The 126,261-nt window shown below is 39.9% G+C and overlaps 5 protein-coding genes and 1 pseudogene across 10 annotated transcripts; 3 read left to right on the forward strand and 3 right to left on the reverse strand.

Moving 5' to 3' along the window:
- Positions 1 to 37,789: 37,789 nt before the first annotated feature.
- On the reverse strand, positions 37,790 to 48,680 carry LOC122870626. Its single transcript, XM_044184952.1, has 8 exons — positions 47,879 to 48,680; positions 45,527 to 45,645; positions 45,137 to 45,245; positions 43,699 to 44,867; positions 40,580 to 40,874; positions 40,361 to 40,503; positions 40,064 to 40,172; positions 37,790 to 39,295 (listed from the first exon to the last, which is right to left on the reverse strand). The coding sequence occupies exons 1-8, from the start codon at positions 48,141 to 48,143 to the stop codon at positions 38,088 to 38,090; spliced, it is 3,417 nt and encodes a 1,138-aa protein (XP_044040887.1). The 5' UTR covers positions 48,144 to 48,680; the 3' UTR covers positions 37,790 to 38,087.
- Positions 48,681 to 48,705: 25 nt separating this feature from the next.
- On the forward strand, positions 48,706 to 61,057 carry LOC122872866 (mucin-12). 2 transcript variants are annotated; one of them, XM_044188915.1, is made up of 5 exons: positions 48,706 to 48,798; positions 53,433 to 53,608; positions 53,705 to 53,771; positions 53,930 to 56,730; positions 57,008 to 61,057. In XM_044188915.1, the coding sequence occupies exons 2-5, from the start codon at positions 53,582 to 53,584 to the stop codon at positions 59,000 to 59,002; spliced, it is 4,890 nt and encodes a 1,629-aa protein (XP_044044850.1). In that variant the 5' UTR covers positions 48,706 to 48,798; positions 53,433 to 53,581; the 3' UTR covers positions 59,003 to 61,057. The 2 variants fall into 2 exon arrangements, with proteins under 2 accessions (XP_044044850.1, XP_044044849.1); XM_044188914.1 differs by lacking the exon at positions 48,706 to 48,798 and adding an exon at positions 48,814 to 49,346.
- Positions 61,058 to 62,501: 1,444 nt separating this feature from the next.
- On the reverse strand, positions 62,502 to 110,019 carry vwa11 (von Willebrand factor A domain containing 11). Of its 3 annotated transcripts, none has more exons than XM_044190195.1 (18): positions 109,875 to 110,019; positions 73,162 to 73,351; positions 71,894 to 72,030; positions 71,619 to 71,763; positions 71,293 to 71,386; positions 70,791 to 70,919; positions 69,555 to 69,741; positions 69,227 to 69,396; positions 68,848 to 68,960; positions 68,591 to 68,707; positions 68,325 to 68,498; positions 67,876 to 68,008; positions 67,591 to 67,743; positions 66,103 to 66,195; positions 64,785 to 65,056; positions 64,464 to 64,597; positions 63,467 to 63,626; positions 62,502 to 63,174 (listed from the first exon to the last, which is right to left on the reverse strand). In XM_044190195.1, exons 2-18 carry the CDS (start codon positions 73,342 to 73,344, stop codon positions 62,797 to 62,799), a joined length of 2,772 nt encoding a protein of 923 aa, XP_044046130.1. In that variant the 5' UTR covers positions 73,345 to 73,351; positions 109,875 to 110,019; the 3' UTR covers positions 62,502 to 62,796. The 3 variants fall into 3 exon arrangements, with proteins under 3 accessions (XP_044046130.1, XP_044046129.1, XP_044046128.1); XM_044190194.1 differs by lacking the exon at positions 109,875 to 110,019 and adding an exon at positions 87,209 to 87,469; XM_044190193.1 differs by lacking the exon at positions 109,875 to 110,019 and adding an exon at positions 74,169 to 74,318.
- Positions 78,355 to 86,874, forward strand: LOC122873463 (prostaglandin D2 receptor 2). 2 transcript variants are annotated; one of them, XM_044190196.1, is made up of 3 exons: positions 78,355 to 78,610; positions 78,871 to 78,920; positions 81,510 to 86,874. In XM_044190196.1, the coding sequence occupies exon 3, from the start codon at positions 81,517 to 81,519 to the stop codon at positions 82,900 to 82,902; it is 1,386 nt and encodes a 461-aa protein (XP_044046131.1). In that variant the 5' UTR covers positions 78,355 to 78,610; positions 78,871 to 78,920; positions 81,510 to 81,516; the 3' UTR covers positions 82,903 to 86,874. The 2 variants fall into 2 exon arrangements, with proteins under 2 accessions (XP_044046131.1, XP_044046132.1); XM_044190197.1 differs by having other exon boundaries at positions 78,889 to 78,920.
- Positions 90,668 to 118,886, forward strand: cabp2a (calcium binding protein 2a). Of its 2 annotated transcripts, none has more exons than XM_044190200.1 (7): positions 90,668 to 90,816; positions 91,380 to 91,562; positions 113,821 to 113,851; positions 115,505 to 115,639; positions 117,038 to 117,147; positions 117,284 to 117,431; positions 117,737 to 118,886. In XM_044190200.1, exons 1-7 carry the CDS (start codon positions 90,757 to 90,759, stop codon positions 117,760 to 117,762), a joined length of 693 nt encoding a protein of 230 aa, XP_044046135.1. In that variant the 5' UTR covers positions 90,668 to 90,756; the 3' UTR covers positions 117,763 to 118,886. The 2 variants fall into 2 exon arrangements, with proteins under 2 accessions (XP_044046135.1, XP_044046133.1); XM_044190198.1 differs by lacking the exons at positions 90,668 to 90,816; positions 91,380 to 91,562 and adding exons at positions 110,070 to 110,215; positions 110,544 to 110,765.
- A 230-nt stretch (positions 118,887 to 119,116) lies between these two features.
- LOC122870634 lies at positions 119,117 to 120,987 on the reverse strand (annotated as a pseudogene).
- Positions 120,988 to 126,261: the final 5,274 nt, after the last annotated feature.

The following is a 126,261-nucleotide window of genomic DNA, read 5'->3' on the forward strand; positions in this document are numbered from 1 at the left end:
AGCCTGGGTCACTGTGTTCTATTACTGCGCAGTATGCATGAAATCAAATAAACACTCTTGCAAAAGGCAAAGTAAACAGTAGCTCAGCACCCTGCTGCCATTTAAGGCGCAGTATGGGTTCTGTGCTGTCTGTGTGTGTATTTGGAGGGATTGGGATAATGGAGGTTAGCAGACAATATTTCCAATAACTTGATGAAGTTGAGAAATGTGTGTTTTTGTGCATATTTGTACACATTGCAGATGTGCTGCGGCCAATGATTAATTGTCCTTCTGCAGTAGACTAGATCAGACTCTGTCCGCCAGCTCCGTTGTGTCCCAATAACACCCTTGTCTCCTGCTGATAATTATCTGCACGGCTGCTCTCCTCTTCTCTGCTCTCCTCGCGTCTGAATGGGAAAGACAAAGAGCAAGTTTGTAAAAGAGCCTGAAAACTTAGTTAGAGATTAAGGAGGGGGAAAGAGAGAGCTACAGTCAGTGGGGTGGGGTGGGGGTTAGGGGAGGGGCTGGCGGCGGCAGCAGACAGACGAAAGGAGAGGAAGGAGAAATGATGATGATGAGTGTGGATAGGCAGGGAGAATTGAATCTTTTAATCTCCCAAAGTGGGAAGAAAGCGACCTGAGGCATTTGTGATTGGATTTCCTTTAAGTCCACAAGTAGGTCAATAGAGCTAGCATTGCTCATTAGCAAAGAGGGAGGAGAGGGGTAGGGAGGAGAGTGAGGGAAAAGTTTTGTGTCGATACAGTCAGCATCACTCATTTGCCCTTTCCTCAGAAGAGGAGGAGGAGACGGAGCAGAGAGACTGTTATGGGAAGTTTGTGGCTTTTTGTTGACTGTCTGAAAAGGGTGGAGGAGAGGTTGAAGCAGCAAATATAATGAAGTAGAGATGTCTTGCAAAAGGGCATTCACACTAAATATCAATCACGAGGCTTGTAGAGGAAATAAAGATTTCTCACTGTTGAATCTGAGAAGCCACATCGAGCCAAACAGAAAATAAATAAATAAAAGTAAAGCCGACATGCATGAAGTCTCATATTTAACATATTCAACCCTTAAAATGACTGCCACCTACATAGGTTTGTGAATGAAAGCATTAGCCACTGGTGTTGGCATTTGGCTGAATAATAAACAAGTACTAAAAGCTTGGGATAATTCTTCCAGCCCACATTTCTTTCTGCACAATTAAATCTTGCTCTTAAAGCACAATTAGCAATATGGTGCTAAAGGCAACTGGAGGGAGGAAGGTACAAGGTGGCAGAGCTGGGGGAAGCAATAAAAAGAAACAAAAAGGTCAAGTTGAGTGGAGCACAGTTTGTATGGAAATGTCAGGATGTTTTTAAAACATTTAATGTGCCCGAGTGGGTGGATTCCAAATTGCAAGGGTTTTATCCTAATGTCATTCTAATATCATCTTTAAAATTAGCTGTTTACAAAAGTTTAGTATGATGTTAAAAATACTCTTAATTACAACACACTTAAAAATATACTTCACAATGATTGGCTGTCACAAAGGAATGACTGAAACTGCAAGACTGGCAGATTGAATGTCTTCCTTACAAAAGTGAAACAAAACTATTGTCCTTCGGTTCATTAAAGGGAGAAAACAAAGTACCATATCACATTGCATTGTGGGTATTTTATGGGCTAATCTGGCATTGTTGTTGGCTACTTGTTGAGAGGTAGATGAGAAGATCGAAAACCACTCTCATTTTTGTACGTTAATTATGAAGCCAGCGCCAGCAGGCAATTAGTTAAACTTAGCATACAAATTGAACGCAGGGGGAAACAGCTAGCCTAGCTCTGTCTAAAGGTAAAAATAATACACCCACCAGCACCTCTTAATTTTACTAACTACCACATTATATCTCGTTTGTTTAATACAGAAACAGAAATGTAAAAATGTCAAGTTGTGGTTTTACTGGGAGTTATTGATTGAATTTCTTGGCGACCAGTGGCCCAGTGAAATAGTTTCAGCAGTAACTCAACACAAGAACACAACTTTTTACATTTCTGTTGGTGTATTGATTAAACATACAAGATATAACGTGTTAATTAGTGAGCTTTAGAGGTGCTAGTGGGCAATTTTTTTACAATTGGCTTCCAGTCGTTATGCTAAGCTAAACTAATCCCCTGCTGGCTGTAGCTTCATATTTGACGCACAGACATTAGATTGGTATCATTCCTCTCATCTAACTCTCAGCAAGGTAGCAAATAAGCGTATTTCCAAAAATATGATTATGGTAGATTGGATAATACAAGTGCCCCTTTTGGCTACACTTTGCCAAAGATATTTGACTGAAAAATGTCCGTTGAACGATCACAAGCGGAAGTAACATACTGGGACAAACTGATTAGGGATGCAAAGGAATGGATGGCATTGCGAAACAGATGTTAGTAGGTCCTGGATAATAAACCTAAAAGCTACCATCACTAATATACTTCCTAGATCTGGTCTCCTTTGCTGGGAAAATCTTATTAAATTTCACAGTGCTTGTTTAATATACAAAATTCTGAATGGATTAGCACCTCCCCCATTCACCAGATTCATCGCTAAAAAAAATGTTGGGGTTAGATGAACCAGATCAAGAATAAGAGGGGACATAGTGGTCCCAAGGAACAAATCTTTGGGCCAGACAGCCTCTACAGTACGAGCTTCCCACTTTTGAAATATCCTTCCGTTAAATATACAATATAGTGACTCATATCGTTCCTTTGTATATAATCTTAAAACTTGGTTAAAAGTCACCAGACCTGCCATCATAGTAAGTCACTGCATGCCTTCCTTGTTTGCTCTCCTTTGCTTGGCCTTTTGTTTGTGTTTGTCAGATTGCGTCCCTTCTGGTTTTACCTCTGTCCTCTGTAATGTAGTTATTTTATGTTATCATGTTTTAACTATCTGTGCTGATTGTCTGCTTAACATTGCTTTGTATTAATTGCCTACTTTGCTTGATGTTGCTTTACTCCTCTGAGCTCTTTATCATGTTCAGCTGTTCATGTTTCGCTTTATCCTGTTCTAATTTTACATGCTGTGTGTTTTATTGTTATTTTAATGGATAATTTGACATCAGGCCAAGGGACAACAGTTAAAAATGAGCCTGTTGGCTAACACTGGCACAGTGACAGCGACGTTGATCAATGTGCATTGTTTTGCAGCTTTCCCTTTATAGGCAGGCTTTTATTGTGAAAAGACATCAGGAAGTGTTGAGTTTCATTGACAGTAGCTTAACAGCGATTAGGAGCACGGCAAAGAAGAGAGTATGAAAACATTATTTCTGTTAAAGTACAACTAAAATCACATTTAGTCATCCCTGTTTGTAGTCAAAAAACAATGTCAACATGTTTCTAAATGTATTGTTAATAGGTTTTTATTAAAAGGCCTTTGATGAAATATCAAAAATGCTCCTTTTCCTCTCAGCCAGCTGGAGGGGCGTCAGTGTCTATTTGATTGACAGCGGCTGGCAGGCTGCCAGAGTGCCAGTGTTACACCGTAGGGAAGGAGAGACAAGGTAAACAAACTTGCGCTGTAGCTACATGTCATGGACAGACAGCGTGTTCTTAGTGGTATTAAAGAGTAACAACCACACCAGTATGGAATGCCATTTGAGCTTTTATTCCATATGCTTGATATCAGACGTGCATTGAGTCTTCCTATTGGCTCTCCTGTTCAAAATAGAAAATGCCAACCAATCAGGACTCAGGATTTTGTCAATATCCCGCCTGTTTCATTTGCATGTTGTGCACTAGTTATCATGTTGACCTGAGGAATTGCAACTAGTTAACTAGTGGATCTATGTTTCAACTTACATGCTAACTAGTTATCTAGTTAGGGTCTATTTTGACTTTACTAGTTAACTAGTGAGGCTCGAAATGTTAAATAGTTAACTAGTAAAGACCAAGGGGTCTTTTGACCTTACTAGTTAACTAGTTCCACACACGTTCTTACTAGTGAACTACTTAGGTCCAAAAAGAGTCACTAGTTAACTAGGAACACTGATGGTTTTCTCACTAGTTAACTAGTGGAAGACATTTTGTCTCACTAGTCAGACTCTGTATCGAACATGTTGGACATTTTTCTTACGTATTGGGCCTTTCCTTTAACTAGTTGAGCCTCGCTCAGCACTAGTGAGCGACTGTGCGCAGCTAGTGTATGGAGGACCAGCACCAAGTGTCACGGAAATAGTGATAAAGTGTTTTATTAATTAATAAGTAATTGTACAGTAAAAATAGGCTTTAATGAATGTATTTTGTGTATTAATCCATAAATTAATAGACTAAATTACAAAGTAATTCCTTATTTGATATTGTAATGGCCAATAAAAAGAGGAATTATAAAAGAATTTACAAACAAATTTACAAATTAAATATTAATTAATCAATAAATAGTTCAATTTAAAAAGGGATTTACAAAAACAACATTAAACGGTTGAAAAGTACATCATTTTAAAATACATCAATGAATTCATAAATAATGTAATGCAGTTTAAAAAGAGAAATAAATTACTGGATTCACAAATTGAATTAAGAAAACAGATTTTGCATTTCCATTTCCCCACTGCTTTTCTTTATCCTGTTAGCTATTCGATTTGCTTAGTCATTAGTCAGCGAGGTAAAACAACGCAAATTAGCAAGTAACAAGCTCTCTGATTGGTTAGAGAGCCATCTCATCCTGTGGTTAGAGGCTCTGGAGCCATGTTGACTTTGCCTCTGCTAAGTGTGTGGTAGTGGATGGTAGTTGGTCTTAGCGGCTGTAATCTGAGTGAGTCTGTTTTCGGTGGTTTCACCATTTTACATCATGGAGAATTATTGTGTCCTGTCAGGACATTGAGTCCACCATTTCAGAAAAAGCTTGCTAACTAGCTAGCTCTGGTGCGTGCCGGTGAAGAGACAGGACTTTACTGCTGCATCTGTAACGAAAACCGCGGTCGTGTTCGGCGCTCATTTTAGACAGGAGGATCATGTTCCCGGTGACATGATGGAGTTCAGGACGGGATAACGAAGCTAGGACTGCGTGAGACTGACAGCTGCTGCGGTTACTTCAGTACACACAACAGGGCTACAACCAGTGCTGCTAACTTTAGTCGTGTATATTACCGTCGACAGAGTGTCTTTCCGGGGTGGGAGCTGAAGTTGAAGGTGTCTCCGCTGGTGCAACACTCTGAGGACCGGCGCTCCATTTCGTAGGCAATGTCCTTTCAGAATTCTTGATATCTCAGTGTTGGACATTTTAAAGAGCAATTTGCAGGTTGGAGACCCCAGTGACTGTAAAGTTTGCTATCACGGATCAGGCTATAAGAAAACTAGGTTTTGGTGGTCTAATACTGGCAGGAATAGTGAAACTTACCCATAAGAGACTAATGCACGAATATCAGCTTTTAGTCAGTCATATCTCGTACTGCATATTATAACTCCACTATGTTATACGGCGCTCTAACGTTCCCGCAGGGGAGAGAGAGAGATAATCTATTACTCTGTTGAATTGTCTGATTTTCTCTACAATTATAATAAAGGCCTTGTGGACCAAGGTAATAAAGTACATGCTGATGTGCCCAGCAGGTATCTAAACCCAGAAGTCATTGCTTTTAAATCATATGCTTGATATATGTGGAAAATTTGGAACTTGTGAATAGAACAGCCAAGAAGTACTTTACTATGCAGATACATAGTAAATTTGAGACATTAAAACTTAATCAGGATAACTTTCTGTGTCCCTATTCTAAATTGTCCATAATTACATCATCACTACTTATATCACACCGATGATGTTGATAGTAAGATTATAATGTTTAACTGTAGTCTAGCTGATAGTGTCCCTATCCCCTGGCAGTACCACTATGAAGCTTACAGGCAGGTTGTCCGCTGGGCCTAAGGCATTCTGGGTAGGATGTACAATCCTCAAAATTATATTAATAGAAAATGTTTAAATTAGCATCTGGCTCTACATAAAAATACACACAGACTTTTTTAACTAAGCAAACAGTGAAAATGTTCAAAGTGCTCTCTTGCAATGTTGAGTAAACTTTTAAAACAAAAAACAAAGCAACAAAAAAACTACTCACTTTATCCTAATTTATCTTAATTGTTTACCAGATTTCATCAAAATCTCTCTTACCAGGGTGTTTTTGAGATATCTCAAAAATAAACAAATGTGACTGAGTATGTCTTTGTGCAAGGATAATATGAATATGAATTGTAGGACTGATCTGACTTTGTCCTGAATTATAATAATCTCAACCTGAAAACTGGGAACCAAAACATCTGTGCTGGTGTCACATTAATGTCCTGTGTTAAACCGTGAATGCCGTGCAAGATACAGAGCAACTTTCTCATCCTTGGTGATTTTCTGGCAGGATCTGGAAAGGGGGGCAGGTGCAGTGGAGGACAAGACAGCGCTTCTCTCTCGTAGAGCCTGTGGGGACCAGGAGCAGCCCTCTCTCAGAGACTCCATGAGGCCCGATGCACATGCTGGGGAAAGGAAGGGGAAAAAATGTATAGACTACAAAACACCTCACCATCACCATCATTCTTGTATGTGATTGGACAGCACCCAAGTCCTTGGTGACAGGTCAGTGTCATCTCCTGTTTGTGTAGCCTAGCCTAGCCTAGCCTACTATTCGCAGCAGTGTCTTTGCACAAATTGTGTTTTTGTTTTGTGAAATGTTGTTGTGTTTTGTAAAATGCTGTGTTTTCTGAAATGTTGTGTTTTGTGAAATGTCATTGTGGAACTCCTAAAATGTGTTTGTCGGTCTCTACAGTATGTGTGATCAACTGGTGTTTACTTGAAATTTGCTCAATGCATTCTGGGATAGGCTCCAGTACCCTGCATGCATTTGTCATTAATTTCTTTTTTTTATGTCTTTATGTTCAAAGGTTTTGGTTTATGCCTTTACTAACAACAAAGATCACATACATTTAAAGGTTTAAAGTTCTTTTATTATTCATACTGACTGTATATGTGTCTGCTGAGAAGAATATGAACAAAGGACTGCAGTCTTGCAGTCTAATTTGTACTAAACTGAAATCGAAGTATATATACAAAAAAGAGCAGGCCAATCAAGCACACATACACACAATACACATCTACGCACTCACTCTTGCACACACTTTTACAAACAAATATCCACACACCTGCCTGTGAATGTGCACGTGCACACACACGCACATAATGTACACAGAGCTGATGCTGATGAAGCAGTTGGGCTGAGGCAGATGATGGATGGAAGGGAGTTGATGACTATGTTGGGTGGCTGCTCACTCCGGTTCATTTTCCCTCTCACCCCTCCCCATACAGTATCTCTCTCTTTGTCTCTCTCTTCTTACCCCTCTCTCTCTCTCTCCCTGTTCCTTCCTCCCCTCACATCCATGTCCAAGTCTCCCACCTTTTTTTTCCCAATGACAAGTGATAGAGGGAGGATCTGTCCTGCCATTCAAGGTGTCAACATCTCCTACATCCTCCACTGTTTGGACCCTGTACAATTTATAGAACCACTGTGGGACAGATGAGGGTGAGGGAGGAGGAGACAGAGACACAAACAGACATGCAGGGAGATAGACAAAGAGGGAAAGAGGTGGGAAACTAGAGAGAGATGGTGGGACAGATAGAGAGGGAGGAAGACAGTAAGAGAAAAGGAGAAGGGAACGAAGAGGGAGAGAGCTGAAATGATGAGACCAAAGACACTCTAAAGCTTCACTTATCATACTGATCACTGACCATATCAGTGATCAGCGACAACAGGGGAATTTGTCTGACATCCATACGACTTACACCCAGGATTCTCACCCAGTTATTGTTCTCTAAAGTCACAATTTTAACCTAAAAATTTTCATCGTGAGCATAAATCTAACCTTAGCCTCATGGGAGACTTCATGTCAAACAACGCTGATGCTGTGGTCGCACCAGAAAATGACAACCGATTAAACTGTGTGAGATGGTTATTAGGATTAGCACAGAGCAATTAAATGTTAATGATATAATGAATAATGAGCCCCATTCTCATTATCAAACAGTTGTTAATTGTATACAAGGCTACTACCAGCTGAAGCAGGGAGGGAATGAGGGAAAGAAGGGAAACTGGAAACAAGGAAAGAGGTCTTGCAAGAAAAACGGGGGAATGAGGGAAGGGAAAGCAATACACAATAGGTGTAATAATGCTACTTAATTGTGATTTTTGGCTTAGAACACGTGATGGACACCTCAATCCAAGTCCAAAGTCAAACAGACCTTCCTCAATATACTTCCTGACATTTTGTATAGACCCAAGAGCAGGTTGTAGAACTCTGCAGCTGCTCGGGGAGCACAAAACCTCTCTCATTTCCTGAAAACGCCCAGAAATCTGAGACAGCACCGATAACAAAAGTAGTCTTCTCAAAAACAGGATTTTAATAGAGGGTTAGGGCCTGTTCCTTAGAAGCATCTACTATTTTTTGTGAATAGCCCATTTATTTTTTTTATTTTTTTCATTTGGTCCTGAGGAGGTTTCTCCAGTATAACCAGAGCGCCCCCATGAGGCGACAAGCTAGAACTGCTGACTGTCCAGAGGGATGAGCATCACTTCAGGGACCTGGCGGCAGTGCACTGGAGTAGATTAAGAGAGAAAATTATTTATAAATTTCCCTTCAATTATTTACTGAGCAATTCCTCCCAGTGTTTACTCAGGGGTTATTAAATATTATGCTGCTAAGCAACTCAAAAGAATTGTCAGAGGACATCCCAGGATACTTTTAATTCCAGCGCTCAAAGAACTCACAGACCTTCCAGATCCAGCGTTCAGAATGCAATTAAAGGAGTGTCTGCTCAATCAATTTTCTCACCATTTCACCGTTTTCCTCCTCTCTTTCTCTCTTCTTTTCTTTTTCGTTTGTGTTCAGCAAGGAAAATGTGCAGTCTCCAGCCAAAGATAGTGTGGAGAACCATGTGTGTGTGCATACACAGACACTCGTGTATGCGTGGCTGAGAGGTAATGGAATAACTGCAACTCAGCTAATCCGATCTGTCTCTCTTTCTCCATCTCCAGTCCCTGTCTTCCTCTCTCTATCTCACCCCCTCAGTACATTGAGAGACAGACCTCTGTCTGCTGGCTCAGAGACTATCAATAGTTTGTCCAGATAGTGGCAGCAGGCTTAGCCAGGGAGAGGAAATGTAGCCTTGGATTTTGTCCTTCTTGGCTCTCACAACAAGCCATCTAATAGGTTTTGGTAAGAGGGAAAGAGAGAGAGAGAGAGAGAGAGAGAGAGAGAGAGAGAGAGAGAGAGTACCTTTAGCCAGACAGTAGATGAACATTACACAGCTAAAGCAGTCTAAATCATCCTGGCTGACACTGATAACACACACATATGGACATGTGCACACACTGTTCTCTTACAAATAGCCTCTTGTGCACACACACACACACACACACACACACACACACACACACACACACACGGACACACACACATACACCCTGAGGGAGAAAATTTCACATCAAACTGACCACATTTTCATTCCGCATAGAAAAGCTCAAAGGGAAGTGTGTGTTTGACATTTCTTCAGCCACTCTTACTGCTTGTTGCCCCTTGTAAGGATTCATTCCATCTGCTCTGTTCCCTCGCGAGCAAGAAAAAAAAAAAGCTGAGGTGTGTGTGTGTGTGTGTGTTGTTTTGCTTTGGGTGGCTCACTTTACCGAGAGAGAAAAGGGGAAAAACACAAACCATAGCTATCATCCCTCTCCACTCTCACCCACACTCACCGTCTATCTTGCCTCTCCTCCCTCACTTTGCTTTGCTATCGCACGTGTATGTGTGTTACAGTGCATGTGTGTGGCCAGAGGGTAGAACACTTCACAAAGCAGAAAAAGACCAATAAGTTGGAAAAGAGGAAGCGAGAGGAGGCAGTCAGAGTAAAGAAAAATGTGTCATCTGCTTGATAGTTGTCGAAATCAGAGCCAGAGACAAGATTAGTGTGTTTTTGTATATGTGTGTGTGTGTGGTGTCATGTCAATTTATGTTGACAAGGTTTGCTCCAAATGACACTCACGCACACATGCACACACGCACACACGCACACACGCACACACAGCTCGATAAACAGTACAGAAGGCTGGTGGTCTCACACATTTCAGTGGAGCAACAGTGACCCCTGCTGAAAGCAGCCATTTTTCAAATGAATAGTTAAGAATGATCCTCCTAATCACAGCATTTCATACCAAACCTGTGAAAGCTTAGAGTCAAGGAATAATAGGTTTTCAAGAGCATATTTCCATGTACAGCAATCATTCACTTGAAGGAAATCTTCCGTTTCTCACTTTCTATCTGAACAATAGACGATAATCAGGTTGACAGGTGATGCTATATTCTTGGAGGTGCATCACTGTGACTCAACAATAACAATGAGAGTGGGTTTTAATGAACAGCTACTAGGAATGTGAGTGATTATCTTTGAAGATTGCTCCTGCACTCTCCTGTTTTTTCTGTTCTCCCTTTTTCTCCTCTTCTTTCTCTCACCAAGCTGTTAAAGGCCACGTTTATCATGTTTGGTTTCATTGGTATAAACTTTTAATGCCCTCCGTCCACGCTCTTTTCAAAAGTAATGATCGTTCAGGAGTGTGAGCTGGTGTATTTCTCGCGCTGCGCTCAAGGAGCACTGACGACATTTTCAAATGGCAGTTTGGGGCTTCAGCAGCAATCTCTCGGCTAATGTCAGTCTTTGATTTGTGGCGCATGAGTCCAAGTTGGACAGGGAGACGGGTTTTCTAAAATACCAATAAAAATGAGAAGTGGATGGGGCCAACCCTACTTAAAATCTTTTAGTTTTATTAATAAAGACCTGATAAAGTTAAATCTTTTTCATCTTTACCACAAGGAGCGCTGTGCTTTCCTGATTTCATTGATGCTCTATTCTTGCATCTTTTTAGAAGAATATTAACTGTAATAAAAATATGATGTAATTTTTTTTTAATGAAGAGTGGTGGGTGCCTATTTCAGCCCTGAGTAGTGCTTGCAGTCCTCCCCTCAGGCTGCATAAGGCTCCAACAACCTCAAGTAAGAAGATGGGACAGAATGTATATATCCATACCCAGGGGAATAATGTCCACAAATCACTTGGCTGCTACTCGTTAAGTTTATGGCTCTGAGCACTCAGGTAAGAACTGAAGGCGACTCTGTCAACATTTATATCAGCACTTCTCTTCTCTCATCTGGATTTTGGCAGCTGGAAAGTAAGAAGACAACGATGTTTAGAGAGATTTTAGTTTACCTGAAACAATAAAAGTGAGGATTTTGAAAAGTGAGGGGGATATGTCCTGCCATGCCCAGTGGAAATCATGTCCTTGTGTAGAGCACAACTGGAGCTGTGATATCTTGTTGAAGAATTAGTTGTACAGAACTCAATCATCTCCAGCTCTCAGTTGAAGTATGCTAGGCCAAAAACAAAATTCTCGAGTGCACTGCGGTTTTCAGACCCAGACCTTTTCAGGTTGTGTCCTTATTCCAGGAAGTTAGTGGCAGAAATTACTCTAAAAATATATAATCACACCACAACAGGACACATGCTGTTGTGGTGTGATTATATTGTTTTATTTAGTTTAATGTCAGACGGCTGACTAAATGGAATACCCCCCAGAAAGTCTGATGACTTTGTAATAATTATTAGCCATACTAGAGGCATGGCTCTAGGGATGGCAACGCTGGTCCAATTTGATTCATACTCAAATAGCTCAACAATTAGTAGATGGATTGCCATGAAATTTTGAAACTTTGGTGATCCCCTGACTTTTCCTCTAGCGCCACCATAAGGTTGACATTTGTGGTTTTGAGTAAAATGTCTCAACTATTATTGGATGCATTGCCTTGAAATTTGCTACACTTCCAAGGCCCCAGCAGGATCATTGTAATGAATAGTGATCCTGATTTTGTATTTTACGCCACCATCTGGCTCCAAATTGTCCAGTACTTTCATTATGACCACATACCAGCAAAACTAATGACATTCCCATCAGCCTCAACTATACTTTGTGTTTATTGCTAATTAGTAAATGTTAGCATGCTAACATGCTAAACTAACATGCTGAACATGGTATAAACATTATATCCAATCTTAGCATTGCACAGCCGTACAGTGCTGCTAGCATGGCTGTAGACTCTTAGTCTTGTTCAAAAACATGCTCTGTACTGGTCGGTAGAAATGTCCATTTATGGTAAAAACAGTATTGCTAAGTTATAAACTGTTGTTGAATTGTGGAAGGTGTTTGTTTACCATAAATGGACATCTCAACTTGGTAAAAAACATTGTGGTCAGTTGAAAAAAAAAGTGATTTTTGTTGTTAGTGCCAAAGGAACTGAGAAATGCAAAAAAAAAATATAAATAAATAAATAAATTCTGGGTTGGACTAACAAAACTGGTGGGTGTGGAAATATGCATAAATATAATGTACACACACATGCACACATAAACACTCAATCACTCCACGAGCAAAGGAGAAAAAAGACTTAAAATTCACTCGCTACAAGTGTAAATATATTTAAAAATCACTAGGTGTTGTGTAAACGCAGACACAGAAGTGGCATTTTCAGCTTCTTGACAAGGAGACAGAGAAAGTAGTTAAACAGAATAATAAAACCACTGCCTGATGACTGTGGCGACAGGAGCCGCTGCCTTATGGGAGTGTGGGTGGGTATGTGCCTACAGCTAATCGAGGGGAAATGACAGTCAGAGTGGCACTTTTCAATGTTCTGGATCCTGGTAGTGCTGCTGCTACCAGCGCAACATGAGTAATCCTATGCTTGGCTGGAAAGTTGTGTGTTGCAACTCAATGACAGTGATCAGTGCAAATGAATTGATCAACATGGCTCAGCATGTTGATCAATTCATTTGTTGTGTTATGTGGAGAGGAGAAACATGTGGAGGGGAAGGAGAGAGGAGGGAGAGGGTCAAAGAAGTGAGAGTGAGAAAACAGGTTGTATGAAACAAGGGAGGTGGGGAGGAGGGGCTGAAGAAATGATCAATGCATGATATATAAAGGGTGGACAACATGATGAAAACAATATGAAAAGGGACTTTGAAGAAACAGACTCACAATTACAAAGGCACTGACACAGCCAATCAGAGGAGGACAGAGGAGGTTTTCAAAGCAACATGAGACAATTAATAGAGTTCCAAAGAGCAAAAGTAGCCAATGCCCAAACTGCCAGGGATTGATTAGTGAAACTGCATTGTGATTCAGTGTGGTGGGGGAATTGTCTTGATTTTTCACATGTGCAAATACTGTGTCCATGACAACGTGAAGTAATTGCATCAGCAAAGAGGTACAATGGTCAGTCACAAAATTACAGCCTCATGACCGTAGAATTGATCCACAACCTCTCCAGCAGTGTCAAACTGTAAAAAAAGAACTTTTAAAAGTTGGAATTTATGGCAGAGCTGTGAGTGGAAAAGTAGTTAAACCCGAGCCCAATGCACAAAGATGCATAATTTGAAGTAAGTAAGATATAAATATATGAAAGCTTGTAAAAAATAAATAAAGTGAAAGGAAGCCTGCATGGTGTTGGATGTGTAGTATTATGGACAGGCATCTTTCATGGTCTTTATGATTGAAGAACTGGACTCATTCTTGAAGAATAATATCCCACAATACCAATCCAACTGAGGCTTTTCTGTTACTATTTAGTACTTGTATTCAATACTATGGTCATGGTGCTACTTCTGAATGATCACACTGGTCAAAGATTACCTCAGTTCAACACTAACCAAATCAAGGATGAATTACCAACCCTGCAAAGTTGGAAACTGGCAGGGTACCAGACCCCCAGGGGACCCCAAATGTTTTTAGGAAATTATATCACTAAAGTATAAAATCAGCTAGGATGGGTCCTGTATTTTTTATATTCATCATGTGGCACTCTCCTGATGTGTGACAAAATCTAGTTAATCTAAATCTAGAAGAAGCTGTAATAATTGACATATTATCATATTGTACAGTTGTTGCTAGTTTGTTAGCAAAACTGCTTACAGTACTAATCTAGCAGACACGGAGCAATATTAATTTAGAGTCATGTTTCAGGCCACCTGACAAAAATGTAAGAAATGTTCCTTTCAGCTCTGTTTTGGTCTCCACCAACACCAGAGAAAAATGTCTGGCTCTTTATGCTCCGCTATGTTCACCAGCTAGCCAGTAACTATGTCTATCTGCTGTTTGGTGCTGAGCAGATAGCGTACAATGGGTTCATCAGGGCTTTGAGTGCTCTGCAGCTGGAAATGAAGTTGATGAGAGTAGTCAGGCTGAACCAAAACAATGAGCTGAAACATGTGAAAATGCTCCACAGAGCTGAGGGGACCCATTTCACATTACACAGAGTCATTTGATCCACTCTTAACATAAAAATACTGAATAGTGCAGCTTTAAACGATAAGACTGACATTGTCAACAAATCACATGAAAAAAACAAAACCACAAATGTGTCCGTTGGTCCCAAGGACGTCTCTGGCACTCAGCCTTAAACTTGTTCGGTCAAAATGAAGACATAAATCTTTAAAAACAGGTCACAAATTTATAGTTATTTCCTAAAGCAGCTGGGCACAGTATTTTTAAGAAAATGTTACTCAAACAGGAGTAAATAGTGCATCTGTATGTTTTCTAAATTACTAAAAAATAGGTTGTGTTAAGTGAAAATGCCTAAAAGTCACACAAGAAAACACAGGGCCTTCCAGCAAAGTTCTGGTTAGTTTCTGGGTGTGTGGCCAAATAGTTTAAGCTGCCATGTATAGTCCGTTGTGTATATAACAGGGTATATATATAATGCTATAAGGTGATTGTTTGTGAGTTATTTTCTCCAGGCCCCCCATAACACGTCAAACTGGCCATGTACCTAATAATATCTGAACATTCATATAATTGTCTAAATATAAATTTTAATTATTACTTCATTATATTGCCTCACATATTCAAGGACAAAATGAAATCACATTACTACTGAGCGAAAACACTGCAGGCCCTAAGATTCATTTCAAAGGCCTTGTTAACAAGGATCTGGCCTGACCCTGTACTGCTCTGGTCCATGCCAAAAGGTTCTCTATGGAGAAGTGGATAATAATTACGACATGTAAGGCACTTAAAATTACTGGTACAATACATTCTTAGTCATTATGTGAGCGGAGTAGGAATATGTAGGCTTGAAGGTTTCTTCTTGTATGAAAGTAAGATTTTTCTGTTACTTTGTCAGTCCATTGTTCTGTAGGTGCACTTACACACACAGCAAGACAGGTTATGGGATTTCAGAAGCTTCTGCCAGACTTGAAGGACAAACAAGCCCCAAACTGTGAGACTGGCAGGGAAAGAGTCCAGCACAGCTATTATTACACACACACACACAAACACACAGTGATGAAAGATGTGCATGGCTGTCTACTGACAATAACAGCGTGAACCCCACTGGTATGATTGACTCTTGTTCTCACTCTCTTTCCCGCTCTCTCTCTTTCTCTACACACACGTGTGTGTGCAGAGAGAGATTTAAATTAAAATAAATTCATTTTTCATAGATAACTCACAATGTCAAGTGGACCCTCTCAATCCCGTTCACTGAGTATAGAAGTGCTTATTTGTGTCCAGGGACCATATTCACAATGTATTTTATCTTACCACTAGCAGTTCTCCTGAATGGCACTAAATGTTCATAGCTAATAGTTTCCTCTTGAAACCAATTCAAGAGGCTACTGAGAGCAATATTTACTAACGAATGAAGAGAACACTAAAGCTAAAAGATATCATGCAGCTGATCTTGGTTGGTCCTTGTTCAAGACCTTACAAACAAGGTGAACTCTCGTTCAAGGAACCTGGGGTCACATACACAATAGCTTCCTTGAAAATTTCACGTATTGCTTGGAATATTTACATGATAATAACGAATGTCCCCCTTAACTAAAGGAAAAATAATTTTTTTGAAGTTTTTGAAGCATCTTAGCATCGACCTTAAGAGAGATAGAGTCAGGTGATCCAGTGTTAAGAGTTAGTAAAGTGCTACAGAGCAAGGGAAAATCTTGGTTGGATCACCCTGTCAACAAAACTTTCATACAGCAGCAATAAATATAAAGTGTTCTGCTGCATCAGTTTTGATCATTTTCATAAGTTGTCCATGGGGAGTCTGACCTAGGAGTGCAATGCTAAATTGGTGAGATACTCTTTTAAGAGATCCTAAATACACATAAAATCCAGGCTCTTTCATATTGTCATACTGCAATTGTTAGCCACACTAGTGGTGTGGCTCTAGGGATGGCAATGTTGGTTGGTCCACCACTTTGGTCCAGATTGAAGGATATTGCATGGATTACCAAATTTAGTACAGACATTGATGGTGCCCACAGGATCAATTGTAATAACTCCAGTGAGCTCCTGACTTTTACCTTGAAAATAATGGCATTCCCATCTACTTCTGCTATAATTTGTATTTAGTACTAGTTAGTTAATGTTAGCATGCTAACATGCTAAACTAAGATGTGAACATGGTAGACATTATAGCTACTGAACATCAGCATGTTTGCATGTCATTGTGTCTTTTCTTTATTGACCATTCACATTATCTTAAAGACAGCAACAACAGCATCAACTCCACCTCCGCGCTGAGATACAGGACTCGATGAAAAGTTTCACGAAGCAGAAAGGCTAAATGAGGAGCTGTCTGAGGGTATTATCTAAATGTCTGTGAGTACAGTCCCTGTTCAAAGTATCGAGGAAAGTAGTGCCGACTTCACAGCAACATTTATTCTTTCATACACAATAAAAAAGAAGGTGAAGCTCAAGGACTTAAACCCCCTTCTTAATGGATTTAGTGGACTTACAACAAATGGGAATAAAAGTTAGAATGAAGAACACATCAAAGTTCAATTTCTTCAGCCTAAGCTGCTTTTATGAAATATGAAGGTGTTATGAATAACACACCAGCCTTGCAACACTTGGCATACATCTTCCACTGTGAACTCCGTAGCCTGTTAAGCACTGAATTTAATATTGTAATGATTTGACACAGAAGAGAAAAGAAGTTTCTTTTAAAGTATAGCTATAAATTCAAGTAGGAAGAGCCATTATTTTCCAAGTCCAGTCAGGCACAGCTAATACTATTGATTACCTCTTAAATTTATCAAATGGGGGTAAAGGGGGTGACAATTCCATGTGATAAAGAATTTGAGATGGAAATGATCTCAAGAAACTGGAATTCTTTGTTTTCTTATTATTTACATTTCTTATTTAGAGTGACATTATGACACCTTCTGGCTGCTTTCTTTCTTGTGTTTCCTTTTTCTCATTTTCCCGTGTCTCTCCCAGCTCAGGTAGACGTTAACCATCTCTGTAATGAAAGGCAGTGGCTAAAAACTGAGCTGCACATGTTACAGTTTTAAACTTATTAAATAACAGTTGGAGATACGAAGGCAAAGCTAAAAGAAGTCTTGATTGTGAATGAATACACTGGAGGTTCTTGTGTGTGGACAACTTAACAAGTACTGCGTTTAGGTCGTTTAAGGACTGTACAAAAATTATTAGGGGAGGAGGGGGAGGGTATTGTAATGTTTATTTTTGCTTAGTCTAACTTTTTGGGAAAGCGGGGGGAGGATTTTATTTTCTTACCCCACATTTCTATTTAATTTTATATTTGTGAGTTTTATTAAATAAAAAAGAGATCAAATAGTGTGCAGTTGAACAGTGTTTTACCATATACAGAGGATAAGGGGTGGGGTGAAAATATTGCTGTGCAGGAGCCCTTCAGCAAAGAGCTGACATCTGTTCCTGGCTTACTCATTTGATGGCTGTAATGACTGCTTATTTAGCAGCTAAAAAACAGAAAGTGGCTGTCCTCCAAATGAAACGACAAACATTGTTTGTCCATTCCCTCTAGAACGACACATAGAAGCATTTTCTGATCTGACTCCATTATCAGCAGGATGACATCATTTGTGCCTCAAAACCGCTATAAATCACTGTTGAAAAATAAATCTGTTTTATAATGTGACAACACTATGGTTAAGGTTTGATTAGGTTTACGCACAAACCCATCTTGGTTAGATTTAGGGAAAGATCATGGTTTGGGTTAAAATAAGCACTGTGTTAAGGTTAGGGAATCATTTACAGTTTTTTCAACATTTTCTTGGGAGGACAGTCTTGTATTTTCACCCTTTTGTTACGTTTGCCATATATGTGGTATATATCATTTTTGAGATATTGGGTAATGGTTTTTCTCTAAGTGAAGGGGGGGGGGGTAGAATATTAATAACTCTGGGGAGAGTCTTGCTTTTTGCCCCAATAATTTTCTTACAGTCCCTTGGTCCCTTATCTTGCTCAGGGATACTTTAATAAGAGTTGTTGCTGTTGCTAATGTGAACCTTAAGTCACCTTTTAGCCTCCTTTGCCACATGCCCTATGGCATTGCTAATTTGTACAAGCTTTTAACAAGATCTCTATGTGGTCCATGACTGTCCAGATCCATTAAACTCTCTTTTTTTGCATGACCTTCTCCAATATGTTTTCTTTTTTAAACTAAATCCAACTGAAGACTTCTAGATATAGCTAAAGGAAAAGCAAAACAGACCCACCCTCTACACAGAAACACAGTCTCTTATTCCTCATAATACTCACCATAGTGTGGCTAATGATTCACTGAAGGGCCAGAAAAAAAGAGAATCTGTGCAAAGAACAGGAAATGTGACCAAATGGGGAGGGTAAAGAGAGGAGGAATGGAAAATTAAAGTGCGTTGTGTAGTGTTACTTTTTAAAAGTAATCAAACATCTTCAGAAGAAATGCTTACATCACAGTGGTCCAATTAGAGGAAAAACTATTCATATGAGCTTAATACATACTGTAGCTCATGTTTTAGCTTATCGGTTTAAAACACAGACAAAAGGTGTATACTGGCTAGCATACAGGAATATGTTTATACATGCTGTGCACTCCCACACATTCAGCTGAGATCCCCTCACACAGCCACCACTATCTATTATGCTCACTGCAGATTCAGCTAAGTAGGTATTTCTCAATTGCTCCTCATAGATAACTTCTCTTGTTATTGGGTTCAAACATCAAAAAGAAAAGATATCATCTAGAACAGAAGCACTGCTTTAATCCACATTTCTCTCTCTCTCTCTCTCTCTCACACACACACACACACACACACAGAGTTTAGCCTTTGCTAGCTTTTACCTCACCTTGAAAATAAGATTAAAATGTTATCGGTTGTACCACCTGCACAGTGCTGCTCCGACTCTAACTACAGATACAGCACATCAAGCTTAATCCTGAACATGAGATGTGTAATGCACATACCCACCCACACACACACTCACACACACACACACACACACACACACACAGAGGCTTGGGCACACAGATCGACTAAAGCAGTGTCTACAGACACTTGTAACTGAATTGTTACTCTAATGAAATGGTTTTCTTTAAGAGTACTCATCTATTTCATTAATACATTGGCAGCCAGACAAGAAGACTAATATCATCTGAAAATCTCTGCTATGGTCCTGATATTTGCACAAAGTTAGGCAAAAGGCTGACACCAAGTGGTCAATTAAGATACTACAATAGTGCTGTAAAACTTGACAGTGAGGTATTTTTGGAGGACCTTTTTTTGGTGACAGAGCATTATTTAATCAACAATTCTTTTCATCAGTCAGAGTATAAATTCAGTCATCACTCACGATACATCATCTAAGTGCTGTCAGTTCTTCGAAAGGTGCAGTTTTCAGGATTTTAGTACAGCAATCTTGGCAGAGTGTGAAGAATAAGAAACATTTATCAAGCTACTTAGTCCTAACAAAAAACTGAAGTCATCAAGCCACTCTTAAAAAAGAACAATCTAGACATGTCACAAATGAACAATTTTAGGCCCATTTCAAACCTCCCGTTTTGTAAAATCGTTGAAAAAGCTGTTTCTCAACAGCTGAACAACTTCTTGGCATTAAACAGCTGTTTTGATGTCTTCCAGTCAGGTTGCCCCCTCTGAGATCTGGAGGAGGACACATCGAGGATGCAGAGGTGGAACGAAGCGGCGAGGGAAGAGAGAGGGGTCCAGACAAAAGAGACTTAAGAACAAGAGATTTAAGCCATGTCTGCTTTCTCCTGTCATGGGCAATGTGAGATCACTGGCGAATAAAATGGACGAGCTAACGGCGTTAGCCCTGAGTCAGACGGAATTCCGTGAGTGTAGTTTGATGTGCTTCTCAGAGACATGGCTACACCAGGATATCCCAGATCATAACGTTTCCATCGACGTTTCAGCTTTCAGACTGTTCGGGCTGACAGGGATCACACCGGGAGCAGTAAGCGTAAAGGTGGCGGGCTTGCTGTGCTGGTCAACAACAGATGGTGTAACCCTGGTCACATTAATATCAAGCAGAGTATCTGTAGCCCGGACATTGAACTGTTAGCTGTGGGACTTCGGCCATATTATTTGCCATGTGAATTCTCACATGCCATCGTTGTGGCTGTTTACATCCCCCCCTCTGCTAACCCGGCATCGGCGTGCAACGCCATTCACACCGCCATAGCACAACTCCAGACTCAACACCCGAGTGCACTTATATTAATCTCGGGTGACTTCAACCATGTCAGTGTTTTAACACTAGAGAGGAGAGGACACTGGACCTGCCTGTCAGACCACAACCTGGTTCACCTCAAACCCTGCTATGTGCCTCTGGTTAAAAGGCAGCCTGCGACCACAAGGACAGTGAGGAGATGGTCAGAGGACGTTTCGAGGTGACAAACTGGGATGCACTCTGTGAGCCTCATAGAGAGGACATTGATGGACTTACTGTGTACATCACTAGCTACATTAACTTCTGTGTGGACTGCAATGTCCCAACTAAGATGGTCCATTGTTATCTAAATAACAAACCGTGGGTAACAAAGGACATCAAAGACATCCTGAATGCCAAGAGGAGGGCCTTTACTGATGGTAATAGGGAGGAGGTGAGGGCCATCCAGGCTGACCTGAAGGTGGAGATCAGGGAGGCCAAGAAGAAGTACAGGAGGAAGCTGGAGCGGAAACTCCAGCAGAACAACATGAGAGAGGTCTGGAGCGGCATGAAGAGCATCACTGGCTTCAGACCGACTGGCAGCAGAGGAGTTGAAGCCAGCTTGGACAGGGCCAACGAATTGAATCTGTTCTTTAACAGATTTGACACACCGGCTCCTGCTCATCCCCCCTCTAACTCAGCTGCTGTCGGCCCTCAGACTCCTCTGAGTCCACTGCTCCGCCCTCCTCCATCTTCCTGGGAGAGTCCTACTCCCCCCTCAACTGGCTCTCAGGCTAACAGCCCTATCAAGACTGACGACTCCCCCGCCTGTAACCTCTGCTGTGTGCCTGACTGCTGACCAGGTGAGAGGACGGCTGATGAAACTCCACTCCTCGCTGCAGGCCCCGATGGCGTTTGCCCCGGGGTGCTAAAAGCCTGTGCCCCCCAGCTATGTGGAGTCATTCAACACGTCTTCAACCTGAGCCTGAGTCTTCAAAGGGTCCCTGTTCTGTGGAAGACATCTTGCCTCATTCCTGTGCCGAAGACGCCGCATCCCAGTGGCTCCAAGGACTACAGACCGGTGGCACTGACCTCCGACATAATGAAGAGCCTGGAGAGACTGGTGCTGGAACAGCGAAAGACTCATCCCCCCAAAATGCACCACAGAGCGCCACATTGTGGCCTGTGGCAATCAAACTCTTTAACCCCTCCCTCTAAGTGTCAGTCTTTATGACCATAAGTCATTAAACTGGACATTGGATCATTAACATCACTGCAATACTTGAAATAATTGTGCAGTATTCTCTGTTTAATACTCCTGTGCAATATACTCTGTTTTCAGTTTAATTTATTGATATTTATTCAGGGGTGCACGGTAGAGCGGCTAAAGCTCCTGCCTCCCAATAAGGAGATCGTGGGTTCGTGGGATCGATTCCCGGACCAGACCAACATCACACAATCTCTCTGGGTGGAGTCTGCATGTCCTCCCCGTGTTACCGTGGGTTCTCTCCGGGTTCTCCGGCTTCCTCCCACCGTCCAAAGACATGCATGTGTAGGTTAATTGATAACTCTAAAATTGCCCGTATTGAATGAATGTGAGAGTGAATGGTTGTCTGTCCTTGTCTGTGTCTGTGTTAGCCCTGCGACGAGTTGGCCACTGTCCAGGGTGTACCCTGCCTAAGGCCCAAAGTCACTGGGATAGGCTCCAGTCACCCGCGACCCCTAACGGGACCAAGCGGTAGAAAATGGATGGATGGATATTTATTCATACTTATATTACTACTGTGCAATATCCACCATCTGATAATCATCTAATAAGCTATACTTAACTCATTACTCATTATTACTTATCACTTATATTATTACATTGTAATATACCGTACATACTTATCAACCTCTAAATCAACTTTGGTACTTACACTTATTTTAGCATTTATACTTATATCCACTTGTACTTAATTTATCTTACCTGTATTATAGTGTATTATATTTTGATTTGCATAGTACTTCTATTCTCAAGTGTACATTGATGTGATAGTGAGCAGCTGTAACGAAAGAGTTTCCCCTCGGGGATCAATAAAGTGTTTCTGATTCTCATTCTGATTCCAGTCAGGTTTTCGAGCATACCACAGCACTGAGACTGCTCGTGTTAAAGTCTGCAATGACATCCACTTAAACACAGACAGTGGCAGAATTTCAGTCTTGGTATTATTGGATCTCAGTGCTGCATTCAACACAGTCAATCACAACATATTACTAGACCGACTGGAAAAATGGGCGGGACTTTCTGGCACGGTAATAAACTGGTTTGAATCCTACTTAAAGGACAGGGACTACTTTGTGTCTAAAGTAATTACGCATCTGAGCGGACAAACATTACATGCAGAGTTCCCCAAGGCTCCATTGTGGGGCCTCTTCTGTTTAACAACTTTATGCTCCCGCTGGCTCAGATTATGGAAAACAACAAAATAAATTACCATAATTATGCAGACAACACACAAATGTGCATAACAATGTCACAAGGGGACTATGGTCCTACACATGCGCTGAGTAAGTGCATTGAACAAATCATTGAATGGATGTGCCATAATTTTCTTTAATTAAACAAAGATAAAACTGAAGTAATTGTTTTTGTAAAGATTTGAATATATTTATTACTTTTATTTATTAATAATATCTTTATTTTAATTAGTTGCCATTTGTAATTGTATTTTTTAAAGTTTAGTTTTTACGGAGCCCCCTAAAGGTCATGGCGAGATTTTCTTTGAGGACTACTTTTGCATTCCCTTGCAATACTTTTCTTCTTCCATTCTTTCTGAGCCGTATGTCTATTTGTAATGGAAAGTAGTGTGGAGATTCTCAAGTTAATGCATTTAGCATTGTTTATGGACACCTCACCATGATGTTCATTGCAAAGAAGTTATCAGATAGAACATTATCAAACTTCTGGGTAGGAGCTCTAAGCTCTAAGCAACATCAATTATTGCTCCACACTTATAGCAACAAGCCTTCTACCCAAAACCTGTTTCAGCATTGAAGGTTACTTTAATTTGTTTTGTGCAAAGCACAGAGGACCCTGTGCAAAAACACAAAAAGCTTTTCAACTTGCGTTGGTCTGCATTCCTGATCAATCACATTAGCTTTATGAGGTAGATTCAACTGTACATCTGTTTCCTTTTCCTCAGTGAAACCCCAAGGGGTACAGTACACTACAGTGTACAGTAACTGATAATGAGTGAAATCAACAGCATCCTGCAGAATACTGTACTTCTTTCTTCTGGAGAGACCTCTTGATCTAAGAATTCATTTAATTTTACTTTCACTAATTACATAACCATGCATACCTATTGAGCAATAGTACTATATCAGCATACTTAATGCCCAGTTCAAAGTAAAATTCACTGAGCTGATATACTGTTGCATTGCGCTGGGAGCAGCTGAGCAGAAATAGACATATGTCTCTGAAGGAATGCAAGAAGAAAAGTATTGCGAGGGAACATAAAAGTAGTCCTTATTGCCGTGATAGTAGAGGGGCTCCGTAAGTTTTACCCTTGTTGAAATTATTCTAAATTCTATACTTTTTTCATTTACTAAAATCTTTAATAAAGTTTTGTTTTCTGTACTTAGATTTTTTCCTTCATTTGTATGTCTTTTATTTTCTCTTTGTCCTGCTTTAATCTCAGATGTTACAGTCGGAAGTTCGGAACCAGATTTCGTCCTCAGAGCGGAACCTTCCTGTTGTGTGTTTGTTGTTTCCAGGCGGACTCAAGTCCTCTTTATATAATTTGTATAAACACTTTTTATTCACATGCTGAGACAGACGTTTGTCAGAACGTATCTTTATATAAAATGGTTTCCACATGCTTCTGACGGCTCCCATACAGACTGTCAACATGTTAATATCAGATGATCCTGTGGAGGAAATGATCATGATTTTTTTCTGATTAGTTTATTCTATCTCTTACATGGTACTTTTTCACTGACTGTACACTTGTTTAAGTAAAGTTCATTTAAAAAAAAAAAAACAGAGCAGGAAAGATTAAAACATTTTATATATTTCACATCATAAATCATATGTTAGTGTTTACTCCTCCAGAGGTTTCAGACTTTTAATGGATTGTGTTGCTTTGAAGCCGCCTATATCAATGATTGTTTTACTATTTTCAGAAACTGACAAAAACAAGTAATAAAAAAATCACAAATTTTTGGATCACCTTTTGAGTTGGTTCAGTTTGTCAATCCGCACAGGAGTCTGACTGTTTACAAAGGTAAGAAACATAAGGAGAAGATAGGTTAGCGTATGTTGAATGATCCTGCTTGGCCAACTGAGTGCAGCCAAACTTTAAATTAGTGTAACGTGGCTATTAATATTTTGCATCAGCCCTGTTGATTTTATTATTTGGGATGTAGTTGAGGATAAACGCAGTTTACCCACCTTTTTCAAATGCAACATAGGGTTTTTACTCACCTTTTTCTGAGTTTACCATTACCTAACATTGGACAGTTTAACCAGCGGACATTTATAGTTTACCCACCTTTTATTTTACCACTACACCCCCTGTGTGATTTTGTCTCCCTTTTTTAGATTAGACTGGAGCTTCAGTCACAAAGACGTGTTTCCATAGGAACAGTGACTAAAGTGACATCTGCATTCACATCTCTGGGAAAGAAATTAGTAAACAGGGTTGGACGCTGTGGTTGACAGCACACATTTGATGATTGGTGCTCTATGTAAGGAAACAGAAGAGCAACTCTTCCTCAAGTGACTGAGAATGTCAATGCAGGACATGATCAGACTGTAAGAACAGTCCGTCGACAATCACATAGAGAGGGATATTATAACAGGGCTGCAGTGTATAAACCCCTCATTACAAAGATGAATGAACATCTGAGAGTTCAGTGGAGCAAAAACCATCAGCACTGGTTTATAGTGATGTGGGAAAAAGTTATCTGTTATTCGCAGTCACCAGATCTCAACCCAGCTGAACACCTCAGGGAGATTTTGGAACAGCATCTCCATCACCATCACCAAAATACCAAATGAGGGAATATCTTTTGGAAGAAGGTGTTCATCCTACTGGAGAGTAGAGTTCAGAGAATCAATGCCAAGGAGCACTGAAGCTGTTTTATAAAATCCTGCTTCCTCCTGCTGACAAAGCCTCAGATGTTTCTCTTGTCACATCCTGAACTTCATCTGACCTCAGATCTGCAGAGACATCGCTGAATAATAATAATAATAATAATAATAATGACAATGATGATGATGATGATAATGATAATAACGTGTTGTAGTCGAAGCTGTTGATTTGGGGTTTGTTGTCTCAGAGGTCAGAGTTCAGTTCTGATCTGGAATCAGCACTACAATCTAGATCATGTGAGTCAGTTTCATTATTAATAAAATGTTTAGTGTCACATTACGATGTTCAAAATATAATTTTTCATTAGTTTTATTTTTAGTGATTTTTTCCACTTTTTTTACATTTTCTTTGTAGAGTTTTTTTTTTCGATTTTTTGTTTTTATTGAATTCCATTAAATTAAATGCGTATTGATTAATTTTATACTGTATGTGTACTTATATATACATACTTATACACACATACAAGTCTGTGTGAGAATGAAAATCTAAACATATTATCACATTAATACACTCATCTACATATCTCTGTGTACTTTAACTTTTCATTCAACATTTTACTGAAGTAAAAGTACAAAAGTATTAGCAACAAAATATACTTAAAGTACCAAAAGTAAAAGTACTCATTATGCAGAATAATATATATTATATTACTAGATTCTAATTATTGATGCATTAATGTGTTCATCGTTTTAATGTTGCAGCTGGTTGTCACAGTTATGCCAGGTCTCACAGCCTGTAATCACCCACACCTGCTCCCAATCACACTCCTGCTCCCCATCAATCCCAATCACAGCCAGTATAAGAACACTCCACTCACTTCAGTCAGTGTCTGACCTCGTACACATATGAGACTCTGTGCACCATATAACACAAGTGCTCTTTGTGTTAATTTACAGCGCTTTCCCCTGTTTCCAGTGTGTCTCCTGTGGCTCCTCCAGTTCTCCGTGGCTCCTCCAGTCCTCCTTGGTTCCTTCAGTCTCCTGTGGCTTCTCCTGTGATTCCCCCAGTCTCGGTTCACTTCAGTGACCTCCCTACATCCACTACCCCTTTCCTAACACTCTCCTGGCTGTCACAAAATAAAGTTCATTCCTGTCACCCTCAGTGTCCCCCGCCTGTCTGTAAACCGTAACACTGGTAAAGGTGGAGCTCATTTTAATTACTTTATATACTGCTGGGTAGTTTAATATTACATCATCATTTATTAGCTGATTATATTTTGTATTAATAATATGAATCTGTAAAGTAACTAGTAAGTAGAATTAGCTGAAAACAGTACTTGAGTAAATGTATTTAGTTACTTTCCAGCACTGGTTCTGAGTTTGTTGGAAGTTAAGAAGAATTACTTTATTAATCTTTACACTCTGATTAGTCCTTAATTGTTACACACAGGAGGAACCTACATGCAGTTGATGGAGAGATGTCAGAGTGATGATCGCTACAGCGAGCAGTTAGGGGTTAGGTGCCTGGCTCAAGGACACCTCGGCAGCACTCCAGAGGTGAATTGACACCTCTCCAGATACCAGTCTGGTCCATGCTGGACTCAAACCTGCCACCCTACGGTCCCCAAGCCAAGTCCGTATGGACTGAGCTACTTCCTGTAAAGAAAGATTAACATACTATACAGAAAAAAAAGATTTCCTGTCATCATGTCAGAGTGGATTTAGAAGAGGGCGCAGCTGATCTGTTGACATGTCTGGAGTCTGACATTAGGAATCCCAAGCAAATAGAGAGGATGTTATGTGTTTTCTTTCTGTAGAAAAGGTGTCTGACATGATGTGGAAGGAAGGTCTTTTAATAAAGTCAGCTAATAGAACTGGATAAAGGATTTCTTATATGGTCTGTTCAGGTTCGTGTTGGGAATTAATTTTCAGAGAAGGATCCAGAACCATCAAGGTGTAATCAGTCCTCGTCTATATATATATATATATATATATATATATAATTTAATATTGTAGTTTTCAAAATATTTGGGCCTGCAGAAAGGGTCCGTATTCGGCAAAGAGAGAAAAATTAACAGAGAAGAAAAACATGCGAAGACACGAAGAGTCCAGTGTGTAAGCTAGCTTCAGAGAGAAGAAACATTTATTCAGGGCAGAGGTACTGTGTTTCGGTATGTTGTGGTTCACAAGAAGGTTACAGAGGACCAGAATCTGATGATAATTATATGGGACATTAATAACTACCACTGTCTCAAACTAAGGAGGAAATTAAAGCTAATTCAATCAGGTAGTGCCATCGTGCCTCTGTCTTCTCAAAGAGTGACTATCAATAACCATCTTAATTTTTTCTCATTATTACAAGATCCATATCTCATAATTAGCAGACAGATTTCAGGTAATTATCAGAACTATTCTGGTAATAATGAGATAGTAAGTCATAACCAAGGCCTTTAAGTTTTCTCTCAGGCAAATGCAAAGCACTCACATACAAAGAAACAACAACAAATTCAAATTGAATAATGTTAAATTGGTTAGCATGTTTGGTTCTGTTGCTAAAGTTGACGGGCTTGCTAGCATTTTTTGCCTGCAAAGGTTTAAGGCTTGTGATTCAACTCTGGCTAGGAGCAATGGTTTCAAATGTGTGTTGGGCATTGTTGAGAGAGTTGGATAAAAATGAATGGGAAGCCAGGATCAAAACAATGAATGGGAGCCCAACTGTACTATATGCAGTAGGTGATTTGAGAGGGGATGAGGGGGCCATCCCCCTTTTTAGCAAAATAACCAAAATCCATCCCCCTTGTTAACCTGCTCAAAAGACGCTTTGTGCTTTGTCTCGTAGTGGCGCTTCACATTCACATCGCTTATAATAATTGCCACGATCTCGAAACATATGACACACTGGTTTTGAACTGCCTGTGGGAAGATTGAACATGTAAGAGTCTGTCCATTCTTGATTAAAAGCTCTGTTTCCGCTGTCTACTTTTCTCTTTTTTTTTAGATAAATTTTATAATTCTATATCTTATCTATATTCTCTATATTCTCTTTTTTTTCTGATTTGGTAATAATAGCCATAAAAGACAAATAAAACAGAACAAGATCACACTTTATTGGCAGAAACTCTGGGTTTCCATTTTACACTCAGAGTTGGATTAACACAATTTAACAGTCAAGATTTTGCTGTGCAAAAGAACTACTAAATGAATTATCTTAAATTATTTGTATATTAACTATACAAGATCTTAAACAAAAGAAACAAATAATAGGCCTATACAAAAACAACAAATTTCAAAATTATTTAAATGGGCCTAGTTAAATTAAATAAACTACAACAATGCGTTTAGATAGGCTAATGTAAATATTGAAATTGTTTGATTCATATTCTCCCTCCTCTCTCCCTTTGTAGATTATTTTATTTTTTTACTTTTTTACTTAAAATACACGGTGTTGGCCAAAGATTTCTCTATCGATGTTTTATGTGTCGTAAATTAAGGTGATCTCTCCCTCACAAGCTTTATAAAAATGAATGCATGATGACATCATCAACATGCAAATGAGCGCATGATGTCATCTGGCGACCTTTAGCAACTTTTGGAGCTAGTGCCGGACCAGGGCGACATGGTGAAAAAAAGGATTAATTATATAACCATTAGGAATTATTTCTTTAAGACAGTTGTAGCACTGTGCTTCGTGTTTGGTAGGTGTAGTCCGACACCTTACCTTTTTGAAATTTAAGTTCCCAGGAGAGTTCATTCTGTAGGTAAGTTTTAATCCTCAGTTTTGGGATACAAATAAAGACTCATCCCCTAATTTACTAAGGCAGGTGCAAACCATGCAGGTAGATTTAAAAATAATTTTGCACCCAGAGGTGTTTCCAGCGTGTGTGGTGAGACGCGCTCGGAGTTGTGCTGAGGTTGAGTCACCTCCATCTAAGAGTCCAGATTTGGATGTTGTGGTTTCTCTGTCTGATCTCCCTCTGTCTGTCTCCTGAAGTAAGTTGGTGGAGGAGCAACACGCTGATCTGTCTCTTGTTGGGATGTTTGATCTTGTTCGTCCAGTGGGCGAGATGAAAAGTGCTGATCAGAGATATTTTCTTCAGAAGGAGCTGCTGGTGAGGAAATGGGTGCCCTGCAGTGACAGTTTTGTGGATAACCCAATTGTTCAGGTGGTGGTTGGAGCTGTTTCACCAGACGCTCAAATCCCTGTTGCGTGCCTACTGTACAAAGATGGACCGAAACTGGGAAGATGGTTTGCCATTACGTGAATGGGTTTAGGCAGCGCCTTTAAACAGCCGGGGAGTTAGCGTGAGAGAATTTGGCAATTGCACAGTCAAAAATTAAAAAAAAACTCCATGATCGCAGAGCGTCATGAGTTTAGCCCTGGAAATCTATGGGTCATATATGGGTCCTTAATCTATTGTGACTAAATTGTCTAAACTAAACTATGGACTGACCGCAGAAAAGTTACTCTGTGTCATGTAAATTTGTTGAAGTAGTACTACTCCCGTGCTGTGTCTGAGGCTACCAAACTGCATGTAGGGCGTCCGGGGCAGAGAATACTAGACTGCTCTTTTGGTGGGGACCGAGTTGGGTGCCGTGGCGTACGCTGTGGCAGAGCGTGGTGGAAAGGACGCCCGGGGCTTGGATGATCCTATTGTGTGTGGCCGGCTAAAGAATTCTGAATCTCTGCATAATTTGGATGTGTTTGTGGGGCATTTGCCCATGTCCAGGCATGGTGAATTGGCTAACCTGATTCACAAATATCCCTTTTTTGTTTGGGGATACATCGTCTTGCACTGATATTGCGATGATATTGATGTGGGGGATGCTAAACCAATTCAGCAGCATTTTTACGTATCATCTGAAAAACGTAAGGTGTTAGATGCTGAGCTGGAGTATATGTTGGGTAATAACATTGCTGTGCCTCCAGTTGGGCTTCTCCCAGTCTGCTTGCTGAAAAATCTGATAAAACTCCACATTTTTGCAATGACTACCGCAAAGATCAAGTGGGCCCTGCTTAGTTTGTGAGTAAATTTGATTTGTTGAAAGGGTGTTGGCAGGTCCCACTTTCTGCGCGTGCATGTGAAATCTCGGCTTTCATTACTCTGTCTGAGCTGTACGAATATACAGTCATGAGCTTCGGACTCAGGAATGCACCAGCAACTTTCCACGTCTAATGAACATGGCTGTCTCAGGGTTGGAGGGGTACGTAGTCTGTTTAGACGAAGTGATGATTTACAGCGACTCGTGGGATGTGCATGTTGGGCGGATTAGGGCTCTGTTCGATCGCCTGGCCGACGCGTGTCTCACTGTTAATCTGGTGTAAGTTTGTGATGGCAACAGTGAAATATCTTGGCAAAGTGGTCGGGCAGAGTCAGTTGCGTCCTGTGCATGAAAAGGTGTGGGCAGTGGAGATGTATGCTTCCCTCACCACAAAGAAAGAGTTGATGCGGTTTTTTGGCCTTGTTGGTTATTACTGTAGCTTCTGCAAGAATTTTTCCACTGTGGTTGCGCCGTTGTCTGACCTGCTTAAAAGTACAGCGAAATTTGTGTGGTCCCCCAAATGTCAAAGTGCATTGTGCATTTGGCCCCTGTTCTGGCTGCACCACGTCTGGATGGTCTTCAAGCTCTATGTGGATGCCAGTAATGTGGGCGCTGGTGCAGTTTTGTTGCAGGAAGGCGAGGATGGCATTGAAAGGCAGGTTTGCTACTTATTAAGGAAATTTACTTTTCAATGAAATATAATCCCTATCAGCCTAATTATTCAGTGATAGAGAATTTGGCTTTGGCTCTGATTTCGGCCTTACAGTATTTTGAGGTTTACATTGGCACAGGGGGTAGGCCAGTGGTGGTCTATACAGTCTATATGCCAACCCCTTGACCTTCTTGAACTCGTTGTACTGTCCTAACCAGAGGCTGATGCACTGGTCTCTGTTGCTCCAAGCCCATAGGTCAGATATTAGACACATTAAGGGCAAAGATAATATTGTGGCAGACACTTTGTCCCGTGCCCCTGTGAGTTAATTTTCTGTGCTAATGTTTCTCAGTGCCTGCTTCTGTTTTGCTCTCTCTCTCCCTCTTAATTTGCTTCGAGGATCCAGTTGCTGAGGTGTGAGGAGGGTGGTGGGACAGGGTGGGTAATGTGGAGATTTCCTTTTGTTAGTTATGATTAACTGTTGTTGATTGTTGAGGTGTTGATTGTGGGGATCCCTTTGGGACCCCTTTCATAACCACTGGTTATACTGACATCCACACCCCACATCTTACTTAACCTTAATTGGCACTTTAATTTACTTAATTTGGTTCAGTTTGGTTTAATAAAATATCTTTTGTTAAAGCTTTATTATGGTGTGTCTCCTGTTTGTTGTTGCTTAAGAGCCAGGTCATAACAAATTGGGGCCTTGCCGGCTTGATTTGGTTGATGCGTTTGAGTATGCACTGATTAGTTTAGCACTGGAGCGTGTTTGGTAGGTGTTTAGATTTTGGGGAGACTGACCATATTTTGCAGCTAAGGTGGGTGGGAGGTTATTTGTCTGGTTCAAAGAGAAGGTAAGTGTTGCCACCTCGGGGTGCAATGTTTGGAGTTTTCCCTGTCAGGCTTTAGTGGCATTTCCCCTAAGAGCCAGGTCATAACAGTACATTTTTACTTTGCTAGCATTGCCTCTTCAAACGCAATGCTGCATTGTTATGGTAAAATGGACCACATGATATAAAATGTTTAACTTTGGTAGCAGTAGCTCACAGTGGGTGTGATTAGCCTAGTTAAAGATTCAACCTAATATTACTAGTAACAGGGCTAAAGTATGGTGTGATAAACTGATAAGAGTCAGTGGCAGTTAATAATCCTAGCAAACTCCACTAAATTTTGGTCTAGATTTCTCAGTAGGCAAAATTGTAGGCTACTATTTGTATTATTGATGTTCAGGCTATTCAGTTATTGGGTTTTCAGGCAGCAATGGCAGAAGCAGACAGAAGCTGCCCCAAGCCGCTGGAAGCCAGCCAACTTTGAAAGCAAGGCCCTTCTGAAAGAGGAAGGTATGATATGAAATGGAAGGTATGATATAATGATGGTGCACGATGTGCCCGATCTGAGTCAACTGTAGATGTTAGTCGCACATGCGCGAGCGTAATTGGTTTATGGCACGTAAGGTTCACCATTTTGGACAGCTATTTCGCCACAAAGTCAACGAGAAGTTGATCAGATTTTGCAAGTCAGCAAATCATTGCATATATTAGGTTTCATGTGAATAAGCACACAAAGAAATGAACTATATGAAGGTGATGAGCAAAAATCTAATGTGACGTGAAATAAATCTCTCTCCCTATAGGTTTAGGGATGTTGAACTAAATTTTGTTCCTAAATCTGTGAGCACATGATTAATTGTGCATATGGTTGCCTAGATACACAATATGTCACTACAAGGCACATCACTCGCGCACAAATCCATGTTTTATCATGTTCGCCCTGATTTTTATTTTGAAAGTTGGGACAGGAGGTGGCGGTTTCTAGTCATGAATTTCGTCAATATTAGCAGTAACACATGGCTGATTACAGATTACAATTAATAGTAATAACTGCATCTTCATCTTTTGAAAGGACAACACGTAAAGCCATGTAGGTCCAGGTTGCGCTCTGAATCTAAGCTTTCCTGTTACACTGAGATAACTTCCGGGAGCACTAAAATAATTTAACATGCACACAAGTGGCCTATATCCTGCTGTGTGTGAAGGTGGTGGGGGGTGTGAACATTTTAAGTGCATGTGTGCACGAATGTTTTCACCCTAATTGGCCTCCCATACTGATTTTGTCCCAGATCCAATAAAAAATATTTGAATAATAACACATGTTTAAAGCAGAGTCCTACCTGAGCTCAACAGCAATAGCAACACCACCAACAGGTGATCAATGTCCAGGTAGACCGTCTCTCTGCCCATAACTCTGCCCATCGCTCTGCCTGTCTGCTCTCTGCTCTGATCATATGTGCTGTCCTCAGTGTATATATGTGTACAGAAGAGGTGGAGCTTTAGTTGCACAGTGAAGAGCCCTGTCTGACTGAGTCTCTGTCACATGATCAGGTTTTCCTGTCGGCCATGTTTTCATACTGGTGTCCAGTCTGAGACCAGTTTTCACTTTTGGCTGACCCACATATCTGTGTGTTGAGTTTCTTTTCTGCACAGTAGTAGTATATAACAACTAAAGGACAAAGAGTTATAAAACAGACAGTGTGTCTTTAACTTAAGTGTCTAATATTCTTGTGGAAGTGAGAAAGACTGTCATTATATTTGTAGTAATTATTATTATTAGTATTATTGTTAATATTAATATCATGAGGGGTCCAAGCAGCGAAGCAATAATCTCAAAAATGGCTTTGCCTAGAGTCAAAATTCTTTCATCATTTTAATCTCTCAAGTCATTTGCAAGTGGTGCTCTAACAATGTCAAATTTTGGTATTTTTTTCATAATTTTCTCAAAATCTTATTTTCGACATCTCGTCAGAAACCGCTAAGCTGGGGCGCCGCAGTAGCTCACCTGGTAGAGTGTGTACAAGGCTGAGTCCTTACCAGCTTTAGTCAGGATCATCTACAGACTTCACTGATCTTAAGCTGTTGAAGAAATTTCAAAAATCAATCCATTTCAATTATACAAGCCAATTAATTTTTATCAAAATATCAACACATGTAGTCATGTGAAACACGTCTTGACTAAAGATCATAAGCTACATCAAATGTAAGTATGCTTGAAAGTAGATTTATTTGCCTCAACAGAGCATCAGCATATAGTGATGTCCACGATTAATTATTTTAGGGAAAATCAAGAGTTTTTGCTTGTCAATTGAAACAAGCATCCAAATTCTCGCAATCTGCTTGGACCCCCGATCATTGCCGCTTGCATCTTTAATTAGTATTATTATTATTGTGAACCTTAGACCTGTATATAAAGATGGGCGACTCCCCTTCCTCCCACTGTGTCATACTATTTGAAATGATAGCAATTCAAATCCCCCCCTCGGCAACCTCAGAATCATCCTGTCTCCCCAGGCTGATAAAAGTACAGCATGTCCAGTTGCTTGCTGTACAAAACACAGCAAGCTCTAACTGATATCTGCCGGGTCCAGGTTACAAGGCTAATGGCACTCAGGACACTTCCAAGGATAAGCCGGGGCCCTGTGTGCCGGTAGCTTTCTCACTTCCTGTCTTGATAGGTAATAGAAAAAGAATGTTGAATCGGCTAAGAAACAGGAAGCACTCAAATGATTCTGCAAATCGCTTCCGTCCCTTGTCAGCCACAGCCTGTTACAAAAAATGTGGCAGATGATGCTTTTAACACACTGAATTTAGCGTTATTAAATGTTTTTGCTTGTTTTGAATATGTGGCTCTTCAGTTGAATTCCTCTTCTCAAGCTATATATCTAAATATCTACAGGCCACCTAAATACTGTGCAAACCTTTTTGATGACTACTTAACTGCTGTCTATAATCTATATTGACTTTGACTGTGGAGTCATTGATGGTGATTTTAACATCCATGTTTACAATCCATTGGAGAGAGGAACTAAAGAACTGTGTTGTGTTCCTGATAACTATGGACTGACACAGCATGTGTCGGAGCCCACACACAACAAGGGACACACTCTGGACTTAATCATCTCCAAGGGTGGGAATATTTCTAAAGTTGTGATGACTTTCTCTTCCACACCCACCCTCTCTTGGGTTTCAGTCATTGAGCTTGTAGATAATTTCAATTCTAAAATTACAAATGTTATTGATGCCATTGCATCCACTAAGGTGAAGGCTGTCTCTGGTAAGAAAAGATCTCCATGGAGAAATGCCATGCTGGTAAGAATAGAAAAAACAGTGTCGTAAAGCTGAAGGCCGGTGGCGAAAAACAAATCTCCAGGTTCATTATGACAACTATAAAGACAGACTTCACATTTATAATTTGGAACTGAGAAATGCAAGGTCAGTCCTTTATTGCCAAAACCAATAATAATGCACATGCCTTGTTTGTTACTGTCGACAGGCTAACAAACCCTCCTGTGTCAGTAACCTCTGAACTTCTATCTACCAGGGCCTGCAATGAATTTGCCTCCTCCTTCACTGACAAAATCCAGAAAATTAGACAGGCAGTCAGTGCCTCCATACCAGGTACAGGTTATGTGCTGTCCCTGTGACCACTTAAAATCAATTCAAATAGTATGACACAATTTGATCTTATCAACCTTAAAAACTTTATAAAACATCTGAAATCCTCCTCCTGCTGCCTTGATATTCTGCCAACAGGTTTTTTTTTTTAAATGTTTCTAATTGCATGGCCTCAGATCTTGTCAACATGTCTCTTCTCTCAGGTGTCTTCCCACAGGCCCTGAAAACTGCATGCACTGCACTGATGTCTTCCTGTCATGTTTTCAAGCACACCACAGCACTGAGACTGCTCTTGTTAAAGTCTTCAATGACATCCAATTAAACACAGACAGTGGCAGAATTTCAATCTTGGTACTATTGGATTTCATTGCTGCATTTGACACGGTTGACCACAACATATTACTAGACCAGGGACTACTTTGTGTCTATAGGTATTTACACATCTGAGCGGACAAAAATTACATGTAGAGTTCCCCAAGGTTCCATTCTGGGGCCTCTTCTGTTTAACATACACAACTACATGCTCCCATGGCTTCGGATTGTGGAAAACAACAAAATAAATTACCAAAATTATGCAGATGACACACAAATTTACATAAGCATATCCCCAGGGGACTATAATCCCATACAAGCGCTGAGTAAGTGTACTGAACAAATCAACAAATGGATGTGCCAGAATTTTCTTCAATTCAATTAAACAAAAATAAAACTTAGATAATTGTTTTTGGAGACAAGGTTTTTGGAGGAATGATTAAAAGTAGCTCTCAGCTTCAATTAGTAATGTTATAAACCACAAACCAAGCCATTAATCTTGGTGTAGTCATGCACTCAGACCTGAATTTCAGACAGAGTACATTTCTGATCTTCTGCTACATTATGAACCATCCAGACCTCTCAGGTCATCTGGGTCTGCTTTCTGCCCCCAGAGTCAAAACTAAACATGGAGAAGCAGCGTTCAGTTTTTATGCACTATATATCTGGAACAAACTCCTAGAAAACTCTGTTCTTTTAAATCAATGCTGAGGACTTTTCTTTTTGACACTGCCTTTTATTAAATCAAATTATGATTAATTTCTTACACTGCACTGTAAACTTTACTCTCCTGTTTTATCTTTTATTCTCTACTTAACTCTTTTTAAATGTATTTAAATGGCTTTTTATATTGTCCTATGTTGCTTTTATGTTTTATGTAAAGCACTTTGAATTGACTTGTTGTTGAAATGTGCTTTACAAATAAATTTGCCTTTAATCTTAGCCACATAATCTTTAAGAGTTAACAAGATTAATCATTGGCAATTGTGGGTATGGTTTTTTGTTTGTTTTGTTTTGGGTTTTAAAGGGGGTTGTCATGTGATTTATGAATTAAAATGCTTATTTTTTTATATTGTAAAATTTATCAAAAAAGTATGAATCCTAAAAATAAGGAATAACCAATCAGTGACCAGGAATTACCAAACATCTGCCTCATTGTTCATTCTTTTTTTTAAAAAATCTGCAATTTAAATATTTTTAAAAATCTCATTTTATTTTTATTTTCACCCTTAATATCTACAGTAGCAATTAACATGTGAAATTAACAACAATCTAATATATTTATAATATATAAATACATAGAAATAAACAACCAAATTTTTAAAAACAAAACAGAAAAAGTGGTGTACCATCCTATGAAATGCTTGAATTAAATGGAAATAAGCTAAAACTACACTGTTCTGAAGTATAATGCTTCCACTGACGTATTATTCATCATAAGTCACGACCAATGATGAACATGTCTAAGGTGTGTGCTCACCTGTTTCTGTACAGCAGCCATCTAGCATCTACTCTTAACCAACTTAAGAGACCTCTGGAGCTCTCTTAAATTTAATAAATAAAAGTATTATCTTAAGTTATTCAGTAAATGACTTATAGATTTAAGTTTGTGAGTTTGAGTAAAAGTGAAGAATTTTTACTTTTATCTTTCACATAAGTCCTAAATTTCACTTTCGGCAGGTTGATAAATACGGTCCCTGATCCATGGTCAGATATACAGTAAGTGCTTTTGTGCTCATAGCATGGGGCAATTGATATAATGGAAGAATTTGAGTATTCATAGAATAAATAGTTATTTATTGACCAAAAGTGACAATTGACCTATCTCTGTGGATGATACAGTTCAACAACACACTGCTTTTCATCCCTTTAATAACAATATAACACCTTCGTAAGTTACTAGACAAACCTTTCTAGAATGAAGGGGAAGAAGTCGGGACTATCACTTCAAGAGATGAGTATACAAGAATGCAATGCACCATGGCAACTGTATTATATTGCAAAGGAAACACTGTAGCATCTTGATCTAAAAGAAACAAACACACCAAATTCGTCTTTTTCTCACTGGCTGTCCATCATCATACATCAAGATGGATCCTCTGGTGGCGTTTCAGGTTACATTTCTGGGTGAAACGTTTCCCACAAGCCAAGCAGCAGTATGGTCTCTCCCCGGTATGGACCCGTCGGTGGGCCTTGAGATTGCTCAGCTTGGTGAAGCTGCGACCACAGAGGGAGCAGCAGAAAGGCCGCTCACCTGTGTGAGTCTGCAAGTGGGCCTTCAAGTTGCTGGGGTGGGGAAAGCACTTCCCACACTGGCCACAGCGCAGGAAGTGCCTGGGGATAGCGTGAGGGTGAGAGTCTGGATGAGGTAAGGGGTTGGTGTGATGAGAGTTTGTAGACTGATGTTGGGTTCTGATGCTGACCCATGGCGCACCCGTTCGGCTATGTGCTGCGGCTTGTTTGTCACCCAGGTGAACTCGCTGGACTGAGAGTGGAGGAAGAGGAGCGGCTTTAGATGTGGAGGGAATTCTGTTGAGGGGATTTAAGTTTATAACCTGAGAGTGAGCTATAGACAGTGCTGCTGTGGTGCTGTTCGAGAGCGTGTGAGAGGGCTTTTTCATCGGTCGGTGGAGGTGCTGTATAGCAGCTTGCAATCTGAGACCTGCACCCACTTTGGAATGCAGTTTCATAACCTCTTGCACATTGGCTTTATGGGAAATGTGGTTCTGCTTGAGTGCGTCTGAACTCACCCTGTGCTGTTTTACTGAACATGAGAAAGATGCCATCCCAGACTTTGTCATTTTCTTCTCTTTATGCTTGCTTTCCACACACCCATCAGAATCGACAATAACCTCCTGCTTGATTGTCACACCCAAAGTATCACTGTTTTGCAGTCTTGCCTCAGGGGACGTGGAGGATGAAATCTGATCTCCACCTGGGATATCCAGAACATTAACATCTGCTGTGACAGAGTTGGACAGCTCATGTTCTGTTTGCTTTAGAGAACCTCTAGTTTTGGCTGGATCACTGTCCTTTTCTGTTGAAAGTCTGTGATTCTGCAGCACTCCAGCTGTGACATTCAGGTCATCCCAACCACTGTCCACCTCTAAAGATGGATCTGTAGCCATGTGTATTTCCTCCTGCTCTTCAGGAAAGACATATGCAGTAGAGATCTGTGGGTCTTGCTTAATGATATTCCTCAATAATTCCTCACTGTTCTCTTGAGTCTGTTTTGGTTGTGCCTCAGAAATCTCAGTAGCGCTGTGGGATTCAGGTCCCGCTTCACCTAGTGAATTAATGGAAACAGGTTATATTAATGGCTTCAACTGCCTTTTTCTTCCTATGTAAGAAGACTGATAAACTAATTATATTTATTACAGAAGCTAAGAGACAGGGCTCGAGACTAATGGTGTCCCGTCGTCCCGGGGACAATAGAAAATGTGTTTGGGACGAACAGAGATCTTCCCTGGGACGCCTCCGGGACGAAAGGGATTTTTGTATATGTGTATGTATGTATAACTATTGCTTAGCAAATGACAAACTGAACCGAGCGTTGACTACAGCGGAGCGCATCTTCTCATGCTGTTACTATAGTGACTATCACTGGCTGACTATTCAGCGCGAGACCCACGAAAAATATGAAGATTCTGAAATGTTCCTGTGGTACCAGTCCATCTATCCCCTCAGTCACAAAGGGCTTGCTGGCCGGACTTCGCAAATATGTTGCGCTCATTAGATTTAAACAGTGTAGCCAGCTGCTTGCTATTAGCTAGCTAACGTTATCCAGTAGCTCCCCTGGCTGTGTGTGAGTATATTATTTTTCCCTGATAATGTTACATTGTGAACAACAAATCCATGTTGAAATCAGCAGGAGGAGAGCTAGTTAGCTGTTATTTATGCCAAGTGTGCAGGACAATGGCGCTTCACTATATTTATAAGAGAATAAGTTATTTTTTTTAATGTTACGTTTCATATTTCTTCAGAGATATACTGTATGTCCAAACTTAATATGCAAGGAAAACAATGGACCTAGGTGACACAGCACAATACTCACCATCAAGGGTACCACTCCACCCTCCCAAATGAACAGAAGAACAAGACGGCTTATTCACTTCTTCTTCCTTCACATCCACCGCTGGCAACACATCTTCTTCTTCTGTTGTCTGAACAGCACAGAAAACACATCAGATAAATCTGAGACTATGGTTTCATTTTGATTTGTTACTGTAGTTGGATGCTCTGTGCAGAATTTTCCTGTCAGAGCAGATACGCATAAAGCCTCTCAGAACAACGCTGATCTAGCATCGCTGACGGAGTAATTCTGCTCTGAGACAGTCTTATTGTGACCCACCTGTGATTTCCTCTCAGGGCTGTGAGTGGCTGTAGGATTGTCTGCTGTCTGTGTTGACTCTGCTGTGACTTCCTGTCTGAGGCTTCTTGTCCATCTTTCCACAGAGTCACCCTCTTTCTTCACACCACAGCCCCTCGAAATGTCTGAAAAAAAGGAGTACTTGTGTAGTATATCATAATACTGTCTTTTTATACCTAAATAATGTCTGTCTGTTCTTACCATCATGCTGTTCTTTGGGCCTTTCTTCTGCAGTGTGACTGGACAGTTCCACATCATCCTTGGCACAGTCAACACACTTCCCAGTTTTCCCTCCTTCACTTAATTTTCTTTCAGCCCATTGCAGCTGCATCCTCAGGGACTCCACCTCCTGGTTCCTGCGCTTCACCTCCTCCAGTAAGCCGTCCTCCACCAGCCTGGTGACCTCATACATGGCTGTCTTTACCACAGTCTCCATCACATCCGAGAGCTGGGTCTGGAAAGTGACAACGAGGGTGTCAAGGTCCGACATGATACACTGTCAGGGTCCCGTGTCTAAAGACTGTTACACAACGTAATTCCGTGTATTTATGAAGAAGAAGAAAAAATAGTGAGGGAGAAGAACTCTGCTTTAAGTTTTTTTTTTTTCTTGGAAAATGCTACCACAGGTTGTTTAGGTTGTACATCATTATCGCAGAGCAGTCCCTTTTCAACTATACATCCACTTGTTGTTGTGGGTACTCCAGGTAATGCGCAATAAACAGATATTCATTCAATTATAAACGTTAAGGTTGGACTAACGATGCCCAACGAGCTAGGTTACCGACACGAATCGCCTTTATGTCAATTTGAACTGTCAGCTAGACAGCTAACGTGACTCCTTAGCTTAAGGGTAGCATTCGTATGCTAACTAACGTTAACGGCGTCAAACTGTCAACAAATCGTACACAACTACGAATTATATAAACCATAGTCAAGCCTAACGTGTTGGTCTATTTACACGTGGGTGTATGGATTCCACGAGTAATAACTGTTTGACAAAGCAAATTCACGTGCACGTGTTAAAAGGCATAGCTTTGGCCTCAATTGTTTCATTTAACCGAGCTAGCTTTTTAACAATCGCTTGTGGGTCTTGTTTTTGCTCGTGACGTCATTCACAACGCAGTACGGTGGCCTTAACGGAAACTGTGAATAACAAAACGCGTTTTAGAGTGAAACCCATAGGCTGCGCCAAGCAGTCAATTTTTAAGCTTGCTGTTTAAAACAGGAATGATTGTCAGCTACTGTACAACATATCATGACCCCTTACCACCACTGTCTCCTACAATGCTTGACTGAAAGGAGGCAAAAAGTGTGATAAAAAAAATTTTACGCTACCCAATTTAAAATGTTCAAATTTAAGAGTTCAAACATTATTCTCCATCATTTCCATTGAAGTTTGTGATACTACATATTTATATTAGGTTACCAAATATATGTAGATACGTTACCTCTGTACTTTATTATCCCCTTGGGAAATTTATCAGATGCTTTTAATTTACCAATTATTACATTTAGTAGTTTGTAAGGGACAATGTCCATTGGTTGACAGAGAAATTACATTTTCCGTATTTTGTAGAAATCTGGAACACCCAGACAAACCTCATACTACTGTGGAAAGAACATGCAAACGCCACACAGACAGTCCCTAGCTGGTCCTATAAAGGATTAAACCAAGAATGATATTTATTCTTATTTATACTTACTGTTACTGCTGTGCAATATCCACCGTCTCATAATCATCTTAATAAGCTACACTTAACTTGACAGTACTCAATATTGCACTATTACTTATTACTTATATTATTACATTGTATTATTATATCATACATACTTATCAACCTGTAAATCCACTTAAACTACTTTGTAGTACTTAAACTTATTTTAGCTTTTATACTTATATCCACTTTGTACTTAATTTATCTGGCCTGTATTATAGTGTATTGTATTTTGATTTGCTTAGTTCTTCTATTCCTTCTATTCTCAAGTGTGCATTGACGTGATAGAGGCAGAGTTTCTCCTCGGGGATCAATAAAGTATTTCTGATTCTGAACACACATACAGTAAGTTGCTTTGATGGATGTTTTTAAACATCGTTGACTATGTTTATGTTTATTGGTTAATCAACATTTTACCTCTCTAAATTCCAGTATGTTTCCAACCACAGACATGTTCTTTTTATTCTCTTGATCCCCCTCTCTTCCTCTTTCAGGAAAAAGGGTTTGACATCTTATCAATCCTTTTTGGAGATATGGACCGAATAGATATGAAGATCCCTCTCTGACACCCTTTAGACCCACCTCTGACTTCTCTCCTCTCAACCACCTTTCATATCTTCTTCTGGCAAAAGGGAGGTTTCTGATCAACCCGTTATTGAAAAAGAGAAACCACTGGAATGTCACCTAGAGCACTCTTTTTTTTTTTTTGGAGCCCTACAAAGATTTTCCTTGTTACCTTCCAAACTCTTGATCATGCTACCCTGACGTGTCTTTACTGCCAGGGTTGGTCTCTCTCCTCACTTTGCACAATAAATCTTATCATGTCATTTTAAGCTTATGCTGCCCTTTGATCTTCCCTACCTGCCTTTTGGCAAACAAATCAAAACGCCTGTTTGACTCATATACATTTGCTCTAGATAAGAATTCAGGCTTAATACATTAAAATATAATTCAGGCAGTGGTTGATGTACGTGTTTTACTTATTTTGGGGGAGTTCTGTAATAAGAGGAATTTTCTAATACCCTTTGTTTTTCCTGTTGCCACGTGGGATTCACTTTACAGTGAATTATTGACTTTAAATAAAAAATTGAACAAATGAAAGTAATCCTGTGAAAATACACACCCTCACTGTGTACTGCAATACAATTTATTGGAAAATAAAGCTTGGACCTTGAATAAAATAAAAACAATTGTTATCCTTTGCAGGTCCAATGACCAAATGTAATTTTCTACTAAAGAAAAAAAAAGTTTTGCATTGATAAAAAATGCATAAAAGTTGCAATGGAAATGGGATTAAAAGGCATAGTTTTGGTCTCAATTGTTTCATTTATAGAAAACATTTACAGACAGCATTTTTAGTTTTATTTTGAATCTGTAATGTAATCACAAAGATAAGGTTACTTAGCCGTTTTTCAATTTTACGAAAAGTGAGTATTTGTTCAGTAACAAAATATGCAGCAATGAATGGGTACAAATAAGACATATTTGTTCTCTTTTCATACCAACAAAAAGCTTTTCAATAAAAAAACAAAGACTTTATTTTTTAATTAAAGAGAAGAGATAAAAACATTTTTCAATACTCTCTCCTGAGACTTCCCTAGTTTATAGATCTGTCATGTGTTTGCGTTGATGTGATTTCAGATGATCCAGCCGTTTGAAGCTGAGGCCACAGACAGCGCAGCAGTATGGGCGTTCCCCCGTGTGGGTGCGCTGGTGAACCTTCAATATGTCCGCCCGTGTGAAGCTCTTATCACACATGGTGCAACGATGAGGTTTTTCCTGTGTGTGAATTCTCCGGTGCAACTTCAGATTCCAGAGACGGCTGAACTTGTTCCCACATACAGTGCAGCAGTAAGGTTTGTCACCTGTTTGGCCACACTTGTGTGCCTTTAGGTCAGAGAAAGAAGGGAAACCTTTACCGCAATGGCTGCAGAGGTGGAGCCCTTGCCCCGAGTGAATCCTCTGGTGGACTTTGAGGTTACAGGCTTGAGTGAAAGTCTTTCCGCACTGGGTGCAGGAGTATGGTGGCACTTGTCCAGTGCCTTTGTGTGTCTGCTTGTGGGCCTTTAGTGAGGCCGAATCAGGGAAGGACATGGAGCAGTGGTTACAGGTGTGTCTCCTCCCTCCTCTCCCTCCTGCCTGATGCTGCAACCTCTCTCCCAGGTTTAAGGTATCACTGTACGCATCTGAGGGTCCATACATATCCTCTGTGCTGTCTAAAGATGGGTCAGGGCGAATGCCCTGCCCCTGGAGGCTCAACCTGCCGCCCAAATCACCAGACACATGTTCAGGGTACAAGATACTCTGGTCCTGTAGATACCCTTCTTCATTGATCAATAAACAGCTGAACTCTCCACTTACATCATGGTTAGTCCTTGAGGGTGAGCCTGCAGGTGAACCCACCGCGCCGCTTCTATTCCGTGGGAGGCCTGCTTGGTAAGCTTGATGCTCGGCTCTTTCTGGTGCTTCCACATCGCCCTCGTAGTGCCCCATGTAACTCAGATCCTCACCCAGGTGGGATGGTGATCCTTGTAACCCATCCAAGTTACCCATGTCTATCATACTGCCGTCTCCATAGCCAGTCTTGTCAAAGCCACCCAAGTCTTCCATACCATACCTGCTCTGGAAAGGCGGTTCAGATGGGTCACCTGAGTGTCCATCATGGCCTGATTCTGGCCTCTGGTCAAAGCCAGCTTCCCAGTTCACATGACACTTTGAGATCTTCTGGTCACTGTAACGTTTACTGGGCCCCGGCAGACCTGATGCCTCTGTTTCTGGCCAATGAGAGGAGGAAAAGATTTTCAAACAGATATGGAAATATGGTTACAGGGACTACAATGACACATTTACCATATTAATACTGAGAATAATTACTTTGAAGCCAGTGTTAAGAATGTGAATCATCTGGTTTATAATTTTCCAATAAACCTGTACAGTAGAAATGACTATATAATAACATATGACTCAAAATGAAAATATTAATATGCTTAAAATTCCCTTCAAAAAATAGTTTTTCTGAATCTGCATATATTAATAGACTGACCCTCCAAAGTGACTCCCCATCTCTCTTGGGACTCATTAGTTTCTGGTGTGATCTGAAGGGCTTCCTCCTTGAGCAGTCTATCCAGCTTTTCAATCTGTACACCTGTGGACTGGCAGACAAGTACAAAGACTCCATTACTACAGGAAGTTTAACTCTACTCACCTCAAGAGAAACCATAGGCTTGGCATTAGATCAACAGGCAGGTCTCATTTAATGCAAAAGCATTTCAAATGTACACAACAAAGAAAATACTGAAAAATATTACAGAGACTACTTGACTCCTGGGAAGTGTATTACAATGAAATTGTCATTGACTGTGCTGACAAACACATTTTAAACATTTAAACCTAATTTACTGAAGCTCAAATAGTGCAATAAACTGTCATCTACCTGTGGGGCCTTCATGGCACTGTGGGTCTCTTCCGCTTCATGACTAGGTGTCTCTCCATCAGTGCCCTCGGAGCTATTTATCTCTTCTTGTAGCACATTCTCTTGTTTAAGACTTTTCTCTGTAGCAGAAGATCGGGAAAAACATTTTGTTTTTTATAAACTGGAGAGCGTGGCTATCGCCATTTGCATTTGAAGGATTTGTAAAGACTCAGATGGGTCATACTCCACCTGGGTGGAGTATCACTTTAAGATACTTAAAACAGCCACAATCAATATTTTTATAATAAATATAGCTCAAATGACTATGTGTTGTGTGAAAGGGGTCGCTCTTAGTGATGAACCCATAGAGAATTATCTGCAGCTCCCCTCAGCTCTACGAAGCTTTATAATGACTTTCAGTTCATTGTTTTGGTTTTCTGGCTTTACTGTTGTGGTTCACGCATCATTTTAGGCCACAACAGGCAGCTGTAATCAGTGTAAAGCTCTAAAAACCCTACCTAAAAAACTATCTGCCCAGCACCAAACAGTGGACGAAGTTAGCGACTAGCTGGTGAACATAGTGCATTTAGCAGCTAAAGAGACAGATGTTTCCCTCAGGAGTTGGTAGAGACCAAAAACAGAGCTAAAAGGAGAGTAAATATTGAACTTCTATTTGCAAGGTGGACAGTAACACGAGTCCAAATCACTTTTGAAAGTCATAATATGTCAATTATGTGCTTATAGCTTGTTGCCTTTGCCCTCAAGTGGCCAAAAAAATTAATCTTTGCAGATTTAAAGCAGCATAATTGATTTTGGCCACTTGCGGGCCGCATACAACAAGTTGTAAACAAAACATTTGCTAACATATTGTTTGCCTCTTTACACATACAGCGAACACAGAGCAACGTTAGCATTCATTTGGAGTCGTGTTTCTGGCCACATGATAAAAGTCCAACATTCACTCTCCTTTAAGCTGTGATTTGGTCTCAACGAACTCCTGAGGGAAATATCTGGCTGTTTAGTTGCTAACTGCTCATCTATGTTCTCCAGCTCATTGCTAACTTTGTCTGTCTGCCGTTTGGTGCTGGGCAGGTAGTGTACAGTTGGTGTATCAGAGCGTTTTCTTTCAATAATAATAAAACTTTATTTTTAGAGCACTTATCAAAACAAAGTACAAAGTGCTTCACAGAGAGAGAAATAAAATACCACAGTGAATAATAAAATACATAAAAACAATAAAATAAACAGCTCAGATAAGACCAGGATATGCTTTGCGATAAAAATGTATTTTGAGACGAGACTTAAACGAAGACACTGACTCAGACAACCTAATTTCTTCGGGCAAGTTGTTCCAGAGCCTCGGGGCACTGATGGCAAAAGCTCTGTCCCATTTAGTTTTCATCCTGGACTCAGGAATAGCCATAAGACCCCTGCCTGAAGATCTCATAAAACGTGAAGGTTCATAAGGAATTAAAAGGTCTAAAATATAGTCTGGAGCCAGGCCATGAAGAGCCTTAAAAGTAATCAATAAGATCTTAAAATTAATGCTAAAACAAACAGGGAGCTAATGTAAAGAGGCTGAAACAGGTGTGAGGTGGTCGTACCCCTTGGTCCTGGTTAAAGTTCTGTACAGAGTTCTGTACAGTCTGCAGTCGTTTCAAAGCATTTTGACTAAGACAAGGGAACAGACTGGCGTGAGGAGATAAAAGCATGTACAACAGTTGTCTGCATCAATAAGATTTAAAATAGATCAGATTTTTTGCCATATTTCTGAGGTGATAAAAACATCATTGAACAAGCTTAGTGATATGTTGCTGGTGATACCACATCTTATTAACTCCACACTTCCAACAAAGTGCAAAAGAAACTTTTCACAATCAGCATCACAATCAGCAGGGGCACGAGGAGAGGCAGGCTTAACTAACTGCTCCACAGTCTTAAATAGGAATCTGAGGTTGGGCTGAGTTTAACAGCTGCCTGCTGCTGCTGAAAGCCAAGTTAATGAGAGCGGAGAGAATGTACAAAACAGTGACATTCAAAGACAGAGACCTGAAGAGTTGGTTGGTAACTATCTGTGGGTTTGTCACTACAAGCAACCCCTTCACACTACACATAGTGATTTAATTCATTGTTTATATAAAAATATTGATTGGGGCAGCTTTAAAGCTGTTGCAGAGCACCTTTGTTGACTTAATCTAATTAATTTCCTATTTTCCCCCCCACGTGTACGATCACTAAAGATGATTCTCTAGGACCCCATCATCTGGGATTTCCTACTTTTTCAACTCAAAAAGAGCTCAGCCAGGTTCGGTAATCAAGGTACTGGGAATTAATAGTGGCTGAATATAGATGAGTAACACCAGATAGACTCACCTGTCGCTCTGGGTTCTTCCTCACCGGACACACCGACTCTTCCGCAGTCAATACATCTCCCTCTCCTGTCACCCTCTCTTTCTTTACGTCGACCCTCCGACCACTTAAGTCGCCTCTTCAGGGACTCGACCTGGTCCCTGCACCGTGTAACCTCTTCCAAAAAACTGTCCTCCACCAGCCGGGTGATCTCATACATGGCAGCTTTGAAGACCGTTTCCATGACACCAGAAAGTTGCGACTGAAACGTTACTATAGTCTCGGCCATTATACCAACACTGTGTGATAACTCCGGACAGTCTTTTATTTTCAGTACACTTGTAGAGAATGCAAGTTTTGACTGGCGTGTGTAACGTTAGTGTAGAGGCATTTGTCGGGCACAGCTAACGTCGGTCTCTTTAAACTGGATGTGCCAGTTTCTTAAACTCGGTTTTCAGTGGAGGTAACGTTAAACAGGTTGTAGACGTATATTGGTCGGTCCACATTTACCGTTTGGTTACTTCCATCACACCAAACCTAAGTTAATGTTAAACAAACTTTAGAGTTGCTTGTAATGTCAACGACAACTAGCTAGCTTGCTGCGCTAGTTTTGATTCAGAGTTAACGTTACAGATTCAGAACACTATGAGATAAGCAATTATCGGAAACAGAAAATTACCATATTTAACCTGCATATAGTTTACATTTAGTGCAAGATGGGTCTGGTAGCACAAGTAATTCAACTGCTTAGCTGTAATCTAGCTAATGTTACAAATTGTTTTCCGTTGGGCTAGCATCCTCTTGATTCCGTAAACAACCGCACTTCCGAGATTTAAAATACAGGTCGTGAGTTGGGACAATCTTAATAGTTTCAGCTCTAACGTTATGGATGTCTGTTAAAGAATGACGCTTCTCGGTCAAGAATGGTACAGAGAGCATTGATGGTAAAGAATTACCCACTCAAGTACCAGTGTATTGTTTCTTTACAAATTTAATACGTACAAAAAGACACAGTTTTGGATTTAGTAGATCACCGGATATTTGCTCAACTCCCTCCTTCAGTCGATGTGCGTCACACAAAGCAGACACCGCGAAGGAGCCATGTTGAACCAGCTCCTAATACCATGTTTTAAAATCAACTAAAATAATAAATGTAACGTTACTGTCAAAAGTCGATTCATATCGAAACTCGAAGGAACGGTAACGTTAACCCATACCAAAATGTCAGCGGACGACTTTCAGACGAAGTACGCCTCTGTAATGGAGAGCATGCTCAAGAGTGCTATCGCAGAGACCACTAAACTTTTCGAAACTATGGTCGACGAGCTGAAGGCAGAAATATCTCAAATTAAGAAGGAGAACGAGGACCTCAAAACAAGATGCAGCCAATTTGAGAATGCCAGAAGCCAACCGAGTGTTTACACTAGAGAAAGTGAGCCTCTTCCAGGGCCAAGGGACGGTTCTGAGAAACGTGACACGGCTGTTCAATGTGGTGAGTTGTGATGCCTGCCACCATAAGCTTGGTAATCTTAACCAATATAATTGTTTGATAACGTTATGTGATTTTTTTGCCAAAATTAAGAGTGTAGTCGTGTTATGTGGGCTATAGCATAGCAGCTCCTGTCTGTTGATGTATCACTAACGTTAGCTTAGCCTAGCTTAGTCTTGTCTAAAGCGTGGGATCTCAACTGGGAGGGAAACCATACTATGCTATCTTGGCTAACGGTGAGGTTAGTAACAGTGTGTTCCAACAACGCCTTAAGGATGCGACATTATGGTTTTATACAGTACTAAACCAAATAATGGTATTCAGAAACAAGATCACTTAATATTGTGCATTCGTTACCATTTTGACTTCTTAATTTAATTGCATGCCTTAAATTCAATACTGTAATTTGAGATCTATTTCGTATTAACACGGAGTGAAGTCACATAATGTAGAATTGAAATAGGTGACAATGAAAGTATTTTAAAAGAAGCATGAAACATTTTAAGGAACGTTATGTAAAAATCCGTTGTGTGATAGTGGGGCTGGATCATACAGTGTTGCTGTGTTGAGAGCAATCAGCGACCTCCGGGTCTGAAAAGTGAAGCCAATGCGGAAGTGCCTTAAACCGGCATTCTTTCTAATGGCCAGCAGGGGGCGACTCTACTGGTTGCTAAAAGAAGTCCGATTGTATGGAAGTCTAAAATAACCCTACTTCTACACTTGATTTATTACCTCAGTAAACACTTTCCTAATGAGTTTATGGTCTCAATTGCTAGTTTCAAGTCTTCTTCAATACAGCATGATGATCATTTTGTAAATTATAGTCCCATTTAGAGTAAAATAGACGATAAAGCAGGTTATGCTTTAAGGCGTGGCTACCTTGTGATTGACAAGACGCTACCACTGCGACATGTCAGTCAGGATAGAGGCATGCATATCCACTGTGTACATTTAACTAACCGCGAACTTGCTTTTGGGTGGCGTCCGTGTTTTCGTCTAAGAACTTTGACCCTTTCACAGTTTGTTTTCAGTTCATGGAAGTTAATTGTAACATTTTGGTCGCCTAAAAATTTCTTGTTCAGTGTTTGGTTATACTAAAAGACACTCTAAGAAGTCAGCTGTTAATTTTTTCCGGCAAGTACATTCTGTTTTTTGCTAGTCAAAATTAGCATACCAATTAATATCACAGTTAACGTGAATTACGGCTGCACCTTGCTAACCAAGCTAACTAGCTCCACCCTCTTGTCCAAATATGGTAATGTCTGGTTCCAAAAAAACAAGATGGCGAAGGCCAAAATGCCAAACTTGAGGCTTCAAAACGGTAGTCTACAAACCAATGGGTGACGTCACGGTGGCTATGTCCACTTCTTTTATACAGTCTATGGTTAAAAGTTGAGACCAAGCAGCAACCTCCGGGCTGAAAAATTAAGCCGACGCGGAAGTGCCAAAACCTGCAGTTCCAATGTTCACACAATTTCTCTTGACAGTCCTCAATGTTACAACATTAGTCCAACATTGAATACAATAGATGCTAGCCACATACAGTAAGCTCCGCAACATGCTAACGCCAAGTTCAACAGGCTAACCTGCAAAATAAACAATAAAGCAACAAAATTTGGAAGCTGTAAGTTTTTTGCCATTTTTACAAGTTGATATCGATCCATCCTTCAGTTTTGAAGTGAAGCCTGCTTTGTAACTTAAGCAGTCCCAAGTAAAATTGTTAACTAAGCACACACATGTAATGTTTTCCAGTTGTTGTGGGGGCATTTCCATTAAAAAAATAAACCATCTGAGGAAGTGAAGACCCAGTGGATTAAAAATAAAGTTTATCCACTGGGTCTTTACTTCCTCAGATGGTGTGAGTAGATGAAGACGTTTGTTTTTGCTACCAACGACATTGGCATGCTTTGCTCGTAATGTTACCTTCCACATCCTCGTGTTACTGGAGTCTGCGTTAGCGTAGTTACTGGATGTAACTCCAGTTCTATGAGTACATGAGTAGCCCTCTACCTGCACATTATCACAGCCACAGAAAACACATTAGTTTAAATATGCTTAAACATTTATCACGGAGATGATGACGAAACCAGTTTACTGCCCACCCCTACTCTATAGCTAATTTCCCCGTTCATGACAACTGTATGGAGGTGAATTTTTATATAACTCGCCCATTTAAATTCTATTAAGGATTAAAGTTATGCATAATTAAGGACATGGCCAATTTGAGTGACATGTGGGTGCCGTTGATAGACCTAAATCTCAGAATCAGAAATACTTTATTGATCCCCTAGGGGAAACTCTTGTGACCCAAATGGGATGTTAACATAAGCCCTCAGGACTTTTTGCCAGAAAGGCTTTCTAACACGTGGTTAACCTTGTGAAATGGTCGCAGTTTGGTTAGGTTTAGGCACCAAAAACTGCTTGGTTAGGTTTAGGAATTTAAGAGATTGTTGTTTTGGTTTAGACAGAGAATCTGATGGGTCACATAATTTGGTGCAACACTGTCACAGGTGGCTGGTTTCAGCAACCAGGTTTCAGTGTGTGTGTGAGAGAGAGAGAGAACCATCCGCTCATCAAAAGCGGTTATGACTTGAATAGGGTCGCAACTAATGATTATTTTCAATTATTGATTAATCTGCCAATTATTTTCTCGACTAATTGATTATTTGTTTGGTCTATAAAATGTCACAAAATAGTGAAAACTGCCTGTCGCAATTTCCCTAATGCCCAAGGTGATATATTGTAAATTGCACGCTCTGTTCCACCAACATTCCAAAACCTATTTACTATAGCCTAACACATAAGACAAAGAAAAGCAGCAAATCCTCACAACTGAGCTGCTGCAAACAGATAATGTTTGGCATTTTAGCTAAAAATAATGACTTCAATGGTTAATTGATTATCCGAATAGTCCATTGTTGTGTGTGTTTCCACCGCACTCTAAAGACCTGGGAAGATTAGGCAAATTACACCCATTAGGTTACACCCATTACACAGCTGCATAACTCTATTGTTATTAAACACATCACCTGCAATCCAGCATAAGGACCTTTGCTTATTCTAACCTATGCACTCTCACCTGTTTTAAATACTGAGCTTACCAGTGTATAATGGTGAAATTGAGAGCCACTACTTCCTCAGAGCGTTGTAATATTAGAATATGGTAACACAAACATAAGCATTACGTTTCTTTTTACATATTGAGTAGTATATACTTGTTTTCAGATACAAGAACAGCCACTATATACACATTTAGTTCCACAACTATTTATTAATCTGCAGAAATATAAATGTGCAAAATACAGCGTTTGTGTGCTTCAGCATGAGGCATGTGAAGAGGGCTGCTGGTGGTCGCAGGAGTAAACACACTGGTCTGCAGCCTGCAGTTCAGTGCACCCGCCTGTTTTATCTGAAAAACACGTGGGAAAAAAATAAACATTGTGTCTCACTGCAACGGCATTAACAAGATTTTGTACAATAGATTTAGCCAACCCTTGTCTTAAAGAACACCATGATTCTACACCATTAACGTTAGCGGTTGGCGGTAGCATGTAGCTATAGCATTTAACAAGCAGCATGTGGGCCATATGTGATTTACCTTCAACCGACTGGTCATCCATTTCTGTGTCTTCCACCACGGCTTCAGCAGTGCAGTAGCTGAGCCGCTGCACCAGAGAAGGCCGGCCTGTGACCCAGCAACGCATCGATCCAGACGGTCAAACCACTTGCTGTTCTGCCGGTCAGAGCTCCACCAATCAGAAATGTTCAGCACAGCAAGCCCCACCCCGAAAGTACTATGCCCCAAGCAGGGACCGTTTGGGGGGTAAAAATGTCCCCCGGTACTTAATTTAGACCCTGGTTCCTGCGGTTTCCACCGCAGGAGTTCCTCCTTTACCGTCTGAGCCCTTCAACTCTATATTTGAGTCAGAGGAGAGGAGATCAGGCAAGCTATTTCCTGGTAGATTCCTAGCAGGCTTCTTTTCAACGTATTTACCAGGAGTCTGACCGAATTTGTGGATATTCAATTATGATCCTTTTTTAGAAGATTAAGGACCTTAGTCTTAGTTTTTTGTGTGTTTTTGTTTACAGACCTTGTTCCTCTATGCTACCTGGTGGAGCAATGTCAACCATTGAGGCACTCATCATTGCAAAACCAAGCGCAACAATGTAGTTATGAGGAGACGGAGTACGCTTTGCAGGGGCACAACTTTGAGACACATGGAGAGGGAAATTCTCAAATGGCATTTATACTTGTCAAACAAGAGGTACGTGTATATTTTAGCAGCAAACACATTTATTTTTCCATTTGTGTCTTCTCGAAAAGGGAAGTTTTGTCACCCCTTTACATGACTTCTCCGCAGTCTGTCTTGAAACAAGAGGAAGTTGAGCCCACCGTGGTCTGTGGGCAAGTCTTGAGTGATAAAGCAGGTGAGGAATTAAAACTGACTTTATTCCAACTAAAGTCTGATGATTTGTAAGATTTAATAAAGCTTACAGCATTTGGTTAGGTTTTACTACTCACCATTCTCACCTTTTTATTTCTTCTCATATTTCTTCTGTGACGTCTCTATCACTGCTGTGCCTAGGTTCACCACGGGCCTCTGCTTGTGGAATTGAAAATGAAGGGCCTTTCGTTAACCAGGAATGTTCAACTGGAAAAATACCGTTGCCTCAAAAAGATGACGACACCCAAGTGACCCTGGAACTACCGTGTTTGGGAATGGGTAGCGGTTTACAAGGAGCCCAGAACCAATCATCTGAACTAGAGCATTCATTAGTCATCTCACTTTCTGCGATAAAATATGACATGGAAGAAGAGTCTGAAGTCGGTCAGAAGATATCAGAAATTGGTACACAGGAAGATCTCATAACAACTGAAAAACATCCATTAGTGGTTTCTGAGCATCAATCAGAGGTTGAACCCCTTGCAAAAAAGCAGCTATCAGTGGTCCCCCAACAATGTCAAAGAGAGGGCAAAACGTCAGTAAATGAACAAACCGATGTTACTCTGCAACAGTATGCAGATGTGCCATCGACAGAGGAACAGTTGGCACAACCCACACCACTCAGCAAAGGAGAAGCATGTAATGAATTAAAAAATTACGTGGCAGAAGGTGAGGCTAGTTCCCAGCCTGACTTGTCAGTACGACGTAGAAGAGGGCGTCCACCAAAGAAAGCGAAACATCTTCAACAGTCGGTGAAAGAAATTCTTCAGTCACAATCTTCTGATATTCCAACAGAGCAACAAGTGAAAAATCCCCCTACATTAAGAGTGAATGAGGTTGAGGTCTCTGACGCAGTTGGTACAGTGAATATCACTTCATCCGAGTCTCCACAAGCATCTCCAGTTCAGCCTAAAGAGTCTTCATCCGTTATCACTCCATCAGTCAAGGAGAGAGCAAACACTGCTTTGGAAGACGTGGAGAACAGTAAGGTTGGTTCTCTGGCTGTTTCAGTAGCATCTTTGAGTAGAAGATGTTCCTCTGAAAAGGAAAAACCATCTGAATCTCCACAACTTTCCATGGAAATGGAAGAAGGGGCAATTCGGGCTCCATCAACTGAAGTTTCCTCTTCAATTGAAACACTAAACACTCCAACAGCTGAGTCAGTTCAGCCCCGAGAACGCCGCACCTCTGTTACTCTTCAGGATGCAATGCTATTAGTTGAAGCCATGAATCAGTCAATTGAAGAAAATACATGCTCCTCTCCACAAAAAATGGCAGCACCACCCCAAAAACAGTGTACCTTACAAACTGTGGTCCCAGCTGAGCCACAGACACCGCCACTTCCTGTTGAAACTCATGAAGCTGCAGGCAATCTACCCGTAACAGAGCTGTCCACAACAATACAATCAATAATAGAGAAAGTTACTGCCGCTCGTCAGACTACAGATGCCACTCCAACCAATGAAGCTCTGGCCCATGTTAAAGTTGTCATCCCAAAACAACAGCATACGGTCACACTATCCAATACTATATCTTCAGTGCCCTCATCAACTGCTGCAACTCAAACAAGTGTGCAGTCACTTCAGCAGCAGCCTCCCCATCCTTTGATAACATCGCTAGCATCCAGTAAACCGGGTAACACAGTACCTCATAAAATAATTGTCGTGTCAAGATCTGTATCTTCATTAATGCCTCATAAAATTGCAGCACAGTCTCCAACCCAGCTTCCTACTGTTGTGTCAACAGTTGTTGCTGCACGGAATAATAGTATACTTTCGGGCTCTACAGCTTTAGGCTTACCTCTCGGAAACCCTTCCTTTTCCGCTGTTCCTCAGAAAACAATATATGGTACGTCCAGGAAATCGCTTCCTGTTGTCACTTCACAGTCGACCGGCACCTCAACAGTCCCGCAGTCTTGGACTCTACCACGTCAAAAAATAACAGTTATAATTCCAAGACAGGTGTCAGCTGTGGCGTCAAGGAAACATCAATCACAGCCCACTGTTCTGACATCAAAGCAGGAGTCAGCCAAATCAGCTACTCCTGTTACAGTGTCATCGTCACAGTTGATTTCTTCATCACAGGAGTTAAGCATTTCTGTGGATACACAAACCTCTTTAGATGAAGTGGCCACAATATTGTCTCAAAGGAGGGTTAATACATCGGACAACTTGGAATCTCCCAAACAAACTGCCTCTGTTTCTGAAAAAGTAAATGCACCTACAGAAACCTGTTCCAGTTTAAACATGTCAGTTGGGCTAGTGCCAACCTCCATGTCTCCAGCAGTACCACCAACTTTTGAACAATCTGCTGTGGTCAGATTAACCAGGCTCCCATTTCCAGTATCAACCAAAGAATCAGTCTTTATCTCAAAACTGCCTGAAACTCAATCCATTTTGAAAGAAGGTACCACACATGAGAAACCATTATCTGTGGTCATATCAACACAGCCATCAGAGCCACTTGCGTTATCCACTGACATTTGTCCCAATATAAAAGAAACTTCTGTTGCTGTGTCTGTAAATACCTCTCATATGTCAGAAGAGCCAAATGATATTCAAGAGAAGGCATCATTATCCTCTGAAAACTGCAGCACTTTGGAAGAGTCACCCAACAGCGAGTATGTGCAGCCATCTACACCATCCAAGGTGTCAGCACCAGTGTTTGAGAAATCAACAATAGCCATCAACATGACTGAGCCTTCAGCTGTATCTGGTACAGCTGGTGAACTCACTTCTAAATTGGACAAGAAAATAATCAGCACTGCAGTGCAATATTGTGCTTTACCTAATGACCCACCCATAGAAGAGAAACAATCAGCTGCCCTCATACATCTAACCCCCATCACACCCAAGGACATATCTGACCCTCATTTACAGATGACTAAAGCTCAGTTCCTGGCACAGCTGGCAGTGACACCTCTTGTGCAAGACCCAAAAAAGGTAATGCAGTAGTAAACGAGGACGGTGATGTTGGTTATTCACTATTTTAAGTTGTGTAAAATTTAAATGTTTATGTAAGTTATATTAAAACTGAGTGAGAGAGTCTGGAATGTATCAAATTTGCAAATTATATCTAGGTATACGTATGTTTCGTAAATAGAATGTGCACATGAACTTGTTTCTTTTTATATTTAGCTGGAATTCCTGCAAAGAGTATTGTGATTGCTTTGCGTGTATTTTTGCAACATAAATTTTTCTTCTTTCCATTGTGTTATAGGCCTCCTCTAATGACTCTGTAGATGCCAGAGCTTCTTGTGCAGAGACCAGCACCAGTGACAATAAAAGGTTACAGGAAAAGTCCTTTGTGGCTAAACTCCGAAGTCACCTCAAAACCCACTTACAAGCTAGAAGAACTGAAACAAATCACAGCACAGAGACCTGCACTGTAAGCCCCAAGAAACTTAGATTAGAGAATGACAGTTCAAATGATAAAAACACAACCAGTGAACCTATCCCCGTTAGCCCAAAAAACCCAGAAGCAGTGGAATCAGTGGATGTTACATCTCTAAAAAAGGCAACTAATGACCCCAGTCCCATTAGTCCTGGGAGATCTGGACTTTGTAAAGATGGTGTTAGACCCAAGCGGACTGTTAGTGAGGCTAAGGCTACTAGTGAATCCACTCCCGTGAGTCCTAGGAGGTCTAGTTCAGGTAGAGATGGTGTAGGCTCCAAAAATAAAAAATTAACTTCTGTGAGTGCTAGGAGGTCTAGCTCAATTAAAGAAAGTGCTTGCCCTAAAAAGACCAAAAACACTTCTGTGCGTCCTAGGAGGACTAGTTCAAATAGGGATGGGGCTAGCCCCAAATATGCTAAAACTGGTGGTAGCCCTAACAATACTAAAACCACTTCTGTGAGACCCAAGAGGACTAGTTTGAGTAGAGATGGTGCTAGTCCTAAAAAGACTCAATCTACTTGTGTTAGTCCTAGGACATCTAGTTTAAGTATAAATGGCACAGGCACAAAAATAAATGAATCAACTTCATTCTGCCGTAGGAGCTGTACCTTACCTAAAGATGGTTCTAACACAACACAGATTAAAAGGGAATCCAATTCCTTCAGTCCTACCAGATGTAGCATAACTAGAGATGGTGCTAGTAGTAAAAACAGTAAGAGTGAAACTGGTTCCCCAAGTGTTAGATGGCCTAAATTGGCTAAAGATGGTGTCAGTCCTGGAAAGACTGGGGAATCCACTCCTGCTAAGAAACCCAGATTAATCCAAGATGGTACCAGTCAGAAAAATAATTTGAGAGTGGTGAATGCTAAGAAGTTAGCTAAAGCAGCAAAAGCCAAAACGATAGCTAAAATAAAAAAATCTGATCAATCAAAATTGCAGAATGGAGCTAGAACAAGCCAGTTAGCAGAGAACCGTGCTAGCTGTGAGGCTGTGAAAACATGTACGGCTGTGTGGACGCCTCCTAGAATGCCAGCCAGTAAAACACCTCCTGCAAGGGGAAAGAGGTCATCGCTCTTACCTGTAAAGAAAGAGACAAGAACCCCAAGATCCCGGAATCATACAATAGTTTACCCCCCCAGTGTTTCTCTCCACCCCATACCTGTCAAAGCACCACCTATTGTATCACCATTACAGCCTTTATCAGTCATTGGTTGGCGTCTGCTCAAGAACCAGTGTGGGGAGTGTGGTCGCGTCCTCAGCAGCAGTGCTGCACTGGAAAGCCATGTTAGTCTCCACACAGGTCGCCGACCTTTCTCGTGCAAGCTCTGCGGGAAGCGCTTCCCAGACTCCAAGGGTCTTAAACGTCATGGCCGGGTGCACCGCAATGGTAGAATCCATATCTGCCAGCAGTGCGGGAAGGGCTTTGTCTACCATTTTGGCCTCACCAAACACCTCCAGATGGTGCATAGCAGGATTAAACCTTTTGTCTGCCAGATCTGTAACAAGGGATTTTTCACAAAACGAGATGTGGAAGCCCACATACGGATCCACACTGGAGAGAAACCATTCCATTGCAACCTCTGTGAAAAAAAATTTGCAAGGAGGGTCGAACTAAATGTGCATTTAAGGTGGCATAATGGGGAGAAGAGACATTGGTGCCCATACTGTGGGAAAGGATTTTTAGACTTCAATAACCTGAAAAGGCACAAGTATATCCACACAGGGGAGAAACCACATTCCTGCCCGCATTGCCCCAAGAACTTCACACAGTCAGGCCACCTGAAAAAACATGTTAAAAATGTCCATAAAATCCAATGAGAGACGGACATCCAAGATGCAACCGTGTTTCACTGAGAATGGAAATGCTTTTTTATTACGAGAGATGTAAAGTCTTGGAGCGGAAGGGGTTGGTTTGTTTTTTCTTTGATGCAGTTTATCTGTAAAACAAAATGCAAATAGAGAATTGCAATCTTTTTTATGTTATGTTCATCAGAGGATGATTTCTTTTTACTGCATTTTTATGGAGTGGTTAGACATTTTAGGAAATTCGCTTTTTGCTTTCTTACTGAAAGTTAGATGAGAAGATCAATATCAATGTCATGTCTGCCTGTTAAGTATGGAGCTGGAGCAATGAGTCTTTGTTTAAATTGTAAAAATGTAAATATTTTATTTAAGAGGTACAGATTAAACAAATGGGTTATGTGTTAATTAAAGGGCTTTAGAGGTGCTGGTAGGCATTTTTTTTAGCTTTGGACAGAGCCAGGATAGCTGTTTCCCCCTGGTCCCAGACTTTATGCTAAGCTAAACTGATTGTCTCCAGGCTCTAGCTCCATGTTTACTTGCCGAGAGTTACCACTCCCATAGCTGTGCATTAAGCGTATTTCCCAAAATGTCAAACTGATCTTTTGAAACAATTTTCTTTCACTGTGTTCTCTTTACAGGGTAGAGAGAAGTGGAGACGTGCATTTTAGAATATTGTCAGCAGATATGTTAAAATCTCTTGCTGTTGTGATATCACATGAAAAATTTAAATTATTTTCTGTTTCCACAAGGCGTTATCTGTGAAAAGCAAACATTTTGACATCTGTTACACTTTGAAAAAACAGTAAATGTATGATGTAATGATTGAATTATAAGTTATTTAACTGTAAAAATGTTAATAATTTGAATTGTTTATACAATTTAGGTTCTTTATTTGTATTGTTTCTTTCATTATATTGCTTTTCTCTGCCGATGTCACAAAAATGACAATAAGGATTACTTGTACTGCTAGTGCAATAATTTACCACCCCAAACAAGGATTATAAAGGTGCATTCACACACGAAGCAAATATTCAGCTTGCAAGAATTTGACCAGTGGAATGTTTTTGCAGTCTGTGTTTAATCCCCCCAAAGCTAATGAATGTAACTTCACAAGCACACATTTTTCTCTCACGTTGCTATATTTTCAAATTAAGCAGACGTACCTTGGTTGACCAGTTGACGCCGCCTTGAACAAATCCACATCTGTTAATGTCTTAACATTACTTTGCAGTGTTGATTAAAGAACTAAGCAAATTAAAGTATGAGTTTAACTGAAATTTAACCTTGTCTTATTTTGTGATGGGAATTTCGGCTCTTTGAGGGGAGCCGGATCTTATGGCTCCCTTCCTTTTCGAGAGCGGTTCAAAAGAACGGCTCATCGTTTTTTTTGTTGTTGTTTTTAGGGAGCGGGGGTTACTAGGTTTATCTGCGAAATAATCACTAGATTAATGATAGACTAAGATTTGGATCAGATTCAAACTTAGATATCCCACCAATATAATTTCATTTTGTATGTGTGGACTAGGTTTAGCAGCACAAAATTACTCATATTGCCAGTCCTAATGTCAATGATCTGCATTGTAACCATTACACAAAGTGAAGCCATATCCCTTTGCTTTGTCAGTGAATTTACCTTCTTTAATGTGTTAAGTAAATAAAGTTGCCTTGTCTCGAATGCAATTCATGGGACGCTTAATATTAAAAAACGTTTTAACATTTTAAAAAAAAAAACAGCTCTCACCAAGTACAACTCGGCTCCCTTTGTTCGTACCAAAGAGCTGTTGAAAATAATTGGATCGTTAACTAACTTAATATCACTATTTCTGACTCACATTGTGCTGAATTACAAAATACAGTTTAAATGTTGTAATGTTTAAATGCTTTTTTTTCTGAAAGAAACTTGTTTCCTATTTTCTCAAGATGCAGATGTAGTTGTTAGATGACATTGACCATCCTTTTATAATTCACAACCGAAATTGTACGTATTCTGAGTTTACATTTACAAGATGTATGTTTTCTTGGTCCTGTAATTTGAGAAAACAGGTAATAAATGTATAGTTGTCAAACTAACCCCCTTCTCTGCACTTTATGCTAGATATGTTTACATTATATGCAAATATAGATCAATTTTGTCATTTTCTTCAGTAAGGACATTGTGACTTCAGGTAATTTAAATTATTTAAATAGAATGCATAAGTACTTTTTCCACAATTCATTGCTCAGGATATCTTGACTGTGAAACAAGTACAAGCATTTATGCTAATGCTTGATGATTTTAATTAAAACTGTGACTAAGACTTGTCATACAGCTGTTATTAGTTTTAGATCAGTGCAGAATAATTCCCTGCAGTTAATGTGTTACCAAAAAAAATCAGCTAAAACGCACTTTCTGTCAATAACTATTAACAAAGTAATATAATAATATTAAAGGGGTTGTTTCCCCCAAAGTCACACGAAACACATTCTAATGGAGGTGAATGGAATGTTGTTGACTGAAAAATTACATTTGAAAACACCCAACAGCAGTGTGTTTTTCTAGAAACAATGTTGTGGTCACAGACCACTGTTATTTTTTAGTGGAACTAACTTCTACTGAAAGTTTTGTCTGTTGTGAATGTGGTGTGTCCACTACAGACGACTGGTAATTTTTGTATATCATTCTTTCCCTTGTATTACGGAGGGCCGGAACTGCCAAAATCAAAAATATAGAAAGAAAGAAAGAAATGACTTAATAAATAAATTAATATGCCATTAAATGCACCAAAAAATAATTTAAATTAATGTATAATTTATAAAATGTGATACATCGATATTTCTGTTTAAATTTGCTTCTGTATTTATTTACATTTGTATTAATTCCCCTATTTATTTACTTTCCCATTTAATTGTCCATTTGATTTATTAATTTGTTATTAATGTATTTATTTATTCATTCATTCATTTAAAAAAATGCATTTTCTCAATTTGTTCCCCAAACTTATTTATTTCTGTCTTTCTTTTATTATTATTATATTACTATATGTGTTTCTGCTTCATTATGCAAATGAGGGGGGCTGTGTGTCATAGGGTTAACTTTTCACCTATTGGTTGGTCGACATCAGAGTGTATAGATCGACGATACATGCCTTGCTGCCTGAACGGTGGCGTCTGGCCATTGTTCGGCAGTCGGATCAACAGCGGCCCAAAGCACCTGTATTACAGGAGTCAACAATGACACTCCCCCGGTGCTCCTGGCTCCGAGCTCCCAGTCTGGGCAGTCAGCTAATGGGACAGCTAGCAGCACAGCTAAAGTAGCTAACTGCTATAACAAGTACTTAAATCCATTTGTCCATCAGCAAACTCTGTAAATCACTGAAAGTTTACCTTGCTAAATTATGCACTTATTTTTTTCCTGCCTCCTCTGAAAGCATCACATCGACAGTATTCCAAGAAAGTTACAGGCATGCTATTGTGCATTTTAATGGGACAAAAGTCTTCTCTACTGCCACAGACCAGGTGTGTATGCAACAAAAGATTTGTTCCAAATAAGATTTTTAATGGCAAAACTGAAACATGTTATAAACACTAAAAAAATATTCAACCATGTAATACATCTGAATGTTTTTTTTTAATCATTCATATTTAATTTCTGACAACACATTCATCAGCCATTGCCTATTCAGTGCTCACATTTTATTAAAGCAGGATATCTGAGCATAAGACGACCTTCACCAGTGGAAACTTTCACTCTGTAGAAAAAAATCCAGTTAGTATATCCAATACCTGATGTGGAGTACAGACAAGATACTGAGCAACCTAACCTAAGCCCTTCAAAGCCAATGGCTGGCAGATACCAGCAGGCACAACCCCAGTGGCAGCGACAGAGTTAAAGCAGGAGGGCCAGCAGAACGTACAATGGAATGATAGCACGTGCCTGCATTGCCAACTTTATCTACAGCTACAAATTCAACAATCTGCGAGCAGCAGGAGGCTGTGTAGTTCGCCTGAATGATGGGAGCACTCAAGGAGGTGGTTGAGAGATTTCCATTGCCCTGACGCAGGGAAATGCTGTCTATCCCAGTGCCGTTTCCGTCAGTAAGGCTGGCCAAGAGCTCCCACTGGAAAGGTCCACACTGAGACACATCTTGAGGGCAATCATCAGCCAGCACGCTAACCACTTCACACAAAGGCTGAACAAAATCTGTTATCTGGTCAGAGAACAGGGAAAGAAAGGCAGAGGATTTATGCATGAACCACGGCAAAGGGCAATTTAGATTTGTATGTACTTGTATAGCGCCTTTCTAGTCTTCCAACCACTCAAAGCGCTTCACACACTACATATCAAAGATGGGATTAAACCGCCAACCTTCCGATTGGTGGACGACCCGCTCTACTACTAAGCCACAGTCGCCCATATATGTATAATTATACTTGTATAATTTTTGAAAAAATGCATATGTAACTCTTTCCAAATGTGTAATTCAGGATGTGTCTGGTTACCTTGGTAACAACAGAGAATTTCAAAACTGCGTAATTGGAGTCAACACCACTGGACGATTTGGCTTCCATAGTCAGAGTGACATCAGTGCCAGATGATGTGTTGGCAGGTGGCGTAATGGTCAAAGTAGCATTAGCATATTGTCCAGCTGTCAAGGTGAGGCTGTAAAGGGAAGACAGAAAAATATACTTCATGATTCCAAACTATTACTGTTAATAATCTACACATTTGAAGACTAAGAGTATACATCCATGCTAGCAGCTCTGTGAGAGTGTACTTGGGCACAGTGATGTTTGAGCTAAATGCTAATAACAGCATGCTAAAATGCTAATGCTAAGCAGGTATAATGTTTACTATGTTCACCATATTAGCATGCTGACATTTGCAAGAATTTAGTCATGATAAATTGAAATTTTGACCCGGTGATGGCGCTAGATGAAAAGTTAAGGGATCACCTAAGTGATAACAATTTATTCTGTGGGTGAAAGGAATGTGTGCCAAATTTTATGGAAATCCATCCAGTAATCGAGACATTTTACTCAAAGCAACAAATGTCAACTTCATGGTGGGACTAGAGGATTCATCATCTGGGAACCATGAATGGCTGTACTAATCCATCTGGTAGATGTTGAGATTTTTTACTGGATAAGTGCAAACTTTGACCTGCTGGTGGCGCAACAAGCAGAGTCAGGGGATCACCAAAGTCATTAGGATTCATCTTCTGGGCACCTTGTGTATCTGTACCAAATTTCATAGTGCATATAAATACAGTATATATACTGTATATATGTATATTCAATTTTCAATTCAATTCAATTTTATTTATGTAGCGCCACTTCATAACAGAAGTTATCTCATTGCACTTTTCCTATAGAGCAGGTCTAGACCGTACTCTTTAGAGGAAAATGGAAGAGATAATGTCAGACGGACAATGGACGGACATGTCAATGTTGATCAGGACATTTATCAAAGGAATTGTTTTTAGTTGCTTCCCCTCACCTGTTTGGGTAGGACATGGGGAAGTTTCTGTCATTTCTGGCGCTCATGGAGTATTGACCACCAGAGCCCTGGGTCATGACACTGAAGGGGAGCTTGAAGGCTTTTCCTGGCTCCAGACTGCTTTCTACCTTAGCCTAGAGGGAAATGGAAGAGATAAGAAGAAGGGAACGAAACAGGTGAAGAAAACTAATATTATTCTTACACCCCTAGAAAGTTCAAAGCATTCTGCAAAAGTGTTAATATTCTTTCATCTTAGATTAAATCAAACAAAACCTGCTTCAACGGGTACACAGGTTGTAAAGAAGAAGTGAAGAGACTGACCTGGATTTTCACTTTGGAGACGGACATCTGGGTGGTAGACTGCCTCTGAAATTCACTGTTTGACACTTTGTCAGTTCCTTTCAGAATGACCACAAACTCCCCCTCAGGAACTGCATCAACAGTCACCAGGATGTCTCCGTTGCCCATGTCAGTCATTGTGCTATTGCTAAGAGTCTCAGGACCAGACACAGTTACCAGGCCAACATCGCCAACAGTCATCGAGGACGAACCTTTCCTACCCATTACTGAGAGCATCAGGGTGGCTGGCTGGCCTGGGTTTCCAGAAGAGAGAAATGAAGAAGCAAGGTAGCGGAAAGAATCAGAAAATTAATTTTCATGGCAAAAAGTGATTGACTAATTTAATAGTAAACATTGAATAATTTTAGAAATGTTTGGTGGAAGGATGCTTGATTTTGCCCAACCTCATCATAAGCTGAAGTAGTTGATTGGGCCATGCAATCATTTAAAAAATACTGATTATTTTGAACCCTGTCTTTAGCCTCATTGATTTAAAGGAATTTGCAGTGTAGCTACAGAAAGTCTTTTAGGCCTAGGTGAAGTTGGCTTTGAAGCATTTAATGTCTTATATTTTATATATTACATTTATTTTTATTTGTTTGTATTCATAAAATGTGAACTGGTTCTGGATGCTAGAATTTTAATATAGTTGACTTTTGCATATCAGTAAAGTTAAAGGGACCCATTATCCCATTATAATCAAAAAAGTCAGACATCTCTATGGCCAATATCTCCAAAACTCGGCAACTCACACCAAAACAATCTAGATGGATAAATAGCACTACAGGTAAGAGGAAAAATCTATGTTTTTGATTTTGGGGTGAACTGTCCCTTTAAACCTGCATTAACTGATAATATTGGCTGTAATCACAACACTGACATACAGTATATTATCACCTTATAAAGGAGTTACTTCACTGCTAAATGATACTGTTGTACCACAGAGACTGACATTGTGACACATGCCTCAGACAACACATGTACAGCAATTAACTACACTGTGACTAATAATTTTCTTTAATGCCTAGCCATCACACGATAACTCACAGACATTAATTTGGATACTTGGAAATATTGTTAAAACACTGACACATGATTGGAAAAAAATAGATATAATTATATTAGAAAATATAAATCCTACTAGCAAATAACCCAGAGGTCCTATAAAAACTCTTAGTAGAACCATCACATTTATGATTGATGATTACACATAATCATCAGTTCGTGTCTGTATTAATGTACAGTTGGTGTACAGGTGGTGTTGTGAAACAGTGAAATTGCTTTATTGCATGTAGTGTACCTGCTTGTGGGCGTCCACTGAGTACTGCATAACCTGGGTGAGGTCCCTCGAAGCTTTCCACAAAGTTATAAATAAAGGCAATAGTACTCTGGCCTGGAAAAACAAGTACAGACTTACTTACTGACACAGTAAATACAGATACACACCAAACGAAGAACTCAGTGAACTTTTATATATCTTTTATCTAACTACAGGAGAGGTTCCTGACTGGTAGAAGCGGAATTTATTTACATGGTTTGCATTGACCAAAAAGCAGCGGAAATTAATATAGATATGCTACTGATTAAAAAACAGTTACACAATAGGGGTCAGTGCAAATATGTTCAACATTTTGGTTACGCTTATTCGCTTTCTTGCTGAAAGTCACATGAAAAGATCAATACCACTCTCGTGTGTCCAGTAAATATGAAGCTACTGCTAGCATCCGATTAGCTTAGCTTAGCACAAAGACTGGAAAGTCAGGGAAAACAGCTAGCCTCTGCTATCTCTGTCCAAATGTAACAAAATCCGCCTACCAGCACCTCTGTAGCTCACCACGTCATATCTTGTTGGTTTAATGGGTACAAAAACGTGAAAAAACAACAATTTGTGGGTTCACTGGGTGTTATGTGCTGGACTATTTCTTGGCCACAAGTAATAACTTCTTAAAGTCTTCGGTGGTTGACCTCACCTGGCTACCTCATGGTGACTACTGTTGGACAAAGCCAGGTTAGCTGTTTCCCTCTGTTTCCAGTCTTTATGCTAAGCTAAGATAACCAGCTGTTTGTTGCAGCCTTATATTTGCCGGATAGATATGACAGTTGTATTGATCTTCTCATCTAACTCTCAGCAAGAAAGCGAATAAGCGTATTTCCATAAATGTTGAACTAGTCCTTTAATCTGCAAATTAAAGTTGGAGTATGTGATTCTAATCCAATACACGTCTTTTTGTCAAATTCAGCGAATATCTCCTCACAGTCCGCTAGCTGTCCGTTCAGTGTTTGCGCTGAAAATAAATCCAGTGTTTGTACGCAGCCCTGGATCTGTAAGTGGCTCAGACCGAGCCACACAACAGTATTCCACCCATTCCAGCCACGATTTGTGTGTCTGCTAACTTTAATGACTTGCCCACAGACATTCAGCTTACTTTCTAGTTTGCCAAGATATGCTGTTGTTGTGATGTTAGCTGTAGTAGCAGGAGAGTTGTGAGTATCGCTGTCTGGAGCTGCTGTGCTGGCTCTGGGAAACCGTCTCGTCCTCTCTGGCTGTTAGCCTCGCAGCAGCAACTGTAGCGACAGTTTGCTAACCCACAACCTAGCTAAGCTAACCCATAACATAGGTAACGTTAGTTACATTGCTTGCTGTGTTGTTGTTCGCTCTGTATCATGGTATTTGTCACGGTATTGGATTTCTCCAGAATCGCATACCCCACCTTTAAGTGTATACGCAAGAAGACACAATTTCAACAGCACGTTTGTACAGAAAGGGCATGTGTAATGAGTATCTGACCTGTGATTTTAAGTGTGTATGGTTGGTTGGAGTTCATGTTGATCTGCCAGATTCCTGTCTGCTTGTCAGCGTTGAGACGAATTCTCCTCAGGTTGCCCACTGTCTGTATGGTCCCCAGTTTACCGCTGGCCTCATTGTGGCTCTGGCTCACGCCTGGAATTTGTTTGTATGCATTATTAGGCTTAAATATGTATCATAATGACATTCTCAGCAAGGGACACCCACTCTCAAACATTTATATTGTCTTAAAACGGTGCAAACATTGCATTGGGAAGGGTGTGTTACCTGCAGGGTTGGTCAGTGTGAAAGTAATGGATATTCCTGTGATGTAGATAGTGATATTTTTCAGAGATTCATCCAACATGAAAGGGAAGGTCTCCATCTTCCCAGGATTTCTTGCTCGCTGAAGAACTGTCACCTGATAGAGACAAGAGAACCAGAGGAGCAAAATGAATGACTTACCTCTCCAACTAGTCAAACCACTAAAGGTTCATGGCTAATTTATTTGTCATTAAAACGTTGTACAATGAAATGCAAGCTGTAGTCCCTTCATGCTACACACAAAAAACAAAAACAAAACAGAAAACTATTTTTAATGGTGGAGTGCAGAGGTTGAATTGGGGAGTCTCACAGCCTGAGGAAAGAAGCTGCTCTGTTGTCTGGTGGTACGGCAGCGGATACTTCCTGGTACATGCTTCAGTACAGAATGTACTATTACAATTGCACAGTCTTACCAGAGCTGAAGTAGAGGTATCGAGGATGACGTTTGTGGCCTCAGGCAGCTGACTCTTAGACACCTGGATGGCCTGGCCTCCAGAGGCCAAAGCCAGGTCCTTGTAATCTTCAAAGGAAGAAGCGCTGAGGGAACGACGGCGCCTCCTGCTGGCCCCAGTCATGAAGAATGACACCTGTGGAGATTATACACCCAGCATTTCAAGTTAAATTCACTTCAATAAACTGAGTGAACACAGGGAATCATTGGGTGGCAATCAGTATTTACCGTTGACTTGGAGGTCCTGATGAGAGCAACAATAGTGTCCTTGAGGGCGATGTCTTTGGCTATAGCATCAGTGAAAACATAGATGTAGGAGGAGGCAGGGGCACCAGTGAGAGCCAACTGGAGAAATAAAATAATGAACCTGGTCAGTTCATTCTGAATCACCACAGTTTTTAAGGGATCCATTAAAATATCTGGAAAATATTTCCCCAATCAACAACCATCCTAGTTACAATAGGACAGTATCATAGTTTTAGTACCTGAAGTCCTGACAGGCACATCTCAGGGATATCACCACCTTCTTTTGCTGTGAGCTTAGAGATTTCTCTTTTCATCTTGTCAGGGTCTGTTGTCCTGATCATAGGTCCAAAATCTACATATAAAGCAAAGAAAAGGGGCTAAGTGCCAAGACTAACCCGTGGTTCAAAGTATTTTTGGACCAAATGGATCTTTGCTATGGCAGCAGCCGGTAGCTCCTTTAAACGTCCGATCTACTTCAGATCATACACTTATATGTAACTAGTCTACAACTATACAGCCAAGCATTTCATAGATAACATTCTATGGATATTGTATTATCACACAGGGTTCTAACACCACTAATGGTTTCCCAAACATGATCAGTACAATAGTTCATACCGGGGTCATTGAAGGGCACCAGAATGTACTCGGATGGCTCGTCCTGTGTCCCTTTTTTGCTGTCAATGATTTCATAAACAACCGCCCTGGCTTCATCGATGTCATCTGACATACTGCCAGTGGTGTCAATAACAAAGCACACAACAGATGAGCGGGCGATCCCCATCATTCTGCGTGAAAGAAAGAGAGAGTGAAGAATAAAAGGTCAGGTAAATCTCATCATCCTTCTCAGTCTGCACAGTGAAATGTTTATTTTCATCGTAAATTAAAACGTCGAGATTCAAGATCAAATCGAGAGTGAGATATTTTTCATATCTGAACGGCATACCTCAAAAAGCCATTGTCCCCAGCAGCTAACCGGATGTCCTGCAGCAGCTGGAGGCTGGCGGCTGTGGCTGCTTTCACAGCAGCATTGTGGAGGGCCACGTTATCCGAGCGACGCTCATCTTTACTGATGCCTCCGCGAGGCTCTGCTGTGCTAGTCAGGTCAGCTGCACCTCCATGGCTACATTTACCTGGCACAGGACAGAAGGGAAATTTATTGTGGACTTGTGCCTGTTATGTACTTATGTGTGCTTTTCTGGGTTGACTGAATTACCTGACAGAATTTAATAATTTGTTTTGTATTAGAACAAACATGTTTTTAAATAACTGACGTATGAGTGTTGCATCTGGATTTTAATACTTTATTAAAACTCAAAGACTGGGGCATCTTGAATGTCAGATGAGCATTATAGAAGTGATGTGTGTTAATTGTTGGTTAAGCATAATATCTAGATTCCTTGCTGAGAGTTTGATGAGAAGATTGACACCACACTCACACGTCCATTAAATATGAAGATGAAGCCAGCAGCCAGTTAGCTTAGCTTAGCATAAAGACTGGAAACAGGGTGAAACAGCTAGCCTGGCTCCAAAAACAAAGTGTAAAAATTATGTTTCATGGGCTGTTATGTGCGGGACTACTTCTTGGCCGGGAGCAGTCACTTCTTGGATTCTCTGCTGGTTGCATGGCAACCTCACGTTGATGACAAGACTCCAGGAAGTGACTGCTGCATATTGAACTGACAGATGACAGAGTGGTATTGATCTTCTCATCGAATCTTGGCAAGAAAGCAAATAAGTGTATTTCCCGAAATATTGAACTGTTCCTTTAAGGTGTAGGGTTGATCCTTCTCTTGTTTGCGGATAAATTAATTACTTAATTCTAATAGTGGCCTCTTATATAAATCAGCATTCTTGGAAAATTAAGTATTACTTGCTTAACCTGTTTTATATTATGTTAGTGAGTAAGTAAGTGAGTAAGTGAAATATCTTCTTGTTTTGTCTGCTGTCTTTCTATCATGGTGCGTTTGCCAAGTCATGTATCCAAGTGATAATGGTCTCTTATAAATGTTTACATATTCTGACTAGCTGTGGACGTTCATTTCCTCCTTGAGGGCAATTAAAACTGGGGCAATTAAAACACAATGCACAGGCTCTAGTGGTAACAATTGGCACTGCTCCTTGTGACTGTGAATGAATACAGTATGGCCCTATGTATTTGAATATGGTTTCCCACTGATACCTTTGGGCTTGGCTGCAGAGAAGATTCCCATGTAGCCTGATGTGAGTTTCTTCTCCTTCAGGATGTTAGGGAGGATGGAATTGGGGCATGTTCCACTGGCACAGTTACTGCAGGTGGCAGTATCGACATCTACACAAGCAAAAGGCACATGAGATGCACAATGAGTAAACACATTTAACTCCGAACCAAGGTAAGTAAGCATGAATTAGTTTCATTAGGTTAACTTCTGTTCTACATGTTAAAACAGTGATAGGGGTGCTATGTCAGAGCCATATGGTTATCTGAAAATAATGCACACCCACCAGCCAATCAGTACCCTCTGTGGCCATGGCATAAAGACAAAACAACAAACTCTGCTCTTTGGTCTATAGACATGCTCCCAGATAGAGTTTTACCCAACCTACAATTATATGGATATGGTCCACTGTATAACATTTTACACCACCCACAGAAATATATGCATAGTCTTCCTATGTGTACGATAACAATAACACACACACACTTGCTAGATTTTCCAGAGGAAGGTCTGGTCTTATGAGGTTGATGTATGGCTCTGTGTATCCCAGCTCCACCCAGTTACTGTGGCTGTAGAAGTCCTGACAGCGCATGGAAACACACAAATCAACACTTTTATATATTTTATTTTATATACACATTGTAAAGTGAACTTTACCTTAACCTTTCTTCCTTTCAGTCTCATTTCTCGCTCATTCTACCTCCTCTACTCTTGTCATTCTTTCATCCAGTATATGCCTGTTCATCACTCCATGTCCTCCTTATCTTGTCCTTTAACCTCTATGCCTAGCTGTTTCTTTCCACCTGTCACACCTGTAGTGTGTGAAGGACTCTGCCCAGTGTTTCCCTGGCAGCCTGGAAGTTCTCCTGGCGAATGTTAGCCTTAACAGCCACCATGCCCTCCGTGATTAGGCCACGTCCCTCCAGAAAGGCCTCTGAGTTGAAGTGGTGTGGAGCACTGAAAGAATTTTTCACAAGTAATTACTTGGTAAATGTAAGAGCAAATCATATTTAAATCTTTGCAACACACAGTCCCATTATTTTATTGCTTTTTAATAACAGTTGTTTTGTTTCGACGTTTCACCTACCTGTTGACAAAGTTACGGTCTACCAGTCCGTTCTGGGTGTAGATCTCTTGAAGAGCAGAGTGAAACTTAGCACCAGACACTTCTCCTGTTGCTGTTGGACCTAGACAAGCCTGGACCAGCTCTTCAGGAGAGGAACCCTGTAGTCAGAGGTCAAAGGCTAGAGGTTACAGTTCCAGTAACAGCCAAAAAGAGTGCACAATTTAAACAAGAGCAGGTGTGCACCAAAGACTGTTTGCCTTAAGAATGAAGCCATGTCACAAACAATATAATGAAGTGGCTCTGTTTTCCTGCAGGCGCAAAGCCAGTGCTAGGGCAAACACTGATTTTATGCAATTTTCCACGTGCACATGTAGCCTAAATGTTTTTACATCTGCGCCTGTTTAGTAATGTCGGATCATTCCCGTGCAGTGGATTAAATACATGTAGTCATCACACAGTTGCATGAATGATACTTGTGTTTCATCCACAGTCAAAATTGCAAAAATGTGCTCCACATCCTGGAGCAGGAGTTTACACAGGCGTTTGCCTCTGCATCCTGTTCCACGAAAATAGAGCCCTAAGAGTCTACAGCCATGCTAGCGGCTCTGTGAGGCTGTACATAGGCGCAGTGGTGCTTTAAGCTAAATGCTAATGTCAGCATGCTAACATGCTCACAATGACAGCGCTGACGCTGTTCACCATCTTACTTAGCATGCTAACATTTGCTAATTGGTACCAAACATAAAGTAGACCTACAGCTGAGGCTGATGGAAATGTCGTTAGTTTGTAGGTATTTGGTCATAAACCAAAGTAGCCTACGAACATAAGTTTGACCTCATGGTGGTGCAGGATCAAAGGTTAAGGGATCACCAAAGTGATTGCAATTCATCCTGAGGGGGATGTGTGTAGGCCTCCTACATTTCATGGCAGTCCATCTGAAGTTGTTGAAATATCAGGACCTACCCACCAGCATACCGACCAAGAGCCACATCAGCCTATGGAGACTGCTGTTCTATATAAAAATAACTCCCTCAAGCCTCTACTACTGTCATCACTCACAGCTTCAGTGCTTAAATGCAAAAATTTGATGGTATCCCCCTTTAAAATATGGCAAACTACAATGAGCAGTTATCTACATATGTATTCCACTTTTCATGTTTTATGTTAAGGCTGAATTTAAACACACAAATGTGTTGAAATGAGGGTGAACACGTGAGTATTTTTAAGTGTGTTTCTGCGTGTTTGGTGTGACTGTTTGTGCTGTCTTGCACACGTTTCTTCCATCCTACCGTGGGTTTGAACTCATGACCAGCTGCCTCAGCCACCGCCCGACACGTCTCCGTCACTTTTTGCAATAGAGACGTTGCTGTAATGCTGACATGAGTGGATGCCCCACCCCCGATGGGGACAAAGGCCATGGTGGTCCCTGATAGGGCAAAAACCAGCAGGGCAATGTCCAGCACTGAAGTCATGATCAATCTACAGGGAGAGAAAAATGATTACTGTTCAACTGAATCAACTGACTGGTATGCTGATTTTGGATGCTCATGTTGCCAAAGGTTTCTGAAAGATATATCAGAAGACACATTAGAATAAGTTCAATCCTATGACTGATGTCTGTTTGAATAATAGAATTGAAATCCTAAGCGAGTCATCTATGAGAATTTTTAGAAGCAAAATCCAACATGATAACTTCGTAAAGGTGAAGGTGAGAGAAAACCAATTCATAACAGAGCTTTGTTTGTGGCATTCTCCTGGTGGGTTTTTTTTCACAGAAAATAAGAATTTCTCTTCTAAGCCCAGTAAAATTATTTAATGTATTCAACGTGACATGAGGAGTTCAAAGGCAAAGACGCACAATTAGTACACATGAAGAATGTGCTGATGGGCCACCCCCCACCAAACGTATCATTGCACTTTTTGCTTTGTCCTTTATTTGCTATTCACACAAATTTCTCAGTGATTATGGAAATAGTCAGCTGAAAGCCTTCTGGACAATGGGTTCCAACTCTTATAACGTAATGTTTGCAACAATGCTGTATTGCTGTATTTTGTCAAATAAAACATGAAAATAAGGTGTAAAAAGTATATATATATATATATACTGATTCATTTTCCCTACAAAAGAAATACACTATCTGATAAACGATAGCACTCATTCTACACTTTATTCAATTATTTTGCTGTTATCTTATCATATCATTATGAAAAAGGTTTTAAAAATTAGAAAAACTTTTGTCAGGGCAGTACCTTGTCAATTAAATTAACGAAATTGAACTTCGAAATACAATCATACCTTGATGTTTCTCAGCTGTGATGACTCCAGTGAAGTGTAACGTCCACCACCCCTCTATAGCTGAATATATACTTTTATTACTTATATATGGTGGAGGGTGGACACTTCCAGGCATAAAAACATGGATATCAATGTCATACCTTGAGGAACATACCTACTGTACTGTAATTGAGTGCAATGACATTGAAATAATTATTAACTGGGTTGTCCCCAAAATGACCACAGTTACTCTGAGTAAAAAGGTTTTTACTGCTTACAAAGGTTCAAACAAAGGTGGGGCAACTTAAGATATAACTTGACTCATTCTTCCCACCTCTCAAGTCAGAGGTGGAGCACTGGAGGTCAGGTAATGACTCAACAGCATGATAGACTTTGAGTACATACAGTATTCACTTGCTTTCAACAAGTCAGTTGACAAGGGAACTGTTTTCTGGTTTAAATTTGGTTTATTTATCCGCACACATACACACACGTAGACTGGATATGAATAAAATTTTCATGTGAAACGTTTCCCTCTTAGATGTATTTTTCAGTTAATTCCTGTCACCCTGACCTGTATCCAGGATACACAGGCCTTCGTCTAATGTCTAAAGCTTGCCATGGAGCCGGGATAGATTAAAGTCTTAACTGTTCTGAGGTCGGAGTCTGACATTTACAGAATTGTTTTGTCCTCATCTTTACTGCCAGACTTTTCATATAAGCATGTATTGGCATATCATTTAGTTTTTAAATAACATTAGATATTAGACATAACATTAGATTTTTTAAATGTGTTACTTGTCTCTCTGTTTTAAATCTCCATTATAATATTTAACAAAAATGCTTGGCAGCATTACCAAACTCGTAAAATTACAAACCACTGGAATGTATATCCCTCTCAAAAATAAGATGCAAAAAAGTTCACAAAATTAAATATGAAATCAATTTTGTCCACGGCTTTACTCTCTTTCTTAGATTTCGTTTGTTGAGACTTTCAGCATTGACTCATTTATCACTGACACATATTCCAGCTAGCTTGCTTTTATTGTGAGGGTACACTCATCTGTGATTGTCGATGTTGACGGTTTGTGGAAGAACTATGAGTCCAGAGGTCAACTCATTGATGTGAAATTGTGATACAGATGAATTACTTTCCTTTGAGATCATACTTTTTTTCTCTAGTGTTAAACTTAAAGTCACAAATAATGTTTAACTCGTCAACTGGTAGGTTTTGATGTTTAATATGGTGAAACACAACCCGATGCATCTCAGCCCCATTAACCAATACTTTTACCAACAGTTTCAGTACTTTACCAGCAAGTCTAGAGTAATGTTCATTCAGGTATCTGGACAGGGCAGGAAGTGTTTTACTGCAGTAGCCCAGAAGGCATAGTTCCTTACAACGTTCCTAGTGCCCTGTCTTAAAAAACCTTTGACACGCACAGTAACCAGGCAACCAGCTCAACCTCATCCCATCTCCACCTAGATCCCTCGGGGAAAGAGCAGTGGCAGACAAAGGAAGCGTACTGAGGTTGGAAAGGAGCTGAAATGGGGAAAGAAACGTGTTGAAAAGTGAGTTAAAGGCAGAGTATGTATGATTTTTCCGTGAGGTCAGTAAACGCAAGCGGTGCTAGCGACAACAAAGCAGTGAATCAGAGAAATAAACCTTATTTTCTGATTGTTTCATGGAGGCTACGTTCTAAAGCACAAATATAATCGCCCACACCTCCACACAACGCTGCGGGAAGCAGTCAGAGTCCCGACTTCATGGTCCCGTCCCGACCTCACAGCCTGCGCGCTGTCATTGGCTGGAGCTACACGCCACCGCCCCAAAGGGTGACGCCCAGAAACGCCCCGAACACAGCAAACTACGAAGAAACTACGAAAATACAGGCAGAGGGCAGGGTCTTTGCAGATGCCGACACCAACACACACTTCAAGTGGGTCATAAGTGATGATTGAGAGGGATTATGTTTGTATGAGTCTCTACACTGTTTTTTTGTTCTACCTTTAAAGAGAAAGTGAGGGAATGGACAAGGGGGAAATAAACAGAAGATGAAAGAGCAAAGGAGTGTGAGAAAAGAGTTAGGAGCATCAAGATTACAAAAGTAGGAGAGAAGACGGGGAGAAGGAATGACTCTTAGTCTTATAATTGGACAAAGAACACTTTCGTAAGGTGGAGTTGTGCCATTTTTTGCGTCTGCCATGATACAGTTAAAGCCAATTTTTTGGGACATTTTCTGATTTGCTGCCTTACTGAGAGTTAGAGGAGAAAATATCAATTTCATATCTGTGCATTAAATACAGAGGCAGCTCTTTGATGTGTTTAGCCTAGCTTAGCACAAAGAATAATAATAACTTTATTTTTATAGTACCTTTCAAAACAAAGTTACAAAGTGCTTTCCAAACATATGATATAAAACAAGTTAAAATAATTTAAATAATTACAAAAAATACCATCAGTTAAGAAAAAGCCATAAGATAAAAGTGAAATTTGCAGGCTAAATATCACTGCTCGACAAAAGAGGCGAGTCCATGGGTGAGTCGAGGGGTTGCCGTTAGCTTATAAAAGTTTTATGTAGCAGAGATTACACCTAAAAAAATTGGGAAAACTACTTTAGAAGGGAGCTTTGGTGAATTGTATGGCGTAACGATGACGTAAGTTTTCATGGAAAGTGTTTTTTTCTGTTCTCACAAAGTAATTGTTGTTTAGCTTTGTTAAAATCACGAGGGTTTAAATTTTTCATAGCAAGTGGATGCCAATTTGTTTTAACTGAATGACTAAAGTTTCTTTTAAACTTCATCTTGCCTTGATAAAGACATCATTAATAGCATTATTATGTTATTATTATTATCAATGGTTTTATTGATTTTATTAATCTGTTGTCATTCATCTCTGTTTCACCATTTACCCTTTAAGTTTGTGCTGGTATGAGTAAATCTGCAAGCCATTGCATCATCCAGTGTGCGATATCAAAAGTGTCACACGTAGTGATAGGGACTCATGCGTGCATATACACTACATAGTGGGTTTTTTAACTCATTTTGACATTTATCATGCAACCAATTTGTTTGAAGTGATGTGTGATACTTTGTCATAACGTAGCCACATGAATTTGTTCACATCCCCTATCCAGTGTTTGAGTTACGGGGGGAGCAATGGGGGGCTTAGCTCCCTCTGAGCGGAAGAGAACCCAAATGCAACGAAATGTCGAGTTTGGGGGGGTCCTCTGGAATTTGGTTGTGTTGTGTGTATTTGCAGCGTGTTTTCAAATGAATGAAGATGATTTCTTAATTTGCTTGTGTTGTGTCTATTTGCATGTGTTTTCTTTAGTTACAGTGTGTTTGCCCTTGTCGGTCACTGTAGATAATAAATGCATAAAAACTAATTAAAATCCTGTTAGTAATTCTAAATGTGTGTGCGACTCTTCTGTAATAATGCATGATTTATCTGGGTAGGTGCAGGGTGTTTATATATGCAATGACAAATTAGTTATGGTTCCATACTTCTTCTTCTTATTATTATAATTTTATAATTTTACTGATGTATAATCTGATCTGACCATGGAATAAGCTTACCTTTGAACTTTAATTAAATGCTATAGGCTATGCTTTTTTTTTAACCCCATATGCTTTTTTTAACAATACAAATTTTTAATTTTACTAGAAATATATCTGTATTGCTTTTACATACTCAAATTAACAGTATGGTTTGTGATCTCGCAACGTCTTTCATCTCCTCTGTATGCGCGCACAAAACGGGCATATTGGAAGTGAAAGGTGTCTTGAGTCGTGTTCACCACCAGATGGTGACACAGGCGCTAAGCTGACAGTTTTCTCCTCTCTGACAGATAGTGTGAGCTGCCAAATAAGAAATATTTGAATGTTGTTGTTCTAGTTGAAAGTAGCTTGAGACTGCTGTGCTACCTACACAGAGGATGTCAGTGTGAAGATGTGTCAGTATATAAACTTATACTTTGTGTTGATGCAATGTATCGCCATGGAAACTACAGCACAGCATGAAGTGTAAGGCGAACTAGTCCGCACAAGTCCAGCCTTGGCATGATGATCAGTCACGTAGGACAGACAATGACATGTTGCAGATATCACATTTCAGTTTCTGTTACGTTCAGTTTATCTCTCTTTCTCATGCAGTTTTCCTACATGCCTCAGTTGAAATTTCAGTCAAATTTGCAACCATGTTCACACACTCCCTCACTCATCAGACATCTTGTTAGCATATATGGGGCAGAGCAAGGGGAGGTATATGTGTGTGTGTGTGTGTGTGTGTGTGTGTGTGTGTGTGAGCGCGTGTGTGTGTGTGTGGCAGGGAGTCAGTGGGTGTCTCCAGAACAGGAGCGCTGTAGAAAGTGACAGAACTGGAGTGATGAGTGTTTGTGACAGTAAGGCAAAGAGGAAGACAGAACAGGAATTTGGAACCGTGAACGTAACCTAACATCTAGGTGAGTGTTACAAATACTTCTAAATGAATTCTCAGTTCACAGCACTATGATGATTGTATGTAGCTTAGCTTTTGATGAACCATGACTTTTGCTATAATCATCAGTGCATGTTATGATGATACTGACTTTTCATGGTTTTTCATTTACTTCCTGCCTTTATTAAACTGTTGTTAATGTTTGATTTGTACCTTTTATTATGCTGTACTTTATACTATTATACTTTATAATTGTTATACAGTTCTTATTTTTTGTGTTAATAGGTTTTGTTGTTGTTGCAGAACTACGTTTTTCCATGCTGCCCTAATACTAGGTAGGTTTTTTCTATTGTTTAATTTTATTTAATTCCCAGTTCAGTTTCATATCATGCGTGCTAGCAGGGTTAGTGATTTATATCATCATACAGCTCTACAACACAAACAGCTCTATGTTTTGTTCTCCATGTAGAAAGAACAGATTCTATCTCTTATCACCATCTATCATGCTCTACCTGTACAGCAGCAATCTGTAGATATATTTAATGTTAGGAATTCACAATAGAATTTTGCTGTGTAAGATTAACAGACTAGTACAATATCATTTATTTATATCTACATACACATACTTTATTACTAGGTACACCTGCTTGAAAATGTATGCAGTCTAATAAAAGAGCCCTGCAGTAAATCCTACCTTCATGAAGGTTATACTGTTTAGTTTTCTGTTTAAGCTTGTTTAGAGAGGTGTTGATTTAACTTTATGGTCATTGTGGAGGCTGTATTTAATGATGCTGTTAAATTGTATTGCTTCATACTGAGAGGTGTTTCTAATATGCTGTCCACCTCAGTGACGATAGACTAAATATTAGCTAGGTGTACCTGAGAAAATGCCAACTGATTGTCTATATTAAATGTCAAAAGCAACCAAACAGCAGAATAAGGAGTGATTACAGTGTCAAACACAAATAGAGATGTGGAGCCAACTGCAATTTTAATATCAACTCCTACATGAAAGTGCACTGCTACAAATGTATACATGGACAGCTCACCAGGCACTGAAGTCTGCTGACTGAGCCATAAGACTCTGTGACCACAACTCTGTGTTCATGGAAATGTGATTTACACTTATGGGGGAGACCAGTCTCGTCAGCGTTGTGTCATATATTGGCTCACATTGTCTGTATTCATGTGCAGACATGATGCTGTGTTTATCTCATTTAGGCAGTCAGTAAGGGATGTGAATAAGTATGTGACCAAGGCTTTATGTACGATTACAATGATAAGACTTGATTTGAATAGTAAAATTTTTATTCTAAAATGTAGTGATAGTTAGATGTTCCACATGTCAGCTATTTCTTGTATGTAACTCCAACTGTAACCATTACTTACCTGAGCTACTGAACTATATGAAAATATGTTCTGTAGTTGGAGAAATAATTGAGAATTTGCAACCAAGAAGGACACTGGGAGAGGGCCGTGGAAATCTAAAAGCTCCATATCAGGTCACAGATTCTGACAGGTCAGGCAATATAGCGTAATAGTGGGATTCCCATCAATGGTTACTTGTGCAGTTGAGGAAGGTGAGTTGAAACAACAGACATACATCCCCATATTAGCTCTGCTTTTATCAACCAAATTAATTGTTTAAAATCCAGGAGTACCAGAATCCTCTCGGTGGGGTAGTTAGTAAGACATCTGATGAACGAAGCATTATTATATTATTTAAGTACTGAGTATTTTTGGTTCTTTAGAGCTGTGTTTCTCAGCTCAAACCTCAGCTAACAGGTCTTGCAGCAATAAAAACAGTGTGACATACAGCCACTGCTATCCATGCAGCCTGGCAAATCAGTCTTAATCATTCTGGTTATTTACCAGCTAGCCAATGCTGTCAGCTCCACGCTGGCCAACAACCAATGGCCTGTAGCATGCCAGGATATTTGTTCAGTTCTTACTCCTTACTAATTATTTCCTTGCTGACAAGCAGAATTTGGTTATATCCCAGACTCTAGGGCTGGCCCCGTTGGGAGAAACATGGGAGAAACTTGTGTGTCCTGGCAGTTTCACACAAGAGGAATAGTACAAAGTGGTTATTTCAGCAAAAAAGAGATTGACAGACACATAGATAAACACTAATGCTCATATCTCTTTGGGTTCTTAGACATTCCCTGACCGTATTGCCTAACTAAGCATGTGTAGTTTCCCAAGAGCTGGTATGTGGCTAGACCACAGGAACACGCTTTGACATGTTGTTTGTATAAAAGAGACACTGTAGAGAAATGGGTTTTTTTTCTCATTTGGCTTTCCAGAGAATGAGGAATAAAGGAAATTATGCAACTTGAAAGGCAGTAGAGCTGAATGTAAATATATGGTACATGAAATGCCCTAGCTACTACTGTATGTCTGTCTTGCTCTTATTGTTATTACTGCGTGACTGTGCAGTCGAAAATCCAAACTTTTAACCCTACAAGACTGTTGTACCAAATATGAGTCAATTACTGCCAAGAATAATACAGTTCAAGAGGATTCATCATCATGTTATCATGTTGCTGATTTCATTCTTACCATTGTCAACTCAACTGCATTTCTTTACCGTTTCCTCAGCAGCAAAGTAGATTTGTAATTGAGCAATAAAGATTAACAAGCGAGACGATTATGCTCGTTTCATTTAGTCATTGTACATGAGGAAAGGGAGTGGTGAATTATTAGCTGTCTACAGGGACTGGTCATAGCATCACCATCACCATCAGACCACCATGTGAGTCTTTTCCACTGCATGAACATGCATAAAAAAACCTCCAGCTATTGCAGAAGGTAAGAAAAGCATTTAGCTTTCAAATGTGTGCACCAGTAGGCCTACCTCCTAACCCTAACTGATTTTAATTAGTTCTCAATTAGCTTCTTGTCACTGTCTTTTTTTCTTTCAGAGCACCAATGTCAAACATGTCCGTCACCTCAAATGCCTCAGAGCTGATCTGTCCCCTGCTACGTGAGATGAAGAACCACAGCCTCAACAACAACACAAAGGCCAATATGGTGGTGGTTTGCATCCACGGTCTGGTCTCCTGCCTGGGGATTTTGGAGAATGCCCTCATCCTCTGGGTGGTGGGCTTCCGCCTGCGCCGCCGCACCGTAGCCTCTGTCTGGGTGCTCAACCTGGCCATGTCTGACTTCCTGGCAACTCTGACGCTGCCCCTCTTTACCTCATACCTTTACTCCTCACATAGCTGGGAGCTTGGCAACCCTCTTTGCAAAATACAGGCTTCCATCTTCTTCTTGAACATGTTTGTGTCAGCCTTCCTGCTGGCAGCCATTTCACTGGACCGCTGTCTTCTGGTGGCCAAGCCAGTGTGGAGCCAGAATCATCGGTCAGTGGCAGGAGCGTGGAAGGTGTGTGTATTGGGTTGGCTGTGGGCAGCAATTAATACATTACCTTACTTTCTGTTCCGCTCAGTTACCACAAAACAGGATGGCAGGAAACTATGCTATCATAATTTTGCCTTCTATTCATCTTCTGAAGACCTGATGAGAAATTGTGAAGTGAGACAGGCAACAACAGCCATCTCCAAGTTGCTGCTAGCATTCCTGTTCCCCCTGGTGGTGATTGCAGGGAGCTACATCCAAATTTGTGTCAGCCTGAGGAACAGGAGGAGGAGGAGGAAGCAGAGTGCCAACAGGCTCACTGATGCACTGATTGTGTCAAACAAAGATGGGACAGCGGGAACTACAAATACCCCTACAACCACAAAAAACACTAATATCTTTCTCAAGCCTCTGGCCTCCGGTCCATCTTTGTCCCCTACTTTGTCCCCTATTAGCTCTAATCCGACCAATCACAGTCAGCTGTCCCAGAGCTTTACCAAGATGGTGACATTTGTGGTTGCAGCATTTGCACTGTGCTGCGCTCCCTATCACATCTTCTGCATGATCGAAGTGACAGCCCAGTACTGGGAAAAAAATCTCGGCGTGGTGGAGGTGGGACTGCCCCTAGCCACAACCATTGCATTCTTGAATCCAGTGTTGAACCCTATTCTGTACGCTTTCAGCTGCCCAAACTTCTGTGTGAGAATACGACAGAGTCTGGGAGCAGTGTTTGACGGTCTGGTAGAGGAAGGAGGGGAGTTACTGATGGTGCCAGGGAGAAGTTTAAGAGCTCATATTAGGCGTAAGAGCAGTCGAGATGTGAGCCTTCCAAATCCAGGGTCATCAAAGGGTTCATGTTCACCCTGTCAATCACGTGACATCCAACCCCCCATCCCGCTGCCTCCACCCACTGAAGGCCTCAAAGACAGTCACATGGAGCATACAAGACAAGAGTGAAAAAATGAGGTGGAATTTAGTTGAGACACTATTGGATTTTTGGCTTCATGATTGTTTTAGTGAAATACTTGTCATGTCTTAATGTACATGTAGGCAATATTCAATGGAAGCCCTCTGACCTATCACATGCTTTTTGTGGCCACCACAAAAAGCATGTGGGACAGGAATTAGTAGTATAGTATTAAACATGGCTCTATGGATGGCAGTGTTGATCTCCAGACTGAGATTTCTCAACTATTATTGGATGGATTGCCATGAAATTTGTTACAGACATTCGTGGTCCCCCTCAGGATGAATTGTAATGACTTGATTCTCTGACTTTTCATCTAGTGCCATCATCAGGTCGACATTTCATTTTGGCCAAATACCTGCAAAACTAATGACATTCCCATTTGCCTCAGCTGTACTTTGTGTTTTGTGCTAATTAGCAAATGTTAGCATGCTTGCATGCTGAACTAAGATGCTGATCATATGTGAAAACATTACACCTGCTACACATCCGCATGTTAGCATTGTCACCGTGAGCATGTTAGCATGCTGATTTTAGCATTTAGCTCAAAGCATTCCTGTACCTAACTGCAGCCTCACTGATCTGAACGCATGGCTGTAGGCTTTTGTCTTGTTGTTGTATTATGTATGTAGGGACCTACCCCAATATTTGCTTTTAGACCACATTTAAATCTTGTCAAAAATATTTTGCACAGCATTGAATGGCTTCACTCATCACCATAAATGAAACTTATTTTTGTTTGCCGGTATCACTGGTATGAAATTTTGTGCATTTTGTGCAGACATAAATTATTGCTCTGGTTTGGTTGCTTTGGTTTTTCAGTCACTTTTTTCAGTCAAAGGGTTTACCAAAAAACCTTTTAGTGAAGTCTGCTAACATGTTGCTGTAGATTGGGGGTTCATGCTATGCAGATATCGGCCACCAGAGAGCAGTATAGCACTTATTACATAGACACAAATCATAAAGTAGGATTATGCTTTTCAGGTCCTGTAATCCAGGAGCACTTTAAATCTGAACTGCTGAACGACTGACCACCTTTCTGAGTGATTGGATTTTATCATATCTGATTTCCATTTTGATTAACTGTCTCATCACCGCCGCCGCAAGTGTCTGGTTCCATCACACTCAGTCGGACACACCCACACACAGGCTCAGGTGTAATGTAGGCCACAGCAGTGCGGGATTACCATGGAGGTAGTTGTAATTTGGAGAGAATACTGGAGAGTGAAGATCCAGAATATAAAGACAGAGCAGGATTAAACCTAACGGGTCAGACTGACATACAAAGCTCCACTCTCCTCTCAGCCATTCAGTTCCAGCAGATTATCTTTCTCTCGCTCTCCCTCCTTTTGGGACTATCTCTCATTTTCTCCCCTTCTGAACTCATCTATTTCTCTCTTTATGTATTTTTGGCTGTGCAGCAAGGCCTTTTTTTCTTTGACGTGATGGAGCAAACAAAGACACTTACAGTGAACTAAAAGTGACCGAGAAACAGGAATGAAGAATGAAGAAGGAATGAACACCAAAGAATGAAGAAGGGAAGAATTAAGGATGGAAAAGTGTTGTCAGAGGTTGTACATTTCACTAAATTGTGTTGCAATCAGAAATTTAAAACATCATGATTTCAAGATTACATTAGAAGTGCTTTGAATGGATCTTTTAAGGGACTGTAGATATTTATATTCCATGTCACTCTTCCCTTGCAAGATTTATTGCAAAAAAATGATAAAATAGTTATAAATGATCATCATAATCAACTGGTAGTTCATAGTGCCAAAATGTCAGTTTTGAGAAACACAGAAAACATTGCATTGTTATGGATATAAGTGATTGCACATTATCTCTACTAACGGTCATCCCCACTTTCAGGACAAAAAGATAAATGTGTCATATATAATTAGCTAATAATGTAATCAAAGTTCAGCATGACACGTGTCCAGTTCACTCCTTCGGTGGCAGTAATAACCACTAATTTTATAAATTTGGCAATTTTAAATACCATGTCTAATGTGTGGTTTGGTGACTGTTTGATAATTATTGTTCCATTAGGTAAGGCAAGACAAGCCAAGGCAAGTTTATTTGTATAGCACCTTTCAGCAACAAGGTGATTCAATAGGCTTTACATGAGACATAAAAAGCATTAAGAAAAGAAAAACATGGCAATATAAAAAGACATTTAAACAGGATTTAAAAGAGTAAAATAAAATAAGCTAAGACGGATTAAACAGTAGACTATAACTTATGTGGTGCATAAAAAGTGAATGCTGCTTTAAACCAACAGCAATATTTTAAAGTAAATTATTTGACACACAGGAAGCCAATGTAAAGATCTGAGAACTAAGTCCTTTAATTCTTCATATATTCTTAAGGTGATGGTGGCTGATTTTGGAATTGTCCTAATGTAGCTATTGAAATGTATGTCTGAGTCCAGACTCCAGCAAGATTTCTGGCTTGGTTTGTGGTCTTTAACATTAGCGAATGAAGCTGAGCACTTACTTTTCATCATTCTTCTTTGGCTCCAAAAAACAATTACTTCACTTTTGTCTTTGTTTAACTGAAGAAAATGTTGGCCATGGTTGCCTGGTGACATTATGTATAGGATATTTTACTGTTTTCCGAACAGTAAAATATCTGTAATCTGATCTAGTGGGAGCATGTAGATGTTGAACAGAGGCCTGAGAACAGAGCCCCGGGGGACTCACATGTCATTTTTGTGCTCTCAGATGTGTAATTACCAATCAACAGGATTTAAACTACTTTGGCACTGTGCCAGAGTCCCACACAGTTTTCCAGTCTGCCTAGAAGTACGTTGTGGTTGAACGTGTCGAATGCAGCGCTGATATCTAAAAATAATAAGACTGAAACCTTTCCACTGTGTTTAAGTGGAGGTCATTCAAGACCTTAACAAGGCCAGTCTTGGTGCTGTGGTGTGGTCGAAATCCTGACTAGAACACATCAAAACATTGATGTTTGATTGTTGAAAACTTGTTTAAAAATGGAGGGTTTGATATGGGCCTATAGTTGTTCCTTAGTGAGGTGTCTGGATTGTTCTTTTTTATGAGTGGCATAATAACTGCAGGTTTTTAAGATATTATGATTTAAATTTGGAAACATATATGTAAAAATTGTTTTGCTTTGCCTCTTTAAGTTACTAACGATGAAATAAGTTAAACCACTTTAATACTGTATTTTGACAAGTAAGGGAGAGGGGATCTAAAGAATTTATTAATAACTCTGGGGAGGGTCTTTTTTTTGCAGTGAAACATAAGGTTCACCTTACGCCCTACTCCAATAATTTTTGTACAGTCCTTGAATGATTGAGTAATGAGTGGATGGAGGGGATAGAAAATCCAGGGGGCAAGGAAAAGGCCAATAAACATATATGAGTCCAGTGAATAGTCTCAATATTTTCTGGTGTAATTTATAGAATCTTTCTAAAGAGACATGAATGGAATATTGTAGATGTAGGAAAGATTAGAGGTACCCAGACTACATAAGAGACAGAAACACACAGATAAGGATAAAGATGATGAAACAGCAGGAGAACAGTGGGAACAGTGACGACGTGAGATTATATAAAGCGCTGTGAAAAGCAGTTGGTACAGATGAGAGATAAGGAAAGAAAAATGAATGCTTTAAAAGGGTTTAATGCACTGCTACAGTACTTATAGCTGACAGATGCTGACTGGGGAATTAAAGGGCATTGCATGCCAGTGATTTTCTTTTAAACATCATGCACTGAAGTATACACCCATGCATACACACATACAAAAAAGATTAACTGGTATTTGTTAAAAAACCAAAAAAACAACAAAAACTTTTTATACTGCATGTATCATGTCAATGCAAATTCAACCAAAGAGCTCAAACATAGCACATTGTGTGCACACACAACTGTGTATGTATATTATAATATACATTTCTGTAAATAGAAGGAGAGTCTAATAAAGTTGCATATGCTATGTTTGTTCTTTATTATGACTGCAAGTATTTACTTAGTGTGTATGTGTTTAAATTACCAAACAGGTTCATACTATACAGAAAATAACCACTATATATTTATTTTATGTATTTTATTTTCTGACCTGTTTTTATAGTGTATTGTATAATATTTTTTGCTAGTACTTTCTCCAGTGTGCACTGACGTAAAGGCGAGCTGCTGTAACAAAGAGTTTCCCTTCGGGGATCAATAAAGTATTTCTGATTCTGATTCTGATATTATGAATGCACTGACGCAAGATTACTGGGCAAAGTAATGAATTAATTTCTTGTTGTAATTGTTACTGTTTTACTTACCCCTGGGCTCCAAGGTAGGACCAGGATTTGTTTTGGCTTCAGGTTTGTGAAGAAATTCCAGAGTGTCCCTTGCTGTGAGATTATAAAGGTGGTCGAGGACAGTTGCAGAGGCTGAGCGACACTCCTCCTTCTGTTTTATTTTTCCTTTTTATATGAAATATCTGGCCAGAAATATCTGGTTTGTTCACAGCTGTATGTTTGCCAATTCTGGCGAGAATACCAAACTGCTCTGTTACACCACATGCAGCAGCATGTGAATTTGTTTGCTGCTGTGATCTGTTAACACCATTTTAAAAGGAAGTGGGAGTGAACTTTGTTGGTTAATTTCCTGTTCCTGTTAACGCTGAACCTTGGGTCAGACTTCAGTCAAACAGTCATATAGTAATCATATCAATCATTATCTCTTTTTAAGAGATAACATTAACACTCTAACTAGCAGTCTCATGTACTATTAAAGGCCTTTATTCAGAGTTATTCAGGAAGTAGGCTACTAAACTATTCACAAATTTGTTTCTGATTTGTTCTTTAGTAACTGCTCAGGAATTTGTGTTCCTTATTTTAAAATGTCACTGCTAAGGCTGACTAAGTAAAGCTTAGAGTGACAAAAGTTCCACCAAGACAATGTAAACTGAGTATTCACTGCACGAAGGATTTAGGTAATGTGAACTGATGCAATGTTTGCTAAAACAGAAGCCTGTGGCCACAAGTGATGCTAAAATGGTACATGTGTAACAGCAGCACAAGTAAAGAAGAGTCATAAAGTCAGCAAACTGACTCCATAATGCCAGTTACGCTGCAATATCTAGTTTGCTAACGTTAGCCACCATACGTTTCTGGTCATACCAGAGCACATAAGACTGTAGCAGCAATGCATGTGATTGCTTATGAATTCAACCTTTCATTGGAAGAAGAATGTGTTATTTTTTCTTTCAAAAGTTACAAAGTTTCACTTAAAAACAAGTCCTTTATTCTGGTGCGAACCAGGCCAAATTTTTCCTTTTTTTTTTTGCCTCACTAGTAGCATCTCAAAAGAATTTGACAAAGACTGACATAATTCTTGTTCTAGAGTAACTCAATGCTGAACTTTGCCCTTATTGCTCTCAACCTAATGCTGCGTTGGCTTAAGGTATTGACTGTTGTTGCTGCCAGATCTCTGAACCAAAAGATACTGCAATATAAATACATGGTTAAAGTGCATACCATACCATAACCACAACAGCCACACTTTCTTGCATGGCATTCCTCGCTCTCCCCATGTTTCCTTTCTCTCACCACACTGTGACATCTACTGTGAAAAAAGCCTATGCTCAAACCAACAGAAAAATGTTTGGCAACTTAAAGGTGCATTGTGGAAGAATATAAGAGTTTAAAACAGTCTAAAATTAACTAAAATTATCAACTGAATGTGAAGAGATAACACTTTTGACGTTATGTCAAAGACGTCTATGTATTGTGTTGCAGAAATAGCTACTGAAGTTAGCATGCTAACCAGCTAGCCCAGGCCCGTCCTGTCTCGTAATACCCCTTTGTACCTCAAGTCTAAGAAATAAACAAAATAAACTCACAAAATGTCAAGAAAGGAAATATTCGTAGACCTATTTTCCATATTAAACAGACAAATACAACTGTACACCTGAATTCATGTTTCCCTCTTTTACCGACCCAAGACCAGCTTAATTGACTTGTTAACTCATCGTAAAACACACGTTGACATTCAAACTCGAGAGAAACAAAATAAAACTCATCAAAACCATCTCGGTTAGTCTTTCTACTGTTCCAACAATCTCTTGTTTGGTCCAAATATATCCTTAATTCACCGAGTTAGATGTGAAAAATATTCTGGCTCTACGCACTGTTGCTGCCTCTCTGATGCCCGACCTCCCTCTCGCTCCTCTCCTGCAAGATGCCTCTCCTGTCCCCGCCTGAACCCGCCGTGTCTTTGTCGTCCTCAGGGTCAGAGTCCTGCCGCTATAAATTACCTCGGTACTGCACTCCCTGTCGTCAAACTGGCCCCCATCAGTCCCGGTCCTGCCATGTTCACTGGGAGGCTGCTGAGCTAGGTACCGTTGCCCGCTCTCCTGGCTCCGGTTCTGGTGCCCATTCCGGTGCCCGCCAGCATTACACGCTGTGTCCCCCCCACCCTGGGCCTGAAAACCTTCTCCTCCCTGTGGTCCAAAGCTCCTATGCTAGGACTGCTCAGTTAGCTGCACAGCTAACTGAGCTAACTAGCTAAAGGCAATTGGCAGCAGTTATGCCATGATATGTGATATGCTGCCCCCTACTTTTTTAGAGTATGAATTCAACAGGTGGAGAGTAGTCTCAGTTCTTACACACTGCACCTTTAACGCAAATATTTTACACTTACAAAGCCCACTTTCAACATATCTGTTATTATAAAGCACTTAGCTGCATCTTGTTCCAGTTTTTTTCCTTTTAATTCATTTTTCATCAACATTCGCTTTTTTCCCTCTGTTATTGCCATCCAGAGGTCAACAGTGACAGACTTCACAGGGGGATCTCATGGATTCTGCTCTATAGGGAGCAGTTTGGTTTTCACTTTTACTTTGGACTACAGACCAAATCCAAAACAGCATAGCCTTCTTATTTATCTTTATTCTTTCATACCTACCTGTCAGCTCTAGCTCTGCTGAGCCCTTCCCTCCTCTCTGTCTTCTTTTTGGGTTCTCTTGAAGGGATCTACAGTGGATCATTTGCCAGGCATTTCCTGGCATACATAATCCTATTTATATTAACTTAAGCTACATTCAGTTACATGTGTGGCCTTAAGTTCTTACACTTACTGTAACTGTTCCTGCCCTACATATTTTATACAGAGTAATGCAATTTTATACTAACTCAAATTGAGCAAAAACTCAAAATGGCCTTCTTGGTATCATACACTGTTGGCCATCATACTGTAATACAAGTAGGAAGTGTGGTGTGTGTGTGCTTGTACACCCACTGCACAGGCCCATGTGGTGAATGTAACAAACAATGCGAAGCGCTATAAAGTGCAAAGGATTGAGGACAAGCCTACATCAGCATCGGAACAGATGAGATCAGAGAGAGACAGAGAGGAAATAAATACGGGATTATTGGAGATGTCACATACATGGACAGAAAATAGTGTCAGGCTTGAAAAAGACAAGATGTGTGTAGTTTTTCCATGAGAGGCCAAGTTACCCAAATACACATTAATTAACATAGTAATTAACACCAAGAGTTTCAAAACATTTGTCCTTGTGGCTAAATTTATGTGGCTGAATGATTTAACATCTGTATGTGATAGCAGTATTTACAGGGAGAGAAACCAAGAGAAGAGGTGGATAGAAGCCGACAGATGAAAAAGTGAGTGATGAATGTAGATACAGGAGGGAGAGAGAGGGATGAGAGAAGGAGGAGCAACAACAGTAGGAGATATGCATCAGATTATCAACCAGTGTCAGATGCTCTAGAGGCAGATAAAGAGGAGGAGTGGACAAGAGTGTGACAGGAGGAGAGACAGAGAGAAAGAGGACGTCTCTGTGCATGCAAGCTGGGCTGCAAAGATGACCGACGCGAAAAGCGTATCATCTGTGGAGGTGCCAGAGGGGAAGTTAATGAAGAAGGTCAGTGGATGTACATGCCAAAATCTGAGTTTGTGGTGTCCTAAATCCTGCCACTGGTGCTCCTATAAACTCAACATGATATACTATGGCGACCCAGTGTTGGGCCTGGCTGGCATGGACACACTTTTTATTTGTTTACAACTTCCAAATTGAATTATTGTTAAATTTTCATTTATTTATACACAATATCCTTCTAAAGCTATGTGTGCAAGAAAGTAAAACTGACAATTTCCATAAATTACAGACTGTCAACCAAATTCTACCAATGCAGGAACTTGAAAATGGTATTAAATGGTAAATGCTATTTGTTCACCTCCAGTAGGTGTTGCAGCTTCTTCACCTCAACCTTTTTCTGATACCTTTCTTTCTAGGAATTTTGGTGCATTTAATCTTGTGCAATGAGTTCAGTATATTTCAGTTTATTCAGTCATTCATAATCTCTGCTGCATGAATAATCATCTCTCACCCAGTTCTCCTCCTCTTGCTGTCCATTCACTTTTCCGTCTATTATATGTGGAACAACTTTCCCATTTCAATCTCTTTATTCGTCCTCCGTTCTCCAGGGTTCCATCAAGAAGAAAATTGAATCACTGAGACGATGGAGTTCAGCTAGTATAAAGAGGCCTCCAAAGCCTAAGGCCAAGACCTTGAGTCTATCTTCCCCTGTGGGAGACCGTAATGACCTTTGGCTGCAAGAGGGAGACAGGAGAAAGCTGCGGCCCATCGTCGACTCAGTCTTCGGACAGGTAAGCCACTGAACTGGGCATTACATGTACCTCAGGTGCACAAAATGGAATGGCATATCAGTTTCTATGAATTGTTCACTATGTTGAAAATGACACTATCTTTTTGGATACTGTCATATATATATATAAATATAAATAACAAACTCAGCTAGAGAAACAGTTTGTCAATACATGAATGAATGAGTGAATGAATGAATGAACATCCTGAGTCTCTGTCTCTGAAGAGGAGAGAGAGCGGCTCACTGCTCCAATTAGTTTCAATAGCTATGAGCACATTAGCGCAAGTGGGAGCCGTTGCTTGGCTTGTGAACAAAACTTTGCCAGCTATCAAACTGTTACTTGATTTAAAGGTACCCTGTGGAGTTGTTGACCACTAGTAGTGATATGGAGCAATGGGTCCCCATTTGTAAGAACATGACACCCCCAAATACAATAACAGAGTTTTTTTCAGTCTTCTAAGCTGTTTATAAATAAGAATATTTATGCACTTAACTGGAATCCAGAATGACTTGCGTATAAACAACAGTACAATATTACACTGATATTACAAGCAAGCAGCAATGAGGAGAGCAGAGGTGTGAACCATAATATCCTGACAATATTCCTGTGACCCTGCTGTGATCACGTAGAGGAGAAATAACGTGATGGTAGGAAGGATTATTTTTTATTTCAAGTCTAAATCATGTTAAGAGCAAGGAGATCAACACATAATTAGATTTTTCATAGACTGACGGAATAAACCCATTTCTGAGGGTCAGCCCTGCTTTTCTCATGTAGTACAAACACCTGACAGAGACAGACCACAGGCTGAAAACATGTAGACTAAGCTGAACAAAACAGTGAAAGAGAGTGTACAAGTCAGAAAAAGAAATAGCAGAAAGACAAAGTTCATTCTAAACGAGAGTCAGACAACTGAGTGGTCACAGTGAGGAGATCATCCGAGCTTTGGCTGCTCAGACTGATTTCACACCCTGACCTGTGACCATATGATATGTAAGCATATAGTACACAGAGGGGCGAATTCACAAAAGGATTGTGCAGCTTTTGCGGCCGCTAAACCTCCATAAATACGACAAAAAGCAACCGTGTAATTCTCAAAGCACCCGCAAAAGGTGAACTGCACCCCTAACTGCGCTGCCGAGCAAATAGCGTCTCGGTGCTCCAGTGATATTTGCAGGTATGTAAATTAGGTAATATGTAGACATATGGCGCAAAATTGGCCCCTTTCTATGCAAATGAGTCTAATTGAAAAACAAGGTCAAATTCACAAACACCAGCTTTAATAGCCACACGCAGTTAAGAGTGAAATTATTAGCTGAGTTGGTGGTAACTGACGCACATTTATAAGGGGTGTCACACCCGGACTTTCCAGTGATCATGGCAGCAGTGATTGTTGCCAGACGAAGCAATAGCGCATCACAGTACATCATATGCGCACAGGTGGCACAGAGACAGTAGGCCTACAATACGTGATATTCACCACGAGGGACTGAAACTGTAAAACAACATAAAACTTGCTGCTGTGAGAAACAGAGACGGCGGTTACCCAGTGTAACAGTCCAGCAGAGAGAGAGAACACAGCTCTCCATGCGCCCAGAGGCATGAGGGAGAGCACACAGTTAAAGCACCACAAATAACAATCACTCCATACAGAGTCAGTCATAGAAAAATAAGAGACATCCTGCAGATAGAATCGAATGAAAGAGCAGGGGGAGTTATTAGATCTTTAGAATACTTATAATTAGATTAAGCTCTATTTCAAATCAAACATCTCTTTCCACATGAGTGGAAAGTATTGTTCTTGCAACTGCATTTGTAAAAATTTTTAACTCAAACATTGCTTAACTATGTCATGTGATATGCTACTTCAGCACACCTTTGGAACAAATATTACTGGGACCACTGCAGAAAATTGCAGATGAACATTTACAGACGCAAAACAATTGCAAAGTGCAAAACTTTATGGGCGTGTTTGTGCTGTAATATCATTAGAGCAATATCGTTTGTGAATAGGACCTTGATACGGGGCAGATAGCAGATGCAAATGATGCGCAATTCATTCTTTGTGAATTCGCCCCAGAGTCTCTGTCTATGGGAACATATGAGTGCACTAAAAATGCAAATCTGACAGAGTGAGAAACAGATGGGACAACCAGAGTGGGAGGACAGAAATGAATGTCCTTTGAAAATAAAAGTTCACTATTCTGCCAGAGCTATGCATTTTTTTTAAGACTGTAAGTGTGGATGCAAAGTCAATAATTAAAATTGGAAGATCACCAGATTGGGCATTGATGACTTTACTGTGTTTGCATCATCTTAGATGAATCAGTATTCTGGCCCATGCATATGCTTTAAAAAGCGTTATGTTATGTTGACCATCTGGTGCTTGTGTGTATGTGTACATACATAAATGCATACATACAAGCATGCAGATGTGTGAAATATCTGAATGTGTGTATTCAGATGGACTCTGTTAGACCTTGATCTGTTCTTAGTTCAGCTTTGCTTGGACAGCCAACCCGTTCTCATTCCCAGGTCATCAAATACCAATGCTTTGTCACGCGCCTTGGTGTCTCATACAGACGCACAAGGTACCCTTCTGCGTCTGTATGAGACGCACCAGACTTTTAACTAACTCCAATGTAAAACCATCCGTGACAATATTAGAAGCTCAGAGGAACTGCTCTGGCTGTCCATTCACTCTGATATTAACCTGACCGGAGCGCTATAAGTGTGAGCATCAGTCCCAACCTTGGTGCATGTTATAATCCAGTAACAAAAGAGGCTACAGACATGGGACCAACTGCGAGCTCTTGACTTGAGCTATCATGTGAGCATAGTCAGCAACTGGGGCTGCCGTCAAATGAGATAAGATACATTTGATGATCCCACACCAGGAAAATTTGCTTGTTACAGCAGTTCAAGATTCAAGATATATATATGCATAAGAAAGAGCAGGAGGAAGTTGCATAAGAAAGAGCAGGAGGAAGTTGCATAGTGTAAATAAATTTAATTGCACAGAAAATAATCCTCACAATTTTCATTGAAAAAACTATTTCTAAACTAAATCATGATGATGTGACATTTGTTGAGGTCATATAGATATAGATAAATATGAAGGACAGTTGCACAATATAAATATAGATATAATTAATTGCACAGGATCATAAATAAATATGGTTACAATTTATTTTCACCCATTTAAAAATTAGATATTTAAAATCTGATAACACAAATGTGTTTACCTTCCCCTTAAACTCCCCAGTGTACTTTCAATTCAGTATTTACAACTCCCAGTGAAAAACACTAATATCTCCTAAAAACTACTATTCCCTAGAGGCCCGCCATGCAGCTCGATACAAACCAGCACCACAGTTGTAGTTCTTCCAGTTTTCAAAAGTAGTGTTGTAAATAGGGTTGTAAAATAAGATATATAACATATCTACTACAGCCAAACTAGTAACTACACTTCATCTTGTTGTCATGTTAAAAAGTAAAGATCTTGGTTTATTTCAGATATTTTAGAAAGTATTCTAGAAATGGGGTTTTGTGTTTGTAGTTCTTCCAGTTTGAAAAGTAGGGTTGTAAATCTGATTGTAAAAAGATATATCTACTAAATATAACAAATATGTAGTACAGCCAAACAAGTAATTACACTGCATCTAGATAATCTATGTTAAGAAAAAGTTAAATGTTGGTTCATTTAAGATATTTTAGCCAAAACAGGAGTTCAACACCCCGTAGTTTACAACTTCCGCATTTGAGAAATGTTGAGGACATCATTGAAAGAAAACATGGGTATTAACAATGAGGGAAATACTTCCGGGCGGCGGGTCCTCGGTTCTCCAATAGGACTGATGCTCACAGCGTCTTATAGCGCTCCGGTCAGGTTAATATTGGAGTGAATGGACAGCCAGAGCAGTTCCTCTGAGCGTCTAATATTGTCACGGATGGTTTTACATTGGATTTAATTGAAAGTCTGGTGCATCTCATACAGTCGCAGAAGGGTACCTTGTGCATCTCATATAGACATAGGCCTACAAGGGGCGTGACAAAAGGGGCGTGACAAAACATCGGTATTTGATGACCTGGTACAGCAACCTGAAAGGAAGGTGTCTTTTTTTAAATTGTGGTTTATTTTAACAGCTCGTGTGCTGAATCTACACTTTCTGTTCTCATTGGATTGGTCTGGATTTTAGCCATATAGTTCCCACCACAGCAACAGTTCCTGACAACCCAAAGTTTGTGTCTACATCACCACCTGTGGTTATGCAGTTACTGGACAGGTTTGTGGTTTCATTGAAGCAAAGAAAAAATCCATTGTTTTTAATTTTCTGATTGATCGATTGAACTCTAAATTCCATTTTTTTTTTTAAAGAACAAGTTCGGAGCATGGTTCCTTTATTATACCTTTCCAAAACTAAAAAGCACAAGAGCAAAATTGTAACAAATTGATTTAACAGTGTTCATCTCTTCTAACGAAAGCTGCAATCGTTAGCATGTCTGGCTAACTAGCTGACTACCTTCAGTAGTAAGCAAGCATTACTTCTGAGGCCAAACAACATCATTAGGTGCCTGTTTTATTTGGACTTTTTGCCTGCAACATGCAGCTTCAGCCTGATATTATGTATGTAGCTATCAAGTGCATATTTAAGACCCCTTTACAAGATTCTCATTGTAAAACTAGTCAGCTGTAAACATTTAAAAAATAAGCCTGGGGGACGGTGTTTTCAACCAGCTCATGGAGCTGACGTTAGCTTAATCAGCTAGCTAGCTACAGCTAATAAAATCTCCCAGCAACAGTTAGCAAAATCAACAGTTGTCAGCTGGAAATGAGAAGCCTGCTTTTGTCTACTTCTGTGTGAAATCAAGAATTTTGAGTGGTAAATCTGACATCGTTATTATAAACTGCATATGTGCCATGTGAGAACAGAAAGCATGACAGTGCACAGGACTTAGTGAACGGTCAATTTGGGTCACATGGGTTTCAAAATGTCTCTTTTGGTCATTTGTTTACAATCACAAGACATTCATCAAGGGTCCACTGTGAAGAAAGGGATGTCCTGCTGTGTTTTTCTTTTCCCTCTGTTTTTCTTTTTTTACCCTCTGTGAAGGACATCTTGAGAGCTGGTTAACTCCTGATTGAAGAAGTTTTAGGAGACCTGGATGTCTTACGCAGAAGCATATAATGAAGTTTTTTTGGTTCGTAAGTCCACACCTCCACACCAAGAGATCAAGAGAACTGCCGAGAACAGGCACTCGGCCGTGGGCACAAGCCCCACTGACCTCCCTCCTGGCTAGCTAGCAACTTCCGCATCCACTAGCTTGCTGTCATGCCATTTTGTGTAACTTCTCTCTGCTGCTTTGGTGCTATGGGAACAAAAAATGCAAGCAGCCGTGGCCATTGCTCTCCTCCTGGGCCTGTCTAGTGCATAGCACCGGTTAGCATCATAGCTAGGCTAGTGTTAGCATTTAGCAGATGCCTGGAATGGTATAGCCTATCAGAGGCAGAGTAGGGGCAGGTCTTCCCATAAGGCATACTGGGTAGGTGCGCCCAGCCAGTCAGTTCAGTCTCTCACTCTCTCACTCGCATCCATGCTCTCACCGGCACTGGTCAACCTAACACACAGCAGTGATGGGCAGGGCATCCATATTACCTTCACATCCTCTAGTTCTCATAGTTCAGGTGAGTTATCCATACAGTCAGCAACAAATGGAGTGCAAGATTAGAAACTGAAGGAAGGGAGGGCCGGGATGAGGGCTGGGGAGTGATGGATGACTGGATGTCATAAAGACAGAGAAGAGATTAATTGCAACGTAAAGGGAAATTAGAGTTTAAATGAGTGAGTGTTATGTTAGTGCTAGCAGAGTAGCAGGAATACACAAAGGAACAGTACCCAAACGCAGACTAAGAAGCAGAGCTGGTGAAGTTCAATGATTTAATGAAGAGCAGAATGCTTACATGGAAAATCAGGCAGGGCAGAGGACAAAACCAAGGGAGCAGTCCAAGCTGGCAAATGTATCCAAAAGTTAAAGTCAAAATCCAAAATCCAGCAAAACAGGGAGAGTCCAAACCAAAGAATAAATCCAAACACATTAGGAAACAGAGAAAATGCTGGAATGTATGGCACAAAGCCAAATTGGCAAAAGGACAAACTGACAAAGAAACAAGGGAAGCACACACAGACTATATACACTCAGGTGAGGGGAGATAACAGACACAGGTGAAACTAATCGGGGTGGGGGACAGATAATCAAAACTGGAGGGGAAACCACACAAAGACAGGAAGTAAAACTACAAGACACATGAGGAGAAGAGTGTTTATCAAAATAAAACAGGTAATGCCTAAACCAATACCTCAAACCATGACAGTGAGAGTACAAGACAGTCTGTTAGACGCACATCACTCAAACTACAGATTACACCTGAGGCCTAGCATGCATTTCTCTGAAATCTTAACTCTGACGAACACAAATTAGTTTGACAGTTACAGTACATCAAACTGTAAATGAATGTTTCACTCAGAATCAGTGAGAGATTTAATCAGTTTTAAAGTTAAGACTCACGGTGACCTACATGCTAATCCTTTTTGGCGCAGGTTTAATTACTCTGCTTAATTTCTAACTATCAAATGCAAAACATGGCTTATAAGTCAGCTTATTCACAGAAACAAGTTAGTTACTACTGAGTGGGCAAATTAAATACCCGTCTGTATTATAAGATAGTTTAACATGGTGAGAGTAAGTGATTGTTACTAGTGTGGTTGTTGAATGAAAGTTGATGCTGTTATTGTTAACTCAGTATCTTAACATATACTTATCATGATGTAACCTGCTTCATCATCTTTCCTCTCCTTTTCTGTCTGTTATTCCTCCTATTTGTTGTCTGTGTGTGTGTGTTTGTGAACAAATTTTTCAGCAGCAGGACATATTGTTAGTAACAGGGTGTTAAAGGCCATAAATTGTTAATAGCTGGGTGTTATAGATAAATGGAAGTGATATGGTATGATATGGCTAACCAACACTACTAATAATGAAGACACAAGCAAATAAAGAGTGTATTACAGTATATGGCAAGTCCAAATAAAACGACAAAATACGATGTTTGTCCACACCCTGTAGAACGACACATTGAAGCGTTTTCTAATTTGACGCCACTATCAGCAGGACAACATAGTTTGTCTATGCCGTTTGTTTTATGATGTGACAACCCTATGGTTAATTTTTTGTTGAATTTAGGCACAAAAACGACTTGGTTAGGTTAGAAAATGTGTGGTTTGGGTTAAAATGACTACTTCATTAGGGTAAGGGGACCTTTGTCATCATGGTTACAATAATAATCAGGTGGATAAGTTTAGGAAATGTCATGCTTTAAAAAAAAACAACATTGACTGATGGTTGGAAATGGGAAATGAACAGCGGCCTACCATGTTAAAGTCTGATGTTTTGGTATCCCATCCGTCCATCCCAACCGCCTCCTTACACTCACTCTATAATACCGTCACCTGACTTCCTTCTTGGATCCCATAATAAACACGGCTGCTACAGGGCTTTGTCACTTGAATATAAACATGTTGTTTTGGGGCACTTGTTGAAATGACTATTGCTGTCATTCTTCTTGGGAGGACAGTCCTGTATAAAGACATGCACATACTGTATACTCTCTTTTAGCGAGTATTCAGACCGAAAACATCCCTGCAATGCGAGTGTGTTGGTGGGGGTCAATTTTTTTAAGGTACAGTTTAGACAATGAAATACAATCCAGGAAATACATTTTGAGTGACTAATCCATGAGCTTAGGCTTACCAAATGCCAAAACGCTACACATTGGTTTATAATACTCCTGCAGGTTTTTTTGCCGGAGCACCCTGCGTCGGCACCCTCACTGTGTCACAGGACTGGCCTCATTCTAATGAATGAGAGGAGTGCGTTTTTTCATGCAGAGCCAAAGTCTGAATGCAGCCTTATGCTCCGGTCCTGAAGAAATGTTATTTCACTTTAAATGTATTTTTAACAGTGACAAAAAACTTTAATCTGAAACTTGAAGAAAGAAATTTTTTTTTTTTTCTGTGATATGGCTAAACCAACTCTTTAAAATGCTGCTGTATGTCTACACTGGAATTAGTTTCAAGTTGCTCTCAGTGTTTCCAAGAACAATTTACAGGAAGATAGAAACAGACACACAGCTAAAAACAAGGGCAACAAAGCTGAACAAAGATAGGTAAAAATAAACACAGAACAATCATGTACATACAAGTGGTGTATATATAAATATATATAAAAAGCGACAATGGCCAACAACATACAGTGTCTATATACAAGTCAAGGATCACACAGCAGGGTATATATTTCACAATGATGAAAGATATGCATATGTTAAGAAGTGTGTATTTTAAACTGTAAGTATATCATTTATTATTTGCAGGTAAGTGGTTGTTTTAGTGTTACAGGGTTATTGACACTATATGACTGATTTAACTGTTCATCATAGTGATGGCGTGTGGAAAGAAACTGTTCTGGTTGTTTTGGCATATAGTGTACTGTACCTGTTGGAACACGTTATGTCCAGGGTGTAATGGGTCTGCAGTGAGGTTTCCTACCCATTTCCTGACTGGGGATAGTAAGTTTTGTAATCTCCTTTAGCAGTCTTTGCCATCAGTAACCAGTTTCTGTACTAATAGTTTGGCAGCCTGTTTTCTGATGAGTTTAGACTGGCTGGTTTAACAGATAACAGCTGCATGCCTGCCTGACCAGCATGTAAAGAGCGTTTTACAGTATCTATACCTGATGTGCCTGAAGAGTCTGCTGCTGGCCATTTTGGTGGTGAGATTAGCATTTGGTGGTTATTATTGATATTGGTCAGTGAAATTTCAGCACAATACTTCTAGGAAGGAGCAGTTATCCAGGTAACTAGCTACTGGCTTGCCATTCAGATTTATATCCTTCAATCTGTTGCAGCTATTGTAGCCAGAGATGGAAAGCACAATTGAATACTATACTCAAGTAAAAGTACTGTTTCTTTAAAGACATTTTACTCAAGTAAAACTAAAAGTACTTGTGTAAAAACATAGATAAAAATAAAAACATCTTAGATAAAAATAAAAAGTAAGTCAGTTAAATGTACTCTGAGTAAACGTTACTGTGTTATATTTTGGAAATTATTGGAGAACACCTTTAGGTCACAACTGTATTAATCCAAAAACACTAGTGGAACAACATTATGTCCAAATCAACAATAAATTCCATTTGTATAGACAGAGTTTGCAGCCTGTGCATATCACTGATTATCAATTATAAATATACGCAGGCCTTCCTCTATATAGCCTTACTAGAACTAACCAGAGAAGAGGACAAAACTCTGCAAATTGCAAAAAGCAATATTAGGCTGCATAAATTAAATAGCTTTAACAGCAGGATAAAACATTACCAAAACAGACAACACAGATATTACACAGGCACTTGCATGTCATATAAAGACTTTAAAATTGTCGTACATCTGGCAAATGAGTTTCATCTGGAAAATCCATCCATCTTAGGATCCTTTATAATAGTGACCGTTAACATCCACAATCTTTTGTGGTCTTTTTGGGGCTTTAAAATTGATTCATTTTGCATTCATTCACCATTTGCTTTTTAAAAAATCTAAAAATTTTATCAAGCAACATATAAACAAACAAACATATCAAGTCAGACTTTTTACTGTTGAATTTCAGTATTTGTAGACAGCGCATACAAAGCAATGAGAACAAAAAACAAGAGCAGCTTTAGTAGATAGAATTAAAAGCGGGTTAGTTGATGGACCATTACCACTGGGGCACTCTTAGCAGCAACAGGTGTGTCCTATACTCATGGATGGAGATAGAGAACATGCAGTTCCAACCTTTCTGTCACTTTCCATCCCTTCATCTTATCTCTAATCCATAGGACCCCCAGGACCTCAGAAAACTCAAATGTTCACATGAAAATGCATGAACAAAATCTGGACAGGTGCAAAAGGCATTATCCTCCTTTTGGCAATGGGTAAATGGGTGAGAATGAGAGCAGGGAGTGTGGGACAATCCAGACAGCCATATGTGGTTGCAGTCTGTAAAATTGTCATGTTAAATTTAAATCCTCTGCTGACCGCACCAGCACTTTTTCCCTTATATGAACTATTGCTGTCGGCACAGTTTGGATTTAAAGTCAGGTCAGGTGATAAAAAGGTTTCATGAAGTAATACTTAGTTTATTATTTAAACTTTTCTGTGTCTTACACACATGCACAAAAGGACTATTTGCTGAATTAGTGTTAATGTTGCATGTGTCAAGCAGGGAAACAGGGAATACGAGGGAATAGGACCCAAACGCAGACAAAGAGGCAGAGCTGGTGGAGTTCAGTGATTTATTACTAGAAAGGCTTACAGAGATGGTCAGGCAGGCCAGTGTTGAAACCAGAAAAGCAGTCCAATGCAGGCAACCAAATTCAAACAAAGTCATACATCATAAATGCGCATCGAAAGTGTTTGTGTAATTACTCTCACTTCCAGAAGGGCAAGGCAAAAGTTCTGCACTCCAGCTATAAGTTGTTGGACCTAAAGTTACATGAAATAACATTTTTGGCCGCTTGGGGGCAGTAGAACAAGTTGTAAACACAACATTGACATATTACAGTAGCAAACAGTTGCCTATTTACACATCCAGGAGACATAGAGCAACAGTAGCATTCATTTAGAGTCATGTTTCTGGACACGTGAGAAATGTAAGTACTAAATGATCTGATTTTTTTAGTTCTGTTCTGTCTCTTCTAAATGCGCTACCTTGTTCACCAGCTAGTCACTAACTTTGTCTGTCTGCTGTTGCTGGGCAGGTAGTGAACAGTGGGTTTTTAAAGTGTATTTGCTGAAAAGAGCCTGCCTGCCTGCTGCTGGAAACAGGGTTGATAAGAGCCGTGAGAGTGAACCAAGACAGTAAAGTTGTGGGCAATAAAACCAAAACAATGAGCTGAAATAAACTATATGCGGAGGAAGCAACATTATCATTCATTTGGAGTTGTGTTTCTGGCGACCTGACAAATGCAAGTTCTATATTCACTCTCCTTTTAGCTCTACTATGTGTCTTGTTAGCTTACTAAATGCTGCGCTATTTTCACTAGCTAATTGCTAACTTTGTTGACCTGTGCTGGCCTTGCATACAGGAGTAAAGCTGTGTTCACACCAAACGCGAAGCGAATATTTGGCTTGCATTACTTACACAAGTTTGACCGCCAAATCATTTGTGTAACGCGAGTAAATACAACCTGTGAATATTCACCCCTTCTGGTTTACTACAGTGGTATGAACCCAAAATAAACTGAGTTTGCTGTGATTTAATTGCAGAAAATGGATCAAAAGGATGCCAAAATAACTACTTCATGATACCAATTTGAATGACTTCATGCTTTGTCAGGTCTGTCCGCAAGACAACAAGCAATTAACTTTTAAAATGCTTATTTTCTGAATGGAGTTCGGATCGATCAGTATTAATGCTAGTGCTAACTTGGTTCATAGTAAAGTACAACCGATAGCTGGTATCAAGTAACAGACACACATTTTCAGAACTTAGCTGGTAGTCCTCACTTACTTTTCGCAATCTCCTGTTTTGCCTGTTCTCTGTATAAATAGGAAGTAGTAGTTATCATAGAGCTCTGGGTGCCGGCAGACTTTTTATGTAATCGCACCGGGCGAAAAATTCGCTTCGCATTCCATGTGAACAGACCTTAAGACCTGGATTCATCAATAACATTACCATTTTTTTCCTACCATTGTTTTTTTTTTTAATTTAGTGTTTTTGTTACAGTCACTACAAATAAGTGTATGTGCTCATGTAGAAAGAGCTGATATTTAGAATGGAGGATGTGTTTATCTTTTTCAATCATTAACTGTTGACAGCTATGTTGTTATGTTTCTCATAAATGTGTGGCTCTGGCAGGTGATAAAGCCTTTATCTGTGTACGATGGGCCATGTAATTGTGGCAACTCAAACCATTGTTAACTCAGCTGGGTTCAGCTCAATTCTGCTCCGCTTGATCCCCCTCCCTGCAACTAATCTTATAGATGTCTTAGCGGATATAAGACATAGGCTATATATCCACTTGCCAGAGAGATCAGCACACATTCAAGGTCAGAAGCAGTCTTCAATGTGTATGTATGGTACAGAGTATACAGATAAAGACTGAATGAAGAGATAAGCACTTTATATTTCTGTTGAAGCTCTGACGTCAAACAGGCTTAGTATACTACTCATAAGCGTGTTATTACCCATCTTCAATTTACTGGGATTATGGTACCAACCTTTTGGGAGATGCAAGTTGTAACAATTTGATGACATTGATACTATGCAGGCTGTAACTGGTACATAATCACAATATGATGACTGCAAAACTGCCCTAATTCTTTTAGATTCTGTTTGGTATAAGTGAGTATCTGCATAGTCACCCTGTTTGCCTCATATGAACTGATTTACAGCATTTGCCATAAATTTGTGTTTGTATGTCAACGTGTAAGCATGTGTAAGCATGCAAATACACATGGAAGCAGCCCATCTCAGCCAAAATGTTTGACCTGACCTACACCAAAGCTGTTAGCATAGCATGGCAAGCAAAATCCTGACTTTTGGAATGTGTCCATCATGTTGTTTACTGCCCCAGCACTGGATTTTCTGTTGGCCTATCTTCTATCTTTGTCTTTCAGGCATCTGGTGTGCTTGCTGTTGTCGAGGGATAGAGGATGAATTCTCACCCAACCGCTCTGTTTTGGGTTTTATAGCTGTAAAGCTTTGTGTTCACACCGGGCTGTTGATTGAGGCAGGGTGTCGGTGCTTTTTTCCTTGGAGCAAGACAAAAACTATTTATCTTTTTCTTTCTGTGTGCAAGTGCTATCCTGCAAGTGAATGTCTCTACTTTTTTTATGCCTAACTATTTGTAATTTTGCAAGACGTCTCCACTAAGTACCACACTAAGCCATTGATGCAGTTAAATGAAGCATGATGAGATGAAGCTGTAGCATTCTGTGCATGTTTGTGAAATATATGATGGGATATAATGCATGGGAAAGCCCATTACAAGACTGAGGATTCCATGTGCTTATCTTTTGGGTGTCCAGCTGGATCAGTGGGCTAAGGCACATACTATTATATAACGGACACACTGTGGATTCAAATCCTTTGTCGCAAGTCATCTCATCACTCTGTCCTCTGCTTAACAGATCCCAGTGGATTTTTTTTTTTTTTTTAATTCCCTCAAGTCCATGGAAAGGTCAGACTGCAGGGTCAGGTGGAAAATCATGTCTTTGAGGCTGGTAGAGATCCAGTGATTGTGCCATCGGTGCACAAATGCACAAATCGGTGCTAAAATGATGGACTTATGTCTTCAATAGCAAGGCATGAGGTTGACATCTGGTGGTAGTGCATAAGTATTACAATTGATCTTTGCATTAGCAACAATTTGAGCTCTGCTGCACTCTTCTGGTGATACATCAACTGTGTAAAGTATGGGAAAGCTGCTCATTGATAAATCTTTATTCCTGCAAAAGTACCCTAGGAATTAAAAAGTGTGTAGCTGAATATGTATTCTCATTTCATAAGCTAAATTTATAGCATGTAACTGCCCAGTTATTTATGAAGCCAGAAGAAAGGAATCAGAATAAGAGCAGCAATGTGGAGAGATCTGCACTGAAAAGGCTGCTGTATTTACAAAAAAAGAGGAAGAAATAGTAAAATGTAGAGAAAAATATAAAGTAAAACTGAGGAAACAGATGGAGGTAGGTAAGTTGTCTCTTAGAAAAGATGGTGAAATGAAGAAAGATGCCAAACATCTGTTAGTTCTTCTTAATTGACCAAGGAGGATTAGGGCTGCAGGCACTCAGCGTTGGCCTTGCACATACTGCACTGTTCTTTAGCACACATACAGCACCACATGACCAGCACCAAACAACAGGCATCAACACACACACACTATACACACAGTATATAGATGTGTGTGAAGGTTTACATAGATAAACTTAGAGACTATAACAACAGACGCAGTCTTAACACCTACAGTTTCTAAACTAAATGTAGCATCAGAATGTGTATTAAAGGGAAGTATGAAGTTACAGTTCATGAGATCATGTGTATGAAAGCCTGATCCCAACTGCAATTTTAATTTATTTGAAAGTGTATATATGATCATATAATCCTCCCATAGCAGTGATTGCAGTACAGCTGACCAGTGCTAAATAATACTGCATTACAGGAGGAAAAAAAAGTCTTGTTTTAAAAGATATACTTAAGTAAAAGATGAGATAAGATACTTATCAGCAGTTAAATGTACTCTGTATCAAAAAGTGGCGATTGTCAATGGTACAGCTTCAGTCATTCCTTTGTATCCAAGAAAGATCAGTGTATTAAGTGTTTTGAGCAAATTCTGTTACATTTTGTCAAGCAGATAACAAGAGGAACACAAGGGATTGGACCCAAATACAGACACTGAGGCAGAACAGGTGAAGTTCAATGTTATAATTTAATAGAGTCAATAACCAAAAGGCTTACAGAGTGGTTAAGAGGCAGGCAGAGATCAAAACCAGTGAAGGCAGTCCAAATGTGGCAAACAAATCCAAAAGGGAGCAGGCAAAAATCCAAAAAGTCCAAGAAACACGGTAAATATACAAATAAACACAAGAAACACTGGAGAAGGGCTGGAACGCTTGACACAGACTGACGAAGACGAACTGGCACAAAACAAAGGAAGCACACAGACTTAAATACACTCAGGAGAGGGGAGAAAACGAGACACAGGTGAAACTAATCAGGGCAGGGCAAACAATCAAAACTGGCGATAAATGCAAACAAAGACAGGAAGTAAAACTACACAAGACAACCCTTTCAAAATAAAACAGGAACAGAAATTTGGACTGACTCTTCTTTTGTTACATACGTACAATTATCATTACTAATTAGGAAGAAACTCAAGGATGGCATTGCATGGCCAATATGGATAGATCATTAGCCTGTGCAGCATCTAACACCTGCTGCTCCACCCAGCTTGCATGGGAACGGGATTTGATTTCCTCCCTAACTAGTACAGACTGGGAAAATGTTTGGAAATCAGCAATTAAGTCCTCTAAATGTGTATGATAAAAGGTAATTCAGAATTTTTAAAAAATTGCAGAGCTTATATTACTTCGACAAGACTTTCCAAAATTGAGGATGATTATCCTAACCAATGTTGGCATGGTTGTGGGAGCAAGGGTTCTTTCTTAAATGTATTGTGGGAGTGCCCGGAAGTACAAGTTTTACTGAGTTTGGTTTTGGGGTTTTGTGCTTTCATGACAGTTTCCGATGTAAAGAGCAAAAGGAATAATGAAATAGAAATAAATGGGAGAGGAGGGAAGGCCCGAAGGAAAAAGTGAGAAAGAAGAAAGAAAAGTAGAAAAGAAATTCCTAAAGAACAAATTAAGTCGTCTAAAATCTATTGTGTCATAAAGAAGTTTTTAGGAGTTACTGAAAAGTAGAATTTTTTGAGACATGATTTCTACCAGAGGAAACTCATATTTATCTCATGTTAAAGCCAATGTGCTTAAATTTTCTTTCTGTAGTGTCATACTGACACTGTGGTAGACAGTGATCCACACCTCTACCTTCCACTAACTACCCTACCACTCTAAATGAATGGCCAAAAATCAACATAGACTGTACCAATTTTCACCAGAATAACCTAAGCATTCATTTTATTGAAGTAAAAAAAAGTTCTCTGTTTTTTTTCATTTACAGTGGGTCTTAGCACTTACAAATATCACCACTTTAATTTTAACAGAGTCCATAGATCATTAGGCATCGATGATTCACTAATATCAAAATATGTATCTTTTAAAAAAAATAATTAAATTATAGTTAAAACTGTAATTGTAATCCATGTTATAATGCATTTCTGCACAATAAAAACTGTAAGAAAATGACTTATTGGAACTTTTTTCTTATCTTTGAAAATATCCTCCACACCATTACACCACCAGCAGCAGCAAGAACCGTTGATACAAGGCAGGATGGATCCATGCTTTCATGTTGTTTATGCCAAATTCTGACCCTGTGATCTGAATTTCGCAGCAGAAATTGAGACTCGTCATACCAGGCAACGTTTTTCCAATCTTCTGTATTCCAGTTTTGGTGAGCCCGTGCCAACTGTAGCCTCAGTTTCACATTCTTAGCTGACAGGAGTGGCACCCAGTGTGGTCTTATGCTGTTGTTGCCCATCCGCTTCAAGGTTCGACGTGTTATGCGTTCAGAGATGCTCTTCTGCATACCTCAGTTGTAACGAGTGGTTGTTTGAGTTACTGTTTTGCATTGTGTTACTGCCACGTGATTGGCTGATTAGATATTTGCATTAACGAACAGTTAACAGGTGTACCTAATAAAGTGGCCGGTGAGTGTATATTGTCTGTTAACCCTAACCCTCTATATATATAGGTTTAACCCTTGACCTTAACCCTATAACCCATATATACATACTGTATATACAGTATATATACACTGTAGATTGCCATAGATGGCAAGATTTACTCATGACTCAGTGACTCAGGCCTTTTTTGTGAATAAGAGAGCCCATTGAAGCTCAGTCTTGTGTTGCAACATTGAAACAAATCCCTCCAAATCATGTGTATTACACTTTTTAAAGTTTTATATGACTAAACATCTTTAGAATATAGGAAAAAATATTTACAGGTCAAATACTTACTTGGAAAATTATTTAAATTGGTCCAAAAGTGTGTGTCTCTTACAGTATTAATACTTCCCTGCCAAAAATGTTGCTATGATACAGTTTAGAGTCTACATTCAGTCAGGAATAGGTACAACTAGACTGTTTCAAATAGATGTTGCAATTTTACAACAGTAGGCCTCTGAGACTTTTATACAAACAAAAACTTATGCCATTAATTGAATTGTAAAGATACAACAATAATAAAATCTCTACATATAGTTATTTTAAATGTAAAATCTACTCTGCAAAGCGACTTGTAACTACAGCTGTGAAATAAATGTAGTGAAGTAAAAAGTAGAACATTTCCCTTTTTTTTATAGAGGAAAAGTAAAAAATTGTTTCTAGATATTTTTCAAGATATTCACAATTATTTCCAGGTACCAGTTGCTAAAGTTTACCACTGGATGATGAACAACCTTAATGGACAAAGTCAACTAAGAGAATATTCTCTACCAGAATACATACCTGACCAGACCATAAGAAGATAATATGTACAGAACGTTTGGTTGGGATCTAATCAAATATTTCAAAGTAAGATGGTTCAGTGATTCAAATGTGACTGCTAAATTAAAATGAATTAAGTAAAATGAGAGGTATTTAGAATTTTCCACCAGAAATGCATACCTGGCACCAGACCATAATGTAGGGACATAATATAATTTAACAGTTAGATTAATAAGTAAAATATGAGTTTCTTTTTACTAAATAGTAAACAAATGTGTTGGGTTGGGGTTCTTCATGGGAATTTGAACTTATGACCTCAGTATTTCTAAAACCCTGTCTGCCTGGTTTCCAACAGAGATCAATCTGTTTCACTTTCACTGTAATTTGTTTGCCCGCCTTTCTTTGCAGACCCTACCAACATTTACACAAGTACTTTTTTGAGGTTACATGTCAGTCTCTTTCCACTTCTATCTTTCCCACTGTTTCTCCCTTTCTTAATACTTTAAAAGGGGCTGAGTAATATAAATATTCTCCCTCTATTTCTCCCACTTCAAGCCTGTACACCCGTGGCCTGTCAACATAACTCTTTCCCTCTAATCTGAAATGCCAGGGATTAAACAGGCAGCCAATTCCCCATCCATAATTCTACCATCCCCTCCCCCTATCTCTCTCTCTCTCTCTCTTTAACACACATACACACACACACACACACACACACAAATAAACACACAGAGTTCTGCCAGACTAGTCATTTTGAGACCATAAGCACATGTTTGAGAGGCAGAGAGAAGAAGGTGGGTGAGATGGATTAGATTAAGTTGGTCCAAATTCAAGGGATCACCCGTGGCGAGGGGACCGGCAAATAGGGAAAAAGTGCATGTTTGTGTGAGAGAGAGGCAGAGAGGGATAGAAAGGGAGAGAGAAAATGGTCGAGTGGTGCAATCAGAGCCAGAGTCTGGCAGCAGCAGGTTGTTTGAGCCCAGATATGACCCGGCTCTCCCACCACACCCCGTCAATCTCCAGCACCCTGCTGCTATTCCATAATATCACACTACACGTCTCAAAGCTCATCATGACAGCCTCTAACAACCTATAGGAGTTTAGGATTTATATGCCTACCTTGTCTCTCACTGGACCAATAGGATCTTGGACTGTAGCACGTACACTGAGAGGAATTCTCATTCGCTTCCAGTAGTAGTGGTGCAAGTGGAACCATTTGCCTTCGCCTCACTGGATGTGAAAGGTGTTACTCCATGGAATGCACTGGATTTAGTATGGATTTTGGACTTTTATGTGACAACTGAGCAGAAAGGGAGAGAAAGAGGAAAACAGGAAGAGAAACAGAGGAAAGTGTGGGGGCAAACGAAGAGGAAAGGGAGGGAGGGGTAAGACAGGAAGAAGAGTGCAGGGTGATGGGAAACATCAACAAGGCTTCTAAAAAGAACAGTAAAAGGAAGAAGGTAAGATTTAAGTTAAGTGAGTTTGAACTGATTAAGATGTGTAAGATAATGCTTTGTGGATGTCCATATCTAAGCCTAACAATTTGTGACATACATCTGACAATTTGCAAGCTTTGAGCTGTACAACTTCCTATCGGACACAGAAGTCATTCAAATGGATTTTGTTTCTTATAAATAATATAAATAAATCTATATTTTAAAATCTGACTTATGAATGCCATAACAGTACGAAAAATGTACATGTGAATTAGTCAGTTTCATTGCAGTCAATGGAGTTCAAGTCGTAACTTTATCTGGGTCCTAATTCGGTTGATTCCCCTCCTCTAAGGGGGAGTCGCCGGTAGAACGAAGCGACACCCCATTGGCTGCCGCCATGCTGGGGGGCCTGGGTGGTGCAGGGGAGGTGGACACGGATGACGAGGAGGAAGGAGGGAGCGAGCGGGAGTTTGATGAGCCCCTGTGCGCTCTGGTTAAGAACTGCAACATGCTGCACAACTTAGTGGGGCCTGCTTGTATCTTCCTCAGACAGGGCTTCGCACAGAGCCAGCTTGTATGTATGACATTCACACACACATACACACACACACACACACACACTCACATACATGCACAGTACAGAATTTTCATAGCAAAAATCACCCATAAATCTCTTCATCCATCCATTTTCATAGTGCCCTCACTGTCCAAGGGAAGGTGAAGTTAAGGCCATTCATCAGTTCGGTGTGACATCATCACAGCCTTCCCATCCTATCTCCACCAATGAGAATTTCACCCTGTGAGTGTCAACCCCCCATCTATGCTATATACCACCATATCACCATATTTCATGAGAATTTTATGTGATAGTCCTAGAACACCTTTGTTGCAGAATATTATTTGTTTTGGGGAAAAAAAGCCTTTATCAAATAATCCTATATAATACCTTGGAAGGATTCTGTGTTGTAAATTTTGTTATAACTTTTTTAAACCAGAAATTATTTTACATAATTACCTTTGTCAGATTATAAAAGTATCTGTCAAAACATTTCAGTGAAGAAAGAAAGGATCTTTTGCACAGCTGTAAAAAATAATTGGTAATATAACAGATTGCACTATAATGATAGATTAAGTGGCCTCCCAATTTGTCTAGATGGTTATTAAGATCATAAATTCACTTTCTAACTCATGCGTGCCTCTTATTTCAGATGAATGTCTTATGTAGAGACGGGGAATATGGCAGAGATCAATAACGGAGTAATTTCCTGACTGTGCATTTAGCAGCGCTAATTGAAAAGAGCCATTAGGACAGTGGTGTTGATCACAGGTGCTTTACTGAGCTATAGTCTCCTGAGGTAATGGAAGACCTTGGGCTGAGTCTAGAGGAGAAATATAACAATACTGACTGGGAACTAAATATAATTCATCTATGATTTATTTTATGTAAATTACAAAAGCTCTATATTCTTTTACTGTATTTAGTAGTTGACCTCTGTGTGTTTTTTGTGAATGAATATTATTCCAATGAAAAAACGTTCAGGAGTTAGTGGAGACCAAAAACTGAGCTAAAAAGAGTGAATATACATATATCAGGTTATCAACACTACTCCAAATGAATGCTAATGTTACTTTGTATCTGCTGAACGTGTAGATAATCAACTGTTTGCTAACAATTTTACCATATTTTGAAATGTTGTACTACATTCATGGGCCCCAGAGGATGAATCCTTATAATTTTGTTGATCACTATAGTTTTCATCCAACACCATCATCAGGTCAAAATTTGTATTTGTCCAATATACTTTAATTTATGATCAAATATCTATAAGACTAATGAAATTCCCATCAACCTCAGCTGTACTTTGTTATTAGTGCTAATTAGCAAATGTTAACACACTAAACTAAGATGATGACCATGGTAAACATTAGAGCTATACCTGCTAACTAGCAGGAATAATGTTCCAACCTAATCAAATCAGCATGTTAACATTGTCATTGTGAGCAATATTAGCATGCTGACATTTAGGTCAAAGCACAGCTGTGCATACTGTATAGTACAGCCTCACAAATCTGCTAGACTCTTGTTCTTGTTGTCAGTATTAGAACTTTCTTATATCAATCCAGTAACCCAGCAGCTTTCTGAGCCACCACAGTCCCGAACTTGTAGAACAACTTCCTGATTTTACTAAAAGTAATGGATCGAGGAAAGAGATGGGATTTTTCGACAGAGTACACAAATTAGTCGAAGAGATGGATAGGGTGAGATTGATAGCCTTTACTGTTTATTAATCCCCCATAATCCCCTTTGTTCTCTAAAACAGCAAACTAAAAATAAGACATAGAATGAATGCTCCCTCAAGAGCACAGTATAGAGAGTTTGCATTTAAGCCCTTTTCACTTTGGTGTTGGTGGCTTCTAAGGAATTACTGGAATCTGTCCTAGAGCAAATTGTGGTTCCAACATGTTTTTCCCAAAAAAATTTGATGCTGGGTGGCTGTTGTTTTAGACATCAGCGACTAGTAGTAGCGGTTCTACTAGTTTGGGAATGAAAGCAGAAAACTAAACTAAAAAAAGACAACCAGCAAAAGTGGTATGTGTGTGTTTGCTGCATGTTCAGCCTGTGCAGGTGTGTAATGTTTGTAAAAGTGCCAGCAGAACCGCAGTGCAGATACAGATGCAGACGCAGATGCAGATGAAAAAATCAGCGGCAGATAGGGAAATGAAAAACCGATAAGCCTTCGTGATTTGTAATACAATTTACCGCTGTAATCTCCCTGCCCCTGTTCTCTCCCCTGCATCCTCTAATCCAGGCCTGTATTATTCCTGCTGCTGATGTCACAGTCTCACAGAACACGTCGTGAACAACTTATCCTGGCATCACCTTTTGTCCATGCCACCACATATTGAAGCCAATTCAACATAAACTGTAAATAGTTTTTTTGCGTGTGGCTTTAGCGAAAAGTGTTACTGTTTAAACTCGTTTCTAAGATATGTATGGCTCCTTTTGTTATAATAATGATAATAATCTCTCAAAGTGCCATTTAATTTTATTTTTCACCAGTTTACTCAGTTACTAATGTTAAGCTGGGGTGGGTTTCTTTGGGTTTTTCAGCATTTTATCAACATACAAACCATTTCATCAGCTTTATTGCATGTGTGTGTCCTTCACTTCTGTGTTTGGAAAGGGAGAGAGAGGCCAAAGGGAGTCTGCGTGATTTGTCGTTGTGCATCTGCAGGTTTTTGTATAATACATTTTAAATGCTTGTTGTGGAGCATATGCACAGCAGACTTTCAAAGCTTCTCCGCCAGCAGAATGAAATTGGACACAAAATTGTCTAGCAGATAAACTAAAAAGGTTATTAGGGTCAGTCAGATCAAAAACCAAATAATCCTGTAGCAAAATCTCTGCTCAGACGGTTGAACATGGAACAAAAATGCTTCACAGCAGTGGAGCCACTAGAAGCTGAAGCACTAAAATGTTTCCTACATGTTTTGTCATTGTGACTGTGTGTGTGTGAAACAGAACAAGATACACAGAATGATATTGAAAGTGTGTGTGTGTGTTTTGTGTAAACCTGACTGGCTGTTTCTCTGTATGTCTGCCCTGTCTTCTATCCGCACCACTGCAGGACAGAGATCTACGACCAGAGGAAATGGAAGGTACAGAAACATCAAAAGCTCACTCCAGCAAATCCTCACTCCATCTCTCAGTCTTCTTCCTGAACCGCTTTTCTTTCAAACCTCAAACCTTCTTTTTGACTGTGAAAAATTGTGCTTTACTGTATAGAGCAGAATTTAAAAAGACTTTCCTGACTTTGCCCTCTCATTGAATGTCAGCTATGTGAACCAGCAGAGATTTATTTATTTTTTACTTGAACTGTGGAAGATCAAAGTGAAGGATTAATATTCAAAGGAAAATATTATACTTCACAATTTAACCCTCCCTTCCCTTATATTCCTCATGTCTGCCTCACACTTTCACACTCCACATAAACAAGAATGTAATTTGTGATTCAACTATGGAATTAATGGTCACTGACATTTGTGATTTTTTTATGTAGAAACTCAATACATTTGGTGAAATAAAGAAATAACTTGGATCACTTAAAAACATTCCAACACTGACAGGTTAGTTGGCATATTTTGGAGACAATGCAATTTTTAACAGCGACCAAAACAAATCAGGGTACCACTTTCACACAAGGTTTGAAGGGTTTATAAGTTATAATGGCTAAGGGTAATAAATAGTTTACCAATTTTATAAGCCATTCATAGGAGCAAATTTTCGTTAGGTCCTTTTCATTTGTTAATAATGCAGTTAAAAGAGTACTCTACCAATTTAGCATTGCACTCCTTTAACATTGTCGGACTCAAGCTGAACAATTCAAAATTGATGCAGCAAAACCAGAGATCTCATTTTTATTCCACACTTTCTTCCAAACCCTTACATTACCTTATATAACCCACAATGCAACGCCAACAGTTCTGTTGGCGATTCAGGTGTGTCATGCTAGTATCAGTTAATGTAGCCTCGAGCCGCTAGCCTCAAGCAGAAATGAGGAGTGGGCTGCAGAGGTCTGGTAAGCTCACTTCTTTTTCACGCCACACCCCAGGATTTTTTTCAATTTCAAACTTGTAGTCTTCAGTCTTCAGATCATCTGCCGCCCTTTTTTAGAAATGCAGTAAGTGGATCAAATGGTCTGACCAGTCAAAGGAAGCTTTCACGAATCAAAAGTTGTTCTTATCAGTGGCTTCTAACTGATCTATAAAGCATTAGTAAATTAATTTTTAGCCAAATAATAAAGCAATTAGTTGCAAATTAAAAACCCTTTATTAAAGGCAATGTATAAGGATCAGAATCAGAATTTCTCAAATGAATTGGGCAACCCAGGCACAAATGTGCATATGATAGTGATGGTCTTGCAGCCAGCTTACAGCTTTAATTATCAACTTCTCTATCTCATCATAGAAAAATGATGTAGTTAAAGCCAATATGAGTAGAATTTTTGGCTCCTCCCAGTGGTAGCATTAAAACAGACATTGTGGCAGACCCCCACCTCCACACACACTCATGGATGCAATTTAGGGTTGCTATAATGCACAGGCTCAAAGCAACGCAGACCAATTTTCACCAGGATTGCCTCCTTTTCCTACAAAAATGTAACCATCAGATTAATTTGAAACATTCGATCATCACGTAAAAATTCTACACATAGAGGGCTTTAACATAAGACCTATAGAGTATACACTGTAAGAAATATCTTGATTTGTCTCACTCATTCAGTCTTTTTCTCACACTTGTCTTCCCTGCAGAGCTGCGTGAGGCATTCAGGGAGTTTGACAAAGACAAGGATGGCTTCATCAGCTGTAAGGACCTGGGCGAGTGCATGAGGACTATGGGATACATGCCAACAGAGATGGAACTGATAGAACTCAGCCAGCAGATCTGTGAGTCCTGCATGCACACATCAGTAAACATACACACACAGAGACAGAGAGACACACAAAACACATGTATCTAATTCTGTAAAATAGTTCACCCAGAGGTGAGGTGAAATGGGCTGGTAAAAATTAAAATGGTTTTTGCTCTTGCAACTACTTTTTGGTCAATTAAAAGACAGGGCGTAAATATGATGTTTACAAGGTAATTTCATTTCAGCTTCTGTCAATTTTCAGTGAGCTTGGCATTTGCTCCCTTCTGAAGCATCATAATTAGGCTACTGAAACAAGCATTTAATTACATCATAAGTAACGCAGGTCCATTTTAGCCAGGTTAAAAGTCTACACCTTGTCTCATGAATTAGCCTCATGTTACAAAAGAAATCCAAAAGCAAATTGTTTAATTACGTTGTGACTATGACAGTATTAGCCTTGCTAATATTATCTTAGCATTAAAAAAATGGAACCATCAGGAGTTAACATTAATGTTAAGCTGGCACTTTGGCTGAGGGGCTCAACTTATGTTGTAATCGTCTGCAAAATGGTAACATTAGTAACATTGAACGAGTAGTCCCAGAGCCCTAACGTCAGTAACGTTATACAAGTGGAATTTGGAATAACAAATACGCTAGCTAATGCTCCATGGAAATAACGTTAACACCTAACCTTAACATTACATCCAAACTGTGATGGCAATCGTTCGCTAAATCAAAACAACTCAACCTTATCAGGCTGATTAACAGTCCCAAGCTTGACATGTCATCATATAAGCCAATTAAGGTTATCATAATGCTACTGTAAGAGATTCTTACTTTAAAGGGACAGTTCACCCCAAAATCAAAAATACATATTTTTCCTCTTACCTGTAGTGCTGTTTATCCATCTCGATTGTTTTGGTGTGAGTTGCTGAGTTTTGGAGATATCGGCTATAGAGATGTCTGCCTTTTTTGAATATAATGGGACTAAATGGCACTCGGCCTGTGGTGCTCAAAGCGCCAAAAGAGATTTGTTGTGAGCAGTTTCATGTAGGAACTATTTTCTTTCAAATGATAGTTCCTACATGAAACTGCTCACAACAAATCTGTTCATCATGTTAAGTGACCGGGTCATGATTTCTGGAAAGAGACATTGCTGTTGAGTTTTTCAAATGTATTTTTGGGCGCTTTGAGCACCACAAGCCGAGTGCCATTTAGTCCCATTATATTTAATTATATGACATACACAAATCACACAAATGACCTATTTTGGAATCAAAACGGCAATTTTTGCCGAAAGGTGACAAGTTTGCACCCCTGGTCATATATGACTTTGGTCACTAACTGAGCAATCTGTTTATGAATTTGATTGTTTGTTAAAGACACAAAAAGATCAGTTAACACTGTGTGTACTTACTTTCTCCCCCTCTAGGTGGTGGCAGAGTGGATTTTGAAGACTTTGTGGAATTGATGGGTCCCAAGATGCTCGCTGAGACTGCAGACATGATAGGAGTCAAGGAGTTGAGGGACGCCTTCAAAGAGGTCTGCAATACAATTTATTAACTTATAGCCATTTTTTCTCTGGGGTCCCCTGAATAGATTACCCCCTTTCCCTAACTTAACTCTAATGCATTTGTTTTTTTTTAAAGTTCTCTACCTCATCCTTTTTGTTTCACAGTTTGACTCTGATGGCGATGGTCAGATCAGCCTTGGGGAACTGAGGGAAGCCATGAAGAAGCTAATGGGGGAGCAGCTCAACCACCATGAGATCGACGAGATCCTGCGAGACGTAGACCTCAATGGGGACGGACAGGTGGACTTTGAAGGTGAGTGATTAATTCTTAAGTAAGGAAGCTGGGGGGGGGGATAAAGAAAGGAGAAAAAAAAGAAACAAGGGAAATATTTGCAAACATAAGCACCAAATACTGCTTTTAGGTGGTATTAGAGCAGGATTTCCTTGAAAAAAATGCAAAAATAATGATTTCAGGCATGATAGAGTCTTCTTCAGGGTACATGCAGCATCCAATACTCTTAAGAAAATCGAGCTAATAGGTGGATGTTCAGGTTAAGGACAGAAGGAAAAGGAGATTGTGGCTTTCCTTAACCAACAACATATCTTCCCTTTCCACAGAGTTTGTGCGAATGATGTCTCGCTGACTCTTCACCAAACCTCACTCTACTGCACTAAACGCAACATGGACCAGACAGCACACTGTTAATGTTCTTGTAATGTTTCTTGATGTACAAAGACTTCTTGGTGTCTGTATTTTTTTCAATTCCATAATATCTCAAGTATAAGACAATCCCTTTAATGTGTTACTGTTGTATGAATGTAAAATGTATTTAACATGTAATGAGAGATTATAGAGTGATGACTGAGCAAGGAGATGGTTTAACCAAAGCTGTGGTGTCTTTAGAAGTGAATCTAAATTTGAATATATTTGAACTGAGAATCACATACCACACATACCATCACACACACATACACACAATTTAGTTTATAGTACATTACATGAGTAACTTATTGGATCAGTTCACACAAATTGGAAAAAAACATTTTCTCACATACTCTAAGTAGTATCCAGTCACCTAGTTAGGTGAGTTAGGTTCAGGATTAACCCTAACATTAGTTTAGGGTTGTTGTTTTTTATTTTCGTAATTTGGGTGTACTGACTCTTTAAATATGCAGTTTACTACGTTACCTGACTTGAATCTGAAGTTATTATCACAATTTCAATAATGCCACATCTAAAATCTTCAATTCAAACTTGAATTTAACTGTTATGACTGTGTGATATTTTTTATAGTGTAGATAGCAAAAGTGAGTACTTTGTTAATAATAGAGCAAGTCAATTAAATTATATATACATCTTTATTGTACAAACTACCACATTAATTCACAACATATCAATTACTTTTAGCATTATCTTCAGCTGTGCGCGTTTGATATAATTCAACCAACACAGGCAAATAAAATTCTTGCACATACTGTAATTTTTAATCTCAAATATCTTTTTGATAAAGATTTGATAACACTAACAGGATTACTTTTGGTGTCTGCTACACATCTGTGCACATCTAGTTTATGTCCATTCATTTCCCTGTTCAGGTGGAAATTAATGGACAGACTCAAAGTACAGTACATGTTTATTTTATGCAATCGTATATACATGCTTAATGTTTTATTTGTACAGCGTTCAACAGGTCAGATCTTTAAAAAAAAAAGTGTTGTAAATAAAAAAGTGAATTGGAGTGACAATAAACTAGTTTTATTGACCAGATATATTTTCTTTATTTATTTTATTTATTTAACTGGATTCCATTTTCTGTGTTCACATCAATGTACTGTATTTTGCTCAGATGAAGCTCCATTTCTCATAGAGCCTTCCAGAAGCTTTCTACCCTCCTGATAAAATGCACCAGGTCACCTCTTTCCCAGCACTTTTTGAGGTCCCGTATGCACAGTCTCACTATAGTCAACACTGAAAGGTGCCATCAGTGGAGTCCCGTGTCAAACTGGAGGAATGGTCCTGCTGCAAGTATCTGGATCGAACTCCATCCCATCTGAGATCTTAGTGATGTTGGCTTTCTTCATCTCCTTCCAGATCATTTCATTGAGCTGTTCAACCAGCTGATCAGTGCCAACAAAGCTGGCATTGATCAGCTGGATGAACGCTCCTCTGGTGCATGTTCCTTTGCTGACAGCAAACCTGACCCCAAACAAGGCGTTGAGCAGAGTCGACTTTCCTGAGTTTTCAGCTCCGATGATTGTAATGATCTTGAGCATATACTGTTGGACTGCATAATGTAGTGAAGCTCAGTAAGCACCTCAGTGATCCATTTCATTGGTATGTTTGCTGCATCTCCATCAACAGGCTCAAGAGGTGCAGGGAGTTGTTTTTTCTCTGACAGCTGTATTCTGGCAGGTAACTCGCACATTCATACAGCTGTCCACACTCTCGAAAAAAGTGCTCCAGGCATAAAGAACAAACAGATATTTGCTTGTCAATCTCTGCAATATTTTCTGTGTCTTGGGGAAATTTCTGTTCTCTTTGTATCGATCCTGCAGAGCTGACAACTGGTTCCAGGACAGATTGTCCAAATCTATTCCAGGAAATAGTTGCGTTGCACATCTGAGGTGACCGCCCCGTGACGGAAGCTTGACATTGCAGCTGTCATCTCAAATCTTAGCTGTTTCCTTCTAAGCTTTTGCTTTTATTTTAAAATACTCACTGTAGTCAGTTGCCAGCGTTTCGCAGTGTCCAGCACTCAGTTTCCAGCCACAAAATCTCTTTCCAGAAATGCCCCTGCGAAGCCAGTTGGTTGTCTTTGAATTCAGAGGTGTTAGCGATGTGTTTGGTGATTTTACCCACATTCTTCCACACACTCTGGCATTCATCACTCTCCTAATCAACCAGGATCCCACACCAGCGAGCTCTGTCAGCCAGATTTGCCACCGGCATTTTGTTTGGGCAGTTTTCTAGCATCTTAAAGCATATTCCTTATCAGCTCTGTATCAGGTCTTTTTCTTCTGGCACACATTAGTTTTATTTAAACTTGGTTCCATTGTCATCATTTTGAGTGTAAAGGTTTTCTCCTGTATGCTGCTCATCAAATTTGCTTTCACATCTTTTCCTTCCACATTCTTGAAGTAATCAGTTTCTGATTCATCACAGAAGATGTAAACAGCTGCAGATGTCTGGCAGAGGAAGGCCCTGAGGTCTCCTCTGAGGTTGGCGACAGCCAGTGGCTCAGTGAATTTGTCTGTGTTCCTATTGCCACAAGGGAGGTACCAGCTGACTTCGACTAGCCCATCTGAAATCCTCCTGGGGATACCACCCACCATGTTACGATGATAAAATATGTCATGGTACTGCTGAGTGTTACTGAGCAGTTTGTTCAGCATCTGAGAGCCTGACAAATGACACCAGAGCACAATTCTTTTTTCAACTGCTTAACTTTCTGAACGCCTGGTCGAAGGGTCTGAATGTCTGGACAATATCGCGCATGGACAACAGCATTATTGTGATTTCTCTTGTTTCATGGTTGGGCAGCAAAAGCGGGACAGCAAACTGGCAGAGTGCTATTTTCAGAACTATGTCCTGCTGAAGAAAGGCGTCTGAACAGAGGAACAACGCCGTTATGAGGACCAGGGGATTGTCTGTGTCTCTTGTTTGTTCTCTGATGTATCACTTTGATTAATCTCCAGAACAGTGCTAAGCATGAGCTTGTTGTCATTCTGGTCTTCAAGTCTGACCTTTGTCAGCACCTCCCTGAGACATGGCTCTGTCAATCAACACAAAGAGACCAATGAATGTACAGGATGTTACATTTTGCTCTTTGTCTATTAGTTACACAAAAGTACTCATGAAGTTCAGTCATCACGGGGAGTACTACTCAGCCTGTCAAAACTTATAATGTCGTGTACAGTATGTTTTCTGTGGGTCTAAGGAGCTTTGTCAAGTTTGAGAGAATAACATCAGGATTATCTCGGGCTGGGCTCGGACATCAAATTTTTTAATTTTATGTTACAAACTGGGACGTGGAGTTTTAAAGACATGGACGATTACAATTTTACCAGGAATGGAGGGGCTAACAAGGGGATTACTGAACGGGCCTACCAGGCAAAGGCCCTGGGTACCAAGGGTTCAGGGGGGCCTTAAGTTTATGGAAAGCCAATGAGGTCATTATTGGTCCCCAGGCAGTTCTCCAATCAGTGTTTATGAACTCTGCTCTATGTGCCTGAATGTGTACCGGCAGATCTGACCCCTTAAATTTTCATTTAGTGCTTAACCATGTCATGCAATATGCTTCAGTACACCTTTTACTGAACAAAATTTACTGGGACCACTATAGAGAATTGCAGATGAACATTTAACAGATGCAAAACAATGGCAAATTGCACTCAGCTGCAAAACTTTATGGGTGTGTTTGCGCTGTAATATCATTAGCGCAATATCTTTTGTGAATCAGATCTTGAGACAGGGCAGATAGCAGTTGCAAATGATGTGCATTTCATGGTGCTATCAGCGGCCGCAGTTCATTCTTTGTGAATTTGCCCCTGAGTCTTGTTTCCTAATACACTGCACACTGAAAGGATTTAGACAGCCTCTCTACATTTCCAGCATGAGCCCAATAGTTTCAGCCAACAACAGAATTTTTGAGTCAACCTGCAAAATACCACAGAAAAAGAAACAACTTGTAAGGGTAGGGGGAGCTTAAATTCATGGAAGTTCAATGCTAACTCACTGGCTTACACCTTTGAGTCATTTGGTTTCTCTCTAACTACTGGGTTCACTTATACTTATTCACTACACTTTCTCGTCATATAAATGTGTCTTTTTATACACAATATAAAATATAATAGAATCTAATATATTTTGGATATGAAATATATAGTATTTGTACATATATTGTGAAAATGTAGTTGTGTTTCTGCCAATATTTTACTTTGCCTGTAATTACAGTACAGTATCGTTGACATGTTATGAATTTTAAAAAAGCAGGCGATATAACCTCTCACCTGTGTGTATAGTTGTAGAGACTGGCTCACTGCACTGATCCTTCAGCACTGTTGAGACAGAGATAATGTACTCTGTGTCTGGCTCTAAATCAGAAAATATCTGCTAGCGGACTTCCCGTGGACTTGTTACAGTTATAAGGAATTGATGTAGAATTCCCTCCATGTTGTCTCCTTTGGTCCATTTCAAGGACAGAGCCATGGCCTCTGAACAACAACAACAATAACAATAATAATAATAAGCTTTATTTATATAGCGCCTTTACAAACCAGAGTTACAAGGTGCTTCACAAAATACAATACCATACAGATAAAACAAAATATTTAAAACAGCATTAAAGCGTGCAAATAGTTAAACATCGAAAGATAAAACTAAATATAAAAACAAAAATTTGAATAGGCATAAAATATGATACAAATGCCAGTCTGTACAGGTACATTTTAAAAGCTTTTTAAAGTGAGGTACTGACTCAGCTGGTGTTCAGGGGGAGTTTGTTCCACAGCGCTGGAGCTCAAACTGTAAAAGCATGATCCCCTTTGGTTTTGAGCCTGGACCGTGAACTTTTAACAGCATTGCTGCCAGTCTGCAGTACGCTATTCTGTCCTCCTCACGTGTTTGACTGTTCAGTACTGTTTAAAATAGTCCAGGACCACACCAGATCTAAGAGACTCATTGATAATGTTAATAATCCAGGGGACGATGACTCCATACACCCCTTACAAGTAGAGAGATTGGTATTAGATACAATGTCGACCAAATATTACCGACCAGGTGGTGGTAGTCAAAGTCCTTTTGTTAAGTGTTGAGGAGCTGGCACCGCTGCAAGAGAATAGTTAATTATTTGAAATGAAAACGTTTTATTAGCTCAACAAGATGTGTACACACTGCAGTGAAAGGCATATATAATGTCTTGGCATCTCTAATATTACCTGTGAAAACAGATGCTGTGGCCCATTCACTTAAATTGCCATCCTCGTCCTCTGTGGCCACACTGAAGAAATACTTCTGTCCAAGTTGAAGATTGTTTATTTCAATTTTATGAAACTCTCTGATGACTAAGCAACCTTCCACCTTCATAAAGGAGCTCCACTTACCTCTGAAGCGCTTGGGCCCCTCCAGTCCCTCCAGGCATCCCCAGCTCAGGACCACAGAGTTTGTCTTCACCGACAGGAACTTGATCTTACCAGGTGGGGGCACCACTGGCAAACACAAGACAGCACAAGAAATCATTTGTGCCACTTGTACATTCATTTTAGACCTAATAACTGAAAAATGATCTTGGCATGAAACTCTTCATCATATCTGATACTATTGCTACACACTCAACTCTCCCTGGCTCCAGTGCATGTTCTTTCCATTTTGTACAACACCACATTACACATTTTGTGGTTTTTACCTTTGCCAAGCCATGTCAGACAAAATGTTTTCTAACTTTGGAACAAAGTCAGTCTTTCTACAAACACATATTACATCCGACTTCCTTGTGTCCTTACTGGTCTGCTTTGTTATGGCTCATTTCAAAGATCATTTGACAATATCGTTTGCACTTCAGTGGTTCCAACAGCAGACTAAATCACCAATTTAGCACGCTTTTCACTTTTTTTGATTGGAGAGGAAACTTTCCACAACCCTCTACACAAAACTCAGTTTTCCTCAGGTGCAATTAATGCTTTCTCAAGTGGAGAACTTCTGTATAGCATTTACTGCCACCCACATCCATTTCTACATCCACATCACTGTCATTGAAGTGTCATATAAACAAATTTAAAATGTATCAGTGTGCTTGAAATTAGGGACCACTTATCTGTACCTCTGAAGTATTTACTCACCTGTTTCAGGTAGTCCAGGGACCTGGTATTCTTCACCACCAGGCATCTGTAATAGAATTGTATTAATAAGCAAAATGCAGCATGTCACTATTAGAAAATATCTTTCCCATTATTTGAACTTTTTCAGATTTTCACCTAAATTGCACCACGATGTGCCCTCTGAGAGATGATGTCATGACTTCGGTAATTTCCCTGTGCACAAAAGCTGCAGATCTGCTTTTTGGGGTGCGGTGCTCCCATTAGGGACAAAACGCAAGTCCCCATGATGTAAATCATTAAATTTTAGGGTGAAGACTTGGTTTGAGGTTTAGGGATAAGGTTAGGTTAAGGTTAATGTCCCCATAAGTGACCTAAGTAAATGTGTGTGTGCGTGTGTGTGTGTGTGTGTGTGTGTGTTCAAGTTCCACAGACTATAGAATGACATACAGGTATGGGAACTGTACAAACTCTCTGATTTATGATGAGCAGTGTTGGTGGTAACATGCTAAAAAGTAAGGCGTTAGAGTACTCAGATTGCTTTTTTGTTGTAACGAGTAACGTAATGCATTAGTTTTGCAATTCAAGTAATCAGTTATTTAGTTACGTTTTCAAATAAGCAATCCATTACTGTTAAAATTTTACCGTATTTCTCTGTTCCTTTTCAAGAGTACATTATTGCACATTATAACCCATGGCGTCCTGTAAGTCAGAGAGTTATAATGATTGTAATCCACGGAGAGACAGTAATCCAGACAGAAAGAGAGAGACTAAACAGAGCAGTACAGAGCTGAAATGGAGGCTGGAGCCACCTCAGCAACCCATGCCCCTGCTGTCCTTCTTTCTGCATGAGGCAGATGAGTTCTAAAGTTTGATAGCCACAGGAATAAATGTATTTCCTGTGGTGTTCTGTGGTGCATCATGGAGGTAACAGTCTGCTGCTGAAGGTGCTCTTGTGCGTTACCAACACATCGTGGAGAGGGCGAGAGTCATTGACCAGGATGCTCCGCAGATTGCGCACCATCCTCCTCTCTGACACCACCACCAACGAATCAATCTCCACCTATGGGACAGCACCAGCCTTCCCGATGAGTTTGTTGATTCTGTTGGTGTCGACTGCCCTCAACCTGCTGCCCCAGCACACGACAGCAGAGAAAATAGCACTGGCTACCACAGACTGGCAGAGCATCCTCATCATGGTACTGCAGACAAGTATAAAACACCTCCATTGTCTTTTCCTCTCAGCATGCCAGCATGCTAAACATGCATGGACATGCAAATACAGTAAGATGAATGCATTGATGATGTTATCATAAATATCTCATGCCACCACATCACAAAAGAATTATGCATCTCCATCTGACATTTAGATCAAATGGAAGTTTAATTCAGCTGACATGTTTTTAAGTGAGTGACAAAGCGCCCTCCTTACAAAGGGCCCTTTTGATTACAAGGGCATGTTACACTAATACATAGTAGGTCACATCACAATGTAGAGCTTTAACACAGTAGGTCAAACGCACACAGATGGAATCTTTATATTTTTAAGTGAATGATACATATTTATCAGTTAATGTCAGTAAGAGGGGATCATATGGGATCTTAATTATCCAAACAAAATAGTTTTTTTGATTACTGACAGTAAATATCGGGTGCATATGTTTATGTGGGAAGATCTGGCAAAGAGAAAATGTCTGACCACAGGTTGTGTGTTAAAGTATAGTGGAAGTATGTGAGGCAGAGATTTTAAAATTTTACCTTTCTGAGGAGTGGTGTCAGTGTACATGGAGCTGCTCCCACACAGCAGTACGGCCAAACTGAGAGCTCACCACCTACCTGTTTGAGTGGGTGGGGTAGTAGAGATTCTAGATAGACAGATGGATGAATACAAACACAGATAGAGGGAGGGTGTGTGTGTGTGTGTGTGTGTGTGTGTGTGTGTGTGTGTGTGTGTGTGTGTGTGTGTGTGTGTGTGTGTGTGTGTGGGCTGAAGATTACATCTTCCACACCCAACTTTGTCTGACTGTCAGTGTCTATTTGAGTCAATTTGAGCACCAAATCTGGTCAAAGTTCTCTCACTTTTTGAGAAAAAAAGTTTTTGTTTTGTTTTACATATGGTGAAGTAAGGGTTCAACCCTTTATTCAGTAAATGATAAACGAGGTAGGAATTTTTGTTACTGATGAGTCAGTGACCTAAATGGATTCATGGTAAATGGAAAATGGTCTGCATTTATACAATGCTTTTATCTGTACAGTTTGCATCTCACTCATCTGTTAATGCACACCGATGGCAGCGAGCTACCATGCAGGGCACTTAGGCCTATAGTCTA

This window comes from Siniperca chuatsi, linkage group LG3, assembly GCF_020085105.1.
Source record: "Siniperca chuatsi isolate FFG_IHB_CAS linkage group LG3, ASM2008510v1, whole genome shotgun sequence".
NCBI lineage: Eukaryota > Metazoa > Chordata > Actinopteri > Centrarchiformes > Sinipercidae > Siniperca > Siniperca chuatsi.

What these genes read in the sequence shown, in the direction of transcription:
- LOC122873463 (XM_044190196.1), top strand. Translation starts at nt 81,517, where the DNA reads ATGTCAAACATGTCCGTCACCTCAAATGCCTCAGAGCTGATCTGTCCC.
- LOC122870626 (XM_044184952.1), bottom strand. Translation starts at nt 48,143, where the DNA reads ATGGCCGAGACTATAGTAACGTTTCAGTCGCAACTTTCTGGTGTCATG. An exon ending in GGAAGAACCCAGAGCGACAG is followed by an intron (nt 45,646 to 47,878) that starts GTGAGTCTATCT and finishes CTTCTGCTACAG; the next exon opens with AGAAAAGTCTTAAACAAGAG. An exon ending in GCCCAAAGAACAGCATGATG is followed by an intron (nt 40,504 to 40,579) that starts GTAAGAACAGAC and finishes CCTTTTTTTCAG; the next exon opens with ACATTTCGAGGGGCTGTGGT.
- cabp2a (XM_044190198.1), top strand. Translation starts at nt 110,168, where the DNA reads ATGGGAAACATCAACAAGGCTTCTAAAAAGAACAGTAAAAGGAAGAAG. An exon ending in GCTTCGCACAGAGCCAGCTT is followed by an intron (nt 110,766 to 113,820) that starts GTATGTATGACA and finishes GCACCACTGCAG; the next exon opens with GACAGAGATCTACGACCAGA. An exon ending in AGAACTCAGCCAGCAGATCT is followed by an intron (nt 115,640 to 117,037) that starts GTGAGTCCTGCA and finishes CTCCCCCTCTAG; the next exon opens with GTGGTGGCAGAGTGGATTTT.
- LOC122872866 (XM_044188914.1), top strand. Translation starts at nt 49,076, where the DNA reads ATGTCAGCGGACGACTTTCAGACGAAGTACGCCTCTGTAATGGAGAGC. An exon ending in TGACACGGCTGTTCAATGTG is followed by an intron (nt 49,347 to 53,432) that starts GTGAGTTGTGAT and finishes TTTTGTTTACAG; the next exon opens with ACCTTGTTCCTCTATGCTAC. An exon ending in TTATACTTGTCAAACAAGAG is followed by an intron (nt 53,609 to 53,704) that starts GTACGTGTATAT and finishes ACTTCTCCGCAG; the next exon opens with TCTGTCTTGAAACAAGAGGA.
- vwa11 (XM_044190195.1), bottom strand. Translation starts at nt 73,344, where the DNA reads ATGACTTCAGTGCTGGACATTGCCCTGCTGGTTTTTGCCCTATCAGGG. An exon ending in TGTGCCTGTCAGGACTTCAG is followed by an intron (nt 68,708 to 68,847) that starts GTACTAAAACTA and finishes TTATTTCTCCAG; the next exon opens with TTGGCTCTCACTGGTGCCCC. An exon ending in ATACCTCTACTTCAGCTCTG is followed by an intron (nt 68,009 to 68,324) that starts GTAAGACTGTGC and finishes TGTCTCTATCAG; the next exon opens with GTGACAGTTCTTCAGCGAGC.